Consider the following 118424-nt stretch of genomic DNA (forward strand, 5'->3'; position numbering starts at 1 on the left):
ATTTGTTATTTTATTAGATTTTTGGGAAGCTGCGTGTAGTTTGTCATAATAAGAAATATATACGTGTTTAGGGAATCGAATTATACGGATTAAAAAATATATCTTAAATATAAAAGTATATCAAAATTATTCTTGAGATGTTTTAATTTTTTTTTCTATCGAGATATTTTGTTTCAGTTTGAAACTGATTAATAACTAAATAAATTATTTATTATATTTTAATACAGAATTATATATTTAAAATTAATTAGCAACTAACCAGTACAAATGAACATATCTTTAAAATATTATTTATAAAATTTGATTGTATGAATAACCTAATATATTTATAGTTACTAAAGTATATTTTATAGTATTTTTATATAAAAAAACAAATATATTAAATAAGTTCCACTTGAAGTACAAAAAGAAAAATAAAATCACCAATATAACTTTTCTTTCCATATAACATTGAAAAAAAAATTTCATTGTCATAACATTATATATCAATCTCATCTAAACAGTGAAAAATTATTAAATAAAAATTATATAAGTGATAATTAATAAGTAGATGAAGAAAACATACAATTCTTATATTATGATCATACATAAAGCATGCACTTAGTATATATATGAAGTTATATGTACACACTAATAGATACTGAAAATTTTCAAAGATAAAAACTTTACATGACAGAACAAATTTTAATTATATGGTTGCTTTTTTCTCACAATTAATTTAAACATCTTTATCTATTCACACAATTAATGTGATTATTGTAAATAAGAAAAACAAAACAGAGAATGAGTTTTTGCACTTGTGGTAACTTTTACTACTCTGCAGAACTACAATAGGTTTCACCATACCACTTACCACACTTTTACAAGTACAAAAATTACTAGTACAAAAACATCGTAAAACATCGGTCTTTTTTTGTCTTTCACGTCGAATTCAAGGCTGACATCATATCAAGAGACATTAAATTGACGTCGAATTTAAAAAATTCGACGTTATGTTAATTAATGTCGAATTTTGTCAATATACAACGTTAATCAATTTTTTTTGTTTTTTTAATTAATTGTGATCCTTTGTAATCCTTTTTTACAACTCTACGAAGACCTGAAAAACAGAAAAACAACAAATTTCAGATTTTGGTATTTTATAAAGTACGAACTATGAGCGTGCAGTGTAGTATCAACAACAAACAACAAATAAATTCAACCAAACAACAACAACAGCAAACAAGTTCAACCAAACAACAACAACAAACAAATTCAATCAAACAACAACAACAACAAACTAGTTTAACAAATAAGTTCTTCAAAACGAAAACGAAAACTAACCTTCAAAAGGTGGGTTCGTCGGAATAAAGTGTTGCCACCCGTGAGAGAGAAAGCAGAATGTGCCTATGGAGGACAAGAACACAAAAATAATCGGTCAAAACAAACAAAAATCATATCTAAAGTAGTTAATTAACATGCATTTGTATCAAATAAAAGAAAGATCACATGTGATGGTTGTCAAACTTCGTTCGAGAAAAGTTTGAGCAGAGAAAATGGTCTCGCGCGCTAAGACAAAGTGAATGAATTTTCAATCTCTTGCTCAAATTTTTATTGAATTGACTAACCTTTTGACGTCTAACGCTATGACATTCGACGTTTTATAACCTTTTGACATCTAATTCTAGTGCATTCGACATCATATGTAAGTATATTTTCACCTTCTGGCCAAACATTTTTGCAAAATTTATCCAATAGGACGGTATACTTCTCAGTTCGACGTCTTATAATAAATTGACATCGAATTACAGTTCTAAACGACGTCTAATAATTGCATTTATTTACAAAAATGTCACCAGTCACTTATATACTCAACAAATTAAGATGAAAGAGGTTTCTGTTAAGAATTAAACTTTAAACCTAAATCAACATCACAAAATCGGCTTGTAAGGCAAAATTTGCACCTACTTATATACTCTAAATTTGTCTTATCTATAATCAATGTGGGACTTCCGACACACTCGCTTCATGTTGAGGTATATACATCTCGCGCATTGGACTAGACATTAATGGATGGTCCAGTAGCGACCCGATGGTGGGATGAAACAATATGTCCATCAAACAACAAATTTCGTTAGGATATGTTCTAACAATGACTCTAATAGCAAGTTAAGAAGTGAAGTTTAAGTCCAACTCAACCTCACAAAATCAACTGGTAAGGTGAGGTTTGCACTCACTTATATACTTTAAATTGACTTCCAACACTTTCAGACTTGTAAAGAAAGTGACACTCAATGGTACAAAGCCACCGCTCAGATGATCAAATTGGTATCGCTGACTTATTGCTTAGTTTAAAAAACAATTTTAAATGTCAGATTGCCTATTAATTTGCTCAAATGGTCACATCCCCAATTTCTCAACTTAAGATTAATTTAGACATGATCAAGCAACGTACAACAATCAAACACAATAGAATGTCAACATGTTCAACTAATGATTTCAGCAACTCAGACATGCAAGTTCGAATTATCAAAGTAGCAAAACTTTAAAATAAGGTAATTAGTTTACCTTATATAATAGATGACCAAACCACTTTAGAAAGTCTTAAACTATTCCAAACACACAGGAAGTTCTCTTTTGGTCCTACAAACCACAAAAACATGATCAGAATACACCGTTAAGACCACTAATCAACATATAATCTTATAGAAGACTCAAACGTCACATGCAACCACAACAAGCAAACATGTAAAGGAAGAACAAAATAAAGGAACAAAAACTAACTTACTTTATTTGAGAAATTGATTGGTCAAAATTGAAAAGTTCGCCACCATGATCAACCTTACGGTCTTGATTCTTCAACCAAACGAAAATGAACAGAGGATGAGAGCTCCTAATTAGAAATCAGAGAATTATAATAAAATTGATTATGGATAGATGATGGGTTTTAAAATAACGAAACTCATTCATAGCAAAACTATTTATATTAAAACATTTTAATATTAAAATAATGAAGTCTCACTCATTTTAAACCATTACTACTTCTAAAACATCATTTTCTAAAATTTTTACAATATCTATTTTAATATAAATATATATTAAACTAAAATTAATATAAATATTAAATTATATTAATTTAAACTTACTAAGAGTATATATTAAAAAATAATAATTATTATTTTTGAAGTAAAGAATTAATATTTAATGAAAACCAACTTTGAAGTAATTTAAGAAAAGAATTAATATTTTATTAATTTTTTTACAAGTATTAAGAGCAATGATTAATATATTCCACTTATTAAAATAATATTACTAAATTTAAGTTATTTTTTAATAATAAAATACTTTTACCTTTTATAAATATAAAGATGTAATTAAGAAAAAATTAATATTCCATCAAAACCTAATAAATTGAATCAATTTCGTTTGCATTGATTTCAGAGTGAAAAGTTCAAATGAAACGTATAAATAATGTAGTATTTTGTGACGATAACCGAAAGTAATTTATAAATTTTAAATTTTATGATGAAAACTTAAAAGCTTAGCCGAAAAAGGACAAGTGAAAAAGAAATCCCGGTGAATCGTAACAAACAAACGCGGTTTCTTTCTTGCGCCTTAAAAGGCTAAAACCCTTGTATTCTACAGTCTTGAGCGTTGCACGAAAAGTGTGACACACACATAGCAGAGGGGTTTTGGGTTCGGAGTGAGACAGACACAAACACTCCCAAGACGAGCCGGAGACGAAGGCGGAGACGGTGTTGAGCAACTATGGGAGCTCTGGCTACATTAGCCCCTTGGATTCCCGAGGACGATCTTTTGCTCAAGAACGCCGTTGAGGTTTTCCGTTTCTCCTTCTATTCGCTTTCAATTTCCGATTTATATCCGTTTCCTTTCTCTTTCCCTCTCTCATTCTCTTGTATTCTGCTACTTTTTTCCACAATCACTTCTCTCTAATTTCAATTTAAACCCTCTCTCTTGCTTATACATTTTTGTTGCCTGTATACCAATACACTCACAATTTCTCTTACAAACAATAATACTAATCGTATGTAAACCAAACCATGGAATTGGAGCCTGCATTGTTTTTATTTAAATAAAAATAAAAAGTTAGTTCCGAGAGAAAAGTTGCAAAGAATAGATCTATATGTTGTTCTGGTTTTCATTTTGGAGAATAGTCTGCTATTCTTGTTTTGGTGTTTACATTAATGTTTAGCTTTTAATTTGTAGGCGGGTGCTTCACTAGAGTCACTTGCCAAAGGTGCAGTGCAATTTTCTCGAAAATATAGTATCAGAGAGATACAAGATAGGTGGTATTCTCTCCTCTATGATCCTGTCATTTCTGCAGAAGCTTCTGCGGGTATGACAAACTTTGAGCTTTCAGCTTCGCCTCTCCCATCGAAGTTTTACAGGTTTGGACATTCCAAGGAGCAGAAAGTTGTTTCAGCTAAGAGAAAGTCTGGAAGTGTTCGCAATTTGTATTATGCAAGGTGCAAAAGAATTCGAAATAGCATGTTAACTTCCATGGACTTGAGTTTTCTAGTGGATCCGGGAAATAGTAATTATGCAGAGCATGAACTTCACCCCTTATCTGGAACCTGCGTGCCTGAAGGTGGAACTGTAAATCTCCCTGTTCAGTATGATTTTCCTCCTGAAAATGTGATGGATGATAACGTGGTTTCTGATGGAGTTACTGCCAGTGTGTTTTTCCCTGGAGTTGAAAGGGCAGTTGAAGAGAATTTTCCTGCCAAGCTAAATAATGTACTTAAGGAAGAACCTCATTTTATTGGAGACAACGTGCCTTTGGATGAAGCTGTTGAGGAATTGGATGTTCCTGGAGAATTGACTATTGATGGGTGGATTGGTGACGATAATTTAGAGAGAATACCTTTGCCCACATTAGATGACATCAACAATGACCCTGGAAATATGTGTCCTGATTTTGACGAAAAATGTGCATTTGATTCAGAGTTAGAGTGTGGAACTTCATTTAACTTGGCTTCACTTCCTGAAATACCAGTCTGGAGTACAGATGAGGGCATCAAAGAGTCCGATATGCCATGCGATGGTTTTAATGATTCGATTGCTTGTGGGGGTGCTTATTTGGAAGAACTGTCCAATTCTCTCCTCAACTTTAGTAGTGAGGAAGAGCTCTTTCTGATGGATGTTGATGGAGAAGAAGGGATTGACAAATCTTACTTGGATGGTTTGAGTTCGCTCCTACTAAATTCTACAAATGATGTTAATCCAAGTCAAGTCCCTAAAAAGGTTGAAGCAGAGCTGCAAGTCCCTAAAACAGATGGAACAGAGTCGTTAATGGCCTCACAGGCACATGTTCTAAATCATTCAGTTTCATGTCACAAAGAGTTAGAAGACAACCAAGGGTCAACCTCTAGTGGTGTACAAGTAGTTCACAAATTAGAGTTCCAAATGCCATCTCCTCCCTTGGCTGAAGATCCCCTCTTTCATGAACTAATTAACGAAGTTCCTTCCTGTTCCCTAAACACTGAGGAACAAGAAATTCCAGATAATGAAGACGTTTTCCTACCGTTTGATGTGCCTCCTGTCATATTTCCCCCTTCATCTAAATTGATTTTTAAAGCATCCAAGAAACCAATTTCGTCATCTGTTCAGGATTATGGATTTAATAGGCATAGAGCTAACGAAAGAGGCAAAGCTCTGATGCATGTAGAGAAGAAAATCCGTGTAGAATCTCAATCATCTTCTCAGATGAAGGGATCACCTTGCTTCCTGGTACCTGATGGTGGTTCTAAGGTAAAATGCGAGTTGCCTGCTAATCACGCATCACACATAGTATCTACGAGTTCTGTTACTGTTTCTGGTGGCTTAGGTGGAAATGGTGCTGCAAACACTACAAATGCTCCTCTGCATGCAAATAAAAAGGAAGAAGCTACCAATGCTGACTTGGCAAAGGATCAATGCAATCATATGGCAAATCCTTTCATTAAGAAATCAGCAGGTAGTTCGAATGACTTACAAAATAATCCCCAATTTCATGGTTCTAGCATGAAGAATGAACAAGATATAGGTTTGTCACTTCAAGATCACCAGTTGAAATGTGCTGAAGTTGGATCCTCAGATGTTCTTGACTCAGAGCTGGTGGCAGACCCTCTAACACTAGATGAGGAAGAGCATGATATAGACAGCGACGATGAGCTTCCTTCTTATTCTGACGTAGAAGCAATGGTAAGCTGTATTGCACCACTCTTTCTGTCAACACTTAGCCTTTCAATACTCATTCTCTGACTTACTCATTCTTCCCTCCTACAGGTACTTGATATGGATTTGGATCCTGATGATCATCAGGATTCTTGTTATAGTGAGGAAGGTATTACACGGCCATAATTTTTTTTTCTGTACTCTGTTATTTGTTATTCTTATTTTCTTTTTATTTGGAAAAGAGATATGGAGAACATACCTGAAGTAAAGTGATAGCCTAACTCAATGCTATTAGAGCATGCATCAGTTACTTGGGTTGTTGACAGCTTCTAAGGGATTCTATATGGTTTGCTCATATTTTTACATGTCTTTACAAATTGCTAAGTGAAGATAAAATGAGAGGCGTTTTGGGGAGAGGGGGTTGAGGCGTTTTTTTCCAAGATGTTACAATCCTTTAATGCTCTTTCTAATGATTTCCAGTTCGTTCTTGAAGTAATAATGGATCTGCTAGTCAGTTGAATAATATAAGGAATTTGTTTAACCTTATCAAATATGTCCATAATTTCTCCATGCGTTTGTTTTTTATATTTGGCTTGATCATCATATATAACCATCAGATGTGCTTGTGGAACTTGTTGAGTATTGTTTTGATTCTTTTTTGTTACAAAATTCACAGTAACATCAATGATAGCATACTAATTTTTCGCTGTTGTTACAACCATCTACTTTCTTTCAGTATAGCCTAACTATATATATCTTCTGATTACACTTCAGTATCAAGATATCAACATGTGGAAAGTAAGCGAGCTATCATGAGGCTGGAACAGGGTGCCCATTCTTGTATTCAGAGAGCCATTAATGCACATGGAGCATTTGCCATCTTATATGGTCGCCACTCAAAGCATTATATTAAGAAACCCGAGGTATATGAGCCTGTAAACTGCTTGCTTGGTCAACTTGTCATTTGAGAGATCTTTTTCATTGATTCCTTTTCAAACACTCAAAGCATAATGAGATTTTTTTCTTTTTTTTACTAGAAAAAAATTCTCACATGCATTGTATGTGGTTTATGCCGATATTCGGTTTAGTTCAGATTGTGCTCCTGAGTTCAGGCGGCAATATGCTTATAAATTGAGTGAGTTTTGTGATGAAAGTCAAAGAATGAAGGAAGTAGTAGTAGTAGTTTCGGACAGACTTATTCTGCAATTATAAGCATAGATGTGCTATGAAGTAGCCAGTCATTGGGATAATGTTTTTTGATATTTAAGATGGCTCAATTCATCCTGCAGGTTCTACTTGGTCGAGCGACGGAAGGTTTTCCTGTGGACATTGACTTGAGCAAAGGAGGGTATAGCAATTCAATATCTCGACGTCAGGTTAGCTACATTTACGTATTTATACTTGAATGTCATGGCTGCCGCAACCTTTTTACTGTATTTGATATATGTTGATAAAAATATGCAGAATATACATTTCATTTTAAATTCAGAAAAGGTTGTTTACATCATAAAATAAGCTATTCTGTACTAGTAACCTCAACATACCTTTTCTCCTAATTTTAGCTTCAAAGAAAATCAATGCCATGCTGGAACTTAATGGAGGAAGAATTGTGATTGAATATAATTTATGATAGAGTATGAAGGATTTATGTAATGCTTTAATGTATCCGAGTTATTCATCTAGTCTTAAGGGGCGTACTGTTTCATCCAGTCATGCTGTAATGATAATTTTACTTATGATGTGATGTTGACATGATGTAAATTCAGATAGTAGGGATGCAGAATTATAAATTTTTTCATGTATAGATATTATAAGTTCAGCGTAGACAGTTAGGTGTAGTCTTCGCTACCTGATAAGGTTGACTTTAATTTATTATGTTTTACCGTTGCTAACTTATAGGCAATTATAAAGATGGATAAAGAGGGGTCATTCTACATAAAAAACTTCGGCAAGAGTTCAATCCTGGTAAATAGCAAAGAAGTGCACACTGGTCAGTCTCAAAGACTGCATACTAATTATCTAATTGAGGTATGATCATATGGCTCCTATCATTTCCTATACTTCTCTTTTAAATACTGTCATTTCTTATCCAGCTGAGTTCTCACCTCCTGGTATTCCTTGTGCACTCGGAATTGAATTATGTTCCAAAGAAAAATTAGTATTCCTACATATCATATTCAGTCCCCCATCATCATGGTATCGGTATATCCTTATATTTCTCTTCCTGCCTTCTTTTTAGCATTCAACCCGGTATCAATAATAGGGGTCTATCACTGTCCTTATTGGTTAAGTTTTGTTGTTTTCATCTTTGTTTGTTCTTATGTTCTTGCGCATGTGTTGTTGAATCCTTCTGATTTAGTGCTGCTAGAATAATAGTCGTTTCATGCCAAGTATCCCAGATAATGCCTAATGTCCCAGTTTCTGTACTTTGTATTACAACATCTATATTTTGTTTAAGCAGCAGGGAAGTGTTTAGCTTTTCCAGAATTTATTTGTGGGAGCTCGGTATGCTGGACAGTTAGATGTTGTCTTCACTACTAAATGTTTTCTTCTCTTTATTAGTTGAATTAAACACGTATAATCATGGCTTTGTTTGTACCTTTTACTTCAATGCCACCGTATATCCTTAATAAGGGTATAAAAAATATAGCTGGTGTTATAATTATAAGAACGTCATGTTACTGGTTTCGTTATTCCAATTCCATATCTGCTTTGTTGTAACAAGTCTATTTTGGTTCATAAAATGATTGAATTTATATCCAAGCTGGACGTAGAATTTCGTATCACTTCTTTTTTGGGGGAAGTAGGGTTGGCCGTGTTCAAAACTTAAAAGATGTTGTTTGGATTACCTGTGTTAGTAGGAAACGTGAATTCTTCGTAGCGTTTCTTTAGTTAACTTCCCACAAGTCTCTAAATCAGTGGTCTGTTTTGTAGGTAAGGGGCATACCTTTGATATTTGAGATAAATCAAAATCGTGTCAAGCGGTACCTGGATCACATTTCTGACAATTCACAAACCTTTTAGTGTTGATTGTAAATGAAGCAAGAGGTCCACTAACACAGAAGGTGCTTATTTTTACTGCACTTTCTGATTTTTGATAAATGGTAAGCAATGTCATTGCATTTATTGGTGAATTCGTGTTTCTCCCAGAATGAATTTCTTTTGCCCGCAATAGCCGCAATAGTATAGATCACTCAACCCAAAGTTCTGTTATATTACATGCTAAATTTATCCAACCCTGAAAGTGAAAACTAAATCTCATGACCACCCTGCATTCATTTTGTAAGGTCAATAAGACTCATGCTCTATTTTTGCTCCCGTTTCATTGGATATATAATCTTTGAAACAACAATTCTATTAATTTATTTATTACGGGTTACCCTTGAACCTTTCTTTCTTACTTCACTGGCCTGTGAAGTATAACCAACGATCGGTTATTTCAAAAAATAGCATTTTGAATTTGGGTGGACTTGGACAAGTAATAAAAGTATTATTTCATTTAAATATCATGGACCTTGTCATTTGTTTATTATTCATATTCAGATAATGTTTCTTTAGTCCTTTTAATTTTCACTTCCCTTTTTTTATTTTTTTCACTTTACCGACTTCAAATAAAGTGAAAATTTTCCACCCAAATAATCCCTTACGGAATGTTTAATAGGAGAGAACATTGTAGCTCTTTGTAGATGAAAACTTTTTATTTACATCCTTGAAATCTAAAACTTGGAATACTGAATTTCATGTCAGGTATCAATTAAGTAAATAATACCAGGATGTATTGTTTCGATAGATTTTGTTTTTATCATTATTATTGTTTTAGTTTATTGGAAACTTGTTCCTGGAGTCCAACTTTCCTGATTTGAGAGAAAAGCTTTAATTATATAAATGGCATAATATTCGTTTTCTAAATTTCTAGTTAAAATTCAACGAAAATATTTGTTATCCATCATTCTTAAGAGCAGGAGGCAACAACACGTCTTGACTCATGCTTTACGTAAGTCGGCTTTCGTTTTTGTATATAAATTTTTTACGAGTGTTGGAAGTATGAAGTAATTTGATTGTTTTATAAGTTTTATTCTCTATTTTTTATGATTATTTTACTTTGACATTCGTTGTTAAATATGATTGCAGGTTTATGGTTATTTTAACAAGCTTTTATTGAAGAATTAAAAACTCGAATAAATAAACTAAAATAAATTGTCAAGTTAAAATTAATTTATACTCAAGTTAAAATTAAAAGTTTATTTCTTTTATAACTTACATAAATTAATTCAAAATGTATCAAAAAGTAGTTATTTTGTTTTTCTGTTTTAAAGGAGATTGAAACATGAGAACAAAACGCTCCAAATGTGATTTTTCAATTTAATTGATCTTTTAAGAATTATTAAATTTGAATAAAGAATAATTATCACTTACGGATCAGTGGTAATATTACGAATTATACGTCATATTTAGAGAGGGTTCCCCGTATAGTCTAATTAGTAATGTCTAGGTAGTGCTACAGATAGAGATTTTAGTTTTACAACTAAGTTCGTGTAATTCTCGCTGCTTTTTAATTACAGGGAAGCAAATTATTACGCTTTATTCTCTTCTTCTTCCGTGCAATTATATTTCATTGTCGAAATTCTTTAATTTTTAATATTATTTAGGGTTAAATATGTTTTTAGTCCCTAAACTATTGATCGTTTTTGGTTTTCGTCCCTCTTCCAAAGTAAGGTACAATTTGGTCCTCAATCTTTAAAAAACGTTCGTTTTAGTCGAAAAAACGAACGTTTTGAGGACTAAAACGAATGTTTTTCTAAAGAATGAGGACCAAATTGTACCTTACTTTGGAAGAGGGACGAAAACCAGAAACGGCCAATAGTTTAGGGACTAAAAACATATTTAACCCTATTATTTCTATTTGAATTGTTATTTAATTTGTGTTTGATTTTTAAATCTTTATACTCAAGTAACTGTTATATATATTTAAAGAAATATTGAACTTAAGTTGAATGTCATTTGTATTGGGATTGAAATAGGAATTATATCTAATAAGATTTTAATAAAGGCTACTTTAGTAAAAAAAATAAAAATAAACTTTACAGGCACAAGAAAGTTCAACTGTAGGCAATCATACAACTTTTTAATCCCTAATGTCTTAACTTGTTTTTTACCATAAAAACGTGATAAGAAAAAAAAAAGAACAGCTGCAAATATGTATAAAGAAAAACTTAATCTCGCCTTTATTGTCTTATTGAACTTTATTTGTAAGATCATAAATTTATAAACTAAAATGTGTTTCTCTAAATTTTTTACCATGCAGCATTGTCAATATCATTCGTCCTATGCGAAATATTTTTATTTTTTCTAAAACGTATTAATAAAAAGAAGTGTTTTTACTTCAAAAAGTATTTTGAGTATCTATACTTTTACCCTTACAAATTTGATATTAACTCATGTATCTTCAAACCAATTAATTAATCTCTAAATTCTCTCTCTTTCTCTATCTCTCTATGTATAACTCGTGGCTGGAAGAAAATCATAAATATTGAATTTAAGGATGAAAAAGAATTATTTTCATAAATTGAAAAATTAATTTATTGAATTACAAATATACAGAATAAAGTCAAATTTGAAGAAATTTTAGAAATTAATTTATTTTTCTTAGAAAGTGAGAAAGAAGTTGTGTATGTAAACTTCGCGCTTTTTTGAAAGCTTTACCAATAAAAGTTTTCATTTTATTACTGAAAATTCCATTAGTTGTATATATAAAATCACTCGTCACATGGACTGTCAATATTTTTTTTTCTTTATCCAGATTAATGGTATTAATGGTGTGCATGTATGTTATAACTTACGTAATATAATAAGCCTCCTTGTGTACGACTTTTTTCAGCAAAGAGTATCTCCTATGTTAAGTTTTGTGTTTATTATAATTATTTAAATTAATCTGAAGTTGGAAACAAAACATCACAGTGAAAAGTTATTTTAAACAACATGATATAAATCAACAACTTGTTTTAAAAGAATGATTTTCTTTCCACTCCTATATAAATGATTATTTTATTAAAAAAATAGGTGTAAAGTAGATATTTTTAATGATTAGTGGTGATAAAATATGATTTCCTATCGAATTCCCATGTTCTTCCCAGCAAATAGCAGTGAATAAAGAGATGAAAAGACGAAATATTAGAATATTAAGTATATTCCTGGTTAGGACTAAAGATCCACCAAATAAGGGGTTATGGGCGAAGATGTTGGATCGGGTTCATCTTCCAACCACCCATTTCCATAATCCATATAAATTAGAATTGTATTATTATCTTGACACCCAACAAAATTTCACATACGTTTTATATCTATTATTTTATTTTTTCTTTTTTAATAAAAAGTAATTTTTTTAATAATCAAAATACTCATATAAATAAATTATCAAGTGGTATAAAAGAACATCTCCCTTTCATCAATATTCTAACACTTGTGAATGTTTCTAAAAAATAGACAGGTTCCTGTCAGACTCCCAACTCCTAACACTCCTAACACTCCTAATCATGGATCTCGATCCTTACTACACTTTCGATGTAATCGTTTCATGAATATTTGAGTTTTTCTTTACAATGTTACAGTAACATTATTAGGGTTATGATTAGTTATTATTTCTCAGATATTATATGCTTTAGAGTTCAAACTTTTAGTATGACTTTATTCTTAAAAAACTACTCAAAAGATTAAGTAAAAAATATATATTTAAATGATATTTAACTCTATAAACTTAGTTCTAATTTTAATAAGAAATGCTTGTATTGATTGTTTATAAGTATCAGTAATAATATTTAATTTTTAAAGAGGTTGTGAATATATATATATATATATTAAGAAAAACACATTTTTTTTTCAAACTTTTAAATTAGGAAGAAACGGCTTCTAGTAAAATAAAAATTATCAACCTCAATTATCACTTATTATTAAAAATAATGAGTAATATTATTGAGGATTTTGAAGACACATAATTAGTAGTTAAAATTAGATTATGAATATAATTGGAATGAGTTAGAATTTGTCCCACACATGAGACGCTTAAACAGGTGGGTGATGTGAAACATAAGATGGCATCATAATAATTAAGAAAGGATGAATCTCTAAAACTACCTTCGAAAATAAAATATCGATTCCTAAGACTTTTTGTTTCCCCGACAAATATGGAACGAGAATCCATTCACAACATCATTCAGGATTCTCTTCTTTCTAAAATGGTAGTAATTACGTTTGACCAACGAACCTACAGATAGAGATAATGATTATCTTTATGGTTTAATCCTTTTCGACATCTCTATTTATGTACGAATGTCTCAATTGGGTCCTCGTTTTTTAAAGTGTATCAAAATGGTCCTTAATTTTGAAAATTGATATCAATTGAGTCCTTTCCGTTAAGTTGATTGGACAGCGTTAAAAAATTGATGAGTGGATGCTGAGATGACGAACGAACGCTCGTCCACCAGCGAACGAACGCTCGTCCACCAGAAAACGAACGCTCGTCGACCTCTTACTGCTGGACGACCGTTCGTTCCACACTGGACGACCGTTCGTTCGGTGGTCGACGAGCGTTCGTTCGCTGATGGACGAGTGTTCGTTCGCTGGTGGACGAACGTTCGTTCGTCATCTCAGCATCCACTCATCAATTTTTTTAACGCCGTCCAGCCAACTTAACGGAAATGACTCAATTGATATCAATTTTCAAAATTAAGGATCATTTTGATACATTTTAGAAAACGAAGACCCATCTGAGACATTCGTACATAAATAGGGATGTCGAAAAGGATTAAACCTATCTTTATTCTTCTTTTCAATTCAATTTATTTTCCTACTTTCTCTCCCATTTTCAGGTACGTTAAGATTTTATAAACCTATATTTTTATACTCTAATAAAAAATTTGAAGACTGCTTTTACTCTCTTTTAAAAATAAATTGAAGTCGTCACTGTAATTGATAAAAAACTTGAAAACATGTGAATTTGTGTAGCTTTTCTTTCAGGGTCGTAAAAGTACTTTTACGATCTAATCAGGATCAAGATTAAAAATTGTTCTAAATTGCTATTTAGTATGACTTATTGGTATGATTAAATAAATTATGTAGTCGGTAGAGAGCGAAAGGAATTATAAAAAATTTACAGCAACATATCCGCGCGTATTCAAACCCAAGTTATATATTTTATTAATACACGTGAATTAAATGAGTGTCTCTTCATAATATTTATAGATTATAATATAATTAAGTTTTTAACTTATGAATATCTTTTAATTATTTTTTTGGTCTAACTAACATTTTACAAAAATTATTTTGTTCTAACTTAGATTTGAAGCATCTATTTTTAGACATATAACAAGATCTTTGTAGTGACTTAAATTTTCTCTATGATTATAATCAAATATTTCTTTGTTCAAAGAGATAATATCAGCTTGCAAAAGACTTTTTAATGTTCAAATCAGTAAGAGAGCTTTAGGATCTATATAAATGTATGAGTAAGTAAAAAAAATTGTGTATTTCTTGGTGCAATAACATGTGTATTTATAGGTTCTGTAATGTTTGTTATAAAAGTTGATAATATAAAAAGTATATCAAATATAACAACTTACCACGTATATGATAATTGACAAAAAAATAAAAACAATATGATACCTTATCTGGTATACCAAATATTTTGAAAATATATGATATTAAGAAAGATCATAACAAAATTAAACTACATTTGATCATATATTGTTAATATATTAATATCACTTAAACAATGAGTTACTAATATATTAATATCACTTAAACAATGAGTTACTATCACATGCATATCTAATGTTAGTCAAATGTTAACATTTAAGTAATGAAACATATAATTTAAGTTATGATTTGTAACATAAACTATATATGTTAAGATAATTTTTTTCTCATTTGAATTAAGTGAAAACTTGAGTGATAGAAGGTTTAGACGTTAAGATGTGAGGATGGTATATAAAGTTTCCTTAACATGTTACCAAGTAACTACACATCATCATTTAAATAATGATGTAATTACTTAAGCGATGAGATGAGAGTGTGCTTAGAATTTTGGAAATTGTTCAAATATACAATGAGTTAAGTAAGTAGATTTGTAACCACTCAAATATGACAAATAAAAAAATAAACATATTATCGGTTTCAATTGAATTTGAGTTATAATAGATGAAAACATATCAATAATAATAGATTTTATCGATAAAAATAAAAATTGAATTACAATTTTATTAATTAATACCTGAACCGATATTAATATCATTATTATTTTCTAAATAAAAGTAAACATAAGTTTTACATTTAGTCTTATTTAATATTTTATATATATATAGTTAGTACAATAAGCATATAGGTCTTAGTTGTATGTACATAATATGCGAGTATAATATGTTTTTCATAGCGTTATATGTCATCTACATTATTTTCAGTTATAAAGGATAAAAGAAATACACGGCGGCTTCATTATCAAATCCGAATCTAACTGTACTGAGATAATTTGACAATTAATCATAAAAAAAAAAGGGTGACTTCATGGTTTTTTTCTCGACGCAACTTCAAGTTTTAGTTAAATGAGGCACGACGGGATGTTAATTTAATTAACTAATGATGATATTTGTTCATTTATACAATAACAATTATTTAGCAGTCTAATAGGACTACTTAATCTGACCACATAAAATAAAGTTCATAAATGATAAATAACTACTATAATTGTTTTTTTATATTTACATGTTACTAAAAGTAGTAAATGATTGCATTTGTTATTTATCCAAATAAAAAGAGACAATAGAAATTAATAATTCACGGTATTAAGTGATATGATAGGGAATAGAACACGTGTTTGTGGCCAAGAGAGATATTTAGTCGCTTGAATTCGCATTAACCGAGTCAATATTTTGTAAGAACGTGAAACATGATACCCTAACTCGCGTTGCTCGCTCGCTGATTTGACTCGTCTCGAGTGTATTTAACTGATTTGACTCGTCTCGATTGTATTTAACTTAGCCGTGGACGACCGAGTGTTCATCTCCTTCGTTTCATTTCAATTCAAATCAAAACCTCCTTTCTGTTAATCTAAATAATAACAATATGAAGATCCAGTGCGATGTCTGTAACGAACACCAGGCTTCTTTATTCTGCATCGCCGACGAAGCCGCCCTCTGCGACGACTGCGACCACCGTGTCCACCACGCCAACAAGCTCGCCTCCAAACACCACCGCTTCTCTCTCACCCACCCCTCTGCTAAGCATTTTCCTCTCTGTGATATTTGCCAGGTACATCAACTAATAACAATTATATGTTAATTACTATAATTATTACATTAATATTGTTACTTATTATTACATGGTTTAGTTTGAGTTAACGAGTTTGCGTTGTGTTGTAGGAGAAAAGAGCTTTTGTGTTTTGTCAGCAAGATAGAGCAATTCTGTGCAAAGAGTGTGACGTGTCCATTCATTCTGTCAACGAACTCACCAAGAACCATAGCAGGTTTCTTCTCACCGGGATCAAGTTTTCTACTTCCGCCATACCTTATTCTTCTTCTTCTTCTTCATCATCATCATCAGCAGCAGCAGCCAAGAAAAACCCTGTTCTCGATACTTCACACCCACCTTCCAATCCTCCTTCAACACCCTCACGGCCTAAGCCTGGAGGAAACTTGCAAACAAATCAAGAACCTGGTTTCACTGGTAGCAGCATATCAGAGTACCTGATAAACACTATCCCAGGCATGAAGTTCGAAGATTTTCTCGATTCCCATTCAACCTTTGATTGCTCTAAGGTTAGTTTGTTCTGCTTCCAACCTTCCATCAATTAATTGCCGACCATATTTAGTAATAAAAATGTTTCTTTTTTATTTTACAATTGTTGGGGCAACTGATGTTGGTTTTATTGGATCTGCGATTAACACGTTGATGTTGAATATCAGAATGGTGATGAGATGCTGTCGGTGTTTGGTGAGGGAAACATGGTTTCGTTCTCCTCTGGTGGGATCTGGGTTCCTCAAGCGCCACCTTCTGCTGCTGCATACTGGGAACAGATGGGTGAGCAGAATGGGTACAGAGAGGGAAGGAAAGGTAGCGTCAGATCAAGTTTGGGCGATGATAATAATTTCGAAGTTCCTCAGATGAGTCCTCCCAGCAACGTTTCGAAGAAATCCAGGTTTCTTTGGTAGAAATCCAAGTTCGTGTGGCTTCGTGTGACTTGAATTTCTCTCCCCTTGCTTTATACTATAAATTTGTTTTGTTTCCTTCTTTATAATCCTCAACTACACTCTGCTAGCTGCTCCTCTCGAGTTATCTACATATTACTGTATCTCTTCTAAATTGTAAATACCAACGTTTCGGCAGAGCTCTCTGGGTTCAAAGTTGGAATTTTTTTCTGTTTCTGCTGCATGTTAGAAAACAACCAAGCTTTTAAAATTAGAAGTAAACGCTTATCGGATCTGGAGAAAAGTCTTAAATACATTACTCTGTTAAACATTATGAGAAATAGACTACACCACTATTATCTGGTGACAAAGATAACTTTGGTCTATGCAAAAATAGAAAGACGAAGAGTTTGTTTCCTCCATGGTCTCTAAATTAAAGAGCATCTCTTATTATTAGATATTAGGAGTTTTTTCTAAAAAAATATTTTCAAAATATACTTCAAGTGGTATATATATAATATGCTGATAAAAATTGTTTAAAATACAAGTTAGCTATTCCTCACAATTAAAAATATTATCTCAATAAATACTATTATACATCATAATTAAGTCTAGATGAGAAATCTAAAATAGTAAATTATTTAGAATTGTTTGATATTTGTTTCTTGGAACAGAGACAACAATTGAACTGAAAATTACTTTAAAATAGTAAGATATTGTATGACACGCTTTTCACATCTTCGAACGATAAAAACTGCTCATAAATGGTTCCGTTAGAGACAGACGTCCCTGAAACTTGGAAACCTAAGACTACGATGAAATCGTTGAACTTTTCGTTAAGGATAATGTGAAACTAATTCTGAAAAAAGGAAAATGTTTTATCAATAAATTTTTTAATAATTTTTTATAATTATTAACGTGATAATTTGTGATTGGTTGATTTTAAATGTACGAGTTAATAAAATAGTGACTTATAATTTATTATAAAAAGAAATTGTTAAGAAGAATTGTTAACCAGTCGTATAGTCCTGAGAAAAATAACCAATAGATATCAAATTCAGTCCAATTTGGAATTACAAGTTCACCAGAGATCCGAGAATTCCACTTGCCTTAAATATTCACACCGCGTAAACAAAAGGACAACAGACTCAGGCGATATTATTTTTACTCGCTTTTACATGTCAATTTTTGAAAATAATTTTTAATCTTAAAAAATGATTACTTATATATTTTGCATTTATTTTATTTAGCATGTCTTTGTTGCGACATTGAAAGAGATGTAAAAGAAAATGAAAACAGAATATTGAATATTGGAGGCAGAGGAACTTTTCCAACATTTTAATATATTAAGAAGAAAGTTTAATGAATACACACGATACCTAAGTTCAAGCATATAAGATTCACACCATTTTTAGCTTAAAATTTAAAGTCAATAGATTTATAGGTTTTTATCTTGATCATCCTCGTAATTTTCATTTTCGTATTGAAAAAAGGTTGTGGTAAAGAATTTGTTATTGTTGTGAGGTTTGGCTTAGACAATAAACGACACGACAGGAGTAGGTAAAAACAGTTTGCGATGAAAAAACAGGATTGGTTATATCATGAACACTGCCCTATAATTTATCATCACGCTGTCAACAATTATTGTTCATGTTTGATTGGCCAACAAAGTATCAAATCTTGTCAAATCTCCCCTCCATAAAATAAAATATAAACAAATACATTATTGCACTGTCATATATAAATATTTTAAATTTGGAACAACACTTGTTACAGTTCTACTGAGTCATATATACGAAAAAAGATCTGCTGGAAATTGTTTATGGCTACACTAAGAAAGTGACATTAAGAAAATGTAATAGAAAAGATAAAAGTTATAGGAAAATCCGAAGACATCCAATCTACTTTAGGGAAAAGATTTAAAAGAAGGCGTAGTGGTGGTACCTTCCTATTTTTTAAATGGTCAATTTTCATCACTCCTTCGCATGATCCACATTATATAATTCCTGTTCTGTTACCATGTTACCAAATCTGTAGTATTTAGTTTCTAAATATACATTTTAAAACAAACCCCACCTTTACAATTTACTTTTTCAGAAATAAAGATTGTTAAAAACTTTATATTAATATTAAAATATTGAATAAATAGAATTTTGATAACATCACAAAGTTATTCAACAGTAAAGAGTATTTGATAAGTGTATTCCGGTAATTAACCATTTGAAGACTTAATTCATGAATTAAAAGCTCAAAATAAGAACCGCAAGATCTAAGTAATTATTATTGTATTTTTTAAAATAGTTTATGTATTATTGGTTTTACCAGAAAGAAACAAACTTAAAACATTTTTTTTTCTTGGAAAAAGTTATTCAAAGTGAAAGAGAGAGAATGACAACTATGACCTTCAAAAGGAAAAGGTACAATACAATTCACATATTATGAGTTAGATGGTATTTTTTTGAATTTCATAAGATAATAAAGTAATAAAATAAAATTAGGTGAGTTGATGAACCAATCCGACTCACCACGGGTCAATCCAAATGAACCGAGTTTAAATAAAACGAGTTTAAAATTGACCTGCATAAAAAGAATACATTTTTTTAAACTCAACCTAACTCAAACATGTGATGAGTCGGATTGGCTTGCAGATTATAACACATTCTGACAACTTTATTTTTGTATTTGAAGTTGTTTCGAGTATATTCATACGTTTCTGTACCACTAATATATTTTAAAAATTGAGATCATCGTTGAATTGATCTAAGACGCATTCAAAATCTATTTGTCAAATAGGAGGTTTAAACCATAATTTTATAAATTTTCAACATTCAAAATACAAGAATAAAATAGAATATATTGTTTTGGTTTAAATTTCAATAATAATAACAATATTATTTAATAAACAACAAGTTTCTCTTAAAATGCTAAACATTTTACATTATTTTAAAGAACTAATAGAAAAATAAAATAAATAAATAAAATTAGAATAATACATTAACACACTTTAAAACTGATTTTCTCTTATTTTTAACCGTTCATTTGAATAAAATAAATTTTATTATTATTATTATTATTATTATTTTGTTATTATTGTTATTTTTATTTTTCTTCTTATTATAATTTTTGTTATTATTATTATTATTATTTTCGTGATTGTTATTATTGTTAAGTAAGTTTTTAATTTTTCCTTAAAATTAAAATTAGTTTATTTAGAAATTTTGGTCTAATTTTGTAAAATTTTGAAAAGAAATTAATTTTAATTTCAATTAAAAATTAAGATATTACATATTTAAACTTTATTATTATTATTGTTATTATAATAATAATAATAATATTGTTGTTATTATTATTAATTATGGAAGCATCAAAATTCATGGAAATTGATTATTGAAAGAACCAAATAATGGGAATCGATTCCCTCACTTCATATGCACCCGCAAAATCAATTCCATCTCCACATGTGCATTCACAAAAATCGATTCCATCCCATTTATGAACATATAATCGATTCCATCCCCACACATAATCCATAGTCCATTGTTCCACATTTTCAACCTCTTCACCAGCATCACAAACCATGTTTATGCAGAACCTCTTTCACAATTTCAGAGGTAAATTTTTAGTATAATTCTAATTTTATTCCCTATATATTTTTAAGTTCTCATATATTTTAAAAATAATTTTTTCTATCGTTTATTAACAATATGACAATATAAATAACGTTTTGCTCATAATGACGAAACTTAAATATACAAATTTTTTTCTCAGTTATATATATATATATATATATATATATATATATATATATATATATATATATATATATATATATATATATATAGTTTTGATGTTATGAGTAACTAAAGGTTGACATTTTACGTGTTGACTAAACTTTTGACATTATTGAGCACACGTTTCATTTCTAAATATTAATATAACATTATTTTCTAAATACATTAATATACACATATATAAATTATTTCATCACACTAATCAAACTAATTATACTCTTTTCATTTATTTCTCTTTATTTTTTTTCTATTAATTCAATTAACTACTTGGCATATTTTTCCTTTCCTTCTATATTTTTTGTCACTCCCTTTCCATTCAAACAAACCATTATAATTATGTATTGGTAAATAATGCATCTTTTATTGAAAAAGAAAAAGCCTAATAACTATTTTTTTTTTCAGATAAAAGAAAAAAAGGTAAAGATTCCGGTTGTACAATACTATAAGAAAAGTCTCTAATATTCTAACGTGGTTGCTGACTTTACTTTGTCTTAATTAATTATGGATAGTGTGTATGGGCATGCCAACTATAATCAATAAAAAAAAACACAGGTCTTCAATATATGTAGTGGCAGGAGTATTCTTTACCCAATACAATCAAACAATCTTTGTAGGATATATATTATAAGTATTCTTCCTAAACTTTTTAAAATTTAAAAACCTATGTCCTCACCCTAGGTCACTCACCACAAACTTCAAAAAATTCCTTACTAATAAATAGCCCTAATATTTGTGAAAGAACGAAAGAAAACCAAACACAAACAATTTTAAAAGTATATAAAATTAAATATTTTTTTAATTAAATATGTTTTTAAGGCTTGTTAATTTATGATATTTATGCGGAAATGTTTCAAACGAGGTTTAAATATATGTTTAAAATGTGTTTGATTCGTCATAAAAATTTAATACAATTAAATTAAAAAAAAACTATATATATTTATTTTTAAAATTTGAAAATCTCAAAATTTAAAATGAAAATAAATTTTAATTTTACAATCAAAATTAATAAAATAAAAACATATTTAATCTAATTATATAAAATATATACTTACTGGATTATATTGTTACTTGAACTTGATTCATTACTCTACTGACACCTTCTTTTTGTAGGACTATATCAGAGCCATTAAAAATCCATTTAGGATTTGTTTTAGTGGAATTCACGTGTCAAGAGGGGAGCTCGACACTCAGCTGATGGAAGACAGGTGTTAGCAAATGAGCGGACGTTCGTTTTGATGTTGGAAGGAAAACTTTGATTTTCAGAAATCCACGCCACTCATTGCATGCACCCTTCTTTCCCAGATTCTGAAAAATCTCATTTTTCTCCTCCTTCTCTCTACATCTCCTTCATCTTCTCTCTAAGAAAGCCTCACTGTTTCTCCTCCGATCCTCACTCAGGCAACATTTCCACTATGCCGGTGTCAAGAGCTCCAATTTGAGACGATCGATTTTGGGTTCTAAACTGGTAAGTTCTTCTTCTCCTTTAGTCGTTCGTTTTCTGGCACATGCAAACCACATTCTGGTTGCATGAGTTCATAATCTCGTTCTGACCCCATTTCTGGCCTTTTGTTTGGTTTAGTTTCATAAAGAGTGAACCGTAAGATTCTAAGAGTTTTGGTGGTAAGCTATTCTATACGAGCTGTGAGCGTTCAGTCACATTAGAGGTAAGGGAAGCTTATTTAATTTAATTTGTATGTTGCTTGTATTGCATGTATGTTTGTTGAATGGTTGAATTGATATGCAATATGATTGTTGCTATGTTCTGATTGTATGAAGTATGGAAATTCAATATGATATGAATGTATGAGATTTTGAAGATAAATAATTCTAAGTATGAAATTCATTATGATAATGTATGTTCGTTACTGAATGGTCTTTGACCGTTCATTTTTTCTCGGGGACTCGTTTAAAACTGAACTCTTTCATTTGGAAGGAATTTATGTTGAGGACGAGCGTCTTCGTCTAGTACATTTTGTGTACAGGCGTTCCACCAAGGATATTCTTTTCTTGACATTTTGATATAAATTTAAGTATGTCCATAGGTAGTAGTATATTCGTTCGTTCTTGAATATTAATTAAATAATATCTTATATTCCAAGCGTTCGTACGATTTAGTGCTAGGCCTTTCACCAAGCGATCGTGCTATTTACTCATAGGTCTTTCATCAAGCGCTCGTACGATTTAGAGCTAGGTCTTTCACCAAGCGTTCGTACTATTTAGTGCAGGATCTTATACCAAGCGCTCATTCTCTTTTCTATAATCTACCTTAATGAAAATAGCGTTCGTCCAAATTCAATAGTGTACTCTCTACCGTGTTCGGTCTTTGACTAACATTCGGTTTTCTTGATGTTAAACTCAAGTAATCTAAATATTTATAAGCGTTCGGTCTCTTCATATAATTCTTTTAAGTACTACCCTTTGAATGTCTTGCAGTGTCTGTCTCCATTGGTTTCGGCCTAGAGTCTTAGTACTTGGCCTGGGCTTTTCGGTGTTCGGTTTGAACTCTTAAGAGTCAGTTCATTAAATTGGTTCACTTTGTAAATAACATTCGTTTCTATTCGTTCTTGTGAAATATGAGTGTATTCGGCTTCTTTTTCCACCCGATAGTAACCCTCTCAGTCTTAATCTGTTTTGGGACTGGAGAGCTCTTGGTCTCGTTCCAACTGTGCGGTCTCGTTCGGGGTTGAAGGTGTACGTTCGGTATTTGTCATCCTAATGGATTTTTGTTCGAATTGATTGGAAATTGAAGTTTGAAAATGAAAGATGATGAAGTATGTTATGGAGGAAACATATTTGATTTTGAACGAGTATTCCGGGGAGGAATATCTCATGAATGGATATTGAAATTTGGTAAAGTATGAATGTGGACATGCTAAGCTGGCTGTTCATCCTGATGTTTCGTGATTACTCGTCCTCATGTAGAGGAGGGTAAGTCATGTGTGGGAACGACAGGATGTCCTAGTCCTTATGGTTAATTTGGACAGATAGGACTAACCTCGGGTGCCAGCTGTTGAGGGTATCCCAGTTACTACATCACCCGGGTGCACGAACGTCGTAGCTACACAAAATTCATACAGTCCGGACAGTCAGTTTAGTATTAGGCTTTGCATGAACGAGTGATGAATTATCTTGTTTGGTTGATTGTGTGAAATATATGTTTATACATGAATTGAATTACATAAGCTTACCCTATGTCTTTTTGTCTTGTCTGTTTTGTACGTTCGGTTGTCTTTCTGTTGCAATGATCATCCATGTGGATGTGAGCAGAAGGAGACGAGCTACTGGAAGAAGCGCTGGAAGAAGAAAACTTAGTCGAGGTAGAAGTTAAGACTGAACAGTAGAACCGTTCGGTCAGTAGTATAGCTTGATATTAAGGTGATCGTTCGATCACCTTTTCCCTGTTCTTTTGTATACCGTCCGGTGTGGGTTTTTGTAAACTGTTCGGTCAGAATTATTTATCTTGTACAGTTTAAGTTTTTAGTTCTTTCTATAAGACCGTTCGACTACAAGTATACTTCTCTATTAATGTAAGATTAAGCTGTAATATTATTAAATGTGATTATTCTATTATATAGTTTTAGAATGTATTTTTGGGATGTCACATTATATATAATAAGTACATTATTCAACAAATGTTAATATTTTTAAAATTTGTTTTTTATTTGTAATTTTTTTTTTAAAAATTAGAATCTTAAAAGTTGAGAAATTTACTGCTTATTCTGTTTTGATCTTTGGTTAAATCCATCGCAAATGTTTCTTCTATAAATAGTTATTCAAATCACTTATTATTTTTCCATGCTGGATTGTGTACCACGTTGTTGGCTATTATTATGAGTTTGTTGACATAGTTTTACGTCAGGAGGATGCGGCGACAGTGAAGGAGATGTTTAGCAGCAAGAGAGAACATCATAAGATCATGTTGATGTCGCTGTCAATCCTTGAGATTTGTGAGTTCAGAAACTATCCGCAGATTGTGAAGGGACAACAAGATCAAACACAACTTTGCCTAACAAGACCAATTCGCATGGAATGAGTAAAGCCAAGTGGTTTAATGACTATCACACGTGAGTTAACCAAAGCCTCACACAAAAAAAGTAAAGAACTTTTATTTTGTTTTAAAATAATTAAAACAATTTGGAAATTAAAATGAAATTTGCTAAATAGTATCATATTTATGGCCATACTCCAAATAAAGTTATTTAGAAAAGTTAAAATATTCATAGAAAAATGGTCATTAATATGAAAAGAAAATGAGACACGGGAAATAAAAAATGTATATATTTATAAGTGATAAGAGAAAAAATGTGTAACCTGGTAAGAGAAAAGGGGTTTGGTGTCTAGGTTTGGTGGCAATGAGCCTTACAGAAATTGTGACAATCATAGAAACAAGGTCCTCCACAATGAAGGGGGCATTCCAACCTCATTCCCCAGCATCGTGTTCTTCCCTTGCATTCTGCATATTCTCCCAACCTATACTCTTCCTCCTCATACACCTCTTTCTTCTTCGCTTTGTAATCATGCCCCTTCCTTCTACCATGCCCCCTACATCTCCACCCACTACCTCCATCACCACCACCACCTCCTCCTCCTCCACCACCCCAACCGCCTCCTCCTCCTCCTCCTCCACCTCCACCTCCCCATCCACCACCTCCTCCACCACCACCTCCCCCTCCTCCACCCCCACCACCACCCCATCCCCATCCTCCTCCTCCTCCTCCTCCTCCTCCACCGCCTCCGCCTCCTCCATAATACAAGCTGTTCTCGACGTGAACTTTATCATTACTGTCGTATGAACTGTCGTGTTCTCCTTTTAGTTCTGCATTTATCCCTTGATTAGGGAACGTTACAAATGTCGCATTGTTGTGATTATGACTTGAAGAAGCGTTTCCATTTTTCATATCGTCACATCTAAGCCCAACAATTGTTATCAACAGTGCAAGGATTAGACAGAGGACCCGAGAACTTGTTCTCGAGGTCTCCATCTTCCACTTCACAAACTACACAAAACAAAATTTTGTACTACACATAAACCACAATATGACTTATATAAAGGAGCACATGGTTGTGACAATTTTATTAGGATGTTGGATCAACAACTCAACACCGTGGGACCCCACTAACGTTGTAGTACCTCGAAAGCAGCGAAACCCGCTTGTCCCCAAACCTCTCCCACTAACGCTGCACACTGGATCCCCTTTGCCTTGTTGCTTTCCAATAATGGACTCCCACCATAATATTCTATTTAGTATGGAAAAAATTAATGTTTAATAAATTGAAAATAATTCATGTAACAATTATTAAATGTAATGTTGTAATATTCCTTAAAGTTAATTAAAGCTATGCATCATCAATGCTCTGTTAAGTATGTCTGTGTATATATATTATTTAGTTACGACTAAATGCTTGGCCTTTAAGCCTACGATTTCATAGAGCGAATCATAAAGCATAGCTTAATGGGAAAGTTGGGTTGCTGTGTATACCATCCACACCAGATATGTAATTCAAAATACAACCTTCCGCCATACACGTGACCACCGATACAAACTAAAAAACATCGATACCTTATTATAGTATTCAGGTATATCATAAATAAATGAAATGATGCTATAAGCTTGAAATGAACGTCATAAACATTTGGTCCTACACTTTGCTTTAAATTAGAAACTGAGGATCATTGAGACTCAAAATACACAGAAATCTTGACCATTCTATTTCAAGTCTCGAGCACCAATGTAATTTGGCTTAGCTACATCATGTTGGGGAAAACTAATTATTTTCCAAAATCTTCGCCTATATATCTATATTATTAATTTATTCTCAACACATATTTATTTGTTTAATTTTTTATTTTTTAAAGTCTCCACGTAACATGAAGATCGGTATGAATTAAAGACTTTGATAGTCTTCCACTACCTAATAAACAACTGTATTTTAGATTAAGATACAAGCACTAATCTGTTGAATAAACAATATATATATTGCTTGTCTCCTTTCACAATAGATTAATTAGCTTGGGCAGTGTGTCAATCAAACCTGTAATGGTAAGCTTTTGTTGTCTGTTTTCTTTTGTTTACTTCCCGCCGCGATGGACAATAATGCACTGCCAGACAGTGCTCTCCATCTGCAGCTATTTACGCATTTTTTTGTCAATTAGTGAGCAAATAGTTACCACTAATAATTTAAACGAAGCTATTTATGTCTTATTGTCCATGTAATTTTTATGTAAATATAGACATGGAAACATATTTTCAATCTTTCTTTCCACCGCACCATAAAAAAAAGCACAAACTTTCTTATCCAACGTTACATCTTTAAATAGCGTTTGACCAATTTTTTAAACTTAAGTCTTAATTTAAAGTTATTTAACAATATAGAAATTTATGTTAAAATTTTCTAAGTAATATAAAATTCTTAAATCTTGAGAATAGGATAAATAAAAAGAAAAGGTCAAAAACTTAATCATTGTAGCTTTTTGGTGAAAATATAATTCATAGTTTTTGTACATAAACAATATAGTAGACAGCTAAGACACAGATTGTAGTTACAATTAAATGTTCTTCAGTAGCTTGTATATAAAGCTTCATTATACACTATTCCAGGTCCTAGCCACATTTTGGTAGTTTATGGTTCAGGTGTGGCCTTCCTTATAGTCTGTTTCCAAAAACTGCCAAAAAAGAAGTAAGCGTATTGCATGTGTCTATAATAGATAAAGCATAAACCTTCTATAAGATGTGTCACATTCTGAAAACAGCACAACAGTTGTCCAATTGAAGTTCCTCCAGTATTTTCTGTGTCATCTGAAGGTAGGAAGAGTGGCCTTCTATAAGATGTGTCACATCGACCTGCAAAGCAACAAAAAGAAAAAATGGCACCTTCAAGCAATAAATCCTTGCAAATAAATAGTTGCATTGAGCATAAAATGGAAAATAGCTTACATTCTCAATGCCATGAACATCAACAGATTGGATTCCAGCTAATCCTTTAGAGAATAAACTGTGCATTCAAAAAAAGATTGGAAATAAATACACGACCTTGTGGTCTTTGACTAGTGTGATTTGTAGCACGTCAAAAATTGATGGAAATCATGTATTTCCTTCCGGTTAGCACATACCTGGCACGGAAAGTTACACCTAACGTCCAGTCATTGGAAGAGTATGCATTCACAAACCTTCCGGCCACCATCTGCATGGTGGCACCATCATTAAATGCTAAACAATAAAAGTTCATGGATGGAATAATAAGAAAAATTGTTGAGAAGTTTTAGGTACCTTTCTAGCCTTCTCCCAGCTTTCGTCCGAAATTGAGATAGGTGCTCCAAGCAAAACAACCCTTTCCACTATTCCAGCTGCATAAGACAGCACGGTATGAAGAAATTATAAAGCAAACAATATGAATTTCCAATACACATGGGGGATTCCAGATTACCATTGTCTCCTTCGGAGTGAGCCAAAAATTGAAGACACTTGAAAATAACGCGGGCTCCCAGTGAAAAACCTACTAGTGTCACAGGCCTGGATCATACATAGAAAGCTACCAAATATATTACAATGAGGCAACATTATTGTCAACCTTTTGCAATTTAGATGGTGTCACCTGTTTCCTTGCAAGCCTGCCAACAGCACTTCAGAAAGCACCTTACCAGCCTTGTCTGATCTGCTTCAATAAAGACAAACCGAGGCTAAATATAATGTAAAAAAAATTAAATGGTCATAATATATATGGCTCACAACAAGATACTTTTCTCCCACGGTTTATACTTCCCACGACGTTAAAATTGTTTATAGTTGCCACGACGAAGACAAATTTGACATAATGGCAACTGAAACATTGATGTCCACAACCCAATTAACAAATTTGAATTCGGATTCATACGTATCAAAGTGTAGATGTATGCAATCTTTGCTACTTTAAAAAACCATCATAGCTTTACTAAATGGATACTACGTACCAAGAAAGGCACTTACCTGTCCACTGCAATTGCCCATTTGCTGTCAATAATATCAAATGTGGTAAGTAAAGCTGTTGGCCATGCTAGTGCTGTAACTAGTGAGCTTAATACTGTCATCATGGCACCATCTTTCATCAACCGAATCGCAATCTCTACAATATTATTAATCACCGAAACCTTAAGTTTGATGTCAAATCTATTTAATCATAACTCGAACATATAAAGGGGATTCAAAGAAACTACGTGAAGTAAGCCAGTCCCGGACGGCTGTGCTCAGTGCAATCAAATTTTTAGACTCATATTGGAGCACGTACCTATACGCACAGGTTGTTAGTATAAAATATTAGAAATACTAAGAATGTAAATTCAGGAAGAGGGTGTTTGATTCCATCAGAATCATATAACATTCAGTAAAATTAATAATTCATCAGAAGAAAGTTATTTACTGAAGAGGAGCACATAAGTTCTTACAAGACTTGAGTATTTACATAGCCTTCCCTAGTAGGTACGCGCTTTTATGAAAATAACCAATTAAAGATTGGGAATGAAGTTTTAGGAAAAACAAAATAAGCAAAAACCGATGAAAAAACTTGACCAAATTATCAAATAGTGTGAGAGAAATTTTGAAGTAATTGACTTCTGCTTGGCCCACAAAAAAAAAATGTATTAAAGGTGTATCTCAAGAAAAACAAAGCCACAAAGAGGAATCAAAGATAAACCTGCTTTTGACCACAGAAGAGCACATTGTAGAGGATTTTTTTCATACCTCTCCATGTTATCATTGAGACCTTCCCAAGGTTCTACGAAATCTTTCTCCTTAAATACTTGCCCAGAAATGGAGATTCTAACTGCTAGGTGCTGAAAATTGAAAATAGAGGTTTCGCTTCAAATTTCAACAATCATATTAGGGTATTTCACAATTAACTTCAATAAGATCCTCCTGGGTTCATCAAGTCAAGCACAATACAGAGTGCCTCCTAATGAACCTACCAAGTGTTCCTGATCCAGCCAACCCTGAAACTCCTAACTGTCAGAAGTAATCAGTATAATGTGATGACATTTTGGAACTTACTCCTTGATTAGTGCCTCCAACACTTTTTAACTCAAATTCATCTAGACTTCCAATTCTTGTTGCCATCTTACTACCAGTAAGGCTAGCTCCAGCAGCTGGATTACAAAAGAAGCAAGTCACTTAGCATTAATCCATGTACATTGAAAAACTAGAAAAGTCCCTTTTGCCTCAAATAATATAGGTTGGACGTATATTTTTAGTTGTTCGATGCTGAATGATTTCACAACGTATATAAACCAAATTTAGTTTTTACACCTCCAAATGATGCAGCCACAGCCACAGATCCAGCAGCAGATCCTGTAGCAGTTGCGGCAGCTGCAAATCCACTAGCTCCGATGGCAGGAACAAGACCTCCTAGCGCAGGAGCCAAAGCACCCAATCCATGGGCAATTGCCGGCGCAGCCAAGCCTGTCAAAGCATTTCAATGATTAAAATATTGCTATTATCTCACCTTACTTTGAGTTAGAAATGCAGTATCGGATACATGCCACCAGTTACAGCCATTAAGGCTCCTCCAGTTACAGCAGCTGCTCCTATGATACTTCCACGCTTCCATTTATCCAGGCTAGTTTCTGAACCTACAGATTCTTCTTCCTTAGCACCTTCTTTACTCGCTGAATTTATTATAGAAAAAGCAACCATAGCCTCCATTGCTTCCTGCAAAATATCACGAAGAAGGTAGACTTACAGAGCTGCCGGAAAACCAGCAAAGCATTGAGACATTCGAACATATACATCACATTATTAAAGAAAGAACTTTGTTTTGTGAAATTCACACATCACAAACATAACATACAAGATTCACATGTCACAAACGTAACATACAAATTATAATACCATATGGTGTTTGAAATGCAGGCTAATGTTCCAAGCACACAGACCATTTCAATCCATTCGACACCAAGCCATACAGAAAGCAACCGCAGAGCCACACGGTGACGAGCATCGTAGCCCTTCCTTGACTTGTCAGTGTCTGCCACACAAGCCGCAACTAGTGTGTACAGAACTGACACTTTCTTCTGGTAACCAATAAGGGTTGCCTCCTCTAAAGATTGTTCAAACGTTGCGATTTCTAGTGTACCAGAAGCTTTTTTCTTTTCAGACAGCATAGCTGAGCTCTCCATACTGTCACACATATCATCTTGGTTCCCAGTTTTCTGCCCACTTGGACAATGGGTAGCAGAAGTATCATTCAAGCTCAAAGCCGAGGCATCAACTGCTTTGGTCAACTCAGCTTCTTTCTTTGATTCACCACCTTCCTCTGATAGTAATGTCAACAACTGGAATGAAGCAACCATCATTTTATTGTTATATTTTAATTTTAACAAGAAAGAAAAGAAGCGATATGTAAGCCATGAAACATTTCTAATCCACAATATAGAAAATGAAAATGAAGGGAATGAACAACATACAGATCCAAGGTGATGTCTGAATTGAGAAGAGGAACAGGCAGTTTCCTTTATGCCCTGCCAGGAGTCCTCATCCACTTCAAGGAACCTGACAATTTTTATCATCATATTGTTATTACGAGTTTAATCCTGATACCACTTACACTTCTAATACGATATTTGGTAATTATTAAAAAAATCAATCATCATAATCATCATACACATAAATGCCAACAACCTATAATTTGATCAAACTACAACTTTTTAAAACTCTCCCTCGATTCTAATTAAGATGAATTCTCATAAATGGGTTCTTAATTTAATTCCAACAAGTATAGAAAGAAACTCGTAACAGAACAAAACAGAATTAAAGATTATATATATATATAAAGAACAACCTGATAAGTTTAAGTTTTAAGAAGAATCAGAATTGACAAATAGAATAACCTATATATTCAATTATCATCTTACAACACAGAATCAAGACCCGTATATTACAACATTGATTTCCTTGTGTTTATTTATGAATACCTAAAAATTGGGCCGAGCAAATGAGAGTTCTGATTAAACCAGACTTCCGGGTCTTGAGTTTGAGAGTCGAGAGAAGTAGCCTTTGTTAGACGAATCTGAGAGTGGTGAAGTGCGAGAGCGAACAGAGAAGCTGCTGTGTGTCTACAAGTAGGTGACAAGATCGAGGTTCTTTCTTCCATCGTTTAAAACCAATGGATACCAAGGCGTGAATTGAACTGAAATGTGGATGCAATAATTACAATCTATCATCTCCCTACTTCTTCAAACACAAGAAAAAGAAACATGCAGTTTTTTTTAGATCAAAATGTAGACCTCACTGTTGCGATTTCCTTCACTTTTTCAAACTTCAGAATCGCTTCTGGCTTAGACGAATGAATGATAGGAAAGTGCTATTTCCTCTCGCACTAGCGGGAAACCATGTTGCTCGCCGTAACTGGAGCACGCTATCACCACCCGAAGGAAGGGCCCTCCTCTATTTCATTTTTCTTAAAAAATTATAATTTTTTTATTTTAAAAATAGTTTCTTTATAATTCTATTAAAATGACAATTATATTCTTTATCATTCTAATTACCACATTCATCTTTTTCGAGGGAAATTAGCTCTTAAATTAGAAGTTCTTAATTCCAAAAAAAAAAGAAACTTTTCCGTTATCTAATTCAATCTACATATACTCTTACACAGTCACATTACACAGATAACATCATACTATAGTTTCCACACTAAAAACTAAGTAATAATTTATTTTGAACAGTAGAATTTTGAGAAAACAAAGAGATTCTGAAGATAACGATGACTATATACATGATGCATCATGGTAATTTCTGTTTATGTTGCGGATGAGGAATGGGAGCACCGTGACCTATTCCCCAATAACCAGTAGAAGGGTTCCAAATACCATAATCGTCTGCATCATAAAATCCATCACCTTCATCCATGTCATTGAGCTGTTCCGGTGTTGAAGATGATGATATCAGTGTTGTTGAGGACGTAGATATTATTGCATACATTCCTATCGTCACAACCACTACTATCTTAATCAACTTCAACAATATTTTAGAGGTCATGATTTTCGTTTGAATCATTGTTCTGTCCCACACAATTTCACTCATTTAACTGCTAAATGTAGTTTTTGCGTCACTCTAACAAAGTCTCATATTATAATGCTAATTTCTATCTGCCATAATTATAATTTTTAGTTCACGATTTTTCTTCTATTTTTTCTATTCTATTTTTTTTTTCTTAAAACTATATCATATATTATAGGCATTATAATGTTATAGTAAAATTATTATTTACATTAAAAAATTATATGTATTTTAGATTTTTATACATATTCAAATTCAGGGATAATATTTTTTTACCTTTTTTTTTATAGTTTTTCTATCATTTTCGTGTAGTTTATACATTTGTGTTTATTCAAATGCATTCTGACTTTCTTTTCTGCTTTTCTCATTCATTTTCATGTTTTCTTTTACTCGTACAAATAAATAAATGTTAAAACTTCATGTTATCGATTAAATAATACTAAAACCTTAAAAAATCGGAATCCAATACTAACATATTATCTATCATGTTCAAATGTAACATATATAAAAGAAATTACAAGATCTTAAGACAAATATTATTTGTTTATCTTAAAATAGATGCTATAAATTCATAATAATAACTTCAATTTATTTAAGAGTGAGATAAAATAAACATACTTAGATTAAAATAAAAACATATATAAGAGGCTCAAAATATACTTAAATTTTTTAGAAACTATTATCCCTTGACAAAATTCTTTTGCTCACACTAAATGAATGATATATCATGATTCTTACATGTTCTTGCTATCCTTGCATGCTCTTGGTAGTAATCAGCTTATGAATAACTAATATGTTTTTTGGATGTTAGGGAGTAAATGCAACAACTAATATGCTTTCTGATTTAGTGAGGAAGCTTGATGATTATTTTGAGAGTTAAAGTTGTAAAACATTCACATGCACTCCAATTTAAAAATAACATAATTATATTCAAACTACATGGTAAGGGTGAAATGAAAAAAAAAAAAAAGTATCTGTGGTGTAATAATGCGAATAATTTAACATTTTAATAAATTGTACGAAATTATTAAATTATAAGTATTAGCTATATTAAATACATATAAAATTAAGATTAGGTCGCGTTGTCTTTATTGATGTATTTTGACAATTTAAAAAATAATAATAATTGATGTAAAATAAGGTTGATTAAAATTGAAAACCTTAAAATTTCACTTTATCTTAAAATGTAAAATATATCCACGTGATATAAAATAAATAAGTGTTTGATTTGTCAAAGAGAAGTGACATGTCGTAATATACTCTTAATATAATTTTAATTTAATAAGAACTCAACTTTATAATTCAAGAGTGATAGTTATATCCTTGTAAATATTAATAAAAGCTGCGGTTTTTTCAGTAGATACGGTATAACAAACTATTTTTTATGTAAGACGTATTAAAATAATTATTGTGGAATAGAAGTATTAAATTATTATAATGTTATTTTTTATTTAGTTATCTGATATCTAAGTTATCTTCAAATAATTGTGTGATTATAATGTAAAATTGATTAGGTTGGGCCAATAAAAGTGGCTCATGGAGTTCTTAATTCAGAATAATAGATTTGCAAGTTAATTATTTGATTTTATTTCTTACGAAGTCATTTTAGTTTATTAATGATAAAAGTTAATAAAACGTATATTATAAATAATATAATATCATTTTTTGGTAATAGAAAGCAATTAAAATCAATTAAAATTCCCATAACTTACACGAAGAGAAACAGTGTAGGGACTGAGGAGTGTCCTCTCTTTCTCTACGTGCGACGACGGAAGGCGGTCTGTAGACGGCGGGTGATTCAGAAGAAGGAAAGAACCAGTGCGGGGCAACAGAAGAAGAGTGAAACCCTAATCTCTAATCAGTAAGTTTTCTTCACTCTCGCACACCAAACCACCATTGTTTAGAGTTTTAAAAAATCTTCTCTTGGAACTCGCCAATTCGATTGCAAAATCGCGAGTTTAGCCGAGTTCAACTATTCTACCGACTTTATATCAAAATTGAGCTTGTTTATGAGTTGACTTATGTGTAGAAACGTAAACTCGTACTAGTTAACGAGTTAACTCGCAATATAATCATGAGTTAAAACTAGTAAAACAATTACTCACAGAAACAGAACTGAAAATTGGAAATTACTGAATGCTTATGAAACTGAAACAAAAATCTAGGATTAACTACTACTAAAATTTTAACAGAATTGAAAGAGATAGGGTAAGAAAGGTAGAACCAGGAAAGAACTGCAGCTATTAATACGTGGATGATGTGAGAACTGATATTAGTGCAGCAGACATGCTGCTTAGTAAAAAAAAATAATTAGATTTTCCAGCATCGATTTCACACCTTCTTCAATGAAATCTGCACCATTCAGTGAGCATTTGCAATCATCAAGGTTTATCAATTATTCATGTATGAATGAAGCTTATTTGTGATATTCACAAGGATGAATTTTATTGTGTGTTAAGTGGAAAAACTAAAAAAAATGTTCAGCACACCGAAATTTACGTCCAAATCAACTTATTACAAAGAAAATTTCCTAAGTTCATGATATACACAATGGACTTTGAACTTCAGCATGTAATCTTCAATTTGTTCCAGACTCTGGGTTCACCAATGGTTGAGCTGGAAGAGCACTTGATCTTTGGTGTACCAGTTCATTCGCAGTTGAAGCTAGCTGTCCTATTTGAGTCTGCAAATCCTGGATAGTTGCTTCGATGGAGGGATCAATTCTGCTGTTTTGTTGTTGTGCCACGTATCCTTGTGGCCTATCAAAAGCTGAGTATTAGGTGTAGGCCTAGGTACAGCTATGGTATTCTGGAAATACTGTGCGTGTGGTAGAGATGGATCTGCTGGAATGTAGTTTTGGTTAGGGATCCATCTCGGGTTGCCTTGCTGCTGATTCCCCTGCTGATTCTGGAAAATTCCAGCCACTAGTTGTGCATCCAAATTGGCTACATCTTGCAGCTGTGGGCGTTGGTCCGTGAAATGGTCATCTGCAGCACATAATCCGCAATGTAACCTACTGATTCAAGGCCATCTGCCCCATCATTGTAATTGTTGACTATAGTTGAATATACACATATGGTCCTCTGTTTATAATAGATGAAATATGGGCTAAGCCTAAAATACAAATAAGAAATAATAACAAACTAAAGATAAAAGATAAATATAAAATAAAGATAATATATCTCCTCAAGCTAGTGCATACAAATCGTATGTACCAAGCTTGTTACTAATATAATCCATAAAGACTTAGTGAAAATATATGCTTTTGCACTCGAGTGACACCAAATTGATAATGATTTGCAAGACGAGATAAAAGACGAAATACCAACCCAAAAGGCTCCCCCTAAGCAACAAATTTGGGAGGTTGCTCCATGTAAATCTCTTCTTGCAAATCATCATTGAGGAATGCCACCAGTGGATAAAGAGGTAATTGTTGGAGAGCCACCACGGGTATAAATAAACTAACAAAAACCATCTTTTTTCATGGGAAAAAAACATATATGAACGGGGCAAACGCAATGGTGACAAAAGAGAGGTCAAAAGAGATAGTAGTGGAAGAAGCTATGGATGAACAGGAGAGAGAAACTATAAAAATAAAAGATTCTCCAATCAAGACACCTGAAAAAGGAAAAAGAGCAACCTCGATGCTCCAGATAGCGGCCTGAGAGGAGACGGGACGTGCAACAACACACGATGAACGCGACCTCGACGCTCTAAATTATTACTAGACATGTCACCATGCACGACGGAAAAGGGAGCAAATCCATATCTTCAAAAGACCCTGAGAGCGCGTAGGAGCTTCAATGAAGGCGTCGTTAATGACATGGTGGTTGCTTGACCGAGACGATCAAAACCATGTGATCATCGATAGAAACTTGAACTCCGACAATAGCGGTAGACGACGGTGCCGCCGGCTGTAGTATATGGCGCCACCGCTCGTAGCAGTATATGGCACCACCGCCAGCAGCAGCGGATGTAGTGACAGAGACACCAATAACTTTTTTCCTCAAAAGAACTTAGCTCTAGATACCATGTTGAATATAGTGAAAAACTATATATGGGATTAATCTCCCTTGTGTTGAATATACACATATGGTCCTCTATTTATAATAGAAGAAATATGGGCTAAGCCTAAACTACAAATAAGAAATAATAACAAACAAACTAAAGATAAAAGATAAATATAAAATAAAGATAATATATCTAATAGTAATCAATTCCAAAGTTTTGTTGCCTATCTTCATATTATCTTCAGTCAACAAATTTTGTCCTTGAGTAGCATTTACTTCAAGCTCATGAACTCCCCTGATGGTACTTCCCCTAATGATGAACTGCTGGCTGTTTTCAGCTATGTTAGAAATCAAGTAACGGCCTGCAGCTGGTGTCTTATCCATGAACACCCCTCCACTAGCAGCATCAAGCAAATTCCTGTCAACCAAGGTCAATCCTTCGCAAAAGTATTGTAGTAAGAGCTGTTCACTAATTTGATGATTAGGACAGGTTGCACACAACTTGTTAAAACGTTCCTAATACTCCGAGAGGCTCTCTCCTTGTGATTGCTTAATTCCGCTGATTTCCTTTCTAAGATGCTGTCCTAGATGTTGGAAAGAGCTTCTCCGGAAATTTTCTCTTCATTTCTACCCATTCAGCTATGGGCTTTAGTTGAGAGAACAACAATGTTTTGGCTGCATTACATAGAGAGAAGGGAAATGCGTTCATTCGAACCACTTCTTCAGAAATGTTGGCCGGTTTCATGGTTGAGCATACAATGATGAACTCCATCGGGTGTTTATGCAGATCCTCTCCAATCATTCCATGAAACTTTGGTAATGATTGAATCAGTCCAGGTCTCAATTCGAAGCTAGCTGCTCCTTTATTCTGAGGAATCTGAATACACAAGGGTTGGTAACGAATATCCTATTGGCAAGCTCCATCAATGTTCTTTCCTGCTGTCAAGCCATCTCCTCACAGCTATCAATTATTGTTTCAGAAGGTGCAGTGAACTCTAAGTTCCTCTGATTCAGCTTAGCCTTTTTCTACAATCGCAAAGTTCTGTCAATCTCAGCGTCAAATTGGAACAATAGACCTGATTTCGACCTTGTCATGCATTCTTAAGCTCATCATAAACTGGTTAGCTCACACAAAAATACAGAGCAGCAGCAAAAAGAGAAAAATCATCATTTCTAAAATTTATAATCTTCAAACACACAACACTAACTCAAAAATCACTCAAATTTTTCTGTCAATCTCAGCGTCAAATTGGAACAATTGACCTGATTTCGACCTTGTCATGCATTCTTAAGCTCAAAATAAACTGGTTAGCTCACAGAAAAATACAGAGCAGCAGTAAAAAGAGAAAAATCATCATTTCTAAAATTTATAATCTTCAAACACACAACACACTAACTCAAAAATCACTCAAATTTTGCCTCTCCCCAGCAATGACGCCATTTGATAAACTCTTTTGTCACTAAGAATTTATGCAACATCGATTTCCTCACTTCTATAGTATGGTGTGAAACCAAAGATCAATCCTAGGAGAGACAAACTTGCTTTTTGCCTTTGAGTGTGTGCGTATGCAAATTGGAGGAAATCTAATTATACTAATCTAAACAAACTAAAATCAACCTAAAAAGAATACAAATCGTGTTAAGAGAACCTAAATGTAACTCTGATTAAATTCTTAAGTCAGAAAAACTAAGAAAACTATGAACTAGGTGTACTCAACTTCAACTTTCCTAAATGCACTAGAATGGAGTTTTTCACAATGTAGCTATCCTAACCTAACCTCTATGCTTAAATTAACTCAATTACACTACTTAAACTAGATACAAACCTATATGTCCAAGGAATGATTGAAGTCTTATAAGAATATCTAGTGATTTTGTGAGAGGAAACGAGTTATTTAATATTTTGCTGGGTATAGTATTTGTCTTATAATTACCTATTTCCAGAAATATCATTCCGGAATATCTTGTTCCCGAGTACTTAACATTCTTCATCAAAACAAATGCAACAATTTTCGTTCCCTGACAATTTTAGGCAACTTATTTGCTTTTGGAATAGATGGAGGCCAAATTTTTTCGCTTTCTCAAGATTGTGGGTGTTGGATACAAAGCCAGAGCTGAAGCTGCAGGTCGTCTATTGTATCTCAAATTGGGGTACAGCCATGAGGTGGAATTAGCTGTCCCTCCTGCTGTCCGAGTTTTTTGCTTCAAGAACAATGTAATTTGCTGTACAGGAATTGACAAACAAAGAGTGCACCAGTTTGCAGCCACTGTTCGGACCTGTAAGCCTCCTGAAGTTTACAAAGGCAAGGGTATAATGTATGTTGATGAAGTTATCAAGAAAAAACAAGGAAAGAAGTCTAAATAGTCATATAATCTTTAGGTGATTTCGTGAAGTCTAGACTGAGATGTACATTGGCTACACTCTGTCTGCACAAATTGCTATGATTAGCTCTAGCCTTCAAACAATTTTAGTGTTGGAATCCTTGAACATTATGGTAATAATTTATTTGCTTTGAAATAACTATAATTTCTTGTTTCAGTAGGATTGATATGTACTTTTAGAGTTTATCTTACTTTGCTGAGACATTTTGTCTAAGAATATAACATTACTTTGAAAGGCTCGTTTTCTTTTCTTCCTTCTGATGGTTAAAATTATTATAGGATGGCTCGTCTTAATTTTAACCTCACCTCTTTCCCATTTTCCTCTACACAGTTTTATTTTGCTTTATTTTTTATAATTAAAAGCTCTCTTGTCCAAATTTTTACCCATGATTTATAACTAACTTCAATTTTATTTTAGATATGTGCGCATTGTAACGGTTTATTTTGATGTTAACAACGTGGTTAAATGCCTATATTGTGCTCTAGGCTTTTAATGTAAAGAAGCTTGTTGTGCTGGACGAATCCACCATAGAAATAATCTGTAAGGAATCTGAATGATCTTTTCAATTTTGTTATCCCACGTAGAGGCTGGATTATTTTCGCCTGAGAAAACAAAGAGATTCTGAAGATAGCGATGACTATATACATCATGGTGATTTCTGTTTATGTTGTTGAGGAATGGGAGCACCCTGGCCTATTCACCAATTACGTCTGCATCATAAAATCCATCACCTTCATTCATGTTACTAAGCTGTTCCGGTGTTGAAGATGGTGATATCAGTGTTGTTGAGGATGTGGATATTATCGCATACATTCCTATCGTCACAACCACTACTGTCTTAATCAACTTCAACAATACTTTTGAGGTCATGATGATTTTCGTTTGAATCATTGTTCTGTCCCACACAATCCACTCATTTAACTGTTAAATGTAGTTTTTGCGTCACTCATTTAACCTCATTATAATGCTAATTTCTATCTACCATAATTATAGTTCACGATTTTTCTTCTATTTTTTCTATTCTATTTTTTTCTTAAAACTATATATCATATATTATAGGCACTATAATGTTACAGTAAAATTGTTATTTACATTATAATAGGATAATATGATCACATGAAAATATGATCAAGACACAAAATTATGATATATACCTTTTCATAGTGTCAGTTCATTTTGACGGAGGAAGTTTAATGGAGAGACACAATATTAATGAAATCTGAATTTAACACAGAATTAATATCACCCTCAATCCAAAACATTAAGATAATTGATTAATGTGTTTTCACTGTTGATATTTTACTTTTTCATTTATATTTAATGTAAAACTTAGATTCACTTAAATTTTTGACAATTTGAGCTAAGTAAATATTTTACTGAGTAAAATTATTTGACAAAAATTGAGAGAAAATTTAAATCTTCAATTTTGATTGTTTTTCAATTTTAAAAAAGAAAGGAGAAAAGATATCCAAATATATTTTTTTCAATAATTTATTTCATAAAATATGTTAATTAATTTTAATATACAACCAAAATAAATATTAACGTATTTATTAAAGATTGAGAGTGCGGAATTAAAATAACATTCCATAAGATGAGTTATAAAAGAACTACTTTATTGACTGTTTGATAGATAAAATATGACGTAAACAATTGTGTATATATTGTATACTATAGATTGAGAATAATATTGTATGCATAGATTGGGATAGTACTGGTATTTGTTGGTTTATGAGGTATAGAAAGATAAATTATTTTCTTACAACTTAACAAGTACTTGATAATCCATTTTTAAGGGTATATATCATTTTTGAAAAAATTATTTATTAGAAAAAGATAAAAGTAAAATAATTAATATAAAATGGGTATAAAAATTTGTTTATCAGGGCAAGTAAAAGAATTGTTAATTTAAGTAAGATTATTAATTAACGTTTAAGATCAACTTAACTCGTTTTCGTATAATAAGTTATGTATGGATTATGGAGGCTCTAACAAAAATATTAAAAAAAGGGAAAAATTAGTGGCACGTGTCAGAGAGGGGGTGACATTGACACGTGAAGATGAGAAAGATTTTGATTGAGGGTCAAAATAGTGAATGAACTTGAAAATTTTAGCGGGGTTAACGTAACTGTTTTATGTCTGGCCGGTGGGTGCGGAATCCAGAAGCGTGGAAAAGAACACAACGGTTTTGCCATCCATTACCAAACCTGTTCTGCTGTCTCTCTTCCTCCTCTCCGTTCTCTCTTTCTCTGGTCACCGCCGGTGACAAGGATGCAGAGAATGGTAATTCTGTTTATTTCATCATCCACATTTTTGTATTAATTGAATACAATCAATTGTTGATTTGCTTCCCAGACATTTCATTATTGCGTGGTTTTGTCTTTCTATCTGTAGGGTTGAGACGCTGTGTTTAGGAGTGCTAAGTGCGTTTCTCGTGGATGGTGAAGACGAGAGACAGACCGTCCATGGCGGACGCCAGAGAGGAGCGGGGGAACTTTGCACTTTCAAATGCTGAGGAAGAGAGGATCTTCGTTTCGATCAGAGTAAGACCTTTGAACGAGAGAGAAAGAGCGAGGCACGATGTGTCTGATTGGGAATGTGTTTCTACCAACACCATCAAATTCAAGAACAACGGCCATGCAGAGCAGCGTCCTCTGTCAATGGATACATATACCTTTGGTGAGAAACATGAAGCTGCTACTTCTTCCATGTCCATGTGTAGCCTATACTGACATCATTAGGCTTCACGTGAATCGTTATAATTTATGGATTTTTGAATTTTTTTTTTTCACAATTTGATATCTCAGTTTTCCGGGTATTTGTAATCTCTGTCACAATATTATTATTTAATCTGATGGTGTATTGGAAACAGACAGGGTGTTTGGGGAAAAGTGCAGTACAAAGCAGGTGTATGAAGAAGGGATTAAGGACGTTGCCCTTTCTGTAGTTAGGGGTGTCAACTGTGAGTAATCTTCTTCATGTTTGATGATTCCTGATTGTGTAATGTGTTTATTGCTGTATTGGCTGGTGGTTTCTTTTTTTCTTTTAAGGGGTTTCTCATTGGTGAAATGTAATCAGCTAGCATTTTCGCATACGGGCAAACAAGTAGTGGAAAGACGCACACAATGACCGGCATTACTGAATATGCAGTAAGGGACATATATGAATACATAGAGAAGGTATAGAACAATTCAAATCCTGGTCTCATCTTGCAATGAAATGGATAGTGTTGTTCTTCGATAGCTGCCGAAAGGTTGACATCTCTTGTTACGTTTCAGCATAAAGACAGAGAATTTGTAGTCAAATTCTCTTCCATGGAGATCTATAATGAAGCTGTTAGAGATCTTCTCAATGCAGGTTCTACTTCACTGAGAATTCTAGACGATCCAGAGGTAAGTTGGGTGGTATAATTTGATTGCTCTGTTGAAGAGTTCCTTGCTTAGTTCTTTTGAATGATTGAGAATATATGCGCCTCAAACAGAAAGGGACAGTTGTGGAGAAACTTACGGAAGAGACACTGATAGATAGGGGACAGTTACAGCGACTCCTTTCGATATGTGCAGGTATTGGGTGCTCAATTACTATATTGTTTTACGATTTACAGCTTTATAGGCTTTCCGGTGCTCTACTTCAAGCCATATATGCGTGTGTTCTTGCAGCTGAAAGGACAACGGAAGAGACAGCGATGAACGAAGCTAGCTCCAGATCTCACCAAATTATTCGATTGGTATTTCTTTTATCGTTAAATTGCTTAGTAATTGAGATAATTATTCTCATTTTATTCCTAAATTTTCTCAAAATGATTATTCCTGCAGACAGTTGAAAGTAATCCTCGTGATTATGCAGACGTCGCAAGATCTGGAGCTCTATTCGCCAGTGTGGTATGATCTTTGTCCTATCCCACATATATTATTGTAGGATTGTCTCTGTTTGTTAATTGACTCGTAGATGAAATGAACAAGATTTGGTTTCTTTTGTACAGAATTTTGTTGATCTAGCAGGAAGTGAACGTGCTGCTCAAACATTGTCAGCTGGTACAAGATTGAGAGAAGGCAGCCACATAAATCGTAGTTTACTGAGCCTTGGAACTGTAATCCGTAAACTAAGGTATAATTTACTCCTACGTACTAATTTAAAATTTGGGTAATTATACCTAATTGCTTTAATAAATTAGGTGATATATGATAGGTGATATAGCTCAACATGATTAGTCCGAAAAATGACCACATAAAGTATGTACCAAGATCCATCAGATTAAACTAAAGGCACGATAGCTAGATTCTTATATCTTTGAATGTGGTCACTGGTTTGATGATGATTATGTACATGGATCCGATCCATGAAGTCCGGCCCGTGGACAATGTTCTAATGAATCACTCTTTATGGAAAAAAGAAAAACAATAGACGGTATCTCATAAAGCAATCATTGTACTTGAGGCCACTCTCCCATCTTTTTGGGACATGAACACCGTGATAATAGAGATTTCCAAAGGAAAAAGAGAAAAGAATTTATATGATCAGTGATCCAGTCTGATAGTAGAGATCTAGGGAAAAATAAAACAGTTACTCTAATTTTATATTTTATTGCTTCTTATTCTCTTTAAGTTTGTTCGCCATGCAAAGACAGGATCTTGATACAGTTCATTGAAACTGCTGCTTAAATATGCTTATTCAAATAAACGAAAAATTAAAAGAATTAAATAATTAGTTTTTATATAAAAAACAATGCGTCTCCCGAATTTATTTCAAAAATGTTATGACTGAAATATATCTAAATTTTAAATTTGTCTATTTTGTTGAATACCTGGTCTCAAGTTGGACATTGTAAACTTAATTCAATTTGCGTAAATAATCTATTAGTTTGGGCATGACTAATTTTTTTCTAGTATAGAAGGATATATTAGCTTAATAAAAATATCGGATGAGGACTAAAATATATTGGTAGAAGCTAAACTTGATCAACGAATCACTTGACTTAAAATCTAAAAGTATTTGTTTTGATTCATCTTTTGACTTGGATATTCCTGGCCAACGTTTTTATCAATGAAAGTTCTCTTATTTTAAAGTTCCTTCTATCTTTTTTTCTTCACTTTGTTAATTCATCAATTGCATTTTTTAGTATAAAACCCTAAATACTAAAATATAATTATTGTATGCAGCAAGGGAAGAAATGAACACGTACCTTACAGAGACTCTAAGCTTACTCGCATTTTACAGAACTCCTTAGGTGGCAATGCCAGAACAGCGATCGTTTGTACCATTAGTCCTGCAAGGAGCCATAGTGAGCAATCAAGAAATACTCTGCTTTTCGCTGGTTGCGCAAAACAGGTGACTACTAATGCTCGGGTCAATCAAGTGACGTCAGACAAGGTTTTGGTAAAACAACTGCAAAAGGAATTGGCCAGATTGGAGAATGAGTTAAGGAACTCCACGCCAAATACCATCTTACTCAAGGAGAAAGAACTCCAAATTCAAAAGGTGAGGGCAGATTCAATAAGTTGAGTTCTTTTGTTTTAATCTGTTAGTTTGGTTGCGGGTCATTTATATCGTTTTAATATTTTTAGTTTTTTTTTTTCAATTTAAAATAAGTATCTTTTTTAAATTTTCAAATTAATATTAATCTTTTATTCTTTAAAACTTGAAAAAAAAATTAATCTTTTTTATCCAGACGTCTTGTACGTACCTAAACACGTAATTATAGTGAATACTTAATCAAAAATATTTATTATACACGTTAAAAATATATAACAATATTTAAAAAGATTAAAATGATATATTTTAAATTACAAAATTAAAAAATTAATTTAAATTTATAGAACCAAAAAAAATTATATACGAAGGATATTCAATTGAATTATATTTTCCAGCAAGTTGAATATTATACTTTTTGTAGTTTAAAGATAATTTATTCCATGGTTTTGCTGGGACAAAAAATAAATAGCCTGAACGCCTACGTCATGACCATTTCTTTCAGCTATGAACCATCATAACAAGAGTAGTTTCATTTTATATATATATATATATGTATATATATATATATATATGTATATATATATATATATATATATGTATATATATATATATATGAGAAAATTGAAGGATATGATTCATAAATTAATTGTTTAAATATATGATGGTTAGGCCATAAAAGGGTTTCTGAGTTGAACTATATATAATTATCTTTTAAAAATTGAAGGATATGATTCATAAATTAATTGTTTAAATATATGATGGCTAGGCCATAAAAGGGTTTCTGAGTTGAACTATATATAATTATCTTTTAAGATAATAATATTTTGATAATATGTTTTTGACACCATTTTAATATTATCTGCTTGTTATTATATCATTGATTATTGATTGTAAAGTAATTTTTTATTATCACGACGATTAGCTATGTTAAAATTTTGGTGTTGAGCGTTCTATTTTTGATAATTTTTATTCAGTTTATCCTGTTTTACTCACATGATTCGAAAGCATGCAGATGGAACAAGTGATCAGTGAGTTGACTCGGGAACGTGATCTCTTTCAATCTTCTGCTCAAAATAAGCTTCAGTCTGCTGAAAAAGATCAACCTCTAAGAGTAGGCAAACATTCAGCCTCTGAATTGTCAGGAGCTAATAATTTCCTTCGCAGGATGGACAGCGCATCTGAGAATCTTGACATAACAACAACCAGTTTACAGCATACTGGAAATTCTGATGACGACTTTCTTTTGGATGGCAGTTCTCCAACGTTTGTTGGGCCTGATCCGTGTCAGGGTTGGGAGGAGATGGCCAGCAGAGCTGCTGAACCTGATGATGACTGCAAGGAAGTTCCATGTATTGAAGTAAAAGAAGTGGAAACAGACAATAAAATAGATGTTAAATCATCCTCAGGGAATGAGCAGTTAAATCCTGCTGTCGTAGAGAATACTAACAACCTTAATGTGGACCTCCTAAAGGAACCCAGTGGGTCTTCTACTCAAATAGATAAGGTGGATCAGGAATCTTCAAAACATCCTCACATAAGTTATTTGCAGCAGAAACCTGCCACACCTCAACTCAAGGAGCCGGAAAAGGTATCCGGCATATTCCCAACTGAGGTTGAAAGGGAAAGCTCTAATAGTTCGGTTTGCTATGAGGACAAGCTACCCGAATCAAAGTTCCAAGCCACAGAAAGAAAGTCTTCCAGAGAAAGATCTTTAATTCAAGAGAGGAAGGCTTCAGTTGAAGACGTAGAATCCCTTTGGGATTCTGATGCGGAGGATACTTCCAGCGTCCTCAATTTTGTTGTAGGAATGAACGAAAGGGCTAGGCAAAAGCCACTGGACGAGGGCATGGATGATATTATGGTAAGCACCAGACGCACCCACTAACACATACTCTAATGCTGTCTGTCCATTTTGCTATACTACTCCAATAATTCTAAATTTTATTTTATTTTATCAGGTACGAGCAAGAACATCTGGAACCGATAAACGTGTGAACAGAGTCAGAGGTGTCAGTTTCAGCGGAACTCCGGCGCCTTGGAATTTTGAGACGCAGCTGAGAGATACAATTCAACTTTGGGATGCATGTAATATACCCTTGGTACATAGGTCCTATTTTTTTCTTCTCATCAAAGGCGAAATTTCGGATGCAGTGTACTTTGATGTAGAGCTCAGACGTTTGTCTTTCTTAAAGGACACGTTTTTTAGCGCAACAAACAGTACAGGACATGGTTCGGATGTCACACCTAATTCAAGGTAAAATATTTTTGTTTGATTAGAGTTTAAACATGCAATTCGCATTTATCTTTGCCAATATTATCAATCAGATTGGTTGATTCTCATTGTGACAGGGCACTCCCCTGCATGTGACTTATTTTTGTTGATGCAAGACATTTTGTGTCTATGTAGTCTTCACACTTTTTGAGATGAAATTTTATAATTTTTTTCTTCTTAGTGGAATGTTTAAAGGACTAGTTAGATCATAGATGTTGAGAATTAATTCGAAGCAAATACATCACAATGGGGATTATATAGTAAAACTGGATATTATTAACATACTCATGCTTGTGAGTGCTAAAAAGATACTGAAAATATGAAGCTCTTAATCATCCCATGTGAAACTTTACATTAATAGTACTGTAAAAATATTTGTCATAATATTTCATTTTGTTTTTGTCCTTTTTACTGACCAGTTTGATGGCACTGAATCGTGAGAGGAAAATGCTAAGCAAGCAAGTGCATAAGAAGTTTTCGTGGAAGGAAAGAAACGAACTTTACGTGAAGTGGGGTGTGGACTTGAAATCTAAGCACAGAAGTGTACAGTTGGCATGGTGCTTATGGACGAATACAAAAGATTTGAACCACGTAAGGGAAAGTGCAGCACTTGTTGCGAAGCTGGTTGGTTTTATAAACTCGGGTGAGGCCTCAAGGAAAATATTTGGATTAAGCTTCTTATCCCGCTGGAAGCCCTAGGAATCCTATACTCCCAAGGACACATCATCTCAATTTTTTGTTCAGCCTTTTCTTTCCCTCTTCCCACTGACATCTGAGAAAACCATGAATAGTGGGATACCAAAAAAAAAAAAGAAATATCATTTGTAAGAAATCCGGATGATATTCAGCAAGAGAAATTGAAATGATACCAATAATATTTATGGAAAAAAGAAAAAGGAAAATACAGAGACAAGACAGAAATGAAAAATGAGATACCATGGAAAGAGGTGAAAAATTATTGTTGTATAAAGTTTATAATTTTTTGTAGTTACATAAGTTGTTATTTAATGTTAATGTATAAATATGGAATAATTCTACAAAAATTATAAAATATTTCTATTCATCTTATTTACCAAATAAAATAAGTTCATAATACTTTCAAAATTATAGCCAACTCTCTACTCTTTACACGCATCAGTTTTTCCTTTTCGTATTTTTTTCCTTATAACATTAAGAAGTTCTTCTTTCTTTTATAGGATACAATATCTTGTGGTTATATCAATTATGTAACATTTAGCTAAATTTTTCTCCTAGATATAATCTAATTGATATAGAATATAATCAGACACAAAATTATAAAATATATTTACGATTTTTCATTTATTTTATTACAAAAAATTTAGACATTCTATAAAATATAACGAAGGAGGGACAACAAAATATACACTATAATACACATATATAGAAAATTCTTCAACTTTAAAAATCACGGAGTTTTCGTTCACTCAAGACTTGTTATTTTGTACTAATATATATATATATATATATATATATATATATATATATATATATATATATATATATATATATATATATATATATATATATATATAAAAGAATATATAAAAACATATGATAATGTTATTGGCTTATTTTTTTAGAGAGGAACCAATTTTTAGATTAGCATGTTTTATGTCTTTCATAATTTCATTAATCAATTACTCATTCAAAGAACATTTTTGTCTTAAGGATCAACATCAACATAAAAAAATCACATATATTTCTCATTAATCTACATTAATTATCAACATCAATTCCAACTACTCTATCTAACCAGTTCATTCAAATCTCAATCCAAATTGGTTGAAACAACAAATTGTTCACCTTATAAACTAACCTAATAACATAAAAAATTCTCAATCATCAAAAATCAATTACTAAGTATCAACCCACAAGGTTCCAACAACATGCGACTCAAAGTAGCTCAAACAACACACTAAATAGAAACTTTGTTTCTGAAAAACTAATGTATTGAATGAACTCGTAAAACTCTGCACCTATCATGCTTGCTACCAAATCTTCCATTGATATTGACCATTGTTGTCAAATCAAGTTATGACAAGTCTAACCCTTCTAACTTCCTAAGTATGATCATATTTCATATCATATGGTCTCCATCTAGAGCTTCCTTCGACTCATACCACCTAGATGTGGTACTCTATATGAGTTAGACATTAGTTGAGTCAGGATAATCTCAATCCCAATTTTCTTTCAATACACTTTGACACGTTACACAATAGTATTTTTTCATAAAAATAGCTATTATGACTCAACCACACATAACTACTTCAAGCAAGGTTTTAAAATAATTATTTATAATATTTGTATTTAGAGTTCCTGCCCAGCACCACTGTCTTAGAAATAACTAATTTGACTACTAATACCATACAAAATTTCACAAACATTCCTTATTAACAACTATAACCCAATATACTACAATTACAAAATGTGAAAGGTAAAGAATAACTACATACCACTTTATAAATCACTTCTAATAAGAAAATTTTTCACAAACTACCGCCCATAGCCACAAAGAGTCAATGATTCATTGTCATGATTGTTCTAGTGGTACTTAATAATTATGGTTTGATATCAAATGATGGTATAAGCTCATCTAAGATATATGACTTAAGCAAGGTGGAGACTTCCAAATGGGTTGGTAGTTGCGTAAGTTTGATGGTGGTGGAAATATTTTGCATATATAATGGGTTTTATGTGGTGAAAGAGTGACTCATCTTCCAAGATATATGACTCAAACAGTGGTGTTTGGTGTGCTCTCAAGAGAGGTTTGGTCAACTCAAGAAGAAGGGTGACTAGAGAAACCTAGAAGTTGTAACCTTGGTGACCTAAGTTTAAAGGTATGACACAAATTTGACAACATAACAATACTCAATTCAAAGGTAAATTTATATGGCATCATAAATATTCTTAAATTATCAAAGCCTTTTTTATGGAAGAAAATAGGTTCAGTTTTTGTTGGTCATTTTCTCTTCCTAACTTAGCCAAAATCTTTCACTTTTTCATATTTGTCTTCTTCATACAATGTTTGACTTGAATTTTTTGTGGTTATGATGATTTGTTATTTTTTGGATTTATCTTTAAGATGTCATGAAGTCTTAAATAATTTATTTTCATACCTTTATAAGGTCGACTTAGGTACAATTATAGTGACATACCTCAAAATATAGAAAGAACATTTATGCAACTAAAAAATTATCTTTAACATATTATTATATCTCATGCTTCATAAACACAATTATAACAAATTCTAATTAAAATAAATGTTCAAAGGATAAAAATCAATTAAAAATCCAAGATTAAAGGTTAAATGAGGGTATAAATATACACTTGGATTTAAGAAACAACAAATTACTCTACTGATAAGGAATTGAAATGTGAACTCACCGTTTAGAGAAATTGACTTTGAGTTAGAATTTTTAAACTATAACTAAATAAGAAATTTGAGAGAAAAAATAAAAATTTTGTAGAGAACTAAAGTTGGAGAGAAGAATGAAGCTTTTGAAAAATAAGAATTTTGGATTATCACAAGTTCTCCCATAAATTATATTATAATGGAATGGTGACATTTAAATTATTATGTTTTTAACTAGAAAAAAAAATATTTCAACAAATAATTATAAATTTTGGCATAATAATAATGTTTGAACCAATAATTTCACTTTCTTTGTTTTCTCTTTATAACCAATATATCATAAACTTATTTTGTTGTAGCCGCTTTGGATATTCTTCTAAAAATATTTGTATCATCATTGTGCATTAGTGTCTTTGAGTTGTCTTTCATTCTTGGGTGAGATTATTTACTAATTATTGAAATATCAGCTTTCAGCACTTCTATTTCTTGTAAATTTAATATAGTAGTTATTTTCATCTTCTAATAAGGACATGCTAATATAACAACTGTACTTATTGTGTTCACAGCTAAAATGGGTTGATTGATATTACAATGCTGGCTACCCTCTACACCCATTTATGATACAAGTCTCCAATAACCAACTCCCTCTATTTGGTGGGTGAACCATGAAGCCCCTTCCTTTAAGTTCAATGTAAAGAAAATCAATCAGTTGTATTAAATTTTACTAATCCTTTAGTTCTTTTAAAATAGTCTAATCAAATGTCAGAATTAAGATTAGAATATTTAGAAAATTATCATTAAAAAGTAAAAGTAATTACAAATATATTCACAGTGTTTGTTTTGTTTATAAAAGAGACGTGGTCCAAAGATTCACTATAAATGTTGTTTTATTTGTCTGAGTTCTTCTCTCTTATATTTGGAGGATACATAATAAAGTCAACCCACCAACTTCTCACAAAACCATACTCCTTTCCTTTATTGAAGAAGGGTCCAAATTATTTTTTTATTTAAATGTGAACTACACAAACTATCATCATTTAAAAAACAGTTTTGTGCATTAAATGATAACATATCAAATAGCAAATGTAGCCCTAAAAATGTTGAATGGTTAGTTAGGGTTTGAAATTACTCTTGTGTGGATCTTTGAAGTGGATGTGATGTTGTACCTTTTTTAATTACCTAACACACAATACAAAAGAAAACTACCGTAAAAGGTTTGATAGCAAAGTGAGGTTGATAATTTCTCCTGAAATTAATGAAGAATGGATAATAGTATATGCATTCTTCTTTATGAAGAGATACCTTTCTCTTAATGTAGTATATGCATTCTCGTAATAAAAAAAAGTTTGGTAATGTTGCAGATTACGGATCACGCGCTTCTTCCTTCTATCTTCATCAATTTCATATTTCCATCTATCATATACTCTCTTCAACATACTCTGCTTATTTTGTAAAATCAACATAAATTTAACCCATTCATTTTACACTGATTTATATAATTTCCATTAAACAGAACATCGACTCACTGCTTTTTAATTTAATATTCAAAAATTGAAATTTAAAGACACATAGTTAATCATTCTTTATTGCTGGAAAATGTATTTTTTTAGTAAGTGTAACTCATCTTTTATTGACTTTTTTTTAAAGACACTTACTAGTGTTTGCTAAACAAAAGTTGGAAAATTTTTGTAAAAGAACAAGAAGAAACATTTCATGAAAAGAAATTAAAAAATTAATGTTTTTAAGAGGTTAGTTGTAGCAACTTTTAACTATTCTCATTTATTATTTTAAACACAAGATTCAGGAATACATTGTTTTAACAACTTTTAATTTATTTTTTAGGTTTAAAAATGTTATTTTACCTTTTCAAATTTAATACCAACACTAAATGTGAAAGGTAGAAAAAAAAAGTTTTTCATATAAATTTTTTTTATTAGTTAAAAATAAAATTAATTTATAATATATAAATGAATATTTTACAAATTAGTTTTGTAAAATTAAAATTATTTTAAAATTATCTTTTAATATGATGTTAAAGTTATGAATTTGAATTGTTTTATGGAAATTTATTATTTATTAAATTTATTATTTCATTTATCAATATCTAATTTCACACACTAAATTTTAATAACTTAGACGAACTTAACTATTTAAATATTTTTTAATAAATAAATTTTGTTTCTGCATTTTTATATTTCAATAATAGACAATACTTTTTTTCATAAGTATTCATCAGATATAAAAAATAAACCGTGGCAAGAAAAGTAAAATTTACTAATAAATTTATTATACATTGACAAGTTAAACTTTTAAAAACAATAAGATATTATGAAAATTATTTATCTTAATCAATACACATTATTTATATCATATCGTAATCAAAATTTAAATAGTAACAATATTAGCTAAATTTAAAGCTTTTATTTGAGAATAAAATATGGCAGAAATAAAAACTAGTAGTATGTTCGAAATTAAAAACAAGAGAGATAGACAGTTGAAGTTTATATTACATGAGAACAAACCTTAAATCATAGTATAAAATTGTAATTTTAATTTACATTTACGATTAGATAAAGTAAACTTAAGTGATGATAATTACAAATGATAAGAAAATATAAGTAAAATACAAAATTATTTTGTAAATCCTATAGTTTTCATTTTACTAAACTCAGTCTCTTTAGATAAAGTTTATGTTTTACATCTTGTTGATGAAAAATACAATTAGGAGGAAAACCTCAAGTTTTCAAAATATTAGTCAACCACAATTTGATTATTCGTATTAATAACAAAATTATCTAAAAATTTGTTTCATAATTTATTTTTAAAAAAAAAGAAACATAGTATATAATCCTTCACACGAAACCGTGTTGCATGGAAGCTAAAATCCTGTACCTCCTACTATGTCATTCTTTCATTCATGATATTGAATGTTAACTGATATCTTCACGATACCATTTCTATTTTGGTACTCTCCATCACCATTCATAATATTAAATGTTATTCTCATCACAACTACTCATGCCTATAATTAACCAGTTTCAAGTTTTAAATTAATGCACAAATCTGAATAAATTGATGTATTTTATTTAGTTTGAATGCATTTATCACGTTATCAAATATCCGGTCTTATTATAGTTTTTTTATCAATGAAAATATTTTTAATTAATCATTAATGTACTTTTAACAATTTTTATTATCCAATTACTTAAAACAAACTAAATAGTTTAAAAACAGTATATACTTAAAAAGCACTTTAATTTTTGTTTTCATATACCCAAAAATGGAATAAATATACTTAATCTATACATTATCATTTATCAAAACTCATGACTTTTAAGATTTAATTTATTACATTAAAAAAAAATCATTTTAGAAAAAATGTCTCTATTGTAACTCTAGTAATTAGTTTTTAAATAACTATATTACCTAGTGGTTAAAATAATATTAAGACAGTAGAAGTGACGTTCTCTCAACCTATATTAATCATTACTAGCTAGCTTTAAAATATTCTGTGGATTACATCTATAGAAAACAAATACAATAATTCATACAGGTTTTTAAGTTAAAAATAGTAGTTATGTGATATCTATTTCAAATTATCGAAATCAGATTCTTTAACTTTTTAACTAGTATGTCTATAAAAGAAATTATTGACTAATTAGTAAAAGAAGTACTATAACTTACATCGATATCATAAATTATAAATACTCATATAAAGTAACGTTGGATAACATTTCCCGTAAAATTTTAAAAAGTTTACATCTTTTCCAATTAAAAATTAACGGCAATACATTATGAATGTATTAAGTTGTTTTATTTTCAAAACAAAACATTGAAAGTAAATATTTTGAATAAAATAAGATTATGATATATATCATTTAGAATGTGTGATATGAATAAGTGAAAGCATTGAGTCCGAGGTGAGGTGCAGAAAACAGCTAACAAACAGTAACAGGGTAGACCACACCACACACCATGGTTCAAAAAAACCCTTCAAATCAAACCATTTAAGGAATAAAATAGCAATGGCGACCAAAGCCATCCATAACATAACTTAAAGCCTTGTCATTTGCGGGGAACATGGCTAGCTAACAAACGCTCCTCTCTCTATTTTCCAAACTCCAAAGTACACAGAAACACAACACAGCACTACCAAACAAACAAATGCTGTCAGCCCCTGAACCTAAAAACTCACTTTAACCTCTCACAATCACCACCATCACCACCACCACAATTCCAATAATAACATCAACACCTTCTCCAACAACACACACCTCCAAATGGCAACAACGGTTACATTTTTCACCCTCAGACTCGTCGCTTTCTTCGCCTTCTTAACCATAACCATAACCATAACCACTGCGCAGAACACCACTGCTTCGGAGATTCAAGCCTTAACAGCATTCAAGCGCAACCTCCATGACCCTCTGGGTTCCCTCGACGGCTGGGACTCTTCCACGCCCTCTGCACCCTGTGACTGGCGCGGCATTGTCTGTCTCAACAACCGAGTTCACTACCTCCGTCTTCCCCGTCTCCAGCTCGCCGGTGAACTCTCTCCCTCCCTCTCCAATCTCCTCCAACTCCGTAAACTCAGCCTCCACTCCAACAATCTCAACTCCTCCATCCCTCCCTCCCTCTCTCAATGCCTCTTCCTACGCGCAGTTTACCTCCACAACAACCGCCTCTCCGGTCACCTTCCTCGACAGCTTCTCAACCTCACCAACCTACAAATTCTTAACCTTGCCCACAATCTATTCACCGGAGAAATCCCGGACCAGCTTTCCGTCTCCCTACGTTTTTTAGACCTATCTGATAATGCCTTCTCCGGCGATATTCCGGCTAATTTCTCATCAAAGTCTCAGCTTCAACTCATGAATCTCTCTTACAACAGGTTGAGTGGAGGAATTCCTGGTTCACTGGGAAAGTTGCAAAATCTGCAATTTCTTTGGTTAGACTCTAACCATATTCATGGAACTTTTCCGTCTGCCATTGCCAACTGTTCCTCTCTAGTTCACCTTAGTGCAGAGGACAATGTTCTGACCGGACTTCTTCCTCTTACGTTAGTAACCATACCAAAACTTCAGGTACTTTCACTTTCAGGGAATCAACTTTCCGGTTTGGTTCCCAAGTCCTTTTTCTGCAACAGTCACCTACAAAGCTTGAATCTTGGTTTCAATTCCTTTACGGGGTTTTCTGCACCTCAAAGTGAAGAATGCAATAGTATTTTAGAAATTTTGGATGTTCAAGAAAATCACATTGCTCCCACAAGATTTCCCTCGTGGTTGACCCGGACTACAAAATCGTTGAAGGTGCTTCAGCTCTCGGGAAATTTCTTTACTGGTTCTCTCCCTGTTGATATTGGTAACTTTTTAGCTTTGGAAGAGCTTAGAGTCGCAAATAATTTGTTATCGGGTGGTATTCCGCCTAGCATTGTGAATTGTAGGTTGTTAAAGGTTTTTGATCTTGAGGGGAACCGTTTCTCTGGGTTAATTCCTGAATTTCTCGGGGATATGAGAAACCTAAAGGAGTTTTCTCTTGCCGGTAACCTTTTTACCGGTTCGATTCCTTCTAGTTTTGGAACACTTTCTGCACTAGAGACGCTTAATTTGAGTGACAATAAGTTGACGGGTGTGGTGCCTAAGGAGATCATGAAACTGGAGAACGTGACTGAATTGAATCTCAGCAATAACGAGTTTTCGGGTCAACTTTGGTCAAATATTGGGGACATGACGGGTTTGCAAGTTCTTAATTTGAGTCGATGTGGGTTTTCAGGAAGGGTTCCTGCTTCGTTGGGGAATTTAATGAGACTAACGGTTCTGGACTTGAGCAAGCAGAATCTCTCGGGTGAGTTGCCCCTTGAGGTTTTTGGGTTACCTAGTCTGCAAGTTGTGGCACTTCAAGAGAACCGTTTGAGTGGTAAAGTTCCTGAGGGGTTCAGCAGCATAGTTAGTCTGCGATATCTTAATCTCAGCTCTAATGAATATGTTGGTGACATTCCAATGACTTACGGGTTCCTCAGTTCTTTAACTATTCTCTCTCTGTCTCACAATAGTGTTTCTGGTGAGATACCGCCAGAGATTGGTGGTTGTTCGCAACTTGAAGTATTACAGCTGCAGTCAAATTTTCTACAGGGTAACATTCCTGGTGACATCTCTCGGCTATCTCATTTAAAGGAGCTTAATTTGGGGCACAATAGGTTGAAAGGTGATATCCCAGATGAGATATCTGAGTGTTCTGCCTTGAGTTCACTCTTGTTGGATGGTAATCACTTCACGGGTCGCATTCCCGGTTCCTTGTCAAAACTGTCTAATTTGACCGTGTTGAACCTTTCTTCAAATCTTTTGAATGGGGAAATTCCCGTTGAACTGTCAAGCATTTCTGGTTTGGAGTATTTAAACGTGTCTAGTAATAATCTTGAGGGTGAGATTCCATACGTGCTTGGTGCCAGATTCAATAACCCTTCCGTGTTTGCAATGAACCAAGGTTTGTGCGGGAAGCCCTTGCAGAGGGAATGTGCAAAGGTGAGAAGGAGAAAGAAGAGAAGGCTAATAATGTTGATAGGCGTGGGAGTGGCTGGCTTGTGCCTTTTGGCGTTGTGTTGTTGTGGGTATGTTTACAGCCTCTTGAGGTGGCGGAAGAAGCTTCGAGAAGGGGTGACGGGTGAGAAGAAACGGAGCCCCTCAACAAGTGCAGGTAGTAGAGGGAGCGGTGAAAACGGAGGACCAAAGCTAGTGATGTTTAACAACAAGATCACGTACGCGGAGACATTGGAAGCAACGAGAAACTTCGATGAAGAGAACGTGTTAAGCAGGGGAAGATATGGCCTCGTGTTCAAAGCCTCCTTCCAAGATGGAATGGTTCTCTCCATTCGTCGCTTCGTTGATGGGTTCTTAGACGAGGCTAACTTCCGCAAGGAAGCAGAATCACTGGGCAAAGTGAAGCATCGAAACTTGACAGTTCTTCGTGGTTACTATGCGGGTCCACCAGATGTGAGACTTCTTGTGTATGACTACATGCCCAATGGAAACCTTGGCACACTGCTTCAAGAGGCGTCTCAGCAAGATGGCCATGTGCTGAATTGGCCAATGCGTCACCTCATTGCACTGGGAATTGCTCGAGGGCTAGCTTTCTTGCACTCGGTACCAATAGTTCATGGTGATGTGAAGCCTCAAAATGTTCTTTTTGATGCGGATTTTGAAGCCCATTTGTCTGAATTTGGATTGGAGCGGTTGACAGTGGCAGCAGCGGCAGAAGCATCGTCGTCGTCGACTCCAGTAGGGACATTGGGGTATGTTTCAGCAGAAGCTGTATCGAGTGGGGTGGCGACAAAGGAGAGTGATGTTTATAGCTTTGGGATAGTGTTGTTGGAGATACTAACGGGGAAGAAACCGGTGATGTTCACGGAGGATGAGGACATAGTGAAGTGGGTGAAGAAGCAGTTACAAAGGGGCCAAATATCGGAGTTGTTGGAGCCAGGGTTGCTTGAGCTAGACCCAGAGTCATCGGAATGGGAAGAGTTTTTGTTGGGTGTGAAAGTGGGTCTCCTCTGCACAGCAACGGATCCTCTTGATCGACCGTCAATGTCGGACGTTGCTTTCATGCTACAAGGTTGCCGGGTCGGACCGGAAATCCCGTCATCGGCCGATCCCACAACACTACCTTCTCCTGCTTGATTTTTTTATTTTATTTTATTGTTGATGAAATTGTATTGTTACTTTTCTGAATTGAATTAAATTATCCAAATTTTGGAGGGGTCCGTCCATATGGTTGAGTTCTTTAATCATCTTTTCTCGGTCCTGTTATTATTACTGCTGTTGGTTGCGCCAAAAGAAGAATTCGTGTGGCTTTGACGAACGGCGCCGTTTTCATGTGGTCAAATTACGCTCACCACGAAATTGCTTGTGCGAGAGATGGACCAAATGATTCCCGCCAAAAGAAGTAGCTCCATGATGGCCGTCGCACAAAGCCATGTGCCCACGTGTCGAGTCAGGAACATCCAGGAAAGTTACCGTTATAATGACATGGAGCTTCAAATGGATCAGACAGACGCATTGAAAAAGGGGAATAAGACGTTTGAATATGTCGGGTTTCAGATTTTTCCTTTCATTCTACATTTATTTTTATTAACTTTTAACTTTATAACGAAAAGGTTGGGGAACGAAAAGAGTTCATAAAGAAAAACTTAAGTGCAAAGATTTTATTTTAGTTTTGAATGTTTTGTAATAAATCAAATGGAGTAACGAGTTAGGAGTCAGAACAGCACATACACGTTGTGCTCCCAAAAATGTTTGGGATAACATTTTAGTGGAGCGGTATCACTAACCATTTGTGTTTTCGAGCTTCTCTCGCATGGTTGATTTCATTGCCTTCCAACCATATCACAAGTTGAATAGAATTATTATCCTTTGGTTCACAGAATCATTTGAGCTATACGGACTTAAGTGATCTAAACTGTTTCAATATGATTATATTAATATTTTTGTTACAAATGGCGTGAATTTTTCGTGTATTTTGTTATTGTAACATGTACTGATACTTTTTAAACATAATTATATCGTTCATTATTAAATATGTACGTGTGCTTTGTTATTTTGAGTAGTGAGCTGGGGAAAGAGGTTATAGTTTTATTTTTTGTTCTGAAGTATATATCTGCAGAGGACAAATCCAGATAGAAATGATGACAAGAACTGCTAAGTGGGGTCCATGGTAACATTTTTAACGTCACCATGGTCTTATATATTGGTGAAAAATAGACTAAATACTAATTCGATTGCGAGGTATTCTTCGCAGAAGGTGGACCCTCCGAGTGCGTTGTCGCAACCTCACTAATTTTGTGAAGCCATTATATATTGGCACGAATTATGTCATGTATGTTGATGGGCCCAGTTAAAGGAATCCAATTCCGAGGCACAGACAGTTGAATTGGCAAAGACGGTAAGATGTTACGTTGTTTGTTTGTGTGATAAAATAAATACGATGTAGGTTTGCCTTGCATTGTAGTGCATGGTCGAAAGGAAAACAAAAACATGCGTTGATGTTAAATTCATTTCAACATGTAAGAAAGAAGGATGGCCTACAACCCAAAACCCGGAATTTAAAAGCTCATGCACTTCTGCACCTGCCAGACTCAGTCACTCGGCGTATTTAGTGCAGTAAACGATGGGTCCTTTTCACTTTTCCCTTCTATGACAGTCCACGGCAGAGCTGCGAGTGAATAGTACAGGGAAAGCATGTGACAGCCATTGTTTATGACATTTTCTTTTTAATTTAAATGAACTCAATTATCATCTCAGTAGGAGTTTAAAATACATCCATCCAGTACTGGTTAAACAACTGCCTCAGTCGCTGCTTAAACTTGTATAGTTGTTTTCGCACCTGAAAGCAGTGCTGCAGTTCCAATCCTTTCTTGATTGGGACATCTTTTCACTACAACCAGAGTTGGAGAAAAACCGAAAAAGTGTAAAAAGTTGTAACTTATAAACCACAGTCAGCAACGACTCAACACTGAGTGTGAGGGTCAACCAATAAATCAGAAGATATTTTATTCTCTCATGAAAAATATTTGCTCATATTACAATAAGTCCTAAATTTGCCTTCACAGAATATATCTATCGAATGGGTAAAGAAGCTTTGAATGGAACAAATTTCAGTAAAGAAATTTCTACTACAAATAGTTTCTTTTTTTTTTTCTTTTGTTGAAGTTGTAATTATAAATTGGTCTCTGTAAATTCTAGTTCAGTGAAACTATACGTGCACATATAGGAGGGATTGGCACTAAGACCTACACTATGCAAAGGTTAACCCTTTAGGAAGAGATTCGTTGTCTGGATCAGGAATAAAAAATCTTCGACAAGCATAAAAAACAGCTGAATGGAAGGCAGTTGGGTTGTCAATGAACACAAAGTGCCCGGCCTGCAACAAGTAATTATTATTTTTAGTTAGAATAATATAAAAAAGTTAAATATATTTTTATTCCTTTTGCATAGAGGGTGACATTCTTTTTTAATCTCTCTAAAAAAAATCATGTCGTCATAATCTCATTTATAAAATGCATCAGATTATTCTTGACGGGAATTCGTCTCTTATTTTAGTCGTTTTGTTATCATGCATGACATATTTTCATAAAATAATATGATCTTTTTTGAAGGATTACAAGTGAACATTTCAAAATTTGAAAGGATTAAAACCATATTTAATCTCATTAAAAATAACTCTGCATCAGGAGAAACGTGAAAAAAGATATACCCGAGGAACCCTGATGATTTCGCATGGAACCGTCATATGCTTACGAGCTTCTTGGGCACCCTGATAATTCATCCAGTCTTCGAAACCATATATGAAAGTGGTGGACACCTTCCACTCGGAGGCACTGCAAGACCAAAGCGATGGAGGATAAACACAGGCTTTAACTTATTCCACTCCACTAATTTATTGATCCACCTTCCATTCATTCCAGAATATATATTTTACATTCAGGAACGTGAGAGGTGAACCAAAAAAATACTGTGATGGAGGAAAAAGCAAAAAAAAAAATCTTGTGGTTTAGAAAAAAAATAGTGGATGCAGAAAAAAATACCAATAAAACATAGCACACGAAGTCAAGAAAAGTGGAGGCTCAAGTAAACCAGTATCCAGGTAAAGCCTTAACGAGAATTCCACTGAAGCCCACATATGGCATTGACATTAAAATTTACTATATTCATCTAAATCTGCGAAGCGAGAAAGTTGAAGTTTGCCTCATGATCTCTCTATGAACAAATTTCTTTGTAATGTTTTAGTAAAGGTTTAATAGCCAATTTAGTCCTCACTTTGGTTGAAAAATCTCAATTTAGTCCCTCGTTATAAAAGTGTTTTGAATTAGTCCTAACTTTTAAAATAGTGGGTCAGATTGGTCCTTTATGTTAAATATAAGTTAACAAAATTAATGGATGATGATGTGACACAACTTAAAGCTAACGAGGGACCAATCTAACACATCAGCTTTAAGCTGTGTCACATCATCATCCATTAATTTCGTTAACTTATATTTAACGAAAGGGACCAATCTGACCCACTATTTTAAAAGTTAGGACTAATGTAAAACACTTTTATAACGAGGGACTAAATTGAGATTTTTCAACCAAAGTGGGGACTAAATTGGCTATTAAACCTTTAGTAAATAGACACCTAGAAATTTATTTTCATTCTAATCCATCTATACAATTAATCTTTTTCGCAAATAGTTCCCTATATAAAATTAGAGTTAAATTATTTTATGTGGAATAATCATTCATTAATCGTTATCTTTTTCTTTTTTGTTACAATCCATTTTTTATGAATAAAAGTAAACAAGTATAAATTTAGAAAAAATAGAAACAATAAAAAAGTCCAATTGGATTTTTAATTTTTAATTTTATTATATTTTAATGTTGGGAAATGATTTATAAATTATCAATAATAAATGACAGAGGTTTTAAATAAATCAATTGTTAGGATTTCTTCTTTGTTAGTAGTTTATCTCTTTAATAATTAGTACAAGAGACTACTTACTAAAGGGTAAGTTTTTACGGAATTAATTGAGATGAGGATCTTTAAGTATATAGATGCGTATCTTTAAGTACACAGCATCTTTAAGTAGTTTATTCACAAACTTCTTATGGTGGATATGACAGTTGAATAGGAGTGGAAGTTGTAATTGAGGTTCTGCATAACCTTAATATTAGTTAATATTTATTTAAATTGCTCGTGATATCTGGAAGGTAGTTGGTGATATATTTAATACATTCAGATTTGAACTGCAGTGGTGGTTCTAACGTCTGCTAAGATTTTGGAATTTAACACACAAGAGTTCAAGGAAGCACTTGAAATCACACCAATATATGGGATGCATAACATTAAACGTAGGGCACCTATATCCAGTAGAATATATGTATTAATTTTTCTTGATTGATTAGCTGGTGGAATATATATTGTACACACTTAAGATAATTTCTGCTGTACCGAGTGGCAGAATTGTTTTTTGCATCTCCTAATTTGGTTGTATTTCTGTTTTACAGGCTCTTAGTTACACCTTGTGCTTGGCTTTTTGCCTGTCCTTTTAATATAAGTCACTTAGTTTCAAAAAAGAATTGAGATGAAACTAAAATTGATGTTTATGCACAGAAACAAATATAACTAAAGGATTAATTGGGGAAAAAATCAAAATTTAAGAAATTTGTTTGCAAAGAGAGTAAATTTCAAGGATTAATCAGATCAGAACTCAAATTGAAGGTGTCTATTTGCATAAAAGAGTTAGCATAATGATACTTTGACAATATCATTTTAACAATATTTTAACATCATCTACGTGTCATTTTGTGATTGGTCCAAAATTACTCCACAATCAATAATAATAATTATAAACACCAACATGGATCAATCACAGAATGACACGTAAATGATGTTAAAATGTTGTCAAAAAAATATTGTCAAAGTATCATTATCCAAAGAGTTAAGTACACTTTTTCAAATGTCTGTCAAGAGTCCACCCATCCTTGGACGATACTGACTTTAAGATGACTCACGCAGTGTTTTTCAACTAAAAATTTGTTTCAGAAATCATTGTAATGTATATGCTGATTTTGTATTATAAATAAAAAATTATTCTATTTATGACATGTGATTGTTGAACTTCAGTTAACGGAAGACTACATCAGAAATCTGAATACATTTTTATACGATAACAAAGTAAGAACGAATCAATTGAAGACAAATTGTAATTTAGCAATAGGAAAGATAATAATCACCAAACCTGAGAAGAAGGGGCATCCTAGCAAATGCTCCAAATGAAAAAATATATTTTAAGCACAGCTCCCCACTAGCTTTGGCCGCCAGTGTGTGGTAAACATAATCTTTAATGCACAGAAAGACTAAAATTAGAATGCGCTCTTACATCTATACCATATTTCAATGAATTATCTTGCAATACCTGTCAGCAATGTTGATTCCTCTTCTGTTAGTATTTCCCCAGTAGAATGTGTACCAAACCTAGCACTTGTATACTTGCGGACTATGTTGGGACCCCAAGGACCTAAACCTCTGCCAAATATATATAAGAAGAATATTAAACAAAGACAACTTAATAAAATCAAATGTTCAACTTGGCAAAAATTAATGGTATGTTGGTATTGACAAATGATGATTCTATTGCAATGCTTTATTGTATGGAATATGCGTTCTGATGTTTGTTGACATGACTCATTCCACAGAACTGTGTTTCGCCATTCCTCGGCAAAGAGGTTGGGTTGGTGATTCCATAATAACTCATGGAACGAGATTCAATTACTTTTCCAAAAATATTCTCATTTTTTAAACTATGACTAAATTGTCACCCTTTATTATAGTTTACCTTTTATAAAATCTCATTTTATTTTTAACCAAACTTTTGTGTCTAAATTAATTTTAAATATTCATGTAAAAAAATTAAAGAATAATGATTATATATAGCAATGTTGTTTGAATGCAATTGTGTAAATGAATGAAAAATGTCATGAAAAATGAATGAAGTATTTTATCGAGAACATGTGTATATACTCAATCATTTTCCTACAAAATAATATATTCTCTAGTTTTTGGTAAATGATTCTCTATTAAAATTATGAAAAAAAAAATGAATTCAAACACTATATAGTACAAGTGTTGATCCTCCGCTCTAGTAAGTGTGTTTATACAATTGGATATTCAATCCTGCATTTATTCCATGTACCAGACAATTGACTTGCTCGGAAAGTTATTCCATTTAAAAAACGAACAAATTGTATATCGGGAACGATCATTTTAACCAACTTCATTCTATTCCTATTCTGTATATTTGTCATTTATTGTACCAATTGACATAAACATACCAAGTGTCAAACAAAACTAGTGAATTAAAGATAAACCATATTGCTTGATTTATAGATTGAATGTTAGATGTGGCATACAGAAAATACAAATTTATCCGTTCAAGCAGAATCAACCCCTTGTCACCAAAGCTTGTTTCACCCAAAGCACTTACAGATAAGATAACAGAGACCGAGTAGTTTTACCTGACAAGTTTTTGAGGTGTAAAATTAGATTCCCATAGATGGTTCAAAACTGCTCCCTTCCATGTTGCTCGAAACCTTGTAATCCGCTCAGATTTTGCATCTGATTCTGATGAAAATCCAGCAGATCCAACCAGAATCAAATGTTGTACATGCTCAGGGTGCTATATTAAAATGATTACAACGTGCATCAGAACAATCAACAAAATAAAATAAAACGTCACACTACTTAGTATTTTAATGCCGTGCAATGTAGGAAGAGATTCACCTTGAGCGCATATTTAGCAGCAACATAACCACCAAAAGAATGTCCAAGTAGTATAAAATTGCTCAAATTTTTGGCTTTTCTCCATTCCTCAAAAGAATCAATGAACCATGCCTCAGTTTCTGCACGATCAACAACCAATTATGATTTCTAAGAAGCTGCCACAGTAGCGACTTCCAAGTTGAGCAACATTGTAAAACTTCACCGTTAAAATTTCAAACCAGCTATATCATTGTATTCTTAACATGACTCTTAACTAACCTTCAGTGCTTTTGCAAGTAAAATCAGGTCTGCTTGATGCACCCCAGCTGCAAAATAAGTTTCAAAATTGGGAATGAGAAAAAGGCACGATCATATGCACATGGCAAATTAGAACGCCAAAGTTTGACACTGCTTCTCCCGTCAATTACCATAGTAAACAAAAGGAACCCATCTCGAAGGTTCAACAGCAACGACTTATTAAAGGGCTCAAATAAGATAGATAAATGAGCACCCATCTTTTTATGATATATCCAATCCACTTATCCTTTCCCAGAACAAAATGGAGCACAAGACCAGAAAAGCAGTTTGAGACAGCAATAAAATGCGGCCACATTAGGAAGAAGAAGAGCATAACTCACTCACCCAAGTTGATCAACAGCAATGACTCTAAATCGAGAGGCAAGCACATCAAAATTGCGAAAAAAGAACCCCTGGGAAGCAGCATAACCATGAATCATCACAAGCGTAGGAGCATCAGGTTTACTGTCAAATGTGACGCTGTGAATAAACCGCGGCTCGTTACTAGCTGAACGGAACCATCTCACTTTGGAGCCAGGAGGACCAGAACCTATGTTAACGTGCTCTTGAACATAACCGGTTCTGCCAACCCAAACAACCAATTACCATCGTAAATTAATATTCAAACGCACATAAAAACCCCATTGTATAAATAAAGGATTTTCAATTTTAACATAAAGAATCCCCGAAAATTTTTGGGGCGAATACATTTGAAATTTAGGGTTTAGAATTAGTTACTTGACGACGGAGAGAAGGCGCTTCTCGGCAGCGATGATATCATCGACGGAAGTGGGAATCCAACGAGGCCAGAACCTGGAGCTTCTCGACGTTTTCAACGTTGATCCGACGTCGTTTTCTCTAATCGTTTCCGACATTATTAAGAATCTCCGGTGCTATTCCTTCTAAATTTATTAGAAGATGAAGTTATGAACGGTGGTAGATTGCGGAGTACGCAATACCAAAACAGGAAAAAACAACAAGAAAGTGATTTAGACGCGGAATCAATCGATGGAATTGTAATCAATCGGTTGAAATGATCGTTATCATTGAAAAAAAAATGATGGAAAGACTTTGAATGCGAATTGAGAAGGCAATGGAATAAAACTATTTATGAGGTAGCAAAATATGGAAACAAGATACCGCAGGAACTGCTTACGCGAGCAGTGACGCGCATCCATGATCATGGTGCATGCTGTAAACACAAACACGCTATCCTTTTGACTTCGATTCAAAGAACAAAAAATCTTCCCACAAGGTCAAGATTTTATTCAATGTCAAGGCTGTGTTGATTTACTGTTAAAAGAGACTCTGAAAGACTGATTTGCGAGTAAACATAGCTTATTAGAAGGAAAGAAATTTTTACAATATTATCCCCCTTTTAATCATCGTACAACGTAAAAGAGGGAAATTAGTTCTAAAATATTATAACTGATTTGGTGGATGATGAATAAAAATAAATCACTTTTGGAACCGATTATGAAAAATCATAGAATTGATTCTGGTAAACATGAAAATCGATTCCATACACATATTTTGATATAATCGGTTTTCTTAGTATTATCAAAATCTATTTAATTTGTTCGAAGTCTTACTTATGTTTTATTGTCTTGTGGTTTTATTTTATTTTCGTGTTGTTTAATCCATGATCTATTTTCCTAGTTTTAAAATGTGATTTTATTTTATTTTTCGTGTTGTTTAATAATCCATGATATATTTTCCTAGCTTTAAAAATATACATTTTGTTTTCTAAAATGTAAAATAAAAATTATTTGTTATTTAAATTTTACAAAATAAAAATTCTCCTATTATTATTTCTTTGAATGGTAAAATTTTAGTGGAGAAACTTTCATCACGCTAAATTTTATTTTCTTATAATTTCAACAAATAATACATTCCTTCAAAAAAAAATTCGCAGGTTCTGTTTTTCGAAGCACAAGGTGTTCTTCTCCCCATTCAAGTTTTAAAAAATAACACTCTTTTCTCTTCCTGCATCCTGTTACAACGAACACCACCAACTTTGGTTTATTACTTTTTCTGCTACACCGAGCATCCCCATTATGATTTGGACTTGTGATTCTTGCATTCATGGATGTTCAAGCTTCTCTCATCTCGTCTTCAATTCAATGGTGGTTTTGGAAGTGGTTTTCCTGCATAAAAACGCAGTAAAGGGAGACTATTTTTGTCTGTGTTAAAGCTGAACAATATTTTCTCACAAATCTCGTGTATACATGTGAATGCTTGTCACTAATATCATCGACCTCAAATCGCTTTAAAACCCCTTAAATAAACAGCCGAGTTATTGTCAAATCCGTTTTCACGTTTCAACTCTGTGGCACTCGGAAACAAAGAGTGTTTTGGATTGAAAGATGAATTTGGAATAATAAATTTGAATGGAGTTGAAGGAAAAATAAAATTAATATGAGAGATTATTCGTGTTTATTTCTAAGGATTAGCAAGAAAGAATTTGAGATATATGCGGGATTGATATTTTTTGTATCTCGTTAAAATGTTTATATTTGAGCTGATTCATTAAGAAATGTCGTTTTTACCCTCAGCCTTTTAGTGAAATGTCACCTTTTATTTCAAATAATCCATGGCAATGAAGTTATTATCTTTTTTATATTTGGAGGTGGTAAGAGTGTTTGGAGGTTGGAGATGAAGAAGAATGGAGGTTGAAGAAGAAGATGATTGACGTTGAGGATGAACAAGACGAAGTAGAGAGGAGGTTCAACATGAAGAAGATGAAGAAGAAACGTTGAAGAAACTTTCTGGATTGATTCAAGCGGTGATTCAAGCGTTGGTTTATTCGGTTCCACTAAAAGATATTCGGTTCCAGCTCGTAGAAGATGTATAGAAGTGGAGGCTGTATTCGGTTCCATCATATTTTGTGTTGCAGCATATTCGGTTCCAGCTGCTGGGATTCGGTTCCCTTGAGAATTGCTTCAACATCTCGTATTCCATTACAAGGCTGAATGTAACTGAATACACTGCTTCGTACTTGAGAAGTTGCTCCTTTGAGCCTCTCACCAGAATTTCAGTACCAAAATTTCACCTGACACTAATGGGATATAATTGTATGTTACGTTTGTGTCGATGGGAGGTAGAAAATTCCACCAGCTTTGCGGGATTGGCTCAGTATATAAATCCTTTTGGGATAACCATCAACTACTCAATAACTGCATCTATCAGTATGGTGTAAGTTTCCACATGAAGTTTTGACTTCAAAGATTGTGTGAGAGACTAGTTTTTTAATATGTTATTCTTTGATATTTGTTGAAAATTGATCAGGGTAGTGAAGTGGTCGAACTGTTTTCACAAACATGAACATGGAGGCAAGTGCTACATAAATAACTATCCTTTCATGATCGTGTTTGTCTGCATCCAAATTGTTCTTAGCCAAATACCAAACTTCTACGAACTCTCTTGACCTCTATTGTTGCAGTTATTATGTCTTAAATATATATACTTTTTAATGATTGTATTGCTGAAAATAAATATGAATTAACTTCTATCTTTAAAATGTTGATAAACTAAATTACTTAATATCAATATAGCTTTATAAAAAATATGTTACATATTAGGTTGATGAGTTTTGATTCTATTTATTAATAAAAACATGAGTATTATGAACCCACCCTAGTATTCTTTCTAACACATTAAGAATTACTTAAAATTACAAAATTATAAAAGCTATATAAATAAATTAAAAAATTACATTTAAAAATAAATTTATTTTACTAAATTAATTTTAATAATTAATATTAAATTTTTACTTTTTATAAATATTTTCACAATTAAATATAATATTAACAATTATAATTTTATATTACTTTAATAATTATAAATATTTTGATAATCTTTAATTTTTATCCATTAAAAAGATTATGTATCACATCAATCAAATCTTTCATTAATTTTTATAAATTTTATTTTTAAGTTCACTCCCGTCTAACTGAATCTATTTAAATAAACAACAATATCACCCTCTCGCAAATTTTTTTCTCTAAGTAAACACGCAGATCATGCGAGTTGAATGAGTTTATAATAAAAATATATTAAAGGTTGTGTATATAATAATTTTTTTTAATAGTTCAATAAATAAAAATAAAAATTATTATTTTGCCTTAATTATAAAAGTAGTTTAATATCTTTTCTTCTCCTTGACCAATTCAAACAGACTGTTCTCCTTCACTCTCAAATTTCTTCGTATACTCCTCCCGCGCACACCGCCGTGGCAATCGCGGTCTCCAGCCTCGGGGGCGGGCTCCAAATCTGCTGTCGTCGCTGGCGAGTCGCTGGCGGGCCTTGACTTTTAGCGGCAACGACTTCGCCATGGCCACTTGCGCATTTTCTTCTCCTCCGCCCTAGCCCAGTGGCCATTTCCTCTTCACCGCCAGACCCAGAAGAGAGCATCTTCTTTCTCCCCCAAAGTTCCGGCGAGACTCCAACGGGCCTTGACCATCAACGGCGTCAACGAGAACCACCGCGCGTCAGCCGCTAGCCATTCCTCCTCCGCACGAGCTCGCCGCAAGCTCTCCGTCGTTGAAGCCCTCATCTTCTTGCCGCTCTGCGACGTCGGAACCCTAGGCCGTCCGCCGCTGCCATCTCCGGTGAGATTTAATCACACTATCTTCACCCTCTTCTCTGCCACGTTTCTCTGTGTGCGCGTATCAGCTTTTTCCCTCCTTTCTCTGTTTTGTTTCTTTCTCGATTTGGATTCGTTCCGGGGGTGATTGGGGCTGATTGGGTGCATTCTAATGGGTTGTTGCTACCAAATAGAGAGATGGTGAAGCTGATAATTCCTCACGACGATTGGCATCATTCCTGAACTTTGTCCAATTGTGTTTAATTACTTGAGACGATTGTGTAATTTGTTGGATTGTTTGATGATTTATTTGATTGCGAAATTCGTTTGTTTACTTTGATGATTTGAGTTGCTGCTGAGTGATGTTGAAGAGGTTGAGTTCGGGGTGGGGTTTATCTGCACAGGTTATTTAAAATATGACTGTGATGGCCTGCAACCTAATTGGCGAGTTCATTCTGTCTTTGAGTGTTTAAAGAGGCCTATTTTCTCAAATGTGGAAAAGGCAATTTGTCGTAATTTGACAGCTAAGGTCGATGCTTGTAGTTTTTGGGTTCATATGCATTTCGCAATTAATGATTATTGGGTCATCATTAACATTAATGAAATTCATGCCACTAGGGCTAGCGGAATCAAAGAAAAGCAATTGTAGTCCAGTGCTTTCTTTATGCATGAATGGAGCTCACATTATTATATTATTCAATTAATGCTTTTGGAACATACTTAAGCTTGCATGTCAGGCCAAAGCATTTGATGTATTTGGTTTCTTTTTGGTTCTATATTTATATAATGTGTCCAGTTTTAAGCTTAGTTTTGAGTTTGCAGTTTAATAAGTCACGGATAGCTTTTGATTTGGAACTACTTCCCCAATTTTTTTATATATTAAATTGTGGTAATATAGGTTCGCTTGCATCGCTTTATATCTGTTTTTTTAAAGAAATTAATTGATAATTTTTTTTTCTTTTTTTGGGTATCGTTTGGTGGTGCGTGTCATTTGGTACCTTTCAAAAATAAGTGTTGATACATGTATGATTGCCCACATCGTCTTGTATTCAATACTTCTTTTTTTAAAAATATTTTCCTTGCTTCTTTTGGATGTCTATGACTGTTCGTCTCATCTGATATCTTTCCAAATAATGGCTTGAGTATTTGTACGACCCCTTGTGTCATTTCAGTACCCAGTGTCTATTTTTCAAGAATATAAAATATAAAAAATATAAACGCTTCAGTACTCGCTCGAACAACTCTATTTAGATCTATGTAAAAACTGATTTTCCATTATAAAAGAAAATATTAATCTCAAAATCTTAAAAGAAATATGTTTGTTTCTTTTATACTTCTTTTTCTTGTTATTTTAGTGGAAAAATAAATATTTCAGAAAATCACATCTTTTTTATATATTTAGTTAAAGGTACTTAATCGACTTTCGGACTCAAAATATGGTTTATAGACCATGTTTTATCTTTACGATTTTTTATAGGTTTCTAGAATAGTGGCAACTCTAAACTCTATATTCAAAATTATTCTCTGGTTTGACTTCCTTGCAATTTCTGCTGTGACAATGGAGAAAAAATCAATCCAGCTTTCGTTGATAATGTGTATTTTGCTCTTGTGAATGTGCTGGCTACTAGTAACTTGAGAAACAGAACTTTGAAAGTGAAATGTTTTGAATTTGTGTGAAAGTGCCGAGTTTAAAACATTGGTTATGATTCAGTGATTTACAGGATAGAAATCTGAAATTAGAACATCGTAAAACCTGTTCGATGACAGCTAAGGAAATTCAATTTTTTTACTTGACAAGTCAATATAGGTGAGCTGGATAGCCTACTGTCAGTTCAGTTCAAGTGGATCATAAAGAAGAACAAAGAATGAGTAGAAGACCACCTCCTGATCCCGTGGCAGTGCTAAGAGGCCATCGAGCTTCGGTCACAGACATTTCTTTTCATCCCTTTAAGCCGATATTATTCTCCGGGTATTCAATGCAATTGTTTGTCGTTTTTTGTTTTATGGGCATTACTCTGGTACACATTTTTTCCCTGGGTATGGGACATTGGCATCCAATATTATTTCTTTGGCTGCTAGTTACTTTTATAATAGTTTTTAACACTAAAAGTAAAATCTGTGTTCAATAAATGATGAGTTGCCTTGGATGCCATACCCATCGGTGTGCCACAAGAACTCCCTGATTTAGTTGGTTGCGTATACAATTAGTTTCACTTAATAATTAGTTGCATCATCCTCTTCTTGCTTGCAGTTCTGCTGATGGTGAAGTCCGAATTTGGGATACCCTTCAACATCGAACTGTGTCATCTGCGTGGTGCTTAGTTCTATAATTTTTTGGCATTCATATTTGTGAAGAATATCGTTGATTTTCAGAAATATGATCCATGGTACAAATTAATTTTATACTGCAGGTTACATAGTGCTGCACATGGTATTGTTGCTGTTGCTTGTGCTTCTTCCCTCGGAACCAATAAATTTGCCAGGTACATCCTTTTCTACTTGATCTCCCCCGGTTCTGTTTTAATATCCAAGTATATTCTTGCTTTATCAATATTCATTATTCTGTATATGTGTAGCCAGGGTAGGGATGGAACTGTAAAAGTTTGGGAATTTGATGATGCCGGTTTGTCAAGGTGTTGTAGTTCAACTTCTACAAATGTCTTATCCTTTTAGTTTTGAAAGGATAGCTTGTGTTTTTGTGATACAAGCTATGGAAATGTTCTTGTTATCACCTTACCTTCTGTTTTGCTGCACTCCAAACACAGGATCCCATCACTTACAATCAAGACAAACAGTTACCACTTTTGCAAATTTTCCGTGATGAAGAATGATTCTGTTGGGTCAACAGAAGGGAAAGAATTAGAAGATTGCAACAGAAGAGACCCAGGAGGAATGTCTGATAGAGAAATTCTGGAGGTTAAAAGGGACGAGGCTTACACCAATCAAAGTTGTTCTAAAAGCTTTGGAGGTTTGTTTGTTGAATTCTATATTTAACGTTTATGAAGTTTTGAAACTTCTGACAGATTTTCCGTTCTGAATTTAGAATTCCGTCATTCTTTTACAATATTAACAAGGCATCAATGAAATGTGGTGATTTCAATACTATAACCTAAAGGTAAAGGATTAGGCAATCTTGTGTTGGCATGATGGTTTTGGAATGATAGAATTTTATCATCTAGCTAGTGTTGTTTTTATCTTTTGCAACCCTAAGCATCAGCATGCATACCCTGGCTACTTCTGTGAAACTTGTTGGGAATGACTTGCACATTTTACAAAATTTAGGAAAAAACAGTATTTGAGCTTGCAAGAAGTTATGTGATTTATTACTGCCACTGTTATTTTTCTCTTATACACATAAAATAATATGGTTTAACATCATCCTAAAATTTTCAGACCTATATTGTTTGGTTCAACTTATTTTTAAGAAATAATTGCTTACTTTTTTAGTTTGAAGAAAAAAAAAACATTTTTCCAAAATTAATCTTAACCAAACATGCACTCAGTACACTTTTGCTTGTGTGCATGATAATAGATACTTGAAATTTAATAATTCCACTGTCAAATTCTGTATATTTTTAAAAAGGCTGCAAAGGCCATTGCACTTCTGGAGATACTGCCTTGGTGGACTAAATTTCTCATCTTACAGTTCTCTAGTTCTCCTTTTGTGTTCCTAAAGTGTTTATGCTTTATATTACTGAAAGATACTGTGATATTATACAACTGCGATTGATGAAATCTCGTTGTATTCTCAGAAAATACATATAGTGGAGGGCTACAATATGTGGCTTTGTCAGGGGAGAACTCTTCAGAGGTAGACGTACCTTTCTCATGTAAAACTTAATTTATTCTTTTAGATATATTTCATTGTCAAATTATGAACGAACCCCTATGCTCATCTATTCAATCATTTTTAAAGGTCGAAATTTGGGATCTCAAGTCAGCTCAAAAAATTGTACAACTCCCTTCACGCAATCCCAGTAACCCTTCAAGTGTTAGCAACAGAGGTAGAGATTTGTTTTGGGTCTATATTGAGGTTCAACTTTACCATCAATCTTTTAAAATTCTCATTTCTCAGGATACCTGGTGCTTTCATGATGCTTACATATTTTTTTCCATATCAACTCCTCCCTTCTTTTAAACATTCTGTTGCTTATAATTTATGAAAGTACTTTCACTGAATCATCACAGCTGCTTCTTGTCAGGGATGTGCATGGCACTTCAATTGTTTTTATCATCGGAATCACAAGGATTTTTAAATGTCTTGGCTGGGTATAGTCTCAATCCTCTTTTCTCCCACCCTCCCTCTCTCAGACCTGTAAGTGTATTATGTTAAGCATATCAAGTGAAAAGGTGTCCTTTCAGTGCAGAGAGCAAAACACGATCCTTGGATCAAGTATTATGGTATAGGGTTAGAACACAATAGTCGTTTCAGTGGTCATGTTCCCCAAGTTCTGATACTGGCCATCCTCGTGAGATTGAATGGTCAATGTTTGTTCCTTTGGATCTCTTGGAGGTTATATGATGTGAGACTGATTATTATGAAAAGTGAAATGAACCAATGTTGACCATTAAATATTACATGGATGACCAATATTAGAAGTTATTTAGGTGTCACATAATTACTATAAACTTGATGTTCTCTTGACTGTTCATGTTTATTCAAAGATTTTCTCCTCTAACTCTTAATTAAAAACACCCATAGTGGGTGTACTTCATATGTGTTTTTGAATATAAGAGTATTGACTAGTCTCATCCTATACCCCCAATGTAGATATGAAGATGGTTCCATGCTTTGGTGGGATATACGGAATCCTAAAGTTCCAGTAACTTCTGTAAAATTTCATTCTGAGCCAGGTGTGGAAATTAGCTTTCTCAGATTTCATTTTATCTTTTGATACAAATTTGTTAACAACTGATTAATTTTTTAGTTCTGAGCATCTGTATTGACGGGTCTTGCAAAGCGGGTATCTCGGGAGCAGCGGATGACAAAATTATAATGTACAGCCTGGATCATTCTTCGGTAACATCCTTTTACTTTTATTTTCTTCTACTGAAACTTCATGCTCATAAAAGTTGTTGTTAATTGTTATCATTCCAACTTCATGTTGATAAGAAGAAAAATCTTAAGAATGAATCTGTTATGCTTCTTGTAGTTAGTATCTGTAGATACTGCTTATGTTAGTGTTTATGTTTCAATTATCAGTTTATTTTGTTTTTTTGATTTTCTGACTCTCTGGCTTCCACTGACTCCGAGAAGACAGCACTTACCTCCACCCAGCCATAACAAGTTTTTCAAACCCAATCAGCATGTGAACAAAATGTGTAATAATGATTCTGGTTTAGAGTACACATCGGACAGCTCCAGTCAGAATCCTCGTGAGGAATATTTCTCCTAAAGAAGTGATCCCTAGTTGGTAACCTGTTTCAGATCATCCTTTATGTAAAAAAGCTTACCTTTGGTGGTACCTTAGCCTCCCATACTTCTTTGTAAACTACGTCTTACCGAGTTATTACCTGTTCCCTTGTATAACTAAGTAAGCAGACTTCACCATATACTCCCCACACGTCAGCCTTCCACTTCCACTCGTCTTGAACTTTTGTTTTAATTTTCACCACCCTACTTTTGGTGTTCTCCAACTCAATTAAACAATTCTTCTCCCGCTCAAATAGCTCTCTTCTCCATTTGAACTTCCAACTCCAGGTTCCTTCTTCCGAGGTCCCCATGTCGTTAACACTATATCCAATTTTTGTTCTGGCGGTATAAATAACCACACATCCAATTATGCCCCGTTTCAGCTTCTTTGTATTTTTTCTTATATAAATCATGGTGACTGTAGGGTACTTGTGTAGTTAAGAAAGAAATCAGTTTGGAACGACCAGGCATATCAGGCATCTCAATTCGACCTGATGGAAAAATTGCTGCAACTGCTGGCTGGGATCACAGGTATCCTATCTAAATGACCGACATATGTGACTATCAGTTGGAGAAATTCCTTTATATAAACTAGAAAATTTATTATGCATTGCACAAGCGTTTTTAAATGAGTTAGGATCTGTGTACCAGGTGTAATGCTTAGTCAAATAATACGAACTTTTATAAAATACAAATTTATTGTATTCAACCGTTGAATTCAATGCCTTCATTGATTAGATTATGTACAGAAAATTTAATACAATTTTGAATTATTTAAAAGCTTCTCACATCACTTAATTCTAATGAATAATATATTTAAAAATATCTAATTTTCATTATTAGACCATATCTATAAACATTTCAATTATTTCAACTATTAGATGGATTGAATTTGCATTCTACTCCAAAAAACAGTTATGTAAGTTGCAATTTGACTATGTTCACAAGTAGTATAAATGGCTCCTCACAAAATTCATAAAAACATTTACTCCTGGTCATGTACAAATCTTTTTATCAAAATTACTAAGATATAACTATTTTCGTCACCTCATATGAAGGCTTCACTACCTACTAATGTTTCTCCAATTTTTTAAATTTTCGTGACCTACACAACTGGCTGTTAAACTTTTATCTCAAACCAAATATTCAATATTTCAAGAGTTAACTATAAAGAAATCACTCTCCCGCCTGTTGTGTATTTCGATTCATTTCAATGTTGACAAACAAATCAATCATCTATGCATATCTACGAATAATATAAATTAAATTAATATAAGCATTTAATATTTCTGTTGTATAACATTGCAGTGGTGCTATGTTTTCACTGGTGTTAATGAAGAAATTAATAAGAGAAATAATAAAAATGTTAGTTTATTAGATAAGAAAAAATAGAGATATATTACAATTTTGAAATTGAAGAGAAAACCATGCGAGTTATGTTAACCAAGTCATGTAGTCTGTGTTTTCTAATTCAATACAGTATGTAAAAATTTATGTAATAATTTATAATAAGAGATGTAAAAAACATAATGCTAGACTTTTCACGAAGTCTTCTAACACATTAAGAGAGGAAAATAGGAGGGTATTTACTCTCAAGAACCAAGATTCAAATTTAATATATATACATATATATATATATATATATATATATATATATATATATATATATATACATATATATATACATACATATATATGTATATATTTATATATATGTATATATATATGTATGTATATATATACATGTATATACATATGTATGTATATATTGATTATGATTTAGCATAAATCAAAATGAGCAGTTCATTTCTTTTGCTCTTCACCACTGGTATCTTTCCTGGAAGGTGATCTATTTAGAACCCATTTTTTTTCATATATGCACACAAGTTTAAACAAGAGACCGTGTTCAAATGCAACTCCTCATTGGTGGTACTCGTGCTGCTGTTTGATATCTCTGTTATCTTTATGTTAGGGTGAGGATATACAATTACCGCAAGGGAAATGCTTTAGCTATTTTGAAGTATCACCATGGCACAGTAAGTCACTGTTTCTTATATCTGTGACAATCTAAAGAATCTTATTGACATGAAAAACGACATTTTCATTTTGGCAATTCATAATTTGACTGACTGTTTTCGTCTGACATTGCAGTGCAACGCTGTAACTTATTCCTCTGATTGTAAACTTATGGCCTCTGCATCGGAAGACACAACCGTGGGGCTATGGGAATTGTATCCTCCTCGAATATGATAGGAATTCAATGGTTAAGTAATTTTGTGCTAAAAATATTTCCTTCTAGGTTTGCACCTGGTATACCCTTAAAATAGAAGCGTATGTTTTTCTTTCTGAAGAGATTATTTAGCGTTAATGAATTTAAGTATTCTTCTTTGGTATGTATATTTTTCCCTTTGTATATTTTGTATAAATATTAGCAGAGAATTTTTTTTTTCATGTTTTTATTTCTTTTCAATAGGTAGCCTTCTACTTTACCGATGTCTTTTGAATTAGTTTCATTGTAAAGACATGGTTCATGATATTTATTTGACTTAATATCATCTTTCTTATTGGATTAATTTTAATTTATTTTTTATTATATAAGGTTCCTATGTTTTTTAAATATACTAGACGTGTTCCATTCCATTGTATCAACATTAATAACATTCTTCTTATTTTGTTTTTGGGATTGAACAATGATTCTATTGGTAAATAATAGGTCGATATTAATGTTAATTTAGTGAAAAATATCACGTTGAGTTAAAATTAAATAAAACAAAATATTGAATCATTATTACAAACACAATAAATGTTATTAAGTATATTTCTTTTAATGAAATTTGAATGACTATTTTTTTTATTTTTCATTTTATAGAATTAGTTAATACTAGATTGAAAAAATTGCATCAGTTTTATCATTTTCTTTATATGGACTCTTATTAAAACTTTCGCATGCATTTAAATTTATAGTCTTCTTAAATCTTTTATATTTTTAAAATGCAATTTCAATTACAAAACATTGTCAGGGAATTGAAGAACTTGTACTTGCAATTGTAGGTAAAATTTACAATGAATACTATATTGATATTTCTAATAGATATCTGCATATAATGTTTATGAGTATTTTAGACTTTTGTATGTTCACGGATGAATATGGGTGATATTTCACAAATGTCACTTGTTAATAATTATTAATAAATTTTATTTAAAATATTTTTAGAAAAGACAAATGATAAAATAAATTTATTAATGAGAAAAATGATGGTTTATAACTTAATCTTACATATATTTATATTTTTATTTAGAGCTATGGATTTTTAAAAAAAATAGTTCTTTATAATTTATATAATTTAAATTTATCTTTTCAGAAAAATTAAATTTTTTTGTATTAATATTTTAATACGTAACTTTATTTTTATTATATTTTAAAATAAAAAATTATCTTATTTATATTTTAAAGATTTATTTTTAAATAATCTAATTTTAAATTAAAAACAAAACAAAAGTTCATAGGTATAGAAAAAAATTTCCATTATTCTACCAAGTAAAAAGAAAAAAATAAATAATAGAGTGATTTGTTTTAGATAAGACCGATAAGCAAAGAAGAGTGTATTGTCTCCACCTGTCGTCATCTTAGTAGTGTAGTGTGTGTTTCTTCATCATTGTTCTTGTGGTTTACATAAACCAATTCAATTTCTTATTTGTTGCGTTTGAAAGGTTGACGAAGAAATCTATTCTTTGACTTTGGCAAAGTGTCCATGTGAGAAAGTCTGACATACATTATGTTCATTTATTTCCAAGCATTAATCACCAATACGATAAATTCAATAAATAAATCTCTTCTCAAACTCCAATGAAACCTATGTTTTTATATGAGATCCAAAGTAATCTCAGATAACAAATTTAGACGTTAATGCAATTATCCTCGTTCCATCATTTCCATTTAATCTTCTTCAAATCAATATGCCACTCATCCCATCTTTATCGAACACTTCCAAAACTATTAATTACGTGATTCCACCTAAATCAAATCCCAAGATTTGACGGTAAGGAATAAAACATATCATTCTTTCTAAAGTCAAAATATTTTAGGATCAGACGTTAAAAATAGAGAAAAAATAATTTGAGAATTAATTATCGTGTTTCTAATTACCTTGTGAATGAAATTGTTATTTGTTATTATTTTAGGTTTACTTTTATGCTACTTTTAAAGGTATGTTTAGATATAAGTTTAAAGTGTTTTTAAGAATTTCTTCTTCTTTTTTAATTCTTGACACTTTATATTAGCCTCACGATTTATTCATATTTAGAAGTGATATTATAAGGGTACGAACTTAGATCACTTGATTAAAAGTTACATATTGTTACTGCTGTACCAATCAATGTTGGTTTGGATTTAGTTGCGTTTCCATGTGTATCACATGGAAAAAAGAAATGAATTTTTTATTAGCAAAAGGATGATGAAACATAAAATTAAATGTATGGGGTATAGTCTATAAAATTTATGTAGTAAAAAGAAATTCACTAGCAAGGTAGGAATATAAATGAAACTAATCGACTTGAGGTATAAAAGTCAAGCTTCATTTATAAAAAAACGAAAAATAAAAAACTATGGTGTTCTAACGAGCTTAATTTCTCAATATATAAACCTAAAGAGAAGTTGCCTAAATGCCATTATTTGGGTTGATGTGAGAGATTAATTAATTGTTAAACATGTATTACACATTAAAATGGAAACTACATTGACTTCAAGTAATAAGCTTTCTGTTTATCAACAATGTCTGGATAATTAGTACCTTCAATTTGCCACCCTGTAATTAAACAATCATTCATTTCGTACCCACAATACTCTTCTCTGTTCTCAAACAGACCGAATTTTTTATTTTATGTTCAAAAGCATTTTACATAAATTAATGTCTCCAAATCAATGTGTTAGCGAAACTAATTTATAATGAGTTAATAAGTTATAAACTAACTTAATCGTGTAAGAATAATTCTTTAACTCATCAGTATTTGATATAAGTGAAATAAAATGAATTTAAAACAAATTAATAAGAAAAAAAATATAAAAAAAAACATAGAAACTTGTAGGTTGGTATTTTTACAAGTTAATTGAAATAATTTACAAAAATAAATTAAAATAAGTTTTTGTATGAAATTGTTTTGCTTAATCAAGTTAACTTTTTAAGCTAATTAAGAAATTTACAACTTTTTTAAATGTTTCGTCTAACACACTTTCGCAGATTAATTAATATAAGATTCTTTAAAATTAATTAACGATATTAAATTTAAGTCTTGATATATTATTAGGTTAAATATATTTATATTTCTTAAATTTTAAAACAAAACTAAAATTCATTTATATTTTTGTCACAATTTTTAAAAAATGAATGAATATAATATTGTAACATAACTGCTCTAAGAAATGAATAAATATTTGAAATTTAAATTTTATCAAGATTTGAAATAATAACAAATTTCAATTTCGCTTTAAATTTTAGGAACTAAACACATTTAACTATTAGAATAAAAATATACGAAAGAGTTTTATCGTTCACAACAATAAAATTATTTTTAGGATGACAATTGTGAATGCGACTGAGGGTTTGATGATGTCATATTTAAAATAAAAATTCATTTTTATCTTAAACTTAATAAAGAGGACATTTTTTTTCTTTTATTGTTTTGAATATTAATTAAATAATTATTTTACAACAAATAAATATCACAAAAAAGAATCATATTCTTATGTATTAAATGTCAAAATAATACGTTCTTCTCCATATCAAATATAAAAAAGAAAAATTATAATGACATTAAATAAAAATTGGATAAAATTAAAATTATTATTTAAAAGAGTCAAAATAATCACATTTATGATTTAAAAACAAGTTATAAAACTCATAACCGAAGAATAATTTATATAAGTTTTTTATGTTATTTATTAAATCAAAAGATATTTTAGCAATTTAACAAAAGAGCAAGTATGATACGAAATGAGAGAAATATATACATATTTATTCATGTTTTCACACTCAATTTAAAAATACAGATATTATTAACATTAAAAAAATTCTTAAGTAATTATCAATTTTTATTGACTAAAAATAATTAATTATTATAGTTATCTATTTATAAATTAAAAATTATTATCTAAAACAATTTCTATTATAAATAAAAAATTATAATTAAATTTTATGGTTAAATATGTTTTTAGTCCCTAAACTATTGGCCGTTTCTGGTTTTCGTCCCTCTTTCAAAGTAAGGTACAATTTGGTCCTCATTCTTTTCGAAACGTTTGTTTTAGTCCTCGGAATTTTGGTTTTAGTCCTCATTTGTTGCTAAATGAGGACCAAATTTTTAAACAGTGTTTAGTTTTCGAGGACTAAAACGAACGTTTCGAAAAGAATGAGGACCAAATTGTACCTTACTTTGAAACAGGAACGAAAACCAGAAACGACCAATAGTTTAGAGACTAAAAACATATTTAACCCTAAATTTTAAATTAATAATTAAAATATCCCAATTAATCGATCTCTAACATATTTTTGATACTAACACTCATACCGAATTATCAAAATCAAGAAAAATTTTAATAATACTTATAAAAACGTGCTCATTTGTTTGCGAGTAATAAAGAATGGTAGGACAAATTAGAATCGAGTTTTTGTTTACATCCTTTTTTATTTCAAAATTTTAATAAGATAATTTTGTAAACCTAATTGAGATCTGTCTGTTTGAATCAAGACCACTCTAATCCGATTGGTTTATCTAAATCTTACTTTTACATTATATTTTAGTATACATGATATATTAGTGTAAACATAATCATAACAAATTATTTATGTAGACAGTAATTATATTACAAGCAAGTAATTTAAAAAAAAAAACTTATTTTTTAAAAGAACATATGAAATGATACTAAATTAAAGTAATCTAAAATAAGTGGAATTTGTTTTTAAAGAAAGAGTTGTATTAGAAATTAAGTTTTTTAACCTAATTCAATCCCATAAAATTGTCTTGTAAGGTGAGGTTTGCACTTCATTTATATATTATAAATTGATCTTATCTTTAGTCGATGTAAAACTTCTAAAAATGTAAATTTTTAAGTCTAATTCAACTCCACAAAACCGGCTTGTAAGGTGAGGTTTGCACCTCATTTATATATTATAAATTGGTCTTATCTTTAGTCGATGTGAGACTTCCAACAAGCTGGTTCCAAGTTATTAAACCTGAACCGTAAATTTTGCTTTGGGTAAAGTAGTTGATATAAAAATAATTAAAATAGGTTAAAATAGTGTGTTATAGAAGTAGATGAGTGAGACTGATTCCATAAACATGTGGAAAAAAGTTGTAAAGAAAGGGATTCTCCAGCAACTACTTACTGTCTTCTTCTCATAAATTCCAAATCAGGAAGAAAGTAGCGTATGGTTTTGCTACCTAAACCACCAAAGAACTACCTTTTCTATTTCTTTTCACAGACACAACAACATGCATTGCTATTCTCTTCTTCTTCATTTATTCATTTATGTCTCGAAAACTTTTAAATTCGATTTCAAACTCATCCAAAATTTTACCATTATTATTATTATTTAATACGCTCAAATGTTTAAGATTAAGACAGCACAACCACATTTAAATGCACATTTTATCGTCTTCTAATTTATGTTCTCAAGTGTCTAACTTTATCCTTTTTCTTTTTATGTCACCAAATTCCAAACTATGATCTTCATATTGTTTTAGCTAATCAGGCATATTTTCTTTTCGATGTTGATACTGTCCACCTAATTCTACGCTCTATTTTATTCTTCTTTAAATATTAATAAATACTTCTTCTTTAAATAAGAGTAAAATTAAAGAACGACTTGCATGATTGATTAGAACACGTGATATCCTTCAAGAGTAACTTAAGAAGCATAAAAGAATATTTTTGTCACCTCCTAAATATTATTATCAATTTAATAAAGTACTTTTTACACCTTTCAATTTCTTTTTTTAACATCACAGAGAGAGTTTATAAATGAATTTTCTTTTAGGTCACCAATTAAATTAGTAATATTTAAATCAGGTGAAGTTTTCATCGTTCTTATCTTCCTTTCAAAATAAAAATATATATTCATTCTCATTTTATATTTAATGAATATAAATTTTTTATTCCATTTTCATCCTAATATAAATATTCGTATTCATATTCATTTTTTTTAAGTTTTAATATCAATTAATAAAAATATCAAATGAGAATTTAATATATCATCAAACAAAAATGATAAAATAAAAAATAATTTGAAAATCTAAAAATAATTTTAAAGTATTAAACTAGTTGAACAATTAAGAGATAACGAAAATTGTTTGAACGAAATAAAAATTAAAGATAAAAATAAACAAAGAAGATAAATATTTTTATATTACCTAATAAATTAAAAATTTACTAAATTAAACACTCGACATTAAAACTCAAATATTTTTATATAGAAAAATAAACAATAAATAAAAATAATAAAAAGGAAATAGAAATAAACGCATTCGATTATATTTTGTAGTAATTTAAAATTCTTGTACTCCCCTTTGTTTTTTTAACAAAATTTGTGTAAGACAGTTTTTCAGCATATTATGTTATTAAACAAGCTTAAGTTTGAAGTAGATGAATTCCTTATTTTAGGCTTCCAAAAAAAATCTTAATATAAGTTTAAATAATAAATGTTTTAAGCCTTCAAGAAAAGAATGTCTCAAATTTGTTAGTACTGATTGTTTAACCTATGGAAAAAAATACCTAAAAATACTTGAAACATAAATTTTAAATAAAATTATGATACATTTTAATATAATTTTTTATTAATAAAAAAAATCACGTTCTTAAATTTGTTTTAGACATTTCAAACTTTTAATTGCTTCCTAAATAAGTTCAATTTATAAATATAACATATGAAGGTAGAAAAGATCTTTAAATAGTTTATAGGGTGGATATTTTTCATACCATATTTCTTTTAATATGAAATATACTCAAATATTTATAAATATCAGTATAAGTTTATATCTAATTCAATTTTACAAAATCTATTTTATAAATTAAGATTTGCATATATTTAGTGGTATAATTACCTAGAGAGTGAATAAGATAGACTATAAATGGTCCATATACCATTTTAGAAAATGGATATATATTTAGATCAATTTTACAAAATTATTTTATAAAATAAATTTTGTATCTTAGTTGTATTCCATAGTTTAATTTTATTTATAATTAACGTTGGATTTCCAACACCGAGTTTTGTTCGGTAAAAAGCAAATTACAAAAGACACCTCAAGTAACCCATATAACTCATATATAAAAATAAGTTAAAAATAAAACATATAAGGAGTTTTGTTATTTTCTATTGTGCCTAAAAGTCACACAAACTCAATAACCATAATTTTCCATTGAAAAAAAATGAAAGATCAAATAATTCGTTCAAATTAAGATTCCTGTCTACAATAGTATGTATCTAGCTCTTAATTGTATTTGGTAATACTATTATGATACAACTATTGGATCTTTGCAATATCACATGGTGTATCATATGTATTGGATAACATATTTTGAATCTAGCATAGTTGTCATGTACTTGTGATTACTCAATGGTAGAGACAAACAACTATGGAACTTGTAAGAGGTATAGTAGTCTTAGCCTTCCAACTCCCTCCTTTTGAGGTTTCTCTCAAAGAAAAAGAGTAAGAGTCTCTCTTGTTGGTAATTAAAAATGTACCATTGTTTTAAACTATATTTTTTGTGATGGATAAAAAATGAATTATGTTTCTGTTGAAATGAGACGAGGATGACCGTTCGTCTTAGGATCCTGCGTGCCAAACGTCCTTCCTACCTTACTCAACCGATCGGTGAGTGTCCTTGTTCCTTGCTCCAGAATATGGAACACCGAATGAGGGTTGACCTGCAGAAGACACTTCAATGCTCAAGTCAAAAAAATTTTCTGTAGACCTTTTATATTTTATATAAAGTCAAAAGTAAGTGTACCTCAAATTTAAACCCTTATTTATAGAGTTTAAAGGAATCTGACCAATTAATTTATCTCTTAATGTTCATTAATGTAGACCTTAACTGTCTGCTAGTAGTCGTTGTCTCATTAATTGCACCTTAATTCTGCTCAACAGTTATCGGGACCGAGCGGTAATGAAATGCTTTCTTGGCATGTCAACCGCTTGATCTTTTTCATCCTCTGAATCACCAACCTCGATCAATCGGGTCTAAGCCTATACTAACAAATTATAATAACTTTAAACATTAAAAGTATGTTTAATTTGAGTATATTGTTTTCACTTCTCAAAATTAACTATATGAGACAAGTAATAAAGAGAAGGAGGCATGACTCAAATTATTCTAAATGTTTTACTAATCAAAGTATTTATAATTAACCTTTTACTACATTTTTTTGCCAATATAATTTAATCATATAAAATATAGGTATTTCATCGACATAAGTATAATGTATCATTTAGAGAATAAATCTCTTTCAATACAACATATGTTTCATATTTACAAAAAATAAAAACTAAAACCTCACTGCTTAAAAAAGAGTAGCTCAATCTTCTTGAATTTCTGACAAAGATATGGTTGTTAGTTATTATTGTATTATATGATCTTCTCTTAGCTAGAATCAAACACTTTCACATGTCAAGAACCTGGTCGATTAGGAAGCATAAACTGAGCGATCTCATAAGTCAAAACTTAAACATGGTTTAGAGCTAAAGATAGTTATATTAATCAAAACATGATCATTCAAAAGTTCGATTGTAATTGGACCGACACTAACTTAAAACTCATTCCAAAATTTATAAATACAAGTTTGAGGTATTGTTGTAGGTTGTTACATTTAAGACACATTTATTGTTGAACTATCAAATACATATTGATTTTAGTATCAAAATATCTTGTGCAGGTAACCTCCAAGTTTGACCAAACGACTACCAGAGTGAAATGAATAACGATTTTGTACCTTTTGCAAGGAAGTGAAGCGAGAGTAAAAAAAACAGTTGACATCAATCCCACAAACTGAAACAATTAGTATTTGAGTAAATTTCACATAAATTGAAAAATGTATGAATGAATAATACATCTTGCATTGCTTACAAAAATTACCCAAGATGATGGAATTGTTTCAATTGTATATAATAAGTGGGTTATGTGTTTAATCATGACATTTCTAACATAGTTAATCAATTAAATGATAACAGGATTTTGAAACTGTTGCCACAATATTATAAATTATGATTTTACTCTATGTAACCTTAATTGTTAAGAAATTTAGAAGCTGGTCGAGAAAAGCAATTGGAAATTGGAGAAATGGGTTATGAAGTAGTTGAGTATAACCATAATGATAAAGGTTTAATCTAATAGCATGTCATTCACAGAAAAAGAAATAATGGATTGAATTGCAACGTGAAAGGAGGAATAAATGAGTTAGTGTAGATGCAGATGGACAAGGAAAAGAAAAAGTAAAATCATCTACCAAACCATTTATTCTCACACCTATAAACATTAAATTCGCTCCTCCATGTCTTTGGCCAGCCACTGATTAACAACAAAACATATATATTATGTGTTTTGTTTTTTAGAAGAAAACAAACTGAAGACCACCGACGAAAAAGAACATTTGATGTAAAAAATGAGGGAAAAAAAAGTGCAAACGAGTTGAAGAATGTTCGTCGCTAGTGACATAGCGAGAGAGAAAACGATTTGTGTGTCTGTCATGTCATGTACGTGTAGAAGACATGGTATATGGTTGTCTCCTACGCCCACCATTGGGCGCGTTGGACCCTGTTCCACTCTTCATCAAACCACGGTTCATGCTTCATAATTCATTGAATTAAATATGTTTTTCGTCCCTTAAGTATCACACGATTTTAGTTTTAGTTCCTACTTAAAACTTTGATGGTTTTTAGTTCTCATAGTTTTGAAACTCTTACTATTAGTCCTTAAAATTGGACGACGTTAACTTTTAGTAGATGTAACTAACGACTAGCCCATGTGTGATGTCACCTTCCTTAACTACTTTTAATTAATGTGACAGTAAAGGTGTGGTGGTCAGTCGATCTGGTAGGTGGTCGGCCACAATGTTTGGTGGTCGGTCGGCCTGGTGGGTTCTATTACAATAAACAAAACAATGCAATAGAAGCGAACTATATAAAAGACCGAACGGTGTTGGGCAAAGACCAAACGGTTATGGAGACGGGTGGAGTTCAATATATGAAAGACCAAATGGTGTTAGACAAAGACCGAAGGTGTTGGGCAAAAACCGAACGGTTATGGTGACAGGTGGAGTGCAATATATGAAAGACCAAACCGTGTTGAAAAAAGACAGAACGGTTATGGGCAAAGACCACCATGCCGACCACCAGCCGAGTGGTCGACTACCCACTAGGCCGACCGACCACCACACCTTTACTGTCACGTCAATTAAAAGTAATCAGGTGGCATGACACGTGGGTTGGTCGTTAGCCACGTCAAACAAAAGTTAATGACATCCAATTTTAAGGACTAATAGTAAGAGTTTCAAAACTATGAGAACTAAAAACCATCAAAGTTTCGAGTAGGGACTAAAACCAAAATCGTGTGATACTTAAGGGATGAAAAACATATTTAACCCTAATTCATTCATCTCCTTACTTGTATGAAACTCCCTTTACAAAAAATAATTATACTTTAACAACATTTTTTTTTTATAATATTTTAACATTATCTACGTGTCATTATGTGATTGGTTCAAAACTAATCCACAATAACATAGATGATGTTAAAATGTTGTCAAAAAATTATTCTAAAAAAAGTATGATTATCCTTAAAAAGAAGTGTAGAATTATATACTTTATGTGTCCGCAATTTCATACCGTTTGTGGCTCCAATTCTACTTTTGTTAAGCAACTTTCTAACACCATATTTAGGTTTTTGTGTTTGGTTTATTATTATCTAATAATAAAAATCACGTACTATTTAATAAAAAAAACTACATCGTTTAATAATATACAGAAATAATAACATGTAAAAGTAACTAAGATATCACATAAGAATAACAATCACATAACCCAATTAATAAAAGAAATAAATAAACAATAATAACTTTAATTGAAAAATATAAGACTTCTTATTACTAAATAGATTAAAAAAAGGAATAAAAAAATTAAAAAAATTTAAATTTATTATAAACTTCAAATATAATTAAATTTTTATTAAAGTATTTATATTTTGTTCAGTTTAAAATAGATATAATAAATTCTGATAGCTTTTTATATTTAATAATGAAAAATATCCATACGTGAAATAATGGATTAGTTAATTTTTATTTTAACCATATGTATTAAATTAAAACATAATAAATAGTTAAAATTCATTTAACAGAATCTTTTGTTGTTTACCTGAGAAGATTCAAATTCTTAAATTATTGAATTAATTTCAGTTTTAAGTTCAATTGTATATTGGTAAATATTTTTCAAATTCCAGTATATATTTTTTTACGTTTTTTTAATATATATATATACATATATATATATATATATATATATATATATACATATATATATATATATATATATATATATGGTATTTATAAAAAAAGGTTTCGGGTGAGTCGTCACAAAAAAGTTGAAATTATAACTAATTGTTAATGTAAAAAGTATTTTTCTAATTTTAACCAAACAAAGAGAGACTTTTAACTTTTTTTCACAAAATCTGAAAAGTAATGAGTTTTGTATGCATTTTTATAATCACTTTTAAAAGATAAATTGCCTAACATGCCATTGTTGTCCCAGCATTGGACAGAAGGGATCTAAGACTTTGCTTTCTGCTTTGGTTTACGTTTCAAACCAAACAAAAAAAAGTTTATAAGATGTTCTCAAAAGTCCTTTTCAATTGCTTACTATGGTTCTCACTATTATTGCTTCTCATGAAAAAGTAATTACCATATCCAACTATTACAAACATAGGTTTTCAGTCTTCGCTTCCAGATGCGTTTACATTTCAAACCAAATTAATAAATATTAATAATTAAAATGAAAGTAATTTGTATTAAATGATAATCAGTCGTAAACTTCACTTTATTTAAATTGTAAAATAAGTGTCCCGATAGAAAATAAAGTATAATAGTGAAATTAGTTTAGATATTTGATGATATATTTTTCTAATCTTGAAGTATAAAATAATTTTATCCCTAGCTATATAGTTAAACTCTTGTTTAAATCGTAATATATTAATGTTTTTTAATACATATAATTTTATAAGATAAAGTCTTATTTGAATATTTAACCTTGATGTGTAGGACAATGATTAAATATACTAATTTACTTTAACAGCACTAAATGTGGTAAAAACAAGAAAAGATGGAAGAGAAAACAGGGAGAAAAAAAGAGAGTATAAAGCTATGCTTTTTACTTATATGATTAATGGTACGATCGATGAGAAGAGGAAAGAGAAAACTGAACCCCAATAAATGTTTATTGTTTTTATACTAAATAAATAAACAAAGGGAACAAAATTAATACCAGAACTGTTGTAGACCATAGTTTTCTTCCTGGCTTTTCTGCTACCTTTCAACAAAATGAAAAGAAAAACATTGCCTCTGATGTAATCATCATCCTACCATTGAATGATACGTTATTTTTTTTATTTTAAAATGGTGGAATTTTATCATCAATTTATTGATTTGAGTAAATTCTATAAAATTATAGATTGAAGTAAATCGTCATAGTTTGACAATTTCGGTCTAAATAAATCATCATTCAATTATTGAATTTAGCATCAATTTTTTCTACAATAAAGTCATCATTTCAAAATGATTTTTTTTAATTAGTGGTTATTTTAATAACATTTTTCTTTTTATTTTTTATTTTTTATTATATATGTTGCTATACTAATCATAAATAAATAAAATAATTTATATTATTTGTAAAATATTACTATTTATATTTTCTTAATTAAGATAGTATTGCTTTTCAAATAAGGTTTAGATACTTAATTATTTTCAAAAGGCACTAAACTATTTTTTATATATAAATTTTGGATATTTTTTTATTTGGACTTAGACTGATTATTTCACTATAATAATTTTTTTTGTAAAATTAAAATTGAAATTAATTATAGTATACACCTTAAATTCTACTTTTCCTTTTCAAAATATATAACAAGAAGGTGTATTTAATATTTTAAAATCTAAAATAATTAAAATTATTGTATAAAGTAATTATTAATGTTTTACATTAAGATGTATCATGCCAATAATTAAACTTATTACTGTATCTTATTAATTTTTTTATTTAAAATTAATTGAAACATGTATATATGCTTTGCCTTTTATCATGCTAAAAGAAGAAGAAAACTTAGTGCATTCTAAATCAATTATGCTATAATCTATAAACTTAACATTGATAGAAAATAATGTATATGAGACTCATTGCTCATATAGATAATTACCCTAATTATATAATCTACTTAAGTCGAACATAAAAAGAATATAAAATTTATCATCTAAACAATGGCGAAGTACATCTTAAAAATAATTAAATATCTAAATCTTATTTTTTTTAATATAATACTATTACAAATAAAAATAAAAAATTATAAAATTTCAATTAACAGCATAAATAATTTGATTGTATACATCTATAATAACTAGTTTATACGTATATAATTAATAAAAGATACAAAAAATAATTATTAGAGCAACTAACTACCCTCTTAGAAAAGAAAAGTCGTTATCATATTAATGACTTTAATGTAAAATAAAAGTCAAAGTTATCCAATCAATGACTATTCATGTAACTTTTATTTTTTAAATTTTATTTACATCGATAAATTTATGTTAACGTAGGTTGTCTTAATTTTAACATTTTCCTTTTATAGATTCTAATATATGGCGTTATTTTAAAAAGAAAATGTTATAAGAAGTTCAATATTCTCTTTTAAAAGTAATTTCTTAACAATTATTCTTATTTAAATAATAATAAAAAATGCATCGGTATAATAAAGTGAGTGCTTGAGTAGTTATTATTTTTAAATCGCTTTTTTTCCCTGTAATATATATTTCAATTAGGGTTTTGCTTATTGTTGATATCTTTAAAGTTAAAAAAAAAATCTCATCGCATGATAATCTTAAATTTTGTAAGAAATGATTATAAAATTCAGATTTAATTCTTACCCTAAATTACACATTAAAAGAATCTGGATGTGTTTGTCTTTGGGAGGGTAAACGAGACACGCTGTACGAGAATTATCTTTACAAAAATTACTTCCCTGAATTTCAAAACTCAGGTTTTCACAAGTATAAGTTTATTGAGAACCATTCATTGTCTAATCTGAGATTACATTTTAATAGGCGGCTAGTTAGCTTGTTACAGTTGTCTTCAAATTTGTCAAATGAAGCTTTAATGGTGAACGATGTTCCAAGAAATTCATCCTTATTTTTCAACTTCATAAATCACGATAACTTATGTTCTTAATCACCTCAGATTTTTTAAATCACGTTGTTTCCTCTAATAGAAATACAATACAACTGTTCATGATACACACACGCTTAACTTTCTTATATTAAATGTGGAAAACAATAATGTTAAAAGTGCTCTTTTGAATCTAAATAATCATACGACTTAAATACTCTCTAATATTTTTTTTTACTTATGACTTAAAAAAATGTAACTGCGAAAAAGTTAACGAGCAATATCATGTGTTGTATAAAAGCGTATATTTTGGTGGTTGTTTGAGACATTACGTCTGATTCATGCATTCTATGCAAGAATGAACACCGATGAATGGAAAGAAACATAAGTATCATTGAATAAAACTAAAACTAAAGCGCACTGGTAAGTCCTACTATTTAACTCCCCTCTCCTCTCCATCCAAACATAGTTCTTTATTGTTGAATTTAGTTTTTCTTTTTGCAAGGCTTTTACATTTTTGCTATTCTCTGATTCATAAACTTTCTACCTTTGACTAAAATTAAAATTATTTTTATTCAAATGGTTATATGTTTTGATATATTAGTTTTAGTTAAATTTAAAATTAATTAATTACTATAATTCAGGTAAGGAAATTAATAAATTATTAATATATCAATTCTGACCAGATTTAAATCCCCTGTCAGAATTGGCAACTTTTTACAGTTCGTTTTGGACTAGAGATATGTTTGGCCATGATTGTATAGGTTAATACTTGCCTTCTTAGAGTTTCCTTTTACTTCCACTACTTGTCCAAACACAACGTTCAGGAGTGGCAATAAAAGCTCAACCAAATCAGCCATGGCAAACTGCAGCTACCGGTCTTTTCACCAACCTCTTCTTCAAAACCCAAAACAAAAATCAAATTTTTATACATCTAACATAAAGAAGATCATGTACCAAAACAAATAAAGAAATTAAAGGACGTTGAAACCAAACAAATCTAAGTGATTTTGAGCGTGCAAAAGAGACTCGAGCAGAAAGAGAGAAGACATCAGTATCCCCACGCGTTGGCTTGCGTGTGGGATAAGTATTTTCCAGATTCTCTATCATTCGTCTTCAACTCTTGGTATCAGAAGTATTTAAAGCCCTTGGCAGCCAGGCTATACTGCACTGCACCTCATCTCACCCCACCACTTTATCACTCTTCACCATTCTCCAAGCCGCCAAACCCACACCAATGATCCCTTCACTCTCTCTCCATATTATTCCTCTTCTCGTTCTTCACATCCTCGTCCTAGCACCGCCGTCGCCGGCGGAAGCCCGCAATGGACAGTGGCAGCTCCTCCGAGAAAACGTTGGCATTGTCGGCATGCACATGCAGCTCCTCCACAACGACCGAGTCATCATACTAGACCGCACTGACTTTGGATTCTCCAACATAACCCTCCCCGACGGTAGATGCCGCAAAAACCCAAATGAGATGGTCGTCAAAACCGACTGCACCGCACACTCCATCGAATACGACGTCGCAGCCAACAGATTCCGCGCCCTCTTCGTCCAAACCAACGTCTGGTGCTCCTCCGGTTCGGTTTCCCCCGACGGAACACTAGTCCAAACCGGTGGCTTCAACGACGGAGATCGTGCAGTCAGAACCTTCACCCCGTGCCACACGTGCGACTGGCGCGAAGTTAACAATGGACTATCAGCTCGAAGATGGTACTCCACCAACCACATCTTGCCAGATGGACGACAAATAATAATCGGCGGTAGAAGACAATTCAACTACGAGTTTTACCCCAAGACACAAACCACGGCTAAGAACGCTTACAGTTTACCTTTTCTCGTTCAAACAAACGACGCCTCGGCGGAAAATAATCTCTACCCCTTTGTTTTCTTAAACGTCGATGGCAATCTTTTCATCTTCGCAAACAACCGCGCTATCTTATTCGATTACAATAAGAACCGTGTCGTCAGAACCTACCCTCAAATACCCGGTGGAGACCCACGGTGCTATCCCAGTACCGGTTCCGCCGTTTTGCTTCCGTTGAAGAATCTTCGAGAATCCAATCTGGAAGCCGAGGTTTTAATCTGCGGTGGAGCCCCGAGAGGGGCTTATCCGGATACTCTATCGGGTCGGTTTACCGGGGCGTTGAAAACGTGTGCTAGGATTAAAATAACCGACCCGAACCCGAGTTGGGTGATGGAAACCATGCCAGGTGCGAGAGTCATGAGTGACATGGTTTTACTCCCAAGCGGCGACGTTTTAATCATTAATGGAGCTTCAGCAGGGACGGCGGGCTGGGAATTGGGTCGGGACCCGGTATTGAGTCCATTTCTATATAAACCGAATAATCCGATCGGGTCGAGATTTGAGGTCCAAAACCCGTCAGATATTCCACGAATGTACCACGCCAGTGCCATTGTGCTTCGTGATGGTCGCGTTCTTGTGTCTGGGAGCAATCCTCACGCGTGTTACAATTTCACCAACGTAATGTTCCCAACGGAATTACGGTTGGAAGCGTTCTCTCCTTCTTATCTTGAGCCCGGATTCTCTGTCCTGCGTCCCACAATAGTGTCCCCTTCGTCCCAAACAATGGTGAAGTACGGTGAGACATTGAAGGTTGGATTTGAGGTGACCGCGAGTTTGTCTAAGGATTCGGTGTCGGTTACGATGTTGGCGCCGCCTTTTGCAACGCACTCCTTCTCCATGAATCAGAGGTTGTTGGTTTTGGAGGCGCAAGATTTGAGCAAGGTTGGGAACTCGACTTACGAGGTGGAAGTTACGGCCCCGGGTTCCGGTGTTCTTGCACCGCCGGGTTTCTATCTGCTATTTGTGGTACATGAAGAAATTCCAAGCCACGGTATATGGGTTCGGATGGTGTGAATTTTACTCACTGGCTGCTGAGACCAAGAACATATTTCCTTCATATTCTTATTATTTGTGTTCTCTTCTTTAATTGAAGTTATTTGTTTTTGTGAATGGCAGTTTCAGAACAGATTTGTTGGTGAGCATTTATTAACTGTAAGATATGGGGAGATAAGAGAGTCAAATAAAATTATTTACATTCTTCTTGGATTTTTCTTTTCGTTTCTTACACCCTTCATTTAAGAAGCTGGAAAGAAAATTTTCAAAGTTTCTTTTTTTTTTATCCATTAAAACAATACATTTTCTTATCTATTTATTTCTTCCATCCCTTTTTTCTTCTTCTTTATTTCACTCACAATACAAATACAAAAATCACTATAATTTAATTTTGAAACACTTACGCTAAAAAAGTTTGTCCTGGAAATCAGTTCAATGTGGATTAATATTCAATATAATTATTATAAAAGGAATTTTTTTATCTATATGAAGATCCATAATTTGAAAGGTGGGTTTATTTTAACAAAGTGGCAATTTTTTTTATGTTTTAAATCTTATTTAAGAGTCCTTTAACCTCTCGTTTCTTTTAAAAGTACAATTTCTTATCCTTATTGTTCAATTGAGTTTTAACATTTTAAAACCAAACTATCAAGAGTTTAAAAAGTATTTGATGCAATATAAATTATTTGCCATAAATATAAATATTCTTTGTATATTGAAAATTAGTTATTTATAGTGTATTATTAATTATAATATAACTTATTTAGTAAAAGATAATAATTTATTACAAATTTTAATTATGAAGAATAAACATTTATTCTATGAAGTACACGTATACTAAACTACTAGTTACTAATATTTTAGTTATTATAATATGTTCCATACGACTAAAACAGTAAAATGACAATAGATAAATACTTTTAAGCACTCAAATTACATTATAATTACAATTCATACTGTCATCTTAAAAAAAAAAAAAACTCTTCAAGAAAAGTATTGTGTATTGTGAAACCTAAATTGAAAGTGGAAGAATAATAAAGGGAGCGTGAAGAAAAGTATGGCAATAGTCTCATGCTTTCTGTTAAAAAAATATAAAAAAATGCAGCTAAATTAAAGTGCATTGTATTGTTTAAACAAATGCTAGCTAGTACAGATTATAGAACTTAGTGACGAAGGAATGCATAAAACTATATAATTTTGTGGATTAAGCAGATACAACATATAAAATTTCCACCCAATTACGAAAAATAAATTGATCAACTGCTGTGAAAAATCAATAATCAAAGTTAGTTATCGTAACAAGATTTATAAAAAAAATGTAAATTGAAGGAAAATTTGCAAAAAATATATTATATGAGACTTGCAAAACCTTTTGTACTGGGCTTGTCCTGACCAGCAAAGCAAAATGTGACACTTCACAAGGTAGTGCTGTAGCATATACATGCGTGAGAAATTTAGTTCAAATGCATCAATGCCATTTAATATTGTATGGTCGTTTTCATCCTTCAAATATAGGAATCTATTTGTGTTTCTTTTCTACATGTGCAACTAACTTTAAAGTAATTAAAGAGTTTAAAAATATATTTTGGAAATATTAACAATTAAGGTATTGCACTGTTGATTTTTAAATTCAATAGCTTTTTTTACGACATTTTGAATCTAAAATCTGTCTCCACTTAGTATTAAATTCATTTAAGACAGATAAAATTTCATATACTTTGATTTAAGAATCAAATTATTGTCTGTGTGTATATGAAATGAATATTCATCAATATTCATGGTTTATATAATATCATGATGTCTCCACTTTTTAACAATTAATATCCATAACTCTTTTATAGTATTATTTTTAACTGAGACTAAAAATATTATTTATTTACAAGTATACAATAATGAATATTCATCCAACACATAATACAAGATAATCATAACAGTTGTTTGTTTTTTATATTATATGATTAATTATAATAACTTTAAAAACTATATTCAAAATATTTTTCATTTAATTAGAGGCATAAAAACATTATAAATAAGCAATTAAACCAGAATATTTAAAAAGTTAAAAGTTTGGAATGAAATAGTTGTTAACAAGTGATTTTTAAATTTAACTCAATTCCACAAAAGTTTTGTGTGATTGAGTTAGACTTAAAATCGACTTCTTAACATGAAATCAAAATCAGGTTAGAGTTTGTCCTAGCGATATTTATTGTTTATTGGATATATTGTTCCATCTGTTATCGGGTCGCTACCGGACTATTCATTAATGTTTAATCTCACACTCAATATGTATATACCTCGATATGAGGGATTTTGTTGAAAGTCTCACATCGATTAGAGATAAAACAAATTTAGAGTATATAAGTAGGTGCAAATCTCACCTTACAAACCATTTTTTGTGAAATTGAATTAGGTTTAAAGTTCTTCTTTTCTTTTTTGATTTAACTCTTGTTACTATGGGCTTGTAGCTGACGTAACTGGCAAAATAATGAAAAGGAACCGTGCAGTTGACATGTCACGCAAGCACAGTTTGACCACTCGGTCTTGACAATCGTGGAGCAGAGTTAAGGCGTAATTAATGTGACAACGACTATTTTTAAACAGTTAAGTTGTGCATTAATGACCATTAAGAGGTAAATTAATTGGTCAGATTCATTTAAACTCTATAAACCATGTTTAATTTCGAGGTAAACTCACTTTGACTCATTATTGAATTACAAAAAACTTATAGAGAAAAATTTTGACTTGAGCGTAAGAGTATCTTTTGCAGGTCATCCCATACACCGATCGGTCACACAAAGCAAGAAGTCAGGAGAACGTTCGGCTCAGTGGAGCATCACTCAGGCAACTTCCTCATCCCATTTCACATAAACAACTCTTATTAAGATATATATCAATATTATCAAATTATCCCATTTGACTCAAAATTAAGATACCTGTCATTTGATTAGTTATATATATTTATTGACCTAACGGCATAATTTTAAAATTGGAATACTTTTAAAAAGATATTATATAATAATTTAATATTTTAAAAAACACATGTTTAACATAATTTAGTTTATTTTAAAATTATTTTTGCTGGTATTAATAAGAAACTAGTACTCAAATGAGATTTATATTAAATTATTAATATTTTAATTAAATTTCTTATCTCATTTAAGCTTTTAAAGTACAAATTTTGTTTTTTTTTCTCTTATTATTGTTATTTATATAATATATTATTGTATTAGGAAAAGATTTATGATACCTTCATGATAGTATTGGGCTTTCCAGTATCCAATTCTTTTTTGTTTAATTGAGATTGACACTTCCTTCAAAAATATAAAAATGTTATATTGGTTTTATATTAAAGTATGCAGTTTAATACTTTAAATTAATATCATCAAAGTAATTTATATTTACATGGTTTGAGACATGCAGGTATGAGTATATATATAAGAAATACGAGTTTTACATCCCATTCATTCTTAAGTTAAAATATATATTTTAATTCACTTAGTTCATAAATATTGTTACGACATCCTTGTAAGATTTTAAATATATATTTCATTAAATTATTTTAACATACCAATTTATTCTTCGCTCACTTTTTATTTTAATACAAATTATTAAAAATAAATGGAAATGATGTCATGATATTATTTAAGAAGGTAAGATAATATTTAAGAAGGTAAGCACGGGACAACTGTTATATGTAAAGATGTTACTAATCTGTATAAGCATGGAATATTTAAAAAAAAAATATTATTACTTTTTTAACAATATAAAATTTAAAATATCTTTTAACCCATACATATATTATTGTCATCATTTATTAATTTTGGATACAATTTTGAAACAATTTTATTTAATAATGTAAACTTAACATAATACATAAGTAAATTCATTACTCAAAGTGTTATACATTTATAAACATAGGATTAAATATGTTTATGATCTTTTAAATTTTAGTAAAAATTAAAATTAGTCCTTTTTAAACTTAACAAAATTAAGTTAAAATAATTAAATTCATACATTTATAAAATTAAAAGATAAATTGGACAATTTTTTTGAAAAAGAACTAATTTTCAATTTTGACTAAAAATTAAGGAACAAAAAACCTATAAATATATTATCATTACATTAATATTAAATTAATAATATACACTAATTAAATACTATCTTAATTATCATGCTCAATTCTATTTTATTTACATTTCGTCATTTTTTTCTTATATTAAAATTAGTTTATTTTAAATTTATCTTTAATGTTATAATAAGAAATTTAAAAGAGTAGCTGTTTGTTGAAAATAATAATATTTGAAAATGGTGTGAATGAAGTTAGTTCAAGATGGCATAAAACCTGACATTAGTAAAGATTCGTATTGGAAACCTCATAAGCTTCAACAAACATCAAGAATGGCTTCATTGGCTTCTGGATTTTCTGCTAAACGCGGTTTATCAGTGTGTCGGATCATATTGTTATGTTCAATCAACTCTGAATTCTTCTTCATGGGCCATTGTTTCTAGTTAGGAGTTTTGACTAATCAACCCCCAGCAATACCACTGTATGTCATTATTTTTGAAAGTTGATTTATTTATATTAATAAGATTAAATTATTAATTTTTTAAAAAATGAGAATTTCACTGAGTTTTTTTTATGGCAAACTATACCATTCAGGAGAAATAAAATTTATATATTTATATGTAGCATAATCTCTTTTTACAATGATTCAAAATTCAACATGCTCAGACATTAAAATATCTTAATAAGGCGTAAAGTAAAATATTTCTGGCAGGTTTTAGGGAGGATGAGGTGAACTAGAAAAGTGAAATTAATTACAATTAATTCGATTAGACAAGATATAGAGAATGCTATTACCATCATTAATCGAATCTGTAAATTTCATCCTTTAAACTTAATCAACATGCATTTTTAAATATCTTACAAAACAATCATTCTTAGAAAACATTTAAAAATATTCAGATTTTTATAAAAAAAAATTAATGGAGAAACATTACAGGTATTAATTAAAATTATCTGAATTAAAAAATGTTAACGACTACTTTTCAAATAAAAAATAAATTATACAAGTATATATAGACAACGAATGTGTTTATTTGTTTTTGAAAATTTAAGGTGTATTAATAAACCTTACACGATGCACCAAAATAAGAGTGTTGTGAAACATAATACCCTTGCCCGTTTGAATACTGGAAATGAATGCATAGTGCACGCATATATAGAAGAGAGCAGTGCTGCAAATGCAGCAGTATTTAAGGACTACCATTGCATGCAACCACACTCATTGCACCTCAGCTTCAAAGCATTAACTCAAATACCACCTTCCAACAACACGTTCTGCTGTAATGGCTACACATTACCTTCTTCTTCTACCTACCATCTTCTTCCACCTTCTTCTGCTGTTCTCCCTTACCCTTCCCTTCCCCTCCCAAGCTACCAATGCCCATTGGCAGATACTCCAAAAATCCATAGGCATCGTCGCTATGCACATGCAGCTCCTCAACAACGACCGTGTCATCATCTTCGACCGCACTGACTTCGGCTTTTCCAACCTCACTCTCCCCAACGGCGTCTGTCGCCACGATCACTCAGAAATGGTTACCAAAACAGACTGCACCGCTCACTCCATCGAATACGACGTCGCATCCAACACCTTCCGCGCCCTCTTCGTCCAAACAGACGTCTGGTGCTCCTCCGCCAGCGCCGTCGCCGACGGTAGCCTCATCCAAACCGGCGGGTACAACGACGGCGAACGCAAAATAAGGTCCTTCACTCCATGCGAAACAGGTGAGGACTGTGAGTGGCAAGAAACCGACAACGCCCTCGCAGTAAGAAGATGGTACTCCACCAATCACTATTTGCCAGATGGACGACAAATTATAATCGGAGGGAGAAGACAATTCAACTACGAGTTTCATCCTAAGCGAAAAACAGAAGAGAATAACAAACCCTACGAGTTACCGTTTTTGCTTCAGACTCATGATAAGGGTGGGGAAAATAATCTTTATCCGTTTGTTGTTTTAAACGTGGACGGAAATCTTTTTATTTTCGCCAACAACCGTGCGATTTTGTTTGATTACCAGAACGACGTCGTTGTGAGAACGTACCCCGAGATACCCGGGGGAGACCCTAGGTGTTATCCTAGTACCGGTTCAGCGGTGTTGCTACCACTGAAGAATTTGGAAGCGGCGAGGGTGGAAGCTGAGGTTTTGGTCTGCGGTGGGGCCCGCAGAGGGGCTTTTCAGCTTGTGTCCAAGGGTGTTTTCTCCAAAGCGATGGATTCTTGCGCGCGGATTAAGATCACGGATCCCAATGCCACGTGGGTGGTGGAGACCATGCCAATGGGGCGGGTGATGAATGACATGGTCATGCTCCCCAACGGCGACGTTTTGATCATAAACGGAGCTCAATCTGGAACAGCGGGGTGGGGGAATGCAGAGAATCCGGCTCTTCAACCGGTTATTTATAGAACCAACGGTTCGGGTGGGTCGCGGTTCGTGTTGCAACCCGCTTCGGATATTCCGAGGATGTATCATTCGACGGCCGTTCTGGTTCGTGATGGAAGAGTGATCGTAGGTGGGAGCAATCCTCACGAGAAATACGTGTTCTCTAATGTGTCATATCCTACGGAGTTGAGTTTGGAAGCTTTTTCTCCTTACTATCTGGACTCTCAGTTTGGGGCTGTACGTCCCATTATTGTAGAGCCTTGTTCTTACGTGAAGTTGATGTATGGCGAGAAATTGAAGATGAGTATTAAGGTGAATGGAACCCTGGTGCCTGAGTTATTGTCCGTGACGATGTTAGCGCCGCCTTTTAACACGCACTCCTTTTCCATGAGTCAGAGGTTGTTGGTGTTGTCGATGGGTGAAGTTAAGGTGAAAGGAAATTCAAGTTGTGAATTTGAGGTGACGGCGCCAGGTTCAGCTGTTCTTGCACCACCCACGTTTTATATGCTATTTGTGGTTCATGGAGACATTCCCAGCGAGGGAATTTGGATCCAGATGCAATGATTTCTTCTTTCTTTTTTCTTGCTACTGAGAATAATTCATTCTGCCTCACCGATTGTGTAATTTATTTTCAATTTGTTTGAAAATCATTATTTGTGTTTATCTTTGAGAAATAGATGAAATTCGTGTTTGTAATATGAAAGAATGTCCATGAGGTTTGTTTGAAATTATAGCTTAAAAAGTTTCAAATCTTCTTTTAATAATTATTTTAAATTGGTAAAATAAAATAACTGCATCTGACTATGTAACGTAGCCTAAGATTATGTTTAAGTTTTTTTATTAAATAAGGTAATCAAAAGTGAAAAATAAACTCGATAAAAAACCTTTTGGTTGATTATGGTTTTAAAGTGATAATGTATCGATCAAAATAAAAGCATAAGCAGATAAAAATAAAAACTAAATTCTCACATGATATCTAGACCAAAGTTAGCATCCAACACCCATCGGTTTATCTACTCTAGCAGCGCTCGTCAACTTTTTTGTAGCAGCGCTCGTCAACTCTCTTGTAGCGCTTGTCAACTCTCCTGTCTTGTCAACAAAACCAAGTTAAATGATGTTGGGCCACAACACTCGTCATCCAGGTCAAACCAGGTTAAAAGGTGTTGGACCACAATTGGGACATCATTTGAGTTTTGGACTAATAATCCAGCAGAAGATAAAATAATCAAGGATGTCTAATTAAAGATATTCATAAAGTTGTTTATGAGCAACCGATCGAATTTTAAGGTAAATCTGTTTAAGGTAAGTCTGTTTATATTTTATTAGACTTGTGATAACCTATAAATACAGGATCAAGGCTAAAAGCCAAGTACGTTCTACTCACACTCAACTCATACTCATATTCTCAAATACTCAAATAGTGATAATCATTCACTAAACATTCAATTAAGGGCCAAAGCTCTTCAAAACACACGTCTAACTTGAGCGTTGGAGTGCCTTTTGCAGGTACCTCCCCCCTCTACGGGTGAAGGAGAGCAAACGGTGCGAACGACCCATCGAAGGACGAGCATGCAGTTTATATTACAGGAGAGCGAGCGACAAAGTCATCCAAAAGCGGCAAAGTCACGTCAAAAAGATTTATTAGGGGTCCAATGACGTACTCACCACTTAGCCAAATATGGCATCAAGTGCTCAACCGTACAACAACTCGACCATTCGACCTTAGTGGTATTCAGTCATTTGGCTTCATAGGTGACAGGACCATGTAGACCATTCGGCCAAGAGGAGTGCAAGAACTGAGAGGTAAATCCCTCTCGCCAGAAAGTTGAAGTCAAAGACCGAGAGGTAAATCCCTCTCGCCAGAAAGTTGAAGACAAAAACCGAGAGGTAAATCCCTTTCGTCCGAGAGGTAAATCCCTCTCGCTAGAAAGTTCAAGACAAAGACCAAGAGGTAAATCCCTCTCGGCCGAGAGGTAAATCCCTCTCGTCAACAATCTGAAGTCAAAGACCAAGAGGTAAATCTCTCTCGCCAACAATCTAAAGTCAGAAACCGAGAGGTAAATTCCTCTTAGCCGAGAGGTAAACCCCTCTCGTCGGCTAGAAAGCTGATAACAAAGACCGAGAGATAAATCCCTCTCGACCGAGAGGTAAATTCCTTTGAACCAGAAGGCTAAAAATAAAGACCAAGAGAACATTAGCATGGCCCCTGCACAAGGACCACCACGTTGAACGTAACTCTGAAGTCCTATAATTAACCCGTCCATAAAACCGAACGGTTAACTCGGACTTGGGGGACATTATGTATAGTATGATATTTAGACTGAACGGTTAGCATCCGAGATCGATCGATCTATCTCTTGTAGCAGCACTCGTCAACTCTCTTGTAGTAGCGCTCATCAACTCTCTTGTAGCAGCACTCATCAACAAAACCAAGTTAAATGATGTTGGGCCATAGCGCTCGTCATCCAGGTCAAACCGGTAAGGTTGAAAATGGCAACATTGAGTATTGGACTAATAATCCAGCAGAAGATAAAATAATAAGGGATATCTGATTAAAGATATTCATAAAGTTTTTTATGAGCAACCGACCAAATTTTAAGGTAAATCTATTTAAGGTAAGTCTGTTTATATTTTATTAGGCTTGTGATAACTTATAAATAAGGGCCTAAGGCTAAAAGCTAAGTATGTTCCACTTACGTTCAACTCACACTTCATGACACCCAAACATTCAATGGTGATAACCCTTCACTAAATACTCAACTAAGAATCAAGGTTCTTCAAATTCATGCCTAACTTGAGTGTTAGAGTATCTTTCGCAAGTACCTTCCCCCTTAAGCAAGAAGGCAACATGTCACGAAACATTTAAAGTTCCATATAAAAATAAATTATATTTGAAAAAAACATCTCAAACACATTCAAGAGATTATACCGTAGAGAAATTTTTAAATTAATAGAAAAAGAGGGTTGAAATTTTCAACATTAATTAAAAATACTTAATTTGATAAATTAAAAAGAAACATTAATAATTTATAAATTTTTAATAACTTGCAAAATCTGACAAATCTAAATTTTATTACTTCTTCTTAAATTTGAGAATAATCTGACCTATGATTAAAATTAATATAAAATAAAATTTAATTGATATTATTGGTAGTATTAATACTATTATTGTTAGTTTTAGTATTATTATTATTATTATCATTATTGTCAATATTGTTATAGTAATAATAATAATAATTATTATTATTATTGATTTTATTATTCTAATTATTTTTATTAATATAATTATTGTTACTATTATTATTATTAATTATTTACAAGTTTTAATAATAATAATAATAATTATTATTAATTATTTTTCAATATTAATTTAACAATTAACATTAATAATGTTATTGTGTTATTATTATTAATATTATTATTATTATTAATTATTCACAAGGTTGAATTATAATTATTAATTATTTTTCAATAGTTTAAATTCTACCGTTAACATCAATGCTGTTGCTATTATTATTATTATTATTATTATTATTATTATTATTATTATTATTATTATTATTATTATTATTATTATTATTATTATTATTATTAAAAAAGAAGGAGGACACATTGATGTAAAAGTTATGAATAAATATGTATATTTTGTTTCTTAATCTCTTTATTTAACGAAGGAATAAAAATCTTAGGATCTTTCTTAAATCGATTTTCTCAAATCGGCTTGAATTCCTTGAAACAAAAATATGCACATTCTCTCTTCCTTGCGAAGAGTTCATCTGTTAACGCAAAAAGAAGATAAGAGTTTCATTTTAGATTTTAGATTATAGATTATATATATGATGACTTTATTGTTATTATTACGTCCCTATAAAATGTTATTACATAAAGAATGATTGTCATCACTGAAAACGATTGAGGCGAATTTGGAAGAACTGAAAGCATGCGAAATTAGTTATATAATCCAAAAATTTAAAGATTAATAAAATTGTATTATTAATTAAATATTTTACATTGAAAGTTATTATTGTTGTTGTAGCAATGGTGATGATATTATAGAGAAGTAAATGAATATTCTTTACGGTAATTCAGATTAACACAGATTTAAAGTATTCTGATTTTATATTTAAATTTAACTATTTTTCTATATTTAATCACATTTTGTTTTGATCTTTTCCTAACCCGGTGTAGTTTTATCACTTTTCACAATTGAGAAACTAACTTTACAAATTGATGGTTGTACTTTTATAATTCTTTAAATAAACCCAAACACAGTAAGCCTAACACGAATAAGCTTTGACTTTGACTATTTACCTCATCTTTTACCTGTATCTCTTTTGTTCTATTAGCACTCACAAAAATCGGATATGAAAATTCTGTAAAAAAAAAAAGGAAGAAAATGATCGAATTTTAAAATTTGATAAATTAAAAAAACACATGTAATCAGGTTTCAAAATTTGATAATTGAATTTCAAAATTTAATTTCTAAAAATCCAGAATCAAATTTTGAAATTTGACAAATTCAAAATTGATTACTAAATTTGATTTATGAAAATCCAAAATAAAATTTCAAAATTTAAGAAATTTCAGAAATGGATTTCCAAATCCAAAAAAACACAACACTAGATTTCGAAATTTGAAAAACCCAAAGTCAAATTTCGAAATGCAATTCGTAAAAATCCAGATCAGAATTTCAAAATTCAGGTAAATTTTAAAACTAAATTTTGAAATCTTTGAAATACAAAAATTAGATTTCAAAATCCAATTTCTGAAAATGTAAAATTAGATTTTGAAATCCAGTAAAACCAGAATCAGATTTCAAAATCAGAGAAAATTCAGAACCGTATTTTGAAATTCATGAAAATACAGAACTAGATTTTGAAATATAAAAAAATCCAACACCAAATTTCAAAATCTAGTTTCTAAAAATTCAGAACTAGATTTTAAAATCCAGAAAAATTAAAAATTGAATTTCGATATTCAAAAAAATCCATAATCAAGTTTTAAAATTTGAAATATTCAGAACTAGATTTTAAAATCCAAAAAATTAAAAAATTAAAGAAATTCTGAAACCAAATTTTGAAATCTATAACATACATATAATTGGTAGGGTTATAAAAGAAGAATGTGGGGTGCATAAAGAAAGCCCCAAGTGTGACAGTATAATATGTCTATGGAAAACAGGAAAAGGGAAATTAGGCCACGCATGTTGTTGTAAAATGTTCAAGAGAGTTGCTCCCTCCACCACCACCAACCGCTCCCTGCACCTCCCCATACCTTATTTGCCCTTCTATAAAACGGATGTCAACATCCGTTTCACCTTCAACGGATGTTGACATCCGTAACATCCATTTACATATTTTATATTTTAGTTTATTATTTTTATTTAAAAAAAACAAAACTTCAACGGATGTGGCCACATCCGTTAACGGATGTGCCACATCCGTTTAATAGATTTTTAAAAAGGTTTTTATTTATTATTTAAATAATAATATATAAATTAAAATAATAATAATTATTTTATTAAATAAAATAAAATTAATTTATAAATAATTAAATAATAATTTTTAAAAAATTAAATAATATTTATATATTAATTTAAAATATAAAAAATTAAAAAACTAAAAACTAAAAAACAAAAAAAGGCAACGGATGTCGCCACATCCGTAACGGATGTGGCACATCCGTTTTAATATATTTATAACAAATTTTTTAATTATTATTTAAATAATAATACATAAATTAAAAATTATTATTATTATTTTATTAAATAAAATAAAATAAAATAAATTTATAAATAATTAATTAATAATTTTAAAATAATTAAATTATATTTATATATTAATTTAAAAAAAAAATAAAAAAACTAAACTAGAAAACAAAAAAAGCAACGGATGTCGCCACATCCGTTAACGGATGTGGCACATCCGTTTTAATATATGTATAGTAAATTTTTTAATTATTATTTAAATAATAATACATAAATTAAAATTAATAATAATTATTTTATTAAATAAAATAAAATTAATTTATAAATAATTAAGTAATAATTTTAAAATAGTTAAATAATATTTATATATTAATTTAAAACAAAAAAAAATAAAAAAACTAAAAACTAAAAAACAAAAAAAGGCAACGGATATCGTCACATCCGTTAACGGATGTAGCACGTCCGTGGAAGAATTTTGTCTTCAACGGATGTTGACATCCGTTGAAGAAAAGGGGTGGGGTGTAGGATATTTTAAAATATAAAGGATAGTTTTGGAATTTTAAAAAAATGTGGTGGTGGAGGGAGCAAAGTGGGGTGGTGTAGGGAGTAACCCCCAATGTTCAAAGGAACAGTCTTGCGCAAAACAAGGCCCCGACCGATGTGTTTTTCTCACCCTGTATTTATTAAGTTCGCCTCCAACTTTCTGAAATGTAAGAAAACTGCTAAAACCAACTCATTGAAATATATTTTATTTTAGTTTTTATGCGGACACAAATATAAATAAAAACAAATAATTTTAAACTGAATAAGAAAATAGTTGACATGATTTTATTTTATTTTTTAATTAAAAAGTAATTCATTGTCTCAGAATAAATGTCTTATAAGAAGAAAAAACAAGTGTTATTTTATCTTTTCAATGTAATTATTTTTTTCATTTATACATCTAACAATACTATCCAAGCAAAAACATCTATAAATAAATGAATTACAATTAGATAAGTTTTTTAAATTGCTATTTTTTCATCCATTTATTACTTTACTTGATTTATACTTTGGGAAATATATTTAACTGTAGAGTACTGCGTAATATTATCAAATTTAGTTTAGTTGTGTATATAAACAATATAATTCCATATATAGATTATATACTCTAAATTTTCTGTATTTTTAGTCGACGTGACTTCTTGAATCGTAGAATTGATAGGCTTCTTTCCAACTATCCGTTATTTAATACTTCTGTTTCAAAGTTAATTCCTCTTCTTTGAAGCATTACATGAGCAGTAATGGCATCGTGGTGGCAAGCAAGAAGACCTGTGCCACTATCTTTACTTTCAACCAACCCAACCCAACAAATCACAACCCTAACGCACGTGCCCCGTGTCACACACCACACCAACACCATCATTCATCTCAATATCTTCCTTATATTTCTTTCCAAACACATCACAGATATAAATTACAGTGAATGGATGGATCAAAAACAATATTTTAAACAACTTTAACCATGAAAAGAATAATTTCTTTGTCCGTATTAATTATTTGGCAGCATGGTCGGTTTTAGCTTTCTTAAAGTCAAGATCAAAAAGGGTAAAAAAACTGAAAATAATTTGAAAAGGTTAAGGAAAAAAAAACAATAGTTATGCAGCGGTAAATAAATATGGATGTGCATCCAATTGGATGGTTGAAAGTGGAAAGACAGACAGGAACCGGTGACTTGATAATTCACGTATTTCATTTATTTATTTATTTTTATTTTTTCTGCGTTATAAAGAAATGATAAAACCTAGAAAAAGAAGAGAAAATTGTAAGTGGAAGAAGAGAAAGTGGCATCGCATAGGTACAGATACAGACACAACCCGGTAAAAACCCCATCCTAGTGCCACACGATTTTCTCTTTCTTCCTCTCTCTCTCTCTCTTTCTCTCTCTGGCGGAGGTTAGGGTTTCTTTCTTCGTTCATTTTTTTCAGTGTTTACTTTAGTTCTGCTATTTATCGTTAATTTATCGCTGTTTTATCGTTCCGACCCAATCCACCTTCAATTTATCGCTTCGTTTTGTTTTTGACTTGCTTTGACTTTATTTTTCTCACCTTCGAGTATCCGAATCTTTGTGCATCCTCTTATTTTGGTTCTTCTCTTAAGTATTTGCTCGCGTTCGCTGCAATTGCTTCTTCTAGATTTTATTTTTTTTGTCTATAGTTCTAGCCTTCCAGCTTTTAGTTCGGGTGCGACGTTTCGCTGTGTCGGAATCTGTTGTTGGTTCAAAATTTGGATCTTCAACCGCTTGAGATCCAGGAGCCGTGGCTTTAAAAAAATTGTACGGAAATGAGCTTCAGTTTTGTTATTTATTGACCCCTCCGGATATAAGGAGGGGTTGTGGTAATAGATTTAGCTCTGCTTTTTTGCATAAGTTTCCTGAGAAGAAAATTAAAACCAAAATTAGCTTTTACAGAAATTAAATGAGAGGCCTTTTATGAAAGGGTAAGCGTCTAATTTGATTTTAGATATTTTTTATGATGGGTAGTTTATTTAAGTTAATTGGGCAAACTTCATTTATTTTACTTTTTTTTTTACATAAACATTTATTCAGAATTCTGTCTTAACAAGTACTGCTACTGGCCCATGGGAACAGCTAGTAACGAGTGTTTTGGGTAGTTTCTCTTTGATACTTAGATTTCATTTGGTCATGATATTCAGCTATATATACATTCACTGAATGTAGTCAGGAGGAATATAGTTTTGGGTAGTAAAAAGAATGTCATCCGCCTGGCTCTTAATTGATATTAAGTTATCCATCAGGTCATAAATGCGATAGTCTTTTTTAAAAAAAACTTGCAGTTTTTGCTGTACTTAATCGTATCCAAATATGAGTCCCTGAATGATCACTTCTTTACCTTATTTCCTTTTGCGGTATCTTCCACTGTAGTTTTCCATTTTTATTCAGTTTTCACGTTGCACTGGAGTGCTGGATTGTATATAAAGAATTTTTTGTGTGGGTCTTTGCTTGACTCGTATTAGATCAGGACGTTGTTATGTCTCCGTTACCCATGTTTATCTTAGACCTTTTAATTAACAATCAACACAGGATATTTTTGGATTTTGGATGAAAATTATGTTACGGTTCAGAACAGTGATTTTAAAACTTGCTTTTCTGTCAAATAATATTGGGTTTAGGAGTTTGGCCTTCCTGTCTTGAAAGTACTGCTCGAAGAGGAGGACCTTGATCATATGGTTGTCATCTTCCTGTCTTGAAAGTACTACAATCACACTAAGATTCTTTCTATCCACTCATTTTATCTCTTCCCTTGCCCCCAACATGCTTTAACTTTCTTCATTTGTTCTACCTTAATGTTTCTTTTCGGTTTCCATGGAAGCTCTAAAATAATAATAATAATGATGACTAATAACTTTGATATGATATTGTGCTAAATTCTGGAACTTCAGTATTTTTCTATTGTAATTGCTGTGGTAATTGCTTACATCGTGGCTACTATTGGTGTAGCTGTGGTAAGCCTGCTTACTACATCATTACCATGTCTGCCATTCATATCCAACTGTTCCATTATTTCCTTTTAAGGTTTTTGGAAACTTCTAACTGTCTTTTATGCTTAAATGCAAGTATTTTGATCATACATGAAGACCAATAGACTTCCCCTGCGTTGCTAAAGTTTCCCTGCACTATTTTTATCCCAGATTTTCGTGTAGCTGAATATTCGAGTCTTTTATAAAGCCGCAGTTGTTTGTAAGTTTCATTCATTATTGTTTGTGAACTTACCTAGTTTACATTCTTGTGTAGGTTTACTTTTGATCAAGTACCTGCTATCCCTATGTATAAGCATGGTAAGTATTTTAAATTTTGCGACATCCGTTCTTCATGGGAATTGTTGATAGAGTGATTCCTTCCTACCCAATGCACTTCAACCTAAGAAAGAAGAGGACAAAACAGATACACGGACTATCTCAAGTTGCCAATATAAACTGAAAAATTCCTATGAATGCAGGATTTCTGGCATACTGTTGTTTGATCAAGCAGGTTCCGTATTGGTTGAGGAAGCCTAGACTCAATATTTAGTTATTGCAACCGGTTGTGTTTCTGATGGATGATGCTGGGCATCGTGAAAACGGTAGGCACAAAGCAGATCAATATAAATCTGCTCAAGGACAGGTATTAAAATACATTTATTTATGTTCATGTATAAATTCATCAACAAATTTACTATTCTATTTTGCACAAACAAACAATTGGTAACTGCAATGCGTTCTCTCTGTTAAGATGCTGACTTTGGTAATATTCATGTTGATGTTGCGTTGCAGTGGCTGATGCAACATCAGCCTTCCATGAAGCAGATCATGGCAATTATGGCCGAAAGAGATGCAGCCATCCAAGAAAGAAATCTGGCCATTTCTGAGAAGAAGGCAGCATATGCTGAGCGTGACATGGCATTTCTGCAGCGGGATGCTGCAATTGCAGAACGAAATAATGCAATTTTGGAACGAGACAATGCAATTGCAACTCTTCAGTATCGAGAAACCTCGATAGGTAGTGGCAGTATGTCATCATGTCCTCCGGGATGCCAAATTTCACGTGGTGTCAAGCATATACATCATCCCCAGCAACAGGTACACCATATACCTAACATGGGTGATCCTTCTTACAGCACACGGGAAATGCACACAACCGATGCCCTCCCTGCAGCTCCCATCACTTCTGAGGCTGGGAAATCAAGGCGGGCCAAGCGGCCCAAGGAACCAAAGTCAACTTCACCTAATAAGAAGACTCCAAAAGCAGCAAAAAAAGTCAAAAAGGAGAGTGAAGACTTGAATAAGGTTATGTTTGGCAAAGCACATGAGTGGAAAAATGGTCAGGAAATGGTCAACGGAGGCGATGATCTTAACAAGCAGTTAGTAGTGTCTAAGGCTGATTGGAAAGGTCAGGACTTGGGATTGAACCAAGTGGCTTATGATGAGTCAACCATGCCAGCGCCTGTATGTTCTTGTACCGGTGTCCTGAAGCAGTGTTACAAATGGGGCAATGGAGGTTGGCAGTCTGCCTGTTGCACAACCACTCTGTCAATGTATCCACTTCCTGCAGTGCCAAACAAGAGGCATGCTCGTGTTGGAGGTCGGAAGATGAGTGGTAGCGCTTTCAACAAGCTGCTCAGTCGCCTTGCCGCAGAAGGTCACGATCTGTCAAACCCTGTTGACCTCAAAGACCATTGGGCCAAACACGGGACGAACCGATACATTACAATAAAATAGATGGTGAGAAATTGTTTCTGGAGCAGCATTGCATGATTAGAAACAGCTTTTAGTGATCAATTATGGATTATCGAGTCGAGCGAGGGAAATAATGTTAAGTGTAAAGGTTATCTGGGAAAGCTTAATGGTTACAGTATGCCTGTACCTATATTTAGAATGCGTAATGGTGCTAGATGTTGGCTAAATGAAGGGGTTGAAGACATGACTAAGTAATCAGTCATCCTTACCATTTTTACGCATTTAGTCTCCTGAGATTTTCTGGTGGCACCCATGGCAAGTGTAAAATGTCTACATGGTGGATAAATAGTTGTTAGATAGTCTTGATTAATCCATGTAGCTCTTAAACCCGAATAATTGTAGACTCGTGCCCTCAGTCATCCTGGAAAACCTAATCTGCGTTAGTATGTAAAATCGACTATGTATGTTAATTGTATCCCTGTTTCACGTTTGAATCTTATCTATGACTACGAGTTTAGTTTTTATCGATAATTGTTACAGGAGGAAGCGAACATGGAGCAGACGGCTGACGTCTATTTGGGTTACCTGGCTCTCTTGACTTGATTAAGGAATGTATGGCATTGCCGGGTTTCACTTCCCAATTTATTATTTTGGATTTTTGGTATTTTAAAATAATAATTTTTATCAACTTTAATATAGCACTTGTCAAATACATATACACGCCTCATATTCATGGAATCTTTATATACAAAACAAATGCTTTCATATTTTTCTCCGTTTTAAAAATCTTCTGTGTAAAGTTTAGTTTGTAACTTTACACAATTTTCTCTTAAATGCTTATCTTATGTCTTCGCTTAAATTTTATTCAATTTAGATTACAAATTCTCAGCAGCCACTACATCTGCCAGGGATAACTGTAAAACGATTGTTCTCGTCGTCCACAGTAGTACTGTCTAGATTCCAAACTAAAATGTGTAACATTCCAAAAATACAGTGTAAAATCATATATGAGAATCATCACATATTAACAATATTACAGATCAGTTCTACATAGAACAAGATACTATTATGGCCGAACGGCCTTACATAATAACAAGGAATTTAAAAACGTACGCTAGCTACTACTAGACTGAATGGTGTACAAAATAAATTATACCGAACGGTCTTACAACATATAAAGCTAATAACAGACCGAACGTCCCTAAGGTTCGGTCTTCACTTCTGCCACGTCTTCCAATATTTCTTCCAGCAGCTCTTCTCCTTCTGCTCACATCCACACGGATGATCATTGCAACAGGACAGCGACAGGACGCACAACACAGACAAAAATAATAAATAGGGTAAGCTTATGTAATTTAATTTATTCAATCACAACATACAACATTCATAACAAAAGCAACAACAACCACATCATAATTCATACATCCATGCATGCAAATAACGACCACATGACTCTGATTGTCCGGACTGCATGAATCCTTTGTAGCTATGACGTTCGTGCACCCGGGTGATGTAGTAACTGGGATACCCTCAACAGCTGCCACCCGAGGTTGATCCGTTTCGTTCAAGTTAACCTTATGGATTAGGACCTCCTGTCATTCCCACACGTGACTTACTCCTCTCTACATGATAACGAGTAATCATGGAATATCAGGATGAACGCCCGCTAAGTTTTGCCCACATTCATAATTTACCAATCAATAATCACTTTCTGAGATATTCCTCCCTGTAATACTCGTTCATAATCAACTATTTCATACACATCACATCTTAATTTTTCCACATACTTAATCATCCATACATTCAAATGAAAATAAGATCATACGCTCTTATCATAGCCCAAGTACGACTCGAATAACGCTTCTTAGAAACTAACCAGACTCAACACTACTCATCTACTTTAATAAACAAACTCTTAAGAGTTCAAACCGGACGCCACGTAGCCTAGGCCGAGTACTAAGACTCTAGGCCGAACACCTTTTAAAGACCCAGCGCTTGATTTAAGACCGAGCCTTGTGGAAACCGAACACTTTTGAACGAGCACAGGTCCAAGACCAAGTGCTTATCAGGAACGAGCGCTACTGAAACTGAAAGATTGGTCCAAGACCGATCGCTAATAAACTCACAGAAAACGAATGAATATATATATATATATATATATATATATATATATATATATATATATATATATATATGCAATTGAGCCACCACTTATTCTGAATAAAAAGAACGATAACGTCTACGACCTTGAGTAGTATATGACACGTTAACTAAACTGTTCAGGACGTCTAAAGGAGAACTACATTTAGGCTGACCACTCATATTTACATTCTAATATTATAACACGATCGTTGTTACCGTAATTCCTTGTATAAGAGAACCTAATATAGACGAACGCTCGACCAGATTACCACCTTTACTCAAAATACTACAGTTGACGATCAATCCCTATCTCAACTCAATTCACCACATGCATCATTCATCCATCCACACGTCCAAACAAGCAGTACACACATATCTCATATTCATCAAATAATCAAACAACGTATCATACAAACATGCCAACGTTCAAACAAGAATTTAAATCAAATTATATAAGCTTCCCTTACCTCTAAGCGTGACCGAACGTTCACAATTTGAACATAATAGCTTAACACCAATCTCTTAGAAGACTACGATCACAATTTACGAAACTAACCAAATGAAAGACCAGGAAGGCGTTCAGAAATGGGTTAAGGAACTCAGGTAACCGAAAACTGAGTTTGCATGTACAAAAAAACCACTTGGCTGAGAGAGATGAACTTACCGGTCCAGAATCCAAAACTGATCGGTTCAAACGAACGCCCTCGACGTCGGGAGTGTTCAAACGGTGCCTGAGAGGTGATCGGAAGAAGAAATGGTGAGGTTTTCTTAGAGAGAATGAGGAGATTTTAGAGAGAAGAAGGAGAAAATGGTTTCAGCAGGGTGGGGAAGAAGAAAGGCATGCAGAGAAGTGACACAACATTTGAATTTTTTTTTTAAATACTGCCGTCGCCCAAAACGAACGACCACTCCCTTGTAGTCAGCTGTTTTCCACTAACTGAGACGCTCACTCACTTCTTGGCACATGGATCCCACTACTTGGAATTTTTGGGTGTGTTTTAACGGGTCTGACAAAATGCATTTGGGGTCTGTAGATGAAGGGGTCTGTAGATGAATGGGTCTGCAGATGAAGGTGGAAGAATGAAAAAAGTTCTGATCAAGCTATTTGCATTTCAGCCAAACGAAAGACTTTCATCATTGGCCATAAAAAGGTAGACGTGGATTATCTCGTTCTTAACAAACACCATCTTTAGTTTTGGAAATTCGTAATCATAATCCAAGCATTGCTATAATCAATCACAATAAATGGGTGTCATCCATGAGAGTATAATAATAAACATACATTAAAAAAGAGGATCGCTTTCCAAACCAAGATTTGAGATTGGGATTAGATCTTCCTACTCAATGACGATTTATTACACCCAAATCAAAGTTTGGGCTCTCAAGAAATTGAAAGATTATATGGTGAATTGACTCTACTTGATTTAAGATTTTTTTGAGCAATTATTACCAATAATCATGTTTTCCCTGAGTATATTACTACATCATTGGATAAGAATGTGTTATTTTCATATTCCACCGACTAGTCTATTAACAGTATGTGAAAATTTGAATCCTCACATTGTTTTGCCCTAATGCTGTGTTTTTCATATTGTATTTATTGAGTGTGTTAACCCTTTGAGTTTGCATATAAAGATTCCATACATGTAATCTACTTTATTTGTAATCTTTTCCATCGATATGGTCACTTGGTATTTAATAAAAAACTGACTAATCATTACCATTTACTTGATGAAGGGTTCCTATTAATATGGATGTGTGTATATTGTAATTAAAAGGGAATAGGGAAAATCATGTTGCCTACTTTAACCTTGTATGCATCTAAAATATCCTATATGTCCTTCATTAGAGCGTTATAGATTTTGAAGTTAGTATTAGTAGTTTTAAATTTTTTGTCTAAATATTTGGTCACACATACATTTACATACAAAACTTTAAGATTAAGATGACTAAATATGTCATATTTATTTCATGTTTGTCTTCGTTAAAAAATAGACTTTTAAGTTAATAAAATGGTAGAATAGTGAATAGACTCTGATCTATTTCTCTAATAATATATTAAAAAATAAATTTTAAGATGAAGTTTGTATTTATTTATATACTTTAATATGATCTTATTAATGTAAAACTTTAAAAACATTTGTTTTTGATATTTTTTAATTACACTTTGAAATTAGAATGAAGCATACAAGTTGGAGCAGAATTTGACGAAAAATCTTTACAAATTTGATTTTATACAATCTTCGATCTTATGTAAGTTTGAAATTACGTTTTAATTTATGTGGTTTTCAAGTGACGTAAATAATATATTTGGAAAAAATATGTTCTCATTTTACTATAACTAATACTTAAAAACTACCTATTAATCACACATTTGTATTATGATGTCAATTTTTGTAATCATGGAATCTATACAAAGACGACGGTGTTAACTAACTGCAGTTTTAGAAAATACATCAAGCATGCAAAAGTAGTAAAATTAAAAAATTGAGTTTCACTTATTATTTTGTGGTTAATATCTGGATCATTGCGAACAAACAAAATTGTAATTTTAAAATTATTTATTTAAACTTTATCAATGACAAAAGAATTGAACACTTTATATGTATGTGTAAATATATAAGGCCTTCTCTTTTGAATGAATTTTGAGGAAATTTGAGAGGATTTGAAGATAAATTTTTTTATCGTTTATTTGAGTGAATTTGAAGGTAAATGAGAGTAAATTTGGAAATAAAATTTGTGAGAATTAGTATAGAATTGTATTGACGTGACAAATTAAAAAAAATTATTTCCAAATTCACTCTCATTTACCTCCAAATTCACTCAAATAAACGACAAAAAAAAATTATATTCAAATCCTCTCAAATTCACTCCGTCAAATCCACTCAAAAAAACAAGACTTAAAGAAATCAATGTATAATTGTCTACGCTATACTAATCAACAAGTTTCAATCTAATTGAATCATGTAATTTTTTTTCTTATTATACATACGTAAAAGCATTTGTTTACAAACACAGCCCAAATTGATGATATGCCTCAAAAGAAATTAATTGTATCATCGCTGAAAATAAAAAAACAAAAATACATTTTCCGGTACCACTAAATATTTTTATCTCATAATCTACTATTAAACTTTTTATTAAGTACTTCATCTCTGTAAAATTTTAAATTAACTCGATTTTCAACATTAAACTGTAAACTTTTATTAGAAACAAATAACTATAAACTACACGATCATTTGTCTTGTATAGAAAAAACATAAGTAAGACCTTATAAGTGGAACAAACAAACCACAAGGAAGCATAAAGGAAACCAGTAAAAAAAAAAGCCAACAAACTCATTTTTGTTTCACTGTTTGATACCGTATTGAATAGGGAAGAAATAATTGAAAGTCGATGAGAAAATAAAAGATTTATATGGCGATATCAAAACGACGAAAGTGCATTTAATTTTCGTACACATACATATAATGTTTTTAATTATTTTTTTTCATACTCAAATAATTGCAGACGAAAATAATCAAGGAAAATAAAATTCAAGTATGCAATTTGAGTAAAATAAATCCATTTATTAAAAGAATAGAAAAGAAAATGACGAAAAAGAAATAAAGAAAATTGTGAAGAGAGAGAGAGAGTGGATCTAGTATGAGTATATACTAGCATGAACGAAGCATTAACTGCGCGCGTGCTACAAGCTACTCGATTTTCTATTAATAGTTAATAATGAATTCAAATAAAATAAATAATTTAACAGAGTGTAACGTTTACGCTACCTGCAAGATCGATCAGATGTTAAAGATAAAGAATAATAAAGTCTAAAATTGTATAAAGAGTAACTAAAGAAAGAGAGAGGGACAAATTCCGACGATAAAAGTAGTAAAAGAAAAAGAAAATCTACAGACAGCGACAGAGCAGAGCCAAAATATAATTTGCCAGACAATAGAAATATTTAATAATAAAAAATAACGATTTGTTTTCCCACGTCCTATTTTAATTTATAACATCAGTTTTATCCACTGGGAGTTTGTTTTCATTTATTAGTTGTTAAGTGGTTAATAATAATAATAATTTAGAGGAATAATCAAAAGTTGGGTTGTTGCTACTCTCGAAAATCCAAGGACAATCCACTCTTTATTATCCTTTTTTTTTATATTTGAGAAGTGCGCATACTGAGTCGGTAAAATTCAATTAGGGTTTCATTTTCTTCTTCTTCACCTCACTGTCACTGCGCAAACCCAGTTCTCCCCTTACCGTCTCCCTCGCTCCTAATATTTTCCCGCCATTTCCCGCGCTTCGTTTCCTTTGATTTTGAATACTAGCCGTTAGATCTGCCATTTTTCATTTTTTAATTTTTTTTTTCGCTTTTTCGAAAACTTTCGACCGTTGCTCTAGACGGA

General features: G+C 32.1%; 10 protein-coding genes and 2 pseudogenes across 14 annotated transcripts in view; 9 read left to right on the forward strand and 3 right to left on the reverse strand.

Annotated features, from left to right (window-relative positions):
• The first annotated feature begins 3604 nt into the window (after positions 1-3604).
• Positions 3605-9543, forward strand: LOC148204259 (uncharacterized). Its single transcript, XM_088107372.1, has 7 exons — positions 3605-3816; positions 4207-6183; positions 6268-6325; positions 6931-7079; positions 7446-7532; positions 8056-8184; positions 9091-9543. The coding sequence occupies exons 1-7, from the start codon at positions 3748-3750 to the stop codon at positions 9178-9180; spliced, it is 2559 nt and encodes an 852-aa protein (XP_087963498.1). The 5' UTR covers positions 3605-3747; the 3' UTR covers positions 9181-9543.
• A 6551-nt stretch (positions 9544-16094) lies between these two features.
• LOC124826891 (B-box zinc finger protein 21-like) lies at positions 16095-17530 on the forward strand. Its single transcript, XM_047299846.2, has 3 exons — positions 16095-16455; positions 16566-16961; positions 17109-17530. The coding sequence occupies exons 1-3, from the start codon at positions 16270-16272 to the stop codon at positions 17352-17354; spliced, it is 828 nt and encodes a 275-aa protein (XP_047155802.1). The 5' UTR covers positions 16095-16269; the 3' UTR covers positions 17355-17530.
• A 7853-nt stretch (positions 17531-25383) lies between these two features.
• Positions 25384-27373, reverse strand: LOC148204260 (uncharacterized). Its single transcript, XM_088108093.1, has 2 exons — positions 27155-27373; positions 25384-26359 (listed from the first exon to the last, which is right to left on the reverse strand). Exon 2 carries the CDS (start codon positions 26101-26103, stop codon positions 25459-25461), a length of 645 nt encoding a protein of 214 aa, XP_087964219.1. The 5' UTR covers positions 26104-26359; positions 27155-27373; the 3' UTR covers positions 25384-25458.
• A 151-nt stretch (positions 27374-27524) lies between these two features.
• LOC148204261 (transmembrane and coiled-coil domain-containing protein STS1-like) lies at positions 27525-33136 on the reverse strand. Of its 2 annotated transcripts, none has more exons than XM_088107374.1 (16): positions 32378-33136; positions 32061-32275; positions 31554-31638; positions 31023-31421; positions 30630-30798; positions 30397-30549; positions 30142-30236; positions 29836-29927; positions 29313-29383; positions 29086-29221; positions 28715-28774; positions 28547-28632; positions 28390-28466; positions 28233-28303; positions 28057-28114; positions 27525-27963 (listed from the first exon to the last, which is right to left on the reverse strand). In XM_088107374.1, the coding sequence occupies exons 2-16, from the start codon at positions 32237-32239 to the stop codon at positions 27856-27858; spliced, it is 1839 nt and encodes a 612-aa protein (XP_087963500.1). In that variant the 5' UTR covers positions 32240-32275; positions 32378-33136; the 3' UTR covers positions 27525-27855. The 2 variants fall into 2 exon arrangements, with proteins under 2 accessions (XP_087963500.1, XP_087963499.1); XM_088107373.1 differs by having other exon boundaries at positions 32373-33135.
• An 8652-nt stretch (positions 33137-41788) lies between these two features.
• On the forward strand, positions 41789-48223 carry LOC124826888 (kinesin-like protein KIN-7C). Its single transcript, XM_088108060.1, has 12 exons — positions 41789-42219; positions 42413-42502; positions 42619-42719; positions 42819-42932; positions 43022-43103; positions 43200-43267; positions 43356-43421; positions 43523-43647; positions 44700-45018; positions 46025-46873; positions 46971-47266; positions 47704-48223. The coding sequence occupies exons 1-12, from the start codon at positions 41979-41981 to the stop codon at positions 47981-47983; spliced, it is 2631 nt and encodes an 876-aa protein (XP_087964186.1). The 5' UTR covers positions 41789-41978; the 3' UTR covers positions 47984-48223.
• Positions 48224-54699: 6476 nt separating this feature from the next.
• LOC124826887 (uncharacterized) lies at positions 54700-58419 on the forward strand. Its single transcript, XM_047299840.2, has one exon. The coding sequence runs from the start codon at positions 54938-54940 to the stop codon at positions 58328-58330; it is 3393 nt and encodes a 1130-aa protein (XP_047155796.2). The 5' UTR covers positions 54700-54937; the 3' UTR covers positions 58331-58419.
• A 1749-nt stretch (positions 58420-60168) lies between these two features.
• Positions 60169-66552, reverse strand: LOC148204262 (putative 1-acylglycerol-3-phosphate O-acyltransferase). 2 transcript variants are annotated; one of them, XM_088107376.1, is made up of 10 exons: positions 66400-66552; positions 65982-66145; positions 65589-65825; positions 65226-65272; positions 64968-65086; positions 64703-64863; positions 63604-63713; positions 63427-63526; positions 60903-61026; positions 60169-60569 (listed from the first exon to the last, which is right to left on the reverse strand). In XM_088107376.1, the coding sequence occupies exons 2-10, from the start codon at positions 66116-66118 to the stop codon at positions 60444-60446; spliced, it is 1161 nt and encodes a 386-aa protein (XP_087963502.1). In that variant the 5' UTR covers positions 66119-66145; positions 66400-66552; the 3' UTR covers positions 60169-60443. The 2 variants fall into 2 exon arrangements, with proteins under 2 accessions (XP_087963502.1, XP_087963501.1); XM_088107375.1 differs by having other exon boundaries at positions 66384-66543.
• A 2849-nt stretch (positions 66553-69401) lies between these two features.
• On the forward strand, positions 69402-77831 carry LOC124826883 (protein DECREASED SIZE EXCLUSION LIMIT 1). 2 transcript variants are annotated; one of them, XM_088107377.1, is made up of 14 exons: positions 69402-69853; positions 71627-71797; positions 72080-72142; positions 72240-72311; positions 72405-72461; positions 72594-72796; positions 73581-73639; positions 73745-73832; positions 74031-74097; positions 74600-74682; positions 74757-74848; positions 75666-75772; positions 77214-77277; positions 77393-77831. In XM_088107377.1, the coding sequence occupies exons 2-14, from the start codon at positions 71694-71696 to the stop codon at positions 77489-77491; spliced, it is 1158 nt and encodes a 385-aa protein (XP_087963503.1). In that variant the 5' UTR covers positions 69402-69853; positions 71627-71693; the 3' UTR covers positions 77492-77831. The 2 variants fall into 2 exon arrangements, with proteins under 2 accessions (XP_087963503.1, XP_087963504.1); XM_088107378.1 differs by having other exon boundaries at positions 71636-71797.
• A 14666-nt stretch (positions 77832-92497) lies between these two features.
• LOC148204263 (aldehyde oxidase GLOX pseudogene) lies at positions 92498-94729 on the forward strand (annotated as a pseudogene).
• Positions 94730-99863: 5134 nt separating this feature from the next.
• On the forward strand, positions 99864-101670 carry LOC148204264 (aldehyde oxidase GLOX pseudogene; annotated as a pseudogene).
• Positions 101671-108451: 6781 nt separating this feature from the next.
• BPC6 (basic pentacysteine 6) lies at positions 108452-112409 on the forward strand. Of its 2 annotated transcripts, none has more exons than XM_047299832.2 (4): positions 108452-108530; positions 110465-110508; positions 110670-110833; positions 110983-112409. In XM_047299832.2, the coding sequence occupies exons 3-4, from the start codon at positions 110765-110767 to the stop codon at positions 111925-111927; spliced, it is 1014 nt and encodes a 337-aa protein (XP_047155788.1). In that variant the 5' UTR covers positions 108452-108530; positions 110465-110508; positions 110670-110764; the 3' UTR covers positions 111928-112409. The 2 variants fall into 2 exon arrangements, with proteins under 2 accessions (XP_047155788.1, XP_047155787.1); XM_047299831.2 differs by having other exon boundaries at positions 108456-108605.
• Positions 112410-118175: 5766 nt separating this feature from the next.
• LOC124826880 (Regulator of chromosome condensation (RCC1) family protein) overlaps positions 118176-118424 on the forward strand; it is a 6605-nt gene continuing 6356 nt past the window's right edge. Inside the window, exon 1 of the mRNA XM_088107380.1 lies at positions 118176-118424. This exon is cut by the window's right edge and continues 207 nt beyond it. The gene's annotated coding sequence lies outside the window, so the exon portion shown is untranslated.

This window comes from Vigna umbellata, chromosome 2 (genome assembly GCF_029865625.1).
Source record: "Vigna umbellata cultivar VRB3 chromosome 2, Vumbellata_1.0, whole genome shotgun sequence".
Taxonomy (NCBI): Eukaryota; Viridiplantae; Streptophyta; class Magnoliopsida; order Fabales; family Fabaceae; genus Vigna; species Vigna umbellata.

Bases quoted from the DNA above. Each gene is read 5' to 3' on its own strand.
- LOC148204259 (XM_088107372.1), top strand. From the start codon at position 3,748: ATGGGAGCTCTGGCTACATTAGCCCCTTGGATTCCCGAGGACGATCTT. The intron at 6,184-6,267 runs GTAAGCTGTATT...TCCCTCCTACAG, and splicing joins ATTCTGACGTAGAAGCAATG to GTACTTGATATGGATTTGGA. The intron at 7,080-7,445 runs GTATATGAGCCT...TTCATCCTGCAG, and splicing joins ATTATATTAAGAAACCCGAG to GTTCTACTTGGTCGAGCGAC.
- LOC124826891 (XM_047299846.2), top strand. From the start codon at position 16,270: ATGAAGATCCAGTGCGATGTCTGTAACGAACACCAGGCTTCTTTATTC. The intron at 16,456-16,565 runs GTACATCAACTA...GTTGTGTTGTAG, and splicing joins CTCTCTGTGATATTTGCCAG to GAGAAAAGAGCTTTTGTGTT. The intron at 16,962-17,108 runs GTTAGTTTGTTC...GTTGAATATCAG, and splicing joins CAACCTTTGATTGCTCTAAG to AATGGTGATGAGATGCTGTC.
- LOC148204260 (XM_088108093.1), bottom strand. From the start codon at position 26,103: ATGGAGACCTCGAGAACAAGTTCTCGGGTCCTCTGTCTAATCCTTGCA.
- LOC148204261 (XM_088107374.1), bottom strand. From the start codon at position 32,239: ATGGAAGAAAGAACCTCGATCTTGTCACCTACTTGTAGACACACAGCA. The intron at 30,799-31,022 runs GTCTGTGTGCTT...GATATTTTGCAG, and splicing joins GTGTCGAATGGATTGAAATG to GAAGCAATGGAGGCTATGGT. The intron at 28,633-28,714 runs GTGACACCATCT...TGTATGATCCAG, and splicing joins GCAGGCTTGCAAGGAAACAG to GCCTGTGACACTAGTAGGTT.
- LOC124826888 (XM_088108060.1), top strand. From the start codon at position 41,979: ATGGTGAAGACGAGAGACAGACCGTCCATGGCGGACGCCAGAGAGGAG. The intron at 42,220-42,412 runs GTGAGAAACATG...TATTGGAAACAG, and splicing joins AATGGATACATATACCTTTG to ACAGGGTGTTTGGGGAAAAG. The intron at 43,104-43,199 runs GTATTGGGTGCT...GTGTTCTTGCAG, and splicing joins ACTCCTTTCGATATGTGCAG to CTGAAAGGACAACGGAAGAG.
- LOC124826887 (XM_047299840.2), top strand. From the start codon at position 54,938: ATGGCAACAACGGTTACATTTTTCACCCTCAGACTCGTCGCTTTCTTC.
- LOC148204262 (XM_088107376.1), bottom strand. From the start codon at position 66,118: ATGTCGGAAACGATTAGAGAAAACGACGTCGGATCAACGTTGAAAACG. The intron at 65,826-65,981 runs GTAACTAATTCT...TTGGGTTGGCAG, and splicing joins CGCCTTCTCTCCGTCGTCAA to AACCGGTTATGTTCAAGAGC. The intron at 61,027-63,426 runs GTTTGGTGATTA...TTGGTCTTGCAG, and splicing joins AGGATGCCCCTTCTTCTCAG to TGCCTCCGAGTGGAAGGTGT.
- LOC124826883 (XM_088107377.1), top strand. From the start codon at position 71,694: ATGAGTAGAAGACCACCTCCTGATCCCGTGGCAGTGCTAAGAGGCCAT. The intron at 74,683-74,756 runs GTGTGGAAATTA...TTAATTTTTTAG, and splicing joins AAAATTTCATTCTGAGCCAG to TTCTGAGCATCTGTATTGAC. The intron at 75,773-77,213 runs GTATCCTATCTA...TCTTTATGTTAG, and splicing joins ACTGCTGGCTGGGATCACAG to GGTGAGGATATACAATTACC.
- BPC6 (XM_047299832.2), top strand. From the start codon at position 110,765: ATGGATGATGCTGGGCATCGTGAAAACGGTAGGCACAAAGCAGATCAA. The intron at 110,834-110,982 runs GTATTAAAATAC...GTTGCGTTGCAG, and splicing joins ATAAATCTGCTCAAGGACAG to TGGCTGATGCAACATCAGCC.